At 40.9% G+C, this 144179-nt stretch overlaps 1 protein-coding gene across 6 annotated transcripts; it reads left to right on the forward strand.

Moving 5' to 3' along the window:
* Positions 1-5348: 5348 nt before the first annotated feature.
* On the forward strand, positions 5349-89343 carry qkia (QKI, KH domain containing, RNA binding a). 6 transcript variants are annotated; one of them, XM_062440456.1, is made up of 8 exons: positions 5349-5791; positions 33855-33997; positions 45418-45534; positions 55806-55949; positions 77457-77544; positions 78961-79398; positions 81398-81472; positions 82737-89343. In XM_062440456.1, the coding sequence occupies exons 1-8, from the start codon at positions 5647-5649 to the stop codon at positions 82751-82753; spliced, it is 1167 nt and encodes a 388-aa protein (XP_062296440.1). In that variant the 5' UTR covers positions 5349-5646; the 3' UTR covers positions 82754-89343. The 6 variants fall into 6 exon arrangements, with proteins under 6 accessions (XP_062296440.1, XP_062296444.1, XP_062296441.1 ...); XM_062440460.1 differs by having other exon boundaries at positions 78961-79260; XM_062440457.1 differs by lacking the exon at positions 82737-89343 and having other exon boundaries at positions 78985-79398; positions 81398-82698.
* The last annotated feature ends 54836 nt before the right edge of the window (positions 89344-144179 follow it).

Below are 144179 nucleotides of genomic sequence, written 5' to 3' on the forward strand. Positions count from 1 at the left end.
TGCACAAACAGGCGAACGAGCAAGTAAACAAATACAAGCATCTTCAGTAGGGGCAGGAATGGATCCACACTGGTAACAATTGGCTGAACTTCTTTAAGCCGTATTGACATTAGTGTGCTCTCCTCAAGGGGCAGAATGAGGAAGGAGGAGTAGGTAAAACTTGTTTTTGCTGTTTATGCTCCGCCTGTTAAAGTGCCCTTTACAGTAAAGTGTGATTTGTGTGTTGTTTCATCCTGTTGATTTTGACGATTAGCAGGTTCGAGGTGGGAGTCTGGAGGGGATGTTTTCCCAATCGGAGCCTTCTATCAAAAGTGGCTCCAGCTGTCACTCCATTTCTCCCCCCGTCTGTGTGACAACAGGCAGGCCAACAGGCATTTCCATCACCAGATTGCCAAACCACTGGAGCATCTAGACGACAACACCCAAGGTGACCTTTAACAAAATAGAGAATGGTGAATAGCAGTGGTGGCGAGAGTGGGTTATTGGAAACGCAGAAGAGCTGGAATGTCGCAGCTTCATATTGAATTGTGATAGATATTTTTCTCATGCCGACCCACATTATAACATTACACCAGCTGACACGGTGTGCATTCTTTCTCATGTGTAGTCCAACTTGGCGTGGATAAAGAAATGAAGCAAGCATTCCTCCCTTATCTTCACCCACTTAGTTCCCTCTCCAGCCCCCAAATAATTCTACAACCACGACTGGTTTAAAAGCATCTGAAAAAATACAGGTACAGCTCATGCTAGGGCCTGACTCAGCCCTCTAAACTTGAAAATGCATCCTTTTGTATCCATTTTTTTGCCTTCCTTAACCCTCTAATTCAGTCAGCGGGTAGGTGTCAAATATGATGGATAGAGGTCTCCCTTGCACCCCACAACAGACCAGCCCCACACTCACAGCTGTAATGGAACTCAGGACAACACTGATGTTTTGGGTCCCGAAGAATCACTTATCGCCACATCAAGACTGAGACTACTTCAGACCACTACAGTCGATTTCGAGTAGTTGAAGTAAAGATCTCCATCTGCTCTTAAACGCATGAACAAAAGGAAAAAAAGCTCAATTTATTTAGAGGAAAATAATACATTTGCCAGATGTCTTTTTCCATTTTGACTCTGACGATGACACTGTAGGGTCTGAGGGTTGATTTGTTTGCACTATTAAAGGTCTTGTTTTGGTTGGCAAACAACACAGTTATGCATCACAATCAATATTTGGTAAGAGGCGAGACAGACAGGCACAGCCTCTGCTGAGTGTCAGCCAGTTAAAGCTCAGTTCTGTCTCTTCCTACTCTCCAACATCATCTAAAATGTGCTTTAGCACAGCTGCACTCACAATTTAGTCGTTCTCATTAGGATATGTGTCTGTTTTGTGCTGTCAGACACGTAAAATGAGCATAAAACTGTGATTTGATCTCGACTTGCAAATGCTACTTGTTAACAACTGTGAACAGTAATTCCTGTGCTGCTGCACTGGGATGCTGATCAATCGTTTAATTTTATGATTGCAAAGTCATCTGACTGAGTAAACATAAATGGCAGCACCTGGATTGTGTGATCGGCTGTATTGACATTTACAATGCGTGCTCACAAAGTGGTTAAGAGGCCCTAAACTTTACTGATTTTTACAGAATTAATCTACAACACTAATAAACTGAAACTATGGGGGGAAAGTGGTGGATTTTTAGCCTGTCATCCCAACATGTCCCACTATCCACTTTTATTTAAACGTCCTTCCTCTTCATCCTCATTGTCTATAATTCTTTCCTTGGGTGATTGTAGGGAAAATAAATAATGTTTAGTCACTGACAATAACAAATGCACACAGACTGTTCAAAACGAGCCCCTCACAAACAAGTATGAGTGCAACAGTGCATGAACACATGCACACAAGCTTGAACAGGGTATTTTTAATGTCATGCTTATGATATGGGTTAAAATGAATAATAGGCACATTATGTATTTCTCTGTATATTCTCTGTATATGCTGTGGTTGCTAGAAGGACATTTATTTTTTGTTGCGCTGTGCTCATACCTTCCTCAAAATGTAAATGACCCAGATTCCGCCAGCACTTTTTCCCCATAGTCCCCAAACTAGTAAGTCAAAAGAAAAAGGGAAAGATGTATTTCTTGTTTGTATGTTTGCATGTTATCAGAGCCTGTGGGCCTCTGTTCACCTCCTCCGGAGCCTCAGCCGTTATCACAGACAGCCTTGCCTCGACAGAGTCACCAGCTCCCACTCATTTTCCTGCGGCTGCGGCCCCCGAGGTAGACTGCAGCTAGCTACAGGGCCCGTACCGAGGGCCCCATTGTCTCCATCAGCATACTTTCAGCTGAAAACCCAGGGCGCTCTCCAAGCTCATTGTGAGTGAGCTAACAGCCTCTCTTCAAAAGGGGCTAAACGCATGTTCATTAATTATCTGGATCCTTGTTAATTGGATTAATTGTTGAATAGAAACCGTGTTATTAAAAATGACGAAAACACAAGGGCAGGGGGAGCAAAAGGGGGGATTAATATCGTTTCTGTTTACTCCGGGGCTGTCACACACACGCACTCACTCTCTCACACACACACACACACATTTCAGTATGTTCTGCCTGTCTGTCGCTGTGTCTCTCTCTCTTTCTAACTCTGTGTTTCTATTTCGCACACATATCAAGACACACACAGAAAGCCGTATGTGACCCAACTCAGAAGAATGAGCGCTAGGCAAGGTGCAAATTACCATGCGCAACGTTAGAGATAAGAACTAAACCCATTTTCAAAGCTCAGAATAAATGCCAGATTCTTTTTGATGCAAGAAGTCTGTGACTTTTTCCATCGCTTATATATTCAAAGAATAAAAGGGGGGGGGGGGGGGACATAAAGTCAACACCATGAACAATTTAGCTATCTCGAAGTCACATGAAAAATTGAGTTTCTCATTCCGTTTGCCTATCTACTTACTCTTATCCATCAAAATCACTTATCAGTGTTTGACTTCAAGGGATGTTTTATCACCCTGGCTTGAAGATAGCGCGCTGATATTGCAGACCATTTGGACGACAGGAGTAATATTACATGTCCTGTGTAATTGGTGGTGGTGCAAATGACAACTCATTATGTAAAAACCTGTCTTTTCCTTTGGTCACTGGTTCAAATAATGACAATTCAGTAATAAATGACAGACAGATAAACTGTCCAGAGGCCAATGGATGTGCTGCCAAGCTAATTCAGGTATTAAGCTGTAAAAACCTACTATGGGAAAGTAATTTAAAAATGGCTAATATTTAATGAATTACTTCAGTATTTCAAACAAATAAATTAATCCCAACATTTGATGCTTTTGTATCACCTGAATCAGACCTGAGATTCAACTTAAGCTCTGCAGTAATTATAGCAATAACATACTATGGCTATATGTAGACACTGGCTGAAGGGCAGAAAGGCAGGAGCCAGTAAATGTGTTGCACTGGTTGTTAAGGCAACGGTATCTGTCTTCCTGCTTTGATGTGGTGGCTCCTGTCGCCTTGCTGTACTCCCAAATGCTATCTGGGCTTGAGGATTGTTTGCGGGGGACTATGTATGATTTTATGTATGTGTGAAGGTTTACAGCTTGTATGTATGTTGTAAGTTGGTATTAAACTTTTCCAAAGACATCACTGAGTTTAAATTTGTTTGGTCAATTTCCTCTGACATATTGTTGTATCCCACGATACTAACACAGTGGCGACAAACTGATGCCAAGAGGTCAGAGTGCAGCTGCTTGAGCATTCATACACCCAGCGTGGAGACTATTTTACAAAGACATGAGTGGGTGAACAGTAAGCGGACAAATTGAACGAGGGCCAAGGTCAGGGCTCAGATTTAGCCAGGCCCCTCTCAGCCAACAGCTGTTAAAGTCAAAACAGGCCAGTTGTGGTTTATTTTCACACTAAGCAGGATTTGAGAAACCGGAGGTAGCTGGATTGTGTGTGTCCCATTGATCAGGGATGTTAATCTTCGGAAGATATGTGGAAAGGTCCTCCCAAGGACAGGACAGTGAAAAGGCTCTATTGATCACTGGAGCGTTGATCAATTGGTCCCACGACAGATGACAAGATGTACAAGTCTTGAGTAACAATGGGCATCTTGTAGGATATGGACCACACACATTTTTTCATAGTTCAGCACCATAAATTGAAATCTATGCATGAGATCCACAACCATAGGCTGGTCTTGGCACATGTGTTACCACTGTCACACATAAACCCTATGCATAACATGGGACACTGAGCACAACCCACATATAACTATTTGAACCAGATCACTAGATGAGTCCCTACCAGATTAGTACATGTCATTGCTAAACCATACAATTACACCAGACCTTATGAAATCAAAGTGACAAATGGGTCAGCAGTGCTTTCAAGTAATCAGTGGGAGGTTGTTTTCTCACGGGATGAGCAACATGGAAGACAGTGCTGATGATCTTGTTGCATCTTACAGGATTTCTGTGTTCTTTCTACTTGAAAAACACAAAAAGGTTCATGCTTTGCAATCATGTTAATGTATCTTTACAATCAAGGAAAGCAGGCTCTATGGCTGCAGGGGCTACACATCTCCAACACTCTGAATCAGGTTTCATCAGGCTCTGCTTGTTAATCAGGATAGCAAATCACAGGTGTGACATAAGTGGGACTTAAACAAAATGTGTGATCAGAAGTTCCACATACGTTATTGTATAGCGAAAAAACTAAATTATAATCACATTACCAGTCTGAAAGTGAAGCAAATGCAGAAACTACACGAATACATCAAAACAGGGGGCCTTAAAGAAATTCCAAAAATCTGAGGTAATATTTTACAGATCTTTTCTTCTTTTTTTTCCGGGGGTGGGGGGTGGGGGTTGTATGGTTTCCCCTTTAACTCACACTCAAGTATATTTCTTGAATTCCCCTTTGGTGTTTACCCATGCAAATTAAAGCTGAGGAATGCAGACAAGTAACCTCAGTCGTGTAAAATGCACCAATATTGTCTGCCTTTGGTGTTTAAAGTCATGAGCGTATTCAGTGAGCTAAGGAACTAAAAAAGACAGTTTTAATCTTAAAAACAATATGTTTTGCTATTATTGAGGAAAGGGAGAAGTATTCTGTGTTGACACTTCAGGGGCATTATGTGCATTCCTGCGCACTGTACATCATTGGCTCTAATTCCTGTCGATCATTCCTCCCACTAGTAGCAGGCCGCCCTTCTGAATCGCATATGAACGCTTATTGGCTGTCCTATTAGTCCCATGGAAGCCCTGCTGGCCAATAGCGTGAGAGGAGGGACGGACCTTCTCGGGTGGAACGGTCTCTCGCGCCTACAGTGTTGGAATCGAACGTCCACGAGCGCACACGGCATAGAGGAGAGTACGGCGCGCGAGTCTCTGGAAGGGAGATAACGGTTTCTTTTTTTGCCCCCCTCTCTACTCAAACAACAAGAACAAACCAAACCTGATTTTTTTTAGGTTTTTTTTTTTTACAGAGTCTTCTGATCATAAGGAGGGAGGGAAAGCGAGGGATTGGAGCCGCAAGTTTTTTTTTCTTTTTTCCGTTTTTTTCTCTTCTCTCCCTTTTCCCCTAAAAGAGGATTCTGTGTTTCCGTGCGGTGGTTTGTTTCTCTCCCCTCTCGCCGCAAAGATGATGGTCGGAGAGGTCGAAGTGAAGGAGCGACCGAGGCCGAGTCCCGACTATTTGATGCAATTGTTAAACGAGAAGAAGCTCATGACCAGTTTGCCAAATCTCTGCGGCATCTTCACACACCTTGAGAGGCTTCTCGATGAAGGTAAGCGGCAAAGAGGGGGCTGAATGAAGGGGGAAGCGTGACCACACAGTCCGGGGTTGGCACGGTTTCGCTGGGTTTCCCTTGCTGCATAACGTTAGCGAGAGACCCAGACCGCACACTAGCAATCGGGTACCCCAATATTCAAGACCGTGGTAGGAATATTAACACTTTGAACTTATGCAGAGCTATAGTTTACATCCAGAATATAAAACAAACCATGTTAAATCGGGCAGTGAGTTTGTTTTTCCCACCACAGAAAAGAGAGATGTAATAGCTGACGGAGTTTGTTGCTGCACTCTTGACTTTGTGGCGACAAGAAGGAAAACTTTTCTCTCACACTCTCTCGCCCTCTCTCTTAAAAAAACAAAACAACACAACTAACAGTTACCTAACAGTGTCAGATTGCCAACTGCAAATCATCTCCGGTTAGTTTCAAGGCATACTTTGAGGTTTAATCAAAGACGAGTCTCTTAATTTAATTTTAGACGGGGCCTGATTCCACATGTTCCCCCAGCAGTTTAGCTTGGGTTAGCCACGTTTTAAGCTAGCAAGTCCTGGATGTCCACGAACTCTTCAGGAACCGGACAGACAGCTTTAACGTAGCTACGTTTCCTTTAAAAAAAAAAAGAAGAAGACTTAAAACAGTGAAAACAGTGTTTTTTCCGGGCAAATGTAAATAAGTGTTACACAGGCTGACTCTCGCTTTCCTTGTTTTTGCTTCGAGGGTTGTGTTAGTCGTTGCCCAGCGGCCGAGTTTAAAAGCACGGAGGAATGTGTCTGCTTGTTGTCCAAACAATGGCCAGTGAGTTGCTGCTGGGAGGGGGAGTGCACGAAGATTATTTCAACCTTCTAACTTTTTCATTAAAAGAGGCACCGTTTTGTTTGTGTCCGATCACCAGGCTACTACAGTCTATGCTTTCAATCGAGGATATGGTCTTCTCGGTTATATTTCCTTCCTTGCTGCAGTAATCGTCGTGTTTTTTTGCCAGTCAAGCTTGCCCTACCAAAAAGAACTGCGTCGCCTTTTGTCGGCGGCGCCGTCCAGACGGGATTTGTCTGCCTACGTTTATTTTCTTCGCTTTGCCACTGGATGTGGCACAACAAGCAGCGCCGATAAACGCAGCTTATTTGGCGTTTATGTTGATAGTATCAATATCATAAGCTGGTCTAAGCAAGAGGTCGGACCCGTGGTTTATGTTACTGAACTGGGGACACTAGAGAGCGCCACAGCCCCCTACCAGACTGTCCCCATGCTGTGTGAGGTGTCGGGCTGGATACCATGACATTGATGAATAAAAGTAATAGGCTGACAACTCAACGGTATAAAGAAGTGTTTCCCAACCTGGAGTTCGGGACCCCCACAAGGGGTCGCTGGATTAACAAAAGGGGTCGCGAAATTATATGACTGGACAGGATAGGACACATGGAGGAAAATCATATTTTAGACACACAAAATAATACATTTTTTGTCAAGCTTTCTTCTAATTGTTGCTTTATTTCTGGTGGATAGTTGTGTTCATGCCCCTAAAAGTTAATAAAATAAAATAAAGTCCTTCCTCCAGAGCTGCAAGGTTCAACAGATTAATCAGCCACTATTTTGATAATTGAATAACAGTTTTAGTCATTTTTTTAAAGCAAAAATGGAAATGTGTATTGCTTTTCTTCGTCAAACATGATGATAAGCTGATTATCTCTGTGTTTTGGTCTGTTAATTAGACATTTGAATGTGTAACCTTGGACTGAAGGGAACTTTTAAAGGGTATTTTTCATTTTCTAACATTTTGCAAAACGATTAACTGAAGAATCAGGACAGTAATTGGTAACTTAACTGGTAGACAGTGTAACATGTGGCAAGGGGTTGCAGGTAGACTTTGCTTTATTTTAGTGGAGGTCACAGACCAAAAAGGTTGGCAACCACTGGTATAAATGAAGGATTGCCTCATCGACAATAGAGGAAAGAGGCAGACGGAGCAACACATACTTCATAGTTTCGGTTGCATGTCTGGATGAGTAAGACACTGTAGTATGCAGTTGCTAAACCGGTCTGCAAAGATTTTCTTGCTCTCCTACACAGCTGATAAACAAGTCGCTTAGGTGTAAAGAGGGCTATTGTCTCACAACCCCAACTGGAAAACTTCTTTCTCCATTCATTTCCATTCAGTCAATTGTTTAAAACTAAATATTTGTACTCAAAGTGAGTTTATAGTTAAATGTTATTTTGGTGCAATAGATGGAAGAGTCTCTATAATCTTTCTATTACATGCCACACACACAGCATAGATTATAGAGCTTTTCACCTGGTGAAATTGCAATTTAAGCGCTGGGTTAAGGTTTATAGAAAAGTAAGAAACAAATCTGTTAAAACCATTATATTTCCTGAGCTGTGATGGTGGCAGTTTTCTCGCACATCTTTACAGTCAGATTTTGCCATTAATAGCAGTCTTATTGACTCCGCACCCCAGAGACGCTGTCAAAAGAGGCATTTTTTACCTTGATTTCAGAGAAGTTAATTGATTTATTGTAATAATTTGTGATGATGGGTGTGTTGGTGTTTTCACTGAGTTGAGAGTCAGGAAGCAGGAATGTTTTTCCTTTTCATCCCCACTCCCCCTTTTCAGTCTCCCAGCCCCCCATAGTTGTAGACCCTAACAATCCTCTGAATAGAAAAGGGGCCGAGCACAGTCTGAATACCTCTCATTTACTCTAACAGCTCAGCCAAGTCTGTTAGAAACGTCTATAAGCAAGAAACTAATTTCTAGCTTGTGGCCGACAGTGAGTTTTCTGTCTAAAACATTCCCTGAAACTGGCTTTTCTCTTTTTTGGGACAAACTAAAAGACAGTCTGTTGCAACCAAGAATGAAAGGGACACAGGCAATCATGTTTTATGGATGTTTTTCTTTTTTTCACTTAGTTCAGGTATGATTCACTGTGTTGTCAGACAAAAGAACTCATCAATTTTTATGCAGTTAAGTAGTGTAAATTTAGGACTTTTTTATTTCTGCAACACCGTAATACAGAAAAAACAAATCACTGAATATCTCTCTATCTCACTCAGCCTTTAGTTGTTTTTTCTTAGTATTTTGTCTTTGTAACTTGCTAAAATTAAGCAACTAAACCTGTGTGGTAACTGCTGGACTAAAAGAGTAGGAGAGGAAAGACATGGTTCACTGCAGAGATGTTGACTAAATATTGCGTAAAAAGTAAGCGCTAACGAGGTCTACAGACTTCCAATTATGTTAATCTTTTGGCTCATGTCAGCATATTATCACATATTTTAATACTGTCTTTGGATGTTGTAAATACTGTTTTTTCAAATCAGACCTGTGTAAGTTTATTCTTTTCAAATCTTTAGATGGTGGTACAATTATTAGATATATATAAATTTGAGAAAAAAGTAAAAGTCGTTACGCTTTAATCAGAAATAACACGGTGCAGCTGAATAGTTTGTCATACTTTGAAAAGAAGTTTTTTGCACCATGTGGTGTGATGTCTTGCAACACATGGTTTCATAACAGAAATCAATCCTGTAATGCTGCAATGGTTCAGCGCCTCTGTGCTAAAACAGGGATAACGTTTTTCTTCTTCTTGGTTCAAATAATAATAGTTGGGACATTCACAACTCCCCAGCCCCAGTTTCACTCTTCTACAGCAACACACAAGTGAAGGTTTACTGGGGTTTCCACAGCACCAGCCCAAACACTACCCTGTCGCCAAAAGTTGTGTGTGTGTGTGATGAAAGCCACCCCAGTGCAGATGAGGCCTGTCTGACTGTCTGGTTCCTGTTAGTGGCTGTTTGGTTTGCTCGCCCATTTTTGACGGGGCTGAAGCTGTTAATGTGATATTCAGGACAAACCTCCGCCCACTCCCTGTCCCGTACTGGTGTATACTGACCTCACCCAGTATAAAACCACCAGCATGATCCAATAGGTGTAATTTGTATTCGTCTAAAAAAGAGAAAAAAACATCTGTCCCTTTTGGCCCTAGTGCTCATATAATTGTTAATAGGTTTGTATAAATATTAATATGTATGTTTTAATGTGCGTAGGTTACGGTGACTTTTGCTGTCAGGTTGCTACAAATTCAAAAGCTCAAAATGGTTTGTAATAGTTTTTAATTTTAGTTGATATTTGTATAATTCAATTTGTGTTTTGTGACAGTGGTCTTTGCCAACATCACACTCAATTGTTACTTCCAGCTGATGTCCAGATTTCCAGCTGGAAATCTTAAACTTGTGGTGTGAATTAGGTTTGTGTGTGTAGTTTTCTCCTCAGTGTGCAGTAGATGTGGGAGGCTCCGCAGTTGGTTCTGTCTCATGTCTTGTCAAGGCGACATGGAGAGGAGCAGATGCTACTTAAAAAGCTAGTGATGCTGAAGCAGAGGTAAAAAACAAGGTATAATCAGTGTAGCAAAAAGTGTCAAGAAAGTACAATAGATAGAAGTACTTAAGGACCGTCCGAGCCTGTCAATGAGACATCAGCCGCCTTGACTCCTGAGGGACAGGTGTTTGTCTGTATTAAGTGCCTCTCTTCTGAGTAAGTGCAGGTTTTTAGTCTGAAATTTGAAGTGTTTGAATACCTCAAACAACAGCAAAAATCCAAGCCAGTTATAGCTGAATGCTTTAAACTCTTTCCTAAACTGTTGATTGCTCAAGAGTTTGCCCCGCCGACAGCTGCACGTACCTCCCCGCACCCCACCCAAAGTTTTGTTCATATCTACACAGCTGTTTCCATGGCGGAAGAAAGCCGACACCACCCTTGTGTGTTTGGCGACTGCTCCCACCCTGCCTCAGTGGCGCGCATGTGTGTATGTATGAACGTTCCCAATATGTATGTAGTCCCTTAAGGTCACTCTGGCCGATTGACAGCCCCCCTTTTGAAATCCCCTTGCGTTGCAGTTGTTCATCTCCCTGAGGTGACACCTGCTATGGAGTTTTTTTTATTTCTCTTTACGATCTGCCAGCCAACAAGCGGCTTTAAATTGCTATATTTTCTCTTGGCAGGAGGAGACAGCCCATATAACATCTAGAGATGTAGTCTGGTAGTGAAGTGCAGACGCTGATGTTAGTTATGCATGGGAGGAAAGGAGGGATTTCATTATTATTATTATTCGTTTTTTTCTTTTTGGGGTGGTTGTTGTGACGTGTGTCCTCTGGCAAGTTTTACTCTGGGGAAACAGAATAGTCAGATTGATTGAAAGCATTTATTCCAAGCTCCCGTTAACCTTTCCTAACAGGCTCGATTCTGAGCTTTGTTTGTGTAATAGATTAAATGGCCCGTTGTTCCATTGCACGCTGTGTGGCAAAACCACGTGGTGCATCGTACCACTTGTTCCTCGCTACATCGGCCCCCCCTCCCCACACACACTTTATGCATATACAGTTTTGTGTGTTCTTGTTTGTCTCTGTGCGCTGTGATTTAACAGGACATTCCCGGGAGAGCTGTCAACGTTTGGAGGACAGACTGTCTGCTGTCCGCCGTGGAGCCTTTGTATGAAACTGGCCCTTTGGGAACAACTGTTTAGAGAACAGATTTTGATAAACGGGGGGAACGCTACAAGTCTGCATTTTGTTTTCTACCTGCTGTCTCATATTTCTTTCATCTGTCTCTATGGTTCTCGCTCTTTTTTTTTTTTTCTTTTCCTCTTGTCTGTCTTGGCTTTGGCAGCACTGCACTCCCCCCACACACACACACTGCAGGTTGACCCTGTGGTGTTACTCGGCACAGGGTGAGACCTGCACTAACCTCCGACATGCAATCAATTTAGCAGCTAACAAGATTGAGCACCGCTCGCAAAGTAAGATACTGCTCAAGGCTTTGAGAGGGCGCAGATAGTGACCGACTGAACGAGTGAATTTTGGGGGTGTTTGGCCAAATCTGTTGTTGCAAACTGAAAACCTGTTTTGTCCCCCACCCCCCAACGCCTTTCTTCTCACCACACTCTCCCAAAACACCACTTAGAAGCTGGAATTTAATTAACTGAGAGCCACTGTGCGAGCCGGTTTACTGAGCCGTCGCCACCAGTGAGAAAGCAGAATTGGAGGCTTTGTGCTGTCTCTCTCTGTCTGCCTCCCTCTTGCCCTCATGCACGGTCCCTGTTCGTCAGTCTCTCCTCCTTCGTAATAAATTAGTTGGAGGCATAAGTCTGACAGGGTGAGGTGTTGGGGTTGTGGCTTGCCTTGTCTTCCTCCTGACATGCCTCCGCCTAGCAGCCTTCCACTCCCGTCCAGTATCCCCCACCGCAGTGTCTGGGGTGAGATTCAGTCCCTGTTCTAAACTCTAAACACAGTCCCCATCTTGCTCCTCTGGCCCCGCTCCAGCCCCAGCAATGCCACCCCCCAGTGGGTGCTGTGTGATAAAGTCATCCAACATCAGCTCCGGGCTCTTATCTCAGGCCTCAATCCCGTGAGTGCTGGGGCCTCCTTATCACTGCTGCCTCTGCTTGGCCTCCTGTCTCCGTGCCCTACTCTGACTGCCTGGCTGACTATCTGGCTTGCTGTCGCCAAAACTAAGTGGCTTCCCTTCTTTTACTGTCAGCTGTTAGACAACACATTGCTGGAGGCCGTTTATCTCTTCTTTATTTCCCCTCTCCCTTTAAATCATAATGCAGAGCAATCCCGTTAAAATGAACAGTGAATAAGGTAACCAGATGCATAGTGTGCATTTCACCCCGGAAGGAAATTTACTGTGTGATTTCTGTCAGATTGAAAGTCACGTTTATGTGTGTGTGTGTTTAGTATGTCATGCAGTGTTAAAGAGGAAGATGTATTCAGGGATGTTGTAATAATTATGTCACAACAGCTCCCTGACACAGACTTGTACATTAAATTCTTTATTCCTCCTCTTTTGAAAGCACACATCCTCCCATTGCCCTTGACTTCAAGTTTTGTCAGCTTTTACCAAGCTTTTTGTTTTGTTTCTCAGGCAAAAACATTTACGGGAAGTAACGCCCTTTTCAGACAGGAAAGGACTATGGAGAAGGCGATTCAATGGTTTGTTTTTTCCCTCAGACAGACAGACAGGGAATAGGAAGGAGGGAGAGGAGGGAGAGGAGGGGGAGGGCTGTTTTTTGCTGTGGTGACAAGAGAAGCCTGCTCCTCTTTTGCCCTCTCCCACAGAGCTGGATCCAGTCTCTCAGTTTTATTTTGACTAATTTAGATGACATCACGAATGATCTTTCATCCCCGTCCCCCCTCCACAGGTTGTGTGTAGATATGCAGCACACACATTATTATTATTATTTCTCAGCTCTGAGGAGTACGGGCCCCACCCTGTTACATTCTTTGAGTGCTTCAAATAGCTCTCCCACACCCTCGCTCATAGTAGTCCCCCCTTATTCCTTCCACTTTCTCTGTCTGTCTTTTGTTTTTGTTTTTTATGCCTCTGAATAAATCGTGCCTGACAATTAGGCTTCTCAGAAATCATACCAACAACATTTGTCAGTGTTTCCTGCCTCCTTACCCATTTGTATCATAGAGAGGAAGTAAAAAAAATAAAAAAATGAGCTATGAATGCTCACTCTGTTTCCCTCTCAACTTGCCCACCCCCTCCGCATTCATTTTCTCTCTCTCCTTTTCAGAGGGAGGAATGGCAAGCGAGCGTTGGCAGCCAGCTCAGAAATTTTTACCGGGAGCACAGTCAGAGCACTTAACCTCCAGCCTGGTGTTTGTTTTCCTCACACACACACACACAATCTCATAGTGTGTTTTTAAGCTCAGTTTAATGCGAATGCCATCCACGGTGAGGCACAGAAACATCTATAAATCGCTTTAAAATATCTAAATGTTCAGCACATAATTTGGCTGTAATTCGATTAAGTTTTTACTTGACAGCTGGCACGCAAAGCTCCCTTCTACTTTTGTGAAAATATCAAAGTCCAGTAATGATTACTTAACCCTCTAATTTGGCAACACACCTCTATTTCATCAGCTGTTTGTTTAACATTTCCCTTCCATATCCTGCTCCAAACCCTCTAATCCGAGATGTTCACATGTCCCATCCTTCTTTTTAAGGAGGAGGATCAGTCTGCTTGTGGTTTGCAGCCTTTGCTTTGGTTTCTCACTAGTCGCAGGGCTGGCCGATAAATCAAAAGATGAATAATTTACCTGTCCCTCAGCAGCCCGTGTTGTTTCTGTGAGGCTTGGCAAGAACAGGCAGTGCTGCCATAACCTTCCCTTAGGGCCACAGAGAGAGAGAGAGAGAGAGAGAGGTGGCAAGAGGTAGTTCGAGTCCTCTGTAGCCTTCTGCCGTCAAATTTGAAGTGCTGGGAACTCCACAAGCTTAACCGTGCTTCTCTGAGTCTGTAAAGCTTCGACACATTTCATGTCCAATCCCACGTTATGCAGTTCACAGCATTCATTGTAGCTCGTTTTTTTGCTCTCTTCATAGTCCAGAACTCAGTGGGGTCCGCTGCCACTCTCCAGTTTCACCATTAATCAAAAACTAATACATATTTTTTTTGTCTTAGCCTATTTATTTTTTTTGTGCTGTATTTTCTTCTGCACCATTTGCTTTAATCAGAACTGGTACTCTGTCATTTTTTCCTCCACCATGTTGGGCTGTAGCAGGTCTCTTGCATTCACCTCCCATGTGGCCGTCTACTACTACACACAGCACCTGTAACATCGTCTTTTGAAACATGTGAAAACAAGCTTTTCATTGTCTGGTTGTCACAAGTTGAAAGAGTGATACTATTTGTTTTGTGCTTAACATGTATTTATTGTTAAAGAGAAGGCTTGGAAACAGCTACTCTTAACAATAACACTGCTGCTTGCCAGTCATGTTCCGTCAGTTTGTATAGGTTTTTATTACCGAGGGCAGTCGTCGTTCACCCAGGATTTGTTTCTTGAATGCAGATGATGAGGTGTTGCTTTTGAATGAAATTGACATAGTGTGTGAAAATCTCTCCAGCATGTGTTGGACTGCCACCTTGGGATAGCTTTTCAGCGCTGAGGAGAACAGACTCGTGCCAAAAGAGGTATTGTCAGCATTGTTATGAACAACGGTAAATATTCTTTTGACGTCTGCTGTTCCAGGTTAAGGCACTTGCAGCAGTGATAAATGGCCCTATAAAAGACTTTATTATTTTAGAACAACCTCAGAAAACAATATCAGTGCTGTGAAGACAGTATTCAGATACATTTAAGCTTCATACAAGCTTTCCACTGACTGCACACAATATATTTTATATTGATAAACTGACAAACAGATGATGGTAACACAGACTTTTCCACTCCACTCTATACTGATATTTCAAAATATGAAGTTTTTTATGAGTGGCTTTGGTACATTTAATAATTGTGAAGTCTATTTTAAAGATGGTGAAACAGTTTGGATGACATGTCAGGTGTGATGGTGTAAAGCAGGAGGGACGGCAGCAGGGGGGGAAAGGAGAGCAGCAGTCGTGCCGCAAAGCTCTCTGTGTCCGCTTTGTGTTGCTGTTGAAGTTTGAGCCGTTGGCGAAAGCGCTCATTCCACACTGCAGTCATTCGAGTTCATGGCATTTCCACCATCTGCGCCAGCAGACCCCACCAACAGTCTCTCCTCAGTGTGTACAGGATTGTGATTTTATACCAATGCTCAACTTTTTTTTTTTTTGTGCTCTCTGCCTGTAGTGATGAAATGCTGAAATCTAGGAGGAAATATGCACAGATTTCTTGAAGGAATGTCATTTATTTTAAACAGATTAATAATCCAGTGTCCCCTCTACCTTGTCAGCATTGTTTCAGTTGATTGAATGGGCTCTTATCTGTCTCAGTGATGCAGTCACACACAGTGAAACAGACTAACTAGAATTACATGTGTTGTACAGTTGTATTTTACACTGGCTGTCTGCCCTGCAGTCTCGCGCTGTAATGTAAAACATGATGTGCTTAGCATAATTTATGCCCATGTGCAGAGCGTGCTACCTCAAGTAATGGCAGTGGCACATGAATGAAGGCAGTTTTTGCTTCTGTGCTGTTTGTTGAGTGTTTGTCTCTGGTTTTTTGTTTGTGGCGAGGCTTAAGTCGTGTCTGTCTGTCACTATCAGTGCAATGGTTGGGAGGAGATTACAAAGCAGAAACAATGGGTGGTTTTGTATGATTAGGCTTTTAATTGGTGAAACAAAGAGCCTCTTTAGAGCCATGTGTAACATAGGAAAGAGTGGCATAAAAAAACCCTCACAGATAACTGGCAGGAAAGAATGTGCCATCTATAGTAAAGGGTTAGTGAGCATGAGCTTCGTCCCCGCTCAGTTGATTGATTGTGTTCGCTGAAAGGAAAGAGGCGAGCCGGGCTGCCGAGAGCGAGGGGAGGATAGTGAGTGTGATAAAGAACAGTGGGGGGAGACAGAGGATTCCTATGTGCTGTGAATGAGGTCATCTGGTTGGTTATGAGTAAGGTCACTGACCCCTCCCTCAGCTCCACACGCCACCCCTCTGTCTCTGCCGTCTTCCCCCACAGCTAATGATACACAATGGCTTTTTGTGCTTTAATGGGCCAGACACACATACTGGGTCATTCCTACCAGCAGTTCACACAGAAGCATGCACACAAGTGCTGTCTGTCAAACAAGCCCCAATACATCGCAATGCATTGCATCTCTCAGTTGGTTCATTATATTGGTTGAATGTTCATCGCTGGATGTAACATGATCATAGAGCAGCTGTGTGATAACATCTATAAAGTACAGTTGCTCTTATTTAATGTGCTGAAACCATCAGTGGAGTACATTGTACAACGTTACACTATATATCAGTTCCTATAATGGAGAGTGAATTTAATGGGCTTCATTTTTTTTCATTTGTTTTCTTCTTCTTTTTTCACCTAGTGACGCAGCAAAGCTAGACAGTGGCAAGCAGCAGCATCTTTAGTGTAGCTTAAACCCCATTTGGACTGGATTAACATTAAAGGGGGAGGTGGGGAATAAAATATCTACCATGCGCCCCGGTAATTTAACTCATCTTTCTGGAGGGTGTTTTTAGAGATTGCAAAATTACATCGACGTTCAGCAGGCCAAAAGAGAATACCGAAACCCACTTACCTGTAACTGACATTACAACAGCTTATTTGATCATCTTACAAAGTCTTACTCTCCTGATGGCTTTCATTTTTTCCGCCATGTTGGTTCCCAAATAATATACTAGTAATAACATGTCAGATTTCACACTTGGCGGACAAATTGCAGTACAAAGAATTCAGAGAAGCACCTTGCTCCAGACCAGGTTTAAATTAAAGGAGGTTCACCTAGTTATTTGTGTGCAGAAATGCTCCTACTGCAATGTTTGACAGACAACACATATCATAACTTAACTACACGAATAGTATAATGTTTAAAAAAACACAGTTGCCATAATTAGGCTGTTGCTCTCTACCTTGTTATGCTCCCCTAATACTTTAGCCTTAACTTCCACCGTCTCTGTGTCATTATAGAGGAATGCTGCCCATAAAATACTTTCATGGTGTTGCTTTATTGTGGACTTGAATAAGATTACATCTGCTACAGTCTGGTGGATATATTTTCACCTAAGACGTGTCAGGGCAAGCTCACGGACATGGTGCACAAAGATCTTACTGATGAAGTGATTTTTCATTGCTCTCCATTGACTTTGTATTGAGTGAAGTTGCCTCCTTGTCACTTCAGTCTGCTAGCAAACAACAGAGAAATGCCTGAACGCTGCTGTGTGTTGAGATGCATGATCAACAGGGTAAAGAACCCAGAACTAAGTTTTTATAAGCTGCCAAACTGAAAAAAGGAACCTTTTAAGAAGACAAAAGTGGATAATGTTAGAGAGCTGTGTGCCGTGTTAGGATAGAAAGACCTGACCTGAGCTGTAGGGGACAGCCTGCGTCTCTGTTAGAAATGACTCACATACTCAGACACACTGCCAGTCACAGAGAGAATATGCAGGTTAAATGTCATCATCAAATCTGTTTAATTGAAAGGTGTGCAGCTAACCTGTATTCAGCTGAAATGCTGACTGTAAAAAAAAAAAAAAAACCTGAATGAGAAGTGATTGCATGTCTGTGCATGTAATTTCCTTGCCTATTTTTACAAACTGTAGTCACCATATCAGCTGTGAAAAGTGTCACACCAGCCTATTCAGCATATGCTATAAAGTACCTTTTCCTCTCTGGTAGTGATGCTGAAATATAATGTTTTAAGTTAGCTACAAGCATTTTACTAGCGTTTCAGTTTATGGTTGTTTTCTATGACGGCGTATTAGGGCTATATATGTAAAAGTAAAAAATAATTAGGGGGGTGAGGGTAGTAATATTTCGAGGGATAAAAATCAGAATTTCTGAGATTAAAGTCGTACATTTACAAGAAAGCTGTAAAGTGAGGCTATGGGACTGTCATGCAGAATAAAACACCTTTTTTTGTAGTTTTTTTCTCGTATATTTGTGACTTTAATCCCAAAAAAATATTACCCCCCCTCCTCCAGGTCAGTATTTTATTTTATTTTTTCCTCTATGGCCCTAATACGCCGTCATAGTTTTCCCCTCTTCTGGGCATGTTATTTTTGGAGTTTTTTTTTAGTATGATGCCTTGTGCTCTGCCTCTATTATTAGTATGTTTATAATCACCTGCACTGTGTGAGCAAATGAAAGAATTAGTTGGTAAAAGTTGGTGGTCCTGTAGGGAGGGGTAAAGGCAGCTGTGGGGATGGACGATGTGTTAGACATAACAGGCGAGACAGATGTGAGCATGAGCAAGGTGTCAAGGTGCCAGATGTTGTTGACACCTTAAGGTGAAGAATAGTTTTTCCATGAGATGGACTTGTCTCTCTCTCACAAACACACACACACACACACACACACACACACACACACACACACACACACACACACACACACACACACACACACACACACACACACACACACACACACACTTCTCTCCTCTCACCTACTTTGCTTTCCTTGAGAGTATTTGTCTGACATGAGTTTAAGCTGTTTGTGATGGGAGCTCTTCCCTCAACCTTATTTTTATTGAGCATCTGACACGTTCGATGAACCAGACCTCGGCTCTATCTCCACTCCTCCTCCCTCATCACCATGTAGTTTTGCTTCGCTTTTACTCCCTCTTATCTCCCTCTTTTTCCGTCTAAAACATGTACATGCATTCCTCTCATCTGCGTGTCAAGTTGCCTTCCATTTTGTTGTGATAGATACTGTACTGCTCCACTCGGCATGAGGAGAGCTCCATCGTTGTCATAGTGTTTTCCAAAGTATAAAATCAGTATCTGTTCTCCCAAGGGAATGACTCATTTTTCCTGGCTTTGTCCCCCCCCCCCCCGTTTATTACAACAGTGTGGCTCCACAAGTCCCGTCACCCTCTTTTCCTCTCAGTGTTTCCTTTAGGTTGGCTGCTTTGGGGTTGGGGGATGGGCTGTGGGGGGGATTATTGATTTCTAACTGAATGGATATTTGGCATTAAAAAAATAGTTTTTTGGCTTGGTCGGGGTTTGCATTAGCCTGGTGGTCTGCCAGGCCTGTACAGTTATAGAAGAAACCCTGCTGTTCACTTTCTTATCTCCTATTTCTCCTTTTTTCCTCCTTTTACTGGCTTACGTTTTTCTCTCTGCTTGCTATGGCAAATATCCGGCCTTGAGGCTTCTTTCATGTGAGGACCAGTGGTGACATTAAAGGCCCAGAACAGAGTCTGTCGCTTTGCATCAGCCCAGCTCTCGCTGTCTTGTGCTCAGGACTGTAGTATCCACTTGGCTCTCCCAGGTTCAAAAACAAAATGCCTGCACACGCCGGCTGTAATCATGTGCACATATAAATGCACATGCAGATTTGTTAAGCCTTTAAACATTGATCTGCCTCAAAGCGCTTGGGTGTGAGCGAGGGCTCAAGTGTAGTGGAAGCTTGGTTAATGACAGATGAGTCAGCAAGAACAGTCTCTCTCTCTCTCTCTCTCTCTCTCTCTCTCTCTCTCTCTCTCTCTCTCTCTCTCTCTCTCTCTCTCTCTCTCTCTCTCTCTCTCTCTCTCTCTCTCTCTCTCTCTCTCTCTCTCTCTCTCTCTCTCTCTCTCTCTCTCTCTCTCTCTTTCTCTTCCCCCCCCCCCCCTTCCCTCTATTTCCTCTGAAACCATTCCTCCCTTTGTGACATGGTGACCCAGTAGTTGCAGGCCCTCCAACATTGTTGTTTTAATGTTCTAAATGGTACATTCAACATGACTCGGCAGACAAAACAGATCAACCAGATGATCTCCAGGAGCAGACAACCAGACCAAACAAATGCACAGCCAAAGAGCAGCTCCTCTGATAATCTGTAGACGAGAAAGAGTAGGTCAGGGGAGCTTTTTTCTCTTATTCTTTCTGTCCTTCAAAACATGCAACCACAATGTTTGAAAGTGCATCACATATCACAAGGGTTTTTTAGCCTTCTTTTAACAGTGCCAGGGATGCGTGTTCTTCATAGAGAATCACTGTGCACTACTGTGACTTTCAACTAGCTTTCAGCCATCAACACTTACTCACAATCCGTCCTTGGATACTTGGCCTAGAACAATCGAGACAAGTTCTGGCACAGGACCATACATATCCATCCAGATATTTAACACATTTCTTGTGCGATTAATCTGTGTTGTACAGAAGTAGGCGTTTTTGAAGTGGTAAGATTCACATCCTAGAAAATGGTTTGTCAGGCTGTGAGGATGCTGAGGAGCCGACACAAAGACAGAACAACAGATGTGAGTTTTTTGTGTGGTCACACCCAGGGACAGCGACTGAGTGGCTGCTGGACTGGAACTTAAAAAGGTAGCTACAAGCCCCCAGCAGGCTGTGTGCCTGGGGATGAAACAATAGCTGACGCACACACACACATATGTAAACTTTGTTGTAACCTGTTTGTCTTCCTGTGCTCACAACTCAGGTCCTTCCAGGGTTTTTCTGCATAGAGAATTGAAGTGCTTTGCTCAAATTTCACATTGCATTAAATGCATCGCTGCCACTTGTAACTGCAACTGCAAAATCACTTCAGGAGTGACAAGCGGTTAGCTAACATAGCGTGATGATACACTTATTAGGTGATTAGCAGTAGCCATTAAAAGCAAACATTTCTCAGTTTCTCATTACTAAGAAAATACAGAATGTGGGACTGCTTCAGAGAAGAGTTGAATTAACTTTATAGCCATCTGAATTGTTTTGTGTCACACTTTGAGTTGTTAAACATGTTGCCAAACTAATTTATATTAATGAGGGAAGACTGCATTAGCTTTAAATTGTTGTACCAACGTGTATATTGAACACATTCTTCGTTAATGCTTTGGGGGTTTTTTGCATTAAAATGTAATCTAATACAACAAGAGCACAAACTACAGCGTTTGAAGCAATGATAGTTTTATCAGTGCCTCTCTGAAACACTTATCGGAAGCTGAATGTGATAAGATTCATAAAGGTAGGATTTATTGCAGGGCTGTTGTATTTGATTGCATCAGATCGTAATGGCTTTTTCTTTACCTGGGCAAGATAGGCAAATGGGACCTTCCACATCTGCTAGGACGTGCTTACATTTATTGTCCTTTTTTAAATAAATCACATTTTAATAGGCAATGATCGTGATGTCATAACTTCTCTTGGTATATAGGCCTGTGTTTGGGTTTAATTTTGCTCTAAAGGCAGATGAAGAGACGGTGGGTGTCTGTCACGTAAACAGGATTGAAGATTAATTGCAAACAAAACGCACTTGCAGACAATTGTCCCTCTGTTTGCTTCTGTCTCTGTTTTGTGGCATCAAAGCTTCCTTGTTTTTTATCAAGTGACCCCATTCCCTGATAATGAGAGAGAGAGGAATGTGGTTGCTCCTCATTCTGTCTCCCACCTACCAAACGCATAAAATAAAGAGATTTTTTTATGTGTGTGTTGACATTTTCAGTACTGCAATTCTGGCAGGTTCCACCAGCTCCCATCTGCTCCTCACCAAAAAAAAATCACTTAAGTCACTGTTGATGTAAGGATTTGCTAAAGGTTTTACAGTTTAAAAACATAGCTCATGTCTTTTCCGTTGCAGTGTTTAACTGTGATGGAAATGATCACCCAAATAATCTCTGCTTTAACCTGAAGTAACCGTCTCTCATTTTATAGCCCTTGTTTCTCATTTCTTTCTCAGTAGACTTTACAATCTCGATTAGGGCTGGGCAAAACTATTATTTTTTAAACGATTAATCTAGCGATTATTTTTTCGATTACCTAAACGATTATCAATTATTTTCCCATTATTTGATTACTATAACAATTTACACATTATGAATATCAAAAAACTTTGATTTCTTATAACATTTCAATATTTATTCAACATTTCTTTTAATACATCCCTTCAGAGTATTGCCCCCTAAATCTCTCCAGATAGATGAGACAAACTGATTTTGAACTGCCTGTGGAAGCATTTCCTTCATTTTACGTGCTTAGCTACAGTCATTGTGTTTTGGGCTCTGAGCACTTCCAAAATGTGGGTGACCTACTCTTAACCATGTACCTGAACGCCTCCTGTGTAGACACTCGCCGTTGATCTGCATCTAAACATGCTGCTAACGCTACGCTTTCTGTCAGACACAGGGTCAGAGTGTCCATTCTTGATTAAAAGCTCTGTTTTCGCTGTCTACTTTTATCTCTTTAGAGCACCTTTCTCTGACTTGCGCTGTTGCTGCTACACGCTGCCACCATATTTTGTTTGGGCTGACGCATATTTACGTAATCGATTACGTTGACGCATCGCCCCAGTCCTAATCTCGATTGAAAGGGAACGCTGCTGTCCTGTGGATCCAGCCTATTTTGGAAGCATGGGTAAATTGTCCCTTTGGATCAGAAGATAGTGATTAGATCACAAAGAGACATAAAGTCTGTTGTTTTTTTTCCTAAACGACAGTGGGGAGTATGACAAATTATCCTCCCTCCCTCCCATCTTCCCTATTGGTCGTGCATACTGTGGTCTCCTTAGTTACAGGGATGGGGAACAGGAAGCACAGCACATGTTATCTTCGCCATTCACATTGACAGTCAAAGCCTTTCCTTCCCCTCTTGTTTCCTCTTCTGACAGCTAGACCTTTCCTGCCATTGTTGCATGACAAAGGGAGCAGCTGTGTGCAGGGGCTAGATGCTCTTTTGATGCATTAAATAGATAAATATCGGTCAGCATTTTTAGATTATTTTAGATCTTCTGAGTAGTGATCTGCAGCTCAAGTTTTACTAACACAACTTATATTGCCAAACTTATTGTGTCACCCCTTCCCTTGGAGGCATTATCTTTCCTTAAACACAACGAGCTGGTCTGCTCACTGACAGGAACTGTCACTCATCTAAGGCCCTCCTGGTTGGTGTGTAAAGGACAAGCCATACCTCCAGAGGACATGTTTCCAGGGCGGGACAGTTAACACAAAATGGGGCCATGGATTGCTCTTCCAACCCACAAACACACCTCATCAGCATGCATCCTGACTCTTCATCCTGTTATTCTTCCCATTCCTTATCACATATTCTCACATCTTGGTGAACTCACAGCATGCGTCCTGTGCTTTATTCTACATACCATCCCCTGCATTGTTGTGGGGAGTGTGTGTGTGTGTGTGTCTGTGCAAGTAATAATACACGTTTGTAAGAGTATGCCTGGAGACGCAGTGGATAAGTTGCTTGTTTTTCTAGATGCCTTTTTGGTGTGTTTACATTGACGGAAATACTAAAAAGTAGAGTTAAATGGGTTAAAGCGAAACAAGAGTGGGACTTTTTGAGTAGCACCTCGCAAGCACGGCTTCAGTCTTCCTTTCGTTTGTCTGCCTGAGTTCCCTGGCAGGTAAAGTCTGTGAAATGAGTTCCCAGGAGATGCAGAAGAACGAGCACAATCTGTTTGGCGGCTTTGCACGCATGCTTCGCTCATGCTTTATGTGTTTGTGTTCATATTAATTAATCCACTGCTTTTGACTGCTCCTGTCATAATTTAGCATCCTTTTTAGTATGCATGGAACCGCACACCGAGGTTATATCTCGGGGAAAGTAGACGATAGGCTCCCTCCTGGTATTGTAGCTTAGTCGAGGCATGCAACCAAGGCATTTCCTTTTCCCCATCCAAGTATATCCTCTCTCAAATTTGTGGAACCATTTTCAGCTTATGAGTCCTCTCTCTTTAAAGCCAGCCTGTTAAATGACTATTGCTGTGCCTTCCAATTTAACGCTACATATCGCTCCCCCCTTTTTAGATGGCAAAAGCAGCAGTAAAATAGCCTATCTTTGCTTGGTATTTTAGAAGGAGCCTGAGTCTGCATTTGTGTGCATTAGGTTGGCTGTTTCAGCTGAGCCAGGGTATTGGGCTACTTAGAAAGGTGAACTGAGGAGAGAGGAAGTATTAGCACAAAACTCAGGCTTCTGCTGCTCTGGATTATATATTTTTTTACCCTGCAATTGCTGAATAATTAGCAATAATATGAAGCAACTTTTGAGAAGGAGCTTTTAGCATTCTGTTAACTACCACACTTTCTTTCCTCGGTACTGTCTGTGAGGGAATTGTATCTGCGTGAGTGTGCAAAGGAAAGAAAACAGTTTCTGCTGCTTACCACCTTGCTCATTCGCCCGTGTGTGTGTGTGTGTGTGTGTGTGTGTGTGTGTGTGTGTGTGTGTGTGTGTGTGTGTGTGTGTGTGTGTGTGTGTGTGTGTGTGTGTGTGTGTGTGTGTGTGTGTGTGTGTGTGTGTGTGTGTGTGTGTGTGTGTGTGTGTGTGTGTGTGTGTGTGTGTGTGTCACCCCAGGATCCTGTCGAAAGTCCCCCCACGCAGAGAGTAATGAACGTTGCCCCCTTGCGGCAGCCATTAAGAGTAAGCCATTATAGTTCAGCATTGAGCCATCCCTCCCTGCCAGTTTCACCTCACTCTATGGTAGACCCCACTGAGTGCACAAAACTGGCACTCCTATGGCTCATTGAGCTGCCAGCGTGCCCCCACCAGCACACAGCCCCATAAAGCAGTTCCACATCATCAAATGTGATGATCCCTCGTTCTAATTTTAGTCTGAGGTCTTAATAGCTCTGCAGATACTGTCTACAACATTCATTTCACTCATAAGCTTGGGCTGGGATAGCATGTTGGTGTGAGTGAGGACAGATGGATTTTTGTTACAATGTTTTTTAGTTATTATGTAAACGATTTACCTTAGTAGTTGAGCTGAATGTAAGTGACGGGCTGTCAAAACGCCTTCTTGTGATGTCTCAGTTGATTGTAGTGGATAATTGGTACCGGGTCAGCACAGAAACCTTTGGAATAACTTGGTAAAAATGCACAGTACAGGCTAATTTGGCATTATTTCTGGAGGGGAATGTGCACCCTCCACCCTCTGTTACCTATCTTTTGTCTCCTCAGTGCTTTTCTCTCAGTTTTTGCCTCTCCTCAGCTCTGCCTATCCTTCGGGCCCCCTCTCTCTCTCCTTGTCTGCACTGTCTGTTTGCTTTGTTTAATCACCACACTAACATGCTATGACACGTTCCTATAGCACACAGTCACCGTTGCTGCCAGCAGGCACCGAAAGCAACATTCAGCTTGGCACTTCCTCCCCTCATTGCATGTAGTCACAATGACAGCCCCAGAAAAAAAACTGCATTTGCCAATGGTTATGATTAATGGCTTTGCTGATTGCTGTTCTTGGCCATCACCACACCTACACATTCTGCTTTTAGCATACATATTCTCAGGGGTTCAGTCGTAAGTAGTGGATGAGGTTAACTGTGACTTCTCAATGTTTTGACGTCAGAAATCATGATCATACCAAACATGATTTTCACCCTATGTGTTTTAGATAGCTGTACAATTACACTATTCATCAAAATATCTTAAATGTGTTATCATCATTAGTTGTAATGATTGTGATGTGAGTTTAGTATATTACTCCTCAGTCACATGTCATCACGACCCAGTCCTGGATAAGCAGCAGAAGATGGATGGTTTAACCTATTCTGTTTTTAAAGGTAGAACAGGGAATACTCTCATGCATAATACAACTTGGCAGCAACATTTTCCTCAGCTGACAGTTATCATAGTTGAATAATTCAACCAGTAATTTCAACCTGCTAACAATATATCAGATATTTTTCTATGTAAACATATAAGCAGGATTTTTGTTTTGTGGACATGCTGAGCACAATATTTAACTTATCAGTGCTCTCTTCTGGACACACTGTGTGTAGAAACCCTAGAGTTAAAGGGAGAGAGTATGGTGTTGATCCATAATAAAGATTAGGCTAGCTGGGTGTTTCTGTCTGTGTTTTTCCTCTGTCTCTTTGTCACTATACTAAATATGAGGCAGTGGCTAGTAAGGTGAGCTAGAAGATAGGTGTAGCAATATTTCCTGCTTGTTTCCTGCAGTATTTGTTTAGCAGATTTTTCTCTGAGGCAGTTTTTCCCTCCTCCTTCCGTTCGGAGTGTTATTTCTGTGGGTTCACACTCTCGGGGGAGCCTTGCCTACAAACACACAAAAGCTCATTAGCTCATGTGGGTATGTGTGGGAGTTTTTTAATGTTTAGTTGGGTGTTTGTTTTTAAATATATTATGTGTAGTTAAGTTGGTGTCAGGGCACACACCTGTGCATCGCTGGATCAGTGCTGAGCATTCTGCCAGTTTTCTACATGTGTTTTCAGGTTGCTTCAGTCTCATTATTGATTATCAGAGAGCAGAATGTGCTACTTTCAGAGGGGGGGTAGTTGGCTGGTATATAAACGTGCGTGTGTACACTCACACACCCAGTATGTGTTTACTACCATGCTGCAATTTCTGCACCGTACTGTGTCCCTCAGAGATTGTGCTACTGTAAGTTTGTGTAAGCATTTTTTCGTTGTAGGGAAAGCAAAATCTGTCCATTCCCAATTTGAATGAAAGAGTGGTTCCACAGTATCTTGGTTTGCTGTTTACCCATGAGATGGGCAAATGTGTGTGTGTGTGTTTCAGTATTTTATTACTTTTTTTTTTACCTTGCTCAGAGAAGAAAGAATCCAGAAACCTTGTTACACCAGTCGTTTATTTAGTGGCCTATCTACTTAAAGACCTGACGCTGGAGCTTCTTACCCAGCCTGCCTGAGGAGAGAATCCCTGACACACAATATAAATCTCTCCCTGTGGCTGCCAGCAAACAGCACCGTCATTTCTGCAGCTATTTAGACCCCTCAGCCTGTGGGGCAACACTGATATCTACATCATGTTCGGGGTTCAGGAACTGTGTGTGGATCAGTCGCTGTGAAACAAAGCCATGACAACAATTTTTGAATTGTTCAGTTGAGAGATGTTTGCAATAACAGTCACAAGAAAGAGCTGGTGGCACAAATTAAACATTTAACATTTATTTTTCAAATGTGTCTTAAAATAATACCCATTTGCTCATATGTACACTGACAGAGAAAACGGTTACAATTATTCCTCCCATCTATACTGGCTGTGAAGTGATCTCTTATTTGTGCAACAACTTAATGAGATGATGGGGAAGAAAATCCTCAGCCCACGTTCTTTGCCAAACGTTCAACTAAAGTTAATATGATGCTTTAGCAGTCTGGATTAGTCAAATCAAGTGTGCATCTTCCAAATTTGGGGTCCTTTTTAGTACAAAATGATCTCTTTGTGTTACTGTTCCTCAAAAGGAGGACTGAAGGATACCAAATAAGTATTTTAATAGGAAACTAAAGTCAATGTGTCTGTTTTGCTTCAGCTTGATTATAAAACTATTTGGGTGTTGATGATCGTTAACGTAGGAGGGCTCCAGCACTTTTTATTTTCTGCCACTGAGTATAGTGTCATATCCATGGCAATAAACACCTCTGTGCTATTCATTATTGCCTTTACTCTCTCTGAATGTGTGGAATTAGGCTGCTTTGGATGCCATGGGGAGAACGACTTGCACCCCAGTGTATTTTTCGACTACTGGAAGTAATAGAGACGCTGGGGTAATGCTGTCGCAAATGAGTTGGAATATTTGATGTAGCCATTTTCAGAGAAATAACATTGCTTTAATTGGGTTGAACAATGTTAATCCACGGTTCTTGTTTGATCCACTCCTGCTTGTCCAGTGTTGCAGTTATTTACTGGGACACATAATCCTCCATGTCTCATCATTTTTTGGTTCATAGGGTGAAACCAAGTACACCAAACACATCTTGTACTGAACATTTTGTAATCATGTGCACTGTCACATTCTTACTATCTTTTATAGTAAGCATTGAATCTGGTTAATTTGAAACCATGATAAGGGAAGTACTGACCCTCTGGAGTCACTACTTCAGTAATACAAATGTTCCCTCAATGCAAACTCATGTGACAGAATATTTCATGGCTAAATGTGGTATTTTTCTTGTAAGAACTGAAATACATGTGCGTTTCTTAACTATGCTGATAGTACAAGCATACTCATTAACAGCACAGGAATAGTTTGTGCATGAGCATCAAAGGAATGTGCAGTGTAGGCCTACTGTTAAATCAAAGATTAGGAAGTAAAAAATAAGAAAGAAGCGTAAGGAAACTTTTTTTTTTTTCCTCCCTTCATAAAGAGGGAGGGGGAGTGAGAGGCAGCTGTGAGTTGACGATAAGACCCAGAAATGCATACGTTTTCATGGCTCAGTCCACCCCCACCAATGCACACTATACTTCTGCTCTCTGCTTTAAAAGGAACCTTCGTCTTTCATATGCTTGGCCTGCCAAACCCCTAAACTGTTGAAGTGGAGTGTCGTCTTGGATAAAGTCGTCTGTGCCATGAATATAGGGCAGGAATGCATTAAACACCCAAATCCTTTCGCTTGCAACGGGTACCCAGACTTTGAGATTCCTAAAGTGCACAGCTTTAAAGTGAAAAGGCTTGTTTCTCGCCCGAGCCTTGTTTCACTCAGCACCGGCACATTTAGGCATATCTGTGATTGCTTGTAGTTTTTTTTGGACACAACTGCCAGATTTTTTTATGTCTATATTTACCCCCCCCCCCCCCCCCCCCCCACACACACACACACACACTTCCTAAATGTCCTCCTCCTCACCTGTTTAAATCATTAATTGAGCGGACACCCGTGTGCAGGAGGAAAAGAAGGAATGATTTTGAACACTACAGGTTTTTTGATCTTGAATCACACTAAACAGGGAGGACTCGTTCAGTCTCTCAGCTGAGTTGAACATTTGATCATTTTGGCTTTAAGATTAATTGGTGTTAGACTCAATCTGTTTCAGGTGCCAGATATTATCAACCTAATACCAGGCATCACAAGGCATCTAAAGCTGCTTTCCCCAGGCAAAGCTGATAACACTGATTACTCACCCATTGCATTTATTTAGCTCTCTTTCTGTCTTTTTCTGTCTTGCGCACACCAACCTATAACACTTATATGAACAGATGTGCCTTGCATGGTCAAAGGACGCTTAACTGTGAGCTGCAGGGTGAGGACAAAGCAGTTATAGGGAGGACGTCTATTTTTGGGCTCTTAATGGTTCAGTCAGGTTACAGTCTTAAACTAGCTGATTACAGTGTCATCTTCTGGACTCCTCCAGTGTTTAGGATTGTACTCCCTTTGCCCTCCCTGTCTCTGTCTCTGTCTCTGTCTCTGTCTCTGTCTCTGTCTCTGTCTCTGTCTCTGTCTCTGTCTCTGTCTCTGTCTCTCTCTTAGTTTGTCCTCACACTGTGTTTACATTCATTAGATCATGTTAGATCAGAGGGGGCTAATGCATTAAAAAATATTCCTTCCTCATTTGACTATTCTTTCGTCTCATGCCTTTTCCATCCTCATTTCAACCTCACCTGAACTTTTTTCCCCCTGATGCAGCCAGCCTTGCTTCTGTATGATCATGTTTTTGGTATCTGACTTTTGGTAAATAAACGAAAAGCCCTCCATATCCCACGGTGCTGAGTTCACAATGGCTGACTCTTGTCAAATATCACTTGTTCAGATGAGGAGATAAATGTGATGCACTTGTTTTACCCTTTTTTCCTTTTTCCCTTTTTTATTTTTACCTTTTTATCCTGTCCTCTTTTGCACATGCTCACATTTTTTTGTACTATTTTTGCAGCCTGACTCTCCAGGCTAACTTTGGGATTTTTAAGCCCGACCAAGGTGTCACTGTGTCTCTGTGTGGGTGAAAATGTGATCCTGCACCACTGTTTCTAATGCTGACATTTGGTATGGTTGGGATAGTAAGCCTGCTAAAGAATCAATCATGGCACATATTTTATATTTATTATCAGGGGATGCAATAAAAACAAACCAACACCAAGAAAATGCTATGCCAGTGACATTAATGATGACGTAGTCCTATCATTTTACATTTAGTATTCACTTGGACATATTTACCCATATTCAGGCTTCCTCTGATGACCCCCCCCCAAAAATAAATAAATAAATAAATAAATAAATAAAATCAAACAAAAAACAACACTTCTATTTATGAGATCATAACGAATCAAGCAATCTCCATCTGCTGTGGAAGATGTTATGATTGCAAACTGGAAATAGTGCCCTTTCCAAAAGAAAATCATTACTACTATAATCACTATGAATGAACCACACTCACCATCCTTCCACCATACCACACTTTGATTCTTGGCTCTCAACTCAAAACACCATCATTCAGTCCACTGCCTCTTGAACCCCCTGTGCACCTGCCTTTCTCCTCTCCCTACATCCTTTTTCTTCGAGTGCTCGTCTCTCACTATTGCCAAGATCGCCGAGATGATGAGGAGAAATCTTTTTTTTTTACTTGAGCTTAAAAAGGGAAAGATGAATCTGCAGCACACAGTATGACATTTTATTTTATTTTTCACTGCACATTTTTAAAAGAAAGGGCAGACATTGAGAGAAACAAAAAGGAAAGCGAATGATCAAATGAAATGTCTTTCAACTTGTATTGAGATAGAAAAGACCATTGTGAGAGTTGAAATGAATACATCTGCACTCTGCCCTCTAACTACTCTCAAGGTCAATTTTTGTTTCTTAAAATAGAACTCAACAGAGATATTATAATCTCTTCCGTTGCATCATTTGTTTGTATGAATGTGTGTGTGCTTATATGTGTAGCAACCCCTCTCCCCCCACAGGTAAATAGACAACTCTGACAGGAAAGTGCTCTTTGTGTGTGTGTGTGTGTGTGGGGGGGGGTCAGGTTGTTGATGACACACCAGCGCTGAGATAGCTGAAAGGGAGTAATAGGGGATATGTCACCGCCCGGACATTTCTGTTAGAGCTGTTGAACACACAAATACTCCAAATCTTTGCTATCTAATGCTAAAGTTCAACAAAAGTTCTCATTTGATGGCCTACCCTTTTCTTTCTCTAAATGATTGTCCTCTTTTTTTTTTCTCTCTCTCTGTCTTTTGTCTGTTCTTTCCAAGATAGTGATTCTCAACCCTCCCTCCCTTTTTTTCTGTCTCTTTCTTACAAAATGAGCCTTTTCTGCCGGGGTGGACAGCTAAACAAATGATTTTGTGGGTCGCGCGAGGCAGGTGGTAATTTTTAGGTGAGCGCAGCGCTTCAGAAAAAGAGTTGCCGCACTGAAATTAGAGGTTGTCAAATGCAGAACGTCTCCACTGATGGCCCAGCACGGCCCCCTTATGTTAATGTGGCATTTCAGCAAGAGGAATTAGGAGGAGGAGGAAGAGGAGGGGTGCTGCTGGTGGTTGTTGGGTAGCATTGTCGCATGTGCACTCTTCTTTTTTTTTAAATTGAATATGTTCTCTTGTTTTCTGAATGACTTTGTTCTTGGATGCATTGGACTTTGTGTTTAGTATACATTATGTTTATTATGCATTATGCAGACAGCTGATTTTTTTAACCTACAGAACATGGACTCCTCTTGCCTGTCACTGATGCTCGTACACACTTGAATTCAACATACATTAAATAGCTTTTGTGTGATTATTAATATCAGCTTGAAGAGACAGACGAAGTTAGGAATGTGTGAAGGTTCATAGCAATAAGTACATTACTTTAAAAACATTTTTTTTTTTACAGTATGAACTTACTACTTCTTTCAATAGAGATTAGCAATGAGTGATCAAGCTGTGGATGGATTTTGATATCAGCAGTTAGAGAGATTAAACTTATGACCTTGTGGTTACGATGCTGACTCTTAAACCAGTAAACCATCCTTTTTTCAGGTTTTATGGCCTTTACGGTTCAATTTGGACACGCAGCACATTTGTTTGTTATTAACTGTGCTATTTTTCAGTATTCCCATCCTCCCTGCTTTATGCTGGCCTCATCTCCTCCCTGTGTGAAGTGTCACTGCCAAGCCCCTCTCTATTCATACACAAAGCCTGGCCTGTGTCCTGAAGCTGCTGTTGTTAGTTAGGACTGATGTAATCTGTGTTCTGGGCTAGATACCATGAGGATGAATTCATCTTTAGGGAGGACTGGGAGTATCTTGAGAGTGGTGAGCTCATGCGGCTTGGTGAGAAATCTCTCCGGGCCTAGTCTTGTGCTGCGTTCGGACCGATTCTAGCATGTCCTGCAGGTGTTGTCCACACAGCTGCAGGCCAGATGTTTTTGTCTGTGAGCCCATCAATCACATATCTGTCAGTCTGCTATCAGTGGTATACAGAAAAAAAACACCTTTTCAGCTCAACAGGAGATCCCTGGAGACTGGTTCAAAGGATAAATTAATGAGTTCTCCTACAGTGAGTCTTTTGTAATTTGTAAAAGTGTATAAATCTTTTATAAAAAAAAGACTTAACGCCTGATTATGAGTCCAAATTTGTGTAAGGGCACAGCTTGGAGGTCAGGCATGCTTTACTAAGGGCACCTATAGTTGAGTGTCAGGTTCCTGTGCTGAGTTTAATAATAGAGCTCCCAACTGCTCGAAAGCCTCAAGAGAGATTGAAATAGTGCCGAACTCCCACCCCCACTCCACACACACACACACACACACACACACACACACACACACACACACACACACACACACACATATACACACACACACACACACACACACACACACACACACACACACACACACACACATACACATACACGTACACACACACACACACACACAATTCCTTTAGGCCTCTGCAACCTTAACGATTTTCTTTGTCGCACGATTCAAATTATAATTCAGTCTAACTCAGTAGATACCTCTTGTTGGATCATGATTTTTTTCCCCCCTACCCTTTACTACCGATAAACTTTTTTGGTTCAGAGATGGCAGAGAAGACTGTTTTATATGGGGATGGCAAACGTGGGAGGTTAGAGTGTGAACAAAGTGTGTCTCCTCTGTTAATGGGTGTTACAACTGCAGTCATCCAATTGTGGCACACTCACACGTATACATCCAGACACACTGGATGGATGGGCAGGATAAGTGAATACTCTTTTTTTCCCTCTTTTTTTTCAAACCCCATACCACTACAATCCCCCTGGTGTGTGAATTTGTGTGAGCCGCAGAGGCAGTCAAAGCGAGATGCGTGTGATTTAGAGGTGAGCACATGTGTGCGAGAGAGTTGGAGCGGAAGCCTCTGTTGGCCACGTGTTAGTCTGTGAGTGAGAGAGAGAGAGAGGTCCATTAGTTTTATCTGACAGAGGGATCAGATCTGAAGGCATATACCTGAGTCTGAGCCATTCTCCACGTCTCGTCTCCCCACCTGCCCAGCCGCTCGTACAGGCTGCTCTATTAGAGAGTTTCCACAGGGGAAAACCAGGCAGAAAAGAAAAGATGGTGGCCTGGCCTTAAACCCCTCACTGATGCAGCACTTAACTTCTGTCTCTGTCTTATAGAAAAACTAACACACATAGTTTGTAGTGAGAGCAGTTAATTCTGAAAAAATGCTAGCTGTCACGTTTTTGTCGTTGTTTTTTTACATTGAACAGCTATTTTTTTTGTTTTTTGATATAGTATGAATGATGAAGTAATCACCAAAGTTATCCTACTGTCTTTCTAGGAAAACAAACAATACTCAAGGCAATTGTCAAATGTCTGTTGTTTTTATTTTATTTTTATACAGCAAAGATTTATATGCTACATTAAGCCTTTGCCCAGAAGTCCAAAATCAATACTACAGTGATATATCAAATACAAAGTAAACCAATGTAACATTGTACACTTGTTTTTCAGTCATTCACCACAGTGTGTATATTTTGTGTGTTTCAGAGATCAACAGAGTGCGTAAAGACATGTACAGCGACACAGTGAATGGCCTTGTGGAGAGACACCCACTGGAGCTGCCTGACGCTATGGGACCCATCGTCCACCTGCAGGAAAAACTGTTTGTGCCTGTCAAAGAGTACCCCGATGTAAGTAGCTGCTTTATACATCTCATCTATTCTCTATTTACACAAAAATCACAAGAAAAATGTTTTATTTTCAATTTTATATCTAGAGGAATGTTGTTTGGTTGTTGCATAGAAACAAGATATTGTTTAGATCAACAGCTTTTATCAACAGCTGTAATTGATTTGAACATTCTTTATAGCTGCGGACACACAGTCAGTCCTTTTAGCCTTAGGGCATGTGTCTTTGTAATGTATCATCACTGGAATGACATCTGCCGATAGTCTGTCAGCACTGAGGACATACTCATTGTTTCTCTATCCTTCTTCCACTTCTAAATCTCTACCACCTGTTTATTGGTTTCCTCGTGCAGTCCATTAAAGAGTTGGTTTCTTTTCTTAATTTTTTTGCTCCTTTTTTCCCCTCTGGTTGCTTTTACGGTCAGTAAAAGCAGAGCTTTTAACTTTATGGTAACTATGTTGACTGTTTTTGCGAGTTTGATTAGTTATAGCTGCTGGATTTATATCACATGCACCCGGTTGTTCACGTGCTACTGTTAAATCTATATCAGATTATCAGATGGCAGTCTAAATTGGTCCTAGTCTCAGGAAAACACGGCATGCTGGGATGTTTATAGGTCAACTCAGCAGTAGGTCTGTGCTGGGAGGGAGAGAAGGAGGGCAATGCCAGGAGGAGCAAAAGGAAAAGCAACTTACCTTCTAAATTCCATAAATATTCTGTTGAAGGCAATGGAAATATTTTGGATTTACTATTTGCTCTGGTTAGAGCGGTCATGAAGACAGCACCTCTTGGATGCACACTCATATCTGAGAGAGATGCACGGTGGAGCTGGTTATGGTGGTCTTAGAGATGATGAGGGAGGTGAACTTTGAGGAGGAGAGTGAGTGTGTGTGTGGGAGAGAGAGAGGGTTTGACTACAGTTGATCTGTCACCACTCTGTCCTCATGGTAATCCTTGGCACACACATGAAGCACACACATGAATTGTTGCATCACGTCTTGAGGGGCAACGTTACTCTGGGTAATCCAAGCAGTTTGCACTGAGGAAATGAATGGAGGGAGGTGACGAAGGATAAGACACACCGAAGAGCAGGGCACTGCCCAGCCAGGCGTGGATTGCATTTTCCCCCTGACAGACTTGATAAAGAGCACCGGGGACAGGCTGGGATCAGCTTAGCTCCAGCTGACCCTCAGACCCTTCAGTCCCAGCCGCAGAGTGCAGACTAAATCAACCAACCCTGTCCTAGTATTTCACCTTTCATCTCTACTGCTTGGACCTCAGGTCCTTGGACTGTCCCTCAATTAGCCGTGAGAGCCATATATTTGAACTTCATGCTGTTATTGTGTGTTTATCTAATAGCTTTATTTTGCTTCACTAATTGGCTTTTAGCATAATTGATTTCGTTTTTTGATTGGCGTGGTATTTATGTAATTTATGTAAAACAAATACCAGTTTGACCTTTATAACCACACCTTTGTCACACCCAGATTTAAAAACTCAGTTATACATAGAGAGATTTACCTGGTGGTGATCGGCTTAATCAGTATTGTGTGAACTCATTTGGCTATGGCTCCAATGTAACTTTTTAAAAGCCCTGCACTCCAGCTTTAACATATGTATTGTATATATTAGGAATAATATCCATTAACACCCCATTTTAAGAAAGTGGTCGAGGGATCAGTTTCTTGATATGAAGTTGTCTATCTGGATTTTGTTGGTCAGCAAATAGTTTTAAATTATAATCTGTGATACTTCTGATACTATGGTGTTCTTACTAGATCCCTCTATTTTCTGTAGAACATCAATATTTAAAGATATATGGCCACAACCTCTTAACTGTTATGTTATAGGATCCCCTGTAGTCATGCTTTTCATCACTGACATCACTGTGCAGTGTGTCTGTGAGTGAGTGTTCGTGGGTGGGTTTTGTGTGAATGCTGTAAATGGCTATGTACGTTTTATGGAAGAGTGAGGGAGGTCTGTGAAAATGTGGAGCAGAGCGGTGCCACCTGTGGCTTTAAGGAAGCCGGCTGAATGACTCTCACACAGAGACACACACAAACTATTAAAAGTGTGGCATCCTCGGCTGACCCTCATGTTCAGTCCTTTGCTGGTCTTGCTATGCAGCTCTGCACAGAGCAGGGTTGTAACTCAGTATTGTGTTTACGAGCTGCCGGGAAAGCTTCTAAATTAATTAGGCTTCCCCCTGGTGGCCAAGATGATTCACTGATGACCTTAGCAAACACATCCAAACACACTAACACAAAGATGTGTGAGCACAGAAAAATACAGAAACAGCGATGCAGTAGTGACACATGTTTCACTTGGACATTTTTCACTCTATTTTGGTACACACATGCACAGTCCTTCAACCAAGTGTGGCCAATAAGTCTGCAGGAAAAGAGAAAAATGTCAAATAGCTTTGTTATATATAGATGTGATGATTGGAACCAGGGGAAATCAGCAGCAGGTCTGAATAGGATTATTTTCACCATTCTTACCTCCTCTATTCTTAGAAAATATACCTGCTGGAACAGCGGCTGAACTGGTCACACTAAAAATCTTAAACTCATAGATTAATGTCCACGTGTTTAAGACAGAGCACAGTACTGAACATTACATCTGTAATTATGCACACATAGAGAACTATTGATTTTTTTGGCTTAAATCATATTTTTCTTTTCAAAAATCAAAAGGAGGTTAATACGAATCTTGGGGTTTTATCATGTGATTTTTAAACTAACGTAAAGTGTGACTTTGTGTTAGAATAATAAATTCCACCTAGGGCTGGGCAATATGGCTAAGAATGTGTTATTATTTATATATAATGAAGATAATGCTCAGTTTACAGTTTCAAGAGTAATCTCCTTATGACAGAACGCTAAATAGAAAAGCAGGTTAATTATGGTTTATAATATACAATTATTAATTATCAGAACAAATAGGTGACAACCATTTAAACACTGAATATATAAATAAAATTAAAAGATATGTTAAGACCTGCTGTGATTCCCATCACATCAAATGCTTTGATTCAAACGCATGTTAAACATTTTAGAGGTGGTAAACTGAACAGTTATTAAAATACAATAAAAACTTACCTGTTGAAGATGATTATGCTGTAAACACTTCTTGGCTTCTTCATGACAAGTCATCTGTCTCAGTCTTGTGTGAGTCTTGATGATGTTGTATCAGGGGGCAAATAGGGAGAGGAAAGAGAGAGGAAAGAAGGGAAGAAAAAAAGTAAATTCCTATCCCCACTGCAAAATGAGAGCAAACTGCAAGGATGATTTTTAGACTGGGAAATATTCCCCGCAGACCCCTCACATTTCCATCTGATTTCCCAGATTCCCCCCATTGAAAAAGTGTGTGTGTGGCTAGATGATGCAATTCTTGATTTTCCCAAGAAACCTGGGAATGATGGTCCAATTCTGTGTTTAGTGTACTTGGCATCATGGAAGATTTGTCTCATACAAATTCATACTGTTTGTCCATATTCAGCCGCAATTATACTTACCTTCCTCTCAGTTTTAACTTTCATTAAAAGCAAGACTCCCACTCACCCACCGTATCCTTCCACTGAGGTCACACTCGCTCTATGGGCCTTTCTCTGTCTCACCTACATGTCCCCTGCTCTGGTTTCACCAGTAGAAAATTAGATTGTCTTGGTGCCTGGATGCAGTGCAGCATGTCAATTCTACCAAAATAACTTGCCTTGCCAGCACGCCTCTACTCTAATTCCCTTAAGTGTGTCCCTCTTCTGGCCTGTGTGTACTTGCCTGTGTGCTCCACATCTGTCTGTAAACGTGTTTGTGTCTGTGTCTCTATCATCCCGTCTGCCTGTGCGTCTGTCTGCTCACTCCCTCCCCGTTCTTCAAAGTCAGCCATTTCCCGATGTCGTCAGTGGTGCAGAGCGCTGTGAAGCATCACCGTGGTGACTGCATCTTGACTGACAGCTGAGTCGCAGGCTATCTGATAACTTCAACCTTCAATTAAATGCTATCTGTGGCTCCGCTTCTCCTCCCAGCGCACACTCACGCACACATTGATAGGCAGATGACTGACAGCTCAGCATGTCATTTCCGTTGACCTTCAGGCATCTGATAGGATGTGTGACATGTCTTTTAAGTTTGTCTCTGTCTCCACTTTATTCCCTCTGTAGTTTTATTTGCCAACAGTTAAATGCCCATGCGGATTGCAGGCAGGTCACTGGATGTTGGAATGCTCAGGAGTGAGCACACGAATGTGCACACGGACACCGCCTTTGCTGTCCTGACTCTCTGAAATGGGAGCCTCGGTTAGACGCAAGCTGTTGAGCAATCGGTAAACAGGACTGTCTGAAGTCCTTTCACCAGCTTGGAGAGCTCCGAGAGAAGAGAATTATCACATATATAAATAGTTCTGTAGAAACTGCAGTGCAATACAGATCTGTCGTTGTTTCTGGGACGTCCGCGTTTGTCTCTTTAGGTTGTTTACCTCAATAATGGAGTCCTGTTAAATCCCCCTACTATCCATTTCACCCCCTTCCACTCCAAACATTGTGTCCAAACTACCAAACTAAACAACCTCAGAGGAACAGGTGTTTGATCCTCCATTTTGTAGAAATGTTTTGGTTATTAGTCTGTTTTTTAAAGCCAGATTATTCCAGTGGAACATTATGACTGGATAGATTGATCAATATTGGTTCTGTACAAGTAGTTATAAAAGACAGGACATCATTGTATTAAAGCTAGAAAAAAAGGTCCTCACAAACTTAAATTTTAACCTTTTTAAATGATTTTTACAGAATAAAGAAATAGAAAAGTAAAACAGGAAATGATGAGCACAAATACACACATAAGATTTTTTTTTTTTTTTTTTTTTAAACTTGTGTCCTTACTTTGTCAGGTTTTAGAGAGGTTGGAAAAATCGCCTCATTGCCCCATGATGCTTCACTTCCCCTGCCAGGCACACAGATTTGAGGGTACAAAAAAAAGCCTCTGTGGTGGTTTGAGCAGACAGGATGTCCTGGACCTTTTTTGTTTCACTGCAGTAAAATTGCTCGGCCAAATCAGCCAGTTCCCTGCACAGGGAAAGTCATTAAGCTTGTTCCCATGAGGGTGTCATCGCTTATCATGCCAGCTCCTGATATCCTTCTGACCCCCTTAAGTCATTACCAGTCCTGGAAAACGTACCGCCCAACACCTCACCTTACTCTTCTCACTGTGAGAGCAGCAGAGTGGGGGATTTTGATATCTCTAGCAATCCAACCATGCGTGATGATGATAATTTGATGAACGGATGGTTTTATAGTTAGCTATTTGATGAGAAGGGTAATTACAATGATAATTTAAGCAGAGAGGACTCTATTTGCTGTAGTCAGTTAACACGATGAAGGGCAACAGTGTAAGCTGTTAGATGTGTATTTATAACTGCACTAATGCTAATGATTGCCCCAATAATACCATCTTGTGCTTGTACACTGTAAGTGAATGATGCCTCGTGCTTCCTTGGCCCGTCCGTCTCTGCAGTGGTTACGCTGAGAGGCAGAGGGGCAAACCTGAAAGACAAAAGAAGCAGGTTATCCACACAGGGATCAAAGGCTGCACCATGGACCTTGTGTATGCTTATATAATATATATCCCACTAATGTAGGTTTTCTATTTTTTTGTTTTTAGACGAATATTTACATTGATCTCTGAGAGTTAAAAAATAAATAAATGGGAATTAAATGATCATATCATAAATTCAAAAAGATAATATGTAATATAACCATAAAATCACTTTTCAGTCTATCGCAATTTTTTTGTTTTTATTTTCCTTTCTATGTGTCCTTTAATCAAGACAAACATGGCAGTCATGTCAAAAAGATGACAAAGCATAAGGGAAAAAGCTGAGCTGATGCAAGTGCGACCTCAGTGCCCTGCTTGAACTAACGCTATGCTCTATTAAAAGCATTGGGTGTTGGCCAGATGTGACCAATCTAAATTAGATACTGTTTCCCCCTCTGTCCATGATAGGGTTGCGGATAAACAGCACAGCATGGGCAGCATTGTGCCACAGCTTTGTCAAAGGGCAGTCTTCTATTGACTTATGCTGATTAACTAACGCTCAAATGAACACTGCGGGAGAGACCGGATGTTATTTAGCATCTTCCTGCTCATGATGTTTTTTTTTCTCCTTCTGCTGCTCGCTTATCTAAAAGTTCACCAACACTGCTGCTCTGCGCTTCCTTCACTCAGGTTTCAGCTAACATCAATCTTTACGCTTTCCATCTCTCTCTCTCTCTCTCGTCTTCCCTTCTCTTTATTTCCACCCTGCCTGCAACCCCAAAATAAACCCAAACAGAATTATCTAAGGAGCCATGGATTAGGCACTAAATGCTTGATGTGCTGAGAAGAGAACTTTGAAGTCTATAGGGCTTTTAGGCGAAAATGTCACCATCGAAATCTATGTTAAATTTTCAGTCTTCCCTCGCCTTTACCTCTTCTGTCCTTACTGTAGATCAAGCATGTAAACTGTTGTAAGTGAGGAACCTGTCTGCTCTTAATCTCCACATTCCTTTTGTCCGACATGGAGCTGCTGTGTGTTTGTATACGTGTCGGTTGTAAGTATCGGGCCACACAGCCAAAGTAAGTAAGATAGATTAATTGAGCGATTGGACGTTTCCGCCCCAAAGATAAATGAGCGATGAGAGGTGAGAAGCCAGCTGGTCGCTTGTGAGTTTGTGTGTAGTCTGAGAGAAACATCGGTTTGTGCTGTGGATGGCCCTTGTACTACAGCTGGATGACAGATATGCAAGAAGAGGATAGCCAAGATCCTGTGTACTAAGACAAAGCGGGAAAGGAAGCCTGCTCAGTTTCCACAAGCTATGAATGAATATAGAAATGAGGGGAGCAGTAAAGAGGAGTGGAAGGAAGAAGTGAGGTGATTTTTGGTAATCAAGAGCAGTGGTCAACTCTGCACCCTATGTGAAAATGCTGCAACGTGAAGTGAATTAAAACAGAAGATCTTTTCTGTGATAAATGGTTAGCTATTACTTCGGTGTGAGCAGTTTCACAAGGACACTCTGTAACATTAGGGGGAAGGTTCAACTGAGTGAGAGGAGGAGTGAAGATAGAAAGCAGAAGAGAGATGGCAGTTCCACCTTGCTTTTGATACATTACACAGAATGAACCGTTCCTCATTTTCATAAGCTCAGCAAAGGCCGCCTAATAAGTGATTGGTATTCTCCTCCCGGCCTGGCCCCGGCTCCTCGATAAGCCCTGCGTGCACACAGCCGGAGCCCTCAGCATGATCTCATTTCCTGTCTCCCCACCACCACAAACAAACGCCGTCAAAGGAACAATTGTTCTGCTTCTTTGAGCATTGTTGGTGCGACCGCTGTTGTTTCATAGTAGCTCAAACAAAAACAAACCACAATGCACGAACACTCAAACCCATGCGACGATCAGCTTTGGGTACCTTGGGTGTCTGCAAGAGTTCATACCATACATTGTGGTTTCACGCAGACAAATTCATAAACACACAGCAGCAGAGACGTAGATATGCACACATCACAACTCGCCTGTGGAGTAGCGATAACTGGGGCTAAACAAAGGCCCTTTAATGTCAGTGTAAGCCCTTGTCCTGAAGGGGGCTTTGTGTGCATGTGTAAGTTTGTGTGTGTCTGTCTGTCTGTCATTTTGTGTTTGTATACGTACTGTATGTGTTTCTCTGTATTTGTGTGTTTTGAACTTGGAGAAAAACAGAGATAAAATGAGACGGAAACAGGAGAGCGTTGTCCACCAACGGTCCCAGTGCCTCTAATCTCCTAATGCTGTAAATGAGCAGAGGAAATGGGAGAGCGCAACAAAGATACAAAGAAAAAAAGACACTGCTGGGAGTTTCCAAGTCAGCAAAATGCATAGTTTCTGCATATATTGTGTTCAGCAGATGGATGTTGACCGGGGTGCTTGGATTAAACAGAGCTGGAAGATATACTACTTTTTCTTGCATTTGATTTGTTCAACTCAGAATAGAGTATAGCTCTGTGTGTATCATAGAAAAAACAGGCAGCAACAGAGAAAATGTCATCAATGTATCAATTTTGCTTGGACACCTTTTTTGTTATTATGTTCAAATTTCCAGCCTTTTGACAATAGTGCATTCCCCCGTCACTAGCGACTGCTTCAAGGGCCCGTGAAGGGTGTAAAGCTTTGGCGAACAGCCAAAAAAGCTATGGCAGCTCCCAGACGTTACATTTTTTTAAAGACCTCAGTCTCTAAATTAGATTCTTTTAAATTTTATTTTAGTAGATGCAGAGGAGGCTAGATACTTTAGCAAGAGGTGAAGAGCAGATGGTGTGTTTGGCAGGGAGGGCGCTGTATCCATCCTACTCCTCTGGCTGTACTGAGTGGAGTTCCTGGCAGGCTCAATGGCCCTGTACCCTTCTGATAACTTACCCGCTTGGCTCTCTATTGTCTCTACATTCCAGTGGCTTAAAATGGAGGTCGCCTTTTCTAACAGCATATCAGCATCCACGAGAAGAATGTCAAACCCTCAAAGCAGAGCAGGAAGCCAGGGAACACAGAGAGAGAGAGGCATCCACTACAGTTAAAAAACATTTAGCTTAATTCCATCAGAGACAATTTTGGCTTTCATTCACTGTGGAGTTACATTGTGACTTTCAAGGTTTTAATAGAACAAGGCAGTTTGACTTTGTTACAGCTCCAGACTGTGGTCACATGCTTATAAACAAGTGATCTTATCCCATGAGTGATGCGTCTGTATGAGTGAAACTTGTGGTGAGTGCTTGGACAGCCACAACGCCTGTTATGTGCTGGGCCCTGCCCTCTCTGTGTATGTGTGTGTGTGTTTGAGCACATGCCTGTCATCGTTAGAAGCAGACTTGACACCCACACATCAGCCTCCACCCACAAGTTCTTACTCCATATCGGAGAGGGGGGTCACCATAAAATCTCAGCCACACACACACACACACGCACACACGCTCTCACATATAACCTTTTATCCCTGTGCGCCCTTCCCAGATCTGGAGTGGGAAAGCTGTGAAAAAGTGGCGGCAGGGTTCTTGCTCATAATGGCCCCCGTGACTTCTGGAAAAAACATGACATTCGTGACTTTTCCTCCCTCTGCTCTTGTGTCATCATTTCTTTAACCTTTTCTTTCTTTTATTTCTCTCAGCTTTCCTCCATCAGGCCCCTGCTCTCTGTCAAGTGCAATTGTCATCAACATATTCATGTCCACAGAGAACACCTTCGACTGTCAGAGATTGAGAGAGCGGTATTAGCGACAAAGTGAGAGAAGGGCAGAGAATGAAATATTAAAACGCTTTTTCTGTATCATTTGGGGAATTTTCCACAAAGCGACCATCTCACATTTTGAATCAGATATACTTTTTCCCGTGCTTTAATCTTGACATCTAGGACTTGTTCTGCAATTCATATGTGTATTTAATATATATATATATATATATATATATATATCATGGTGTGTAAAGCTAATGGGAATAGGACTGATGGAGGATAGTATAGAGATAGTATAGTGTCTTAAAACTAAATATGAATTCAGAAACCCTTGTTTAACCTTGTGGGTGTTTACATTTTGTGTTTTAGCATTTTTTATGGTACTGCAATTGCTGGCAGGGTCGGCCATAAAACTCCTCCCTGAATATTGTCTCTGTAGCTTCAGCATAAAGGGTTGTTTGTGTGTTTGTGTGAGAGAGACTACCTCCAAACCACCATAATGCCCAAAGCTCGGGGTTCATTCTTGTCTGCAGCGGGTAGCATGATGCAGATAGACAGCTCTCTCCTGTGTTCCTTGAGGCTTTGTGTGTGTGTGTGTGTGTGTGTGTGTGTGTGTGTGTGTGTGTGTGTGTGTGTGTGTGTGTGTGTGTGTGTGTGTGTGTGTGTGTGTGTGTGTGTGTGTGTGTGTGTGTGTGTGTGTGTGTGTGTGTGTGTGTGTGTGTGTGTGTGTGTGTGTGTGTGTGTGTGTGTGTGTGTCATGCCAGTGTGCATGGTTGGTGGCTGACCTCCGAGGACAGGTGCCCCCACATCCTTCAGTGGGCGCGCACACTCTCACAAATAGCCCCTGCACCAGTTCCCTGGATTTAGAGTGAACCAAACAGACAGTTGCCTTGTGACAAAAGAAACACGCTGGTAAAGGCCGTGTAGCTGCATGCTATGATCGTCCACAGGGACTCCAGCATCTCTGCAGCCACGGGGTGTGTCTTTCCTGCCAGAGACAGGCTACGGACGCAGGCGAGCCCAGTGACGGGGACGAGGAAAACAACAGCCGGGAGTTATTGACTCTCCTCACCAGTGTTTGTTCACGTAGTTTAGGGGAAAAAACACCAACATCGCGTTAAATTTGTAATTCCTCTGTAATTAAATGTGACTTCTTTGATGGCCTTTTGGATTTTGCAGAGGCACTGGTGCAGTGGAGTGCGTAAGCAGATGTGACTGCGTTTAAGAATTTAATGCGACGTTGTCACGGCTCATTGTCATAGCTCAAGAGACGAACAGTTGTGCCTGTGATTGTCAAGGAAAGTTTCACACTATGCCAGAGAGTATTTGAATATTTCAGGATTGGGAATTTTGCGCGACTAAAAATATCACGTTTTAATAGTGTCAGAGATCGTGTACCCATCATGCTCTCCAACCAGCCGCTGTGTGTGCCGTTTAAACACGGGTGGTTTGTTTCCCCTCTTTATGCGTCACTGTGCTCCCCCCTCTCCCCAGCTCTCCTCCTTCCCTTCTGTTTTTATTTTGGTTGAAAATTGTTTTGGATTATTTCAACACATTTTCCCTTTATCCTGTTGGAAGCCAGTTTCAAGTGGAGAGGATTACCTTGGTAAATACGTTTCCTTTTGGTACAAAGCTGCAAAGCCACTCACAAGTGAAAGGGGGCCTCGATAAGAAAATTGTGTCAAGCACACAACCTCACCTCTCAACACCCTTCATACTCCATTTTCCCCTTGATACACTCTTCTTCCTTGACGTTTTGTTCTAGCACATTATGTTGTCCTGCAGTTTTTCCACCATGGTGAGGAGAAAAAAAAAGCTCTATGTAGCTAATTAGCAATGTTGCAGGTTACATGTCTTAAAGTGGCACAGAGGAAAGACCGTGGCTGGTAGGGGGTCACTGTCTTTTTGTCCTGCAAAGATAGAAAGTGACGTGCAGATGTGTGTAGTTGTGGAGGTAGAGATGTTCATGTTTTCTGGAACCTCCTTGGAAAATAGTCTGTATAGTGTGTCTGTATTGAGTGAATTCAAGATGGAGTATAACAATCAATAAATTCAACATTTTTTATTGCTCATGAATAATTTACAGTGTTGTCTTATGATGTGAAATATTCTTATCTGTTAAGGAGATTTAAATGTCTTACATCGTGTCTTCACCTTTTGAACTCATCAGTTTGCTTCTGTCTCTGTGTCTGCAGTATAACTTTGTGGGGAGAATCCTTGGCCCTCGGGGACTCACAGCCAAACAGTTGGAAGCAGAGACGGGATGCAAAATCATGGTGCGAGGCAAGAGCTCCATGAGAGACAAAAAGAAGGTAAGCTCATCAGTGTGTTTTATGCATTTTGTTTTTTTTTATCACAATACCACTCAATAGAGTCTATTTACTCAAATAAAAAATAAAATCCCTCAAGTTCACCTCTTGCCACTTTTTTCTCCGAAAGATTTTAGCTCCTGTCTTTGAGATATTGCACAATAACATGAACTGCTGTCGCATAGAAACATCCCACTAGCTCTGTAGAAACATGAGGTGGACACACGCGCATTTTGACATCTGATCTGTATGCAAAACGCTATGCAGTGGAAAGTACAGCAGGCCAGGGGCAACCTCTATTTCTGGACCCACTGAGCTGAGGTTGAAAATATAAAAGGCTAATGTGTGTGTACATACACGGTGATCCTAGAGGTGAACTTTTTGCATCATTTTATCGAAAATTCTGTATTTTTGCAAAATACTGCACAGTGTGTTTTGACCTTTCAAGCCACGTCAGAGCATTTTCAAAATCCAGACTGACTTTACCACAAAATAATAATAATGACAGTCTGTCAAACCAAGTTTTCCTGGCATGTATTGCACTGCTCTCCCGTCAACTGTGCAGTAGGAAGTGTTTTAACTCTACAAGCAGATTTTAGCTGTCTGCGTTTGAATTGAATTTTCATACACCAAACTACTAACATCCATCCAAAGCAGACAAAACAATAAGACTTGAACGGTATATGCTACAGCAACAGCAACTTGCAGGCACCCTCCGAAGGTTTCAAAGTGACCTGATAGATCAGGTTCGGTCGTGCTGTTTAAACTGTTGTGAGGATATATTGACAGTTTTGAAATAAGTGACATTGCAAGCATCTGTGCACCTCAAACACTCCTGCAATGGCTGCCTGCAGCTATTTTTTTCTGTTTTTTTTCTTCTTCTTCATTAGGTGACTCCTTTTTAATCTCTTATCTTCATTGTCATTGTTTTTCTTTTGCATCTACCTTCCAGTTGCTCTGCTTTGCCAGGCAGTGGTGCTGTATTACAATGCATTTTACCTAAACCAAAGAAGTGGATTTCATCCCTCTTGGTATGGGAATCACCTCCTCTACACACACTCAAAGTCACACAGTCCTCATGAACGTGCACTGTAACACAAACATACACACAGATGTAAATAAACTTTCAGATGAGTCATAATCTTAAAAGCCAGTTTGCTGCAGGGCCAACATTTTCCTCCCTTGTTCTTTTTTATGGCTCCCCAATTTGTGTTTTAATTTTGATCCCTTCTTATTTCCCTCGGAGTGTGTTCATTATCACTGAACAAGACGAACACACTCTGCTATGGCTCTTTCTTTGGAATTAGATCCAGCAGTAGTTGAATGGGAGTGAACACACTCAAGCATGTGCAAACACACACACGCACACAATTTTATACGTTTAATCTAATTACATACATTTTTTTATTACCTTCATAATCTTTTACTATCTTAGAATTTAATGATGTGTGCCGTTTTGTTTTTCTGTGGCCCTCTGACAGGAACTGTCAAAGGCCTTGTGCCGTTACAGCACTAAAAAAGATCCAATACAGGTAAACATTTATACCAAAATACAGACAAACCATTTCTTTGCCCAGTGTTTTGACATGGAATTAAGGGAACAAACCCTAATGTTTTAAATATTTGGCTGATACTGCAGTGGTTGTTTATAGCAGGTATAAAGTTCAAGTACTGGAAAGAGGTAAAGGCAACAGACTCTTTAAACATTTTTAAATTTTTTTTATTTTTTATTTTTTTGCATATATCTATATATATGTATATATATATATATATATATATATATATATATATATATATATATATATATATATATATATAACATAAACAATGCCGGATGAGGATACACAATGCATTTTGGTGTCTAATACCCAGTGTAAACATAACTTTTGTGTGTTTACCAGAAAACTCAACGGGCATCTTAAGCAGGAGAAAAGATAATGAAACAAGACTTACACTTTGTCTACACAGAAAGCATTTCAGCTGCACTTTTCAGTTGTCCATCTCATGTGAGTCTGACAAAATAGATATGCTCTTTTAAAAAAAAAAATCAATCCAACTGTTTACTCAGGCCGCACGTTGGCTCACATTTCATTGACAATTTACATGTGTAAACATGACCCAAAGCGTATTTTCCCCCCTCAAGTCTATTTTCTTCTTTTTCATGTGCATAACGACAGTGATTGTGTTATGGGCTCTGAGCACTGCCAAACGTGGGTGACCCACATTCAGTGCTGTGCCTGAACGCCTCCTTTTGAAGACAGACTGAGGACTGTAGCTGCTGCTGCTCTGCATGCTGCTTTTGTTACACAGACTGTGTAGACACTGTAAGAATCTATAGCCACACTAGCAGCTCTGTGAGCTTGTATTTATGTGCTACAGTGCTTTGAGTTAAATGTTCACATCAGCATGCTTAACATGTCCATAATAATAATGTTAGCATGTTGATGTTTACCAGGTGTAATGTTTACTACGTTCACAATCTGATCAGGTCAGATGATTATCATCATAATTTATCCTCTGATGACCATGAATGTCTGAACCAAGTTTCACATGAATCCACCCAGTTGCTGTGAAAACGCAAGTGGAAAAGTCATAGGGTCACCTTAGTCATTAGAATATTTTCTGTGAACAATCAATATCTGTACAATAATTTGTACTAGAGTCAGTCAAATTATCAGCCGATGTTGGCCTATCACAGATATATTGGTATCGGTATATAGGTTGTCCCATATGTGCCGAGCAGCACATGTATATGTATATTTCAACCTTTTTCTTCATTCAAGTTGAATATACGCTTACATGTTGTTTTTAATTGTTTTTTTAATAGTTATTTATTTTATTGTCATTACACATCTTCATGCAATTCAAGTCATTACAATTCATCCTGCAGAGACCTTTAATATCTGTAGAAAATTCCATGGCAGTCCATCCAATAGTTGAGAACAAAAAAACAAAAAACAGTCAATATAGTCTGCTAGTTTTTGCATTCCTCGCTGTCTCCACTGTCAGTAAATCACAAGAATCAGTCACAGGTTAGTTGACTGTATCCCAAAAGCTTTTTGGTGACCCAGGTGTGACATAATTGTGGCTCAGCCCCAGACAAAGCCACAGCCTTAGCCTCCAGTCGCTGCATCCTCAACCTCAGTATTTTCAGCTTGATGCTCTGTGGAGGCAGAGGAAGCCGCGGCAGCAGCTTAGCTAGTGTGTTTATTCAGGATCCATTAGCGGCAGCGTTTTTATGCTCTCAATAATTCAGCTGGTTGCTCCCTCCTGGGCCGCACTGCCTGACGGGGAGTCAGCTCACTGGAGCTACGCAGTGGGAGAGAGTGGAGCAGAGACTGATAGAGGGAGAGAGAGGCAGATTGAAATAAAGAACAATGGCAAGAGAAGAAAAGCAGCTCAATAGAAAATAAGCAGAAAGGAAACAGGTGAAGGGAGAAATGTGGTAATGTTCATGGTCAGGGATGTCCACCCTTCAGTTAAGGGTTTCTTTCACTGTGGGGTTTACTGTTCATATTCAAAGAAAAGTATAAAGTTGTTGTTGAATGATAACAAATTTATCTCAGTGACGTAGGCACAGAATACAGTCATTCCTCATAATTTAGCAGCCATAAATATGATAACATTTTATTCATACTAGATGGCTGTTTATCTTATAATATGGAGAGAGAGGGGGGGGGGACTGTATGTTTATGTATGTATTTATTTTGCAGTCATAAACACAGTATGAAAGGCCACCTGTTTGTGGGCGGGACTTGACGTTTACTTTAAATAGGAGGAAACCGGGGAGACTAAAGTAGGATAATAACCTGTCCCCAGACTGTACTTGACACTCTGAAGCGCGAGAATATTTCTGTAACCCTAACCCTAACCCTTAGACACATTTGTTCCGACAGGATGGATCACACACTAATTCCTTCGAGAGCACTTCTTTTAAGGTGTCTATGACTTCACTACACTCACCCCTCCTCCCAGTCTCTTGTACTTGGGGACTTATTCTTAGTTTGTTGTTAAATCTTGTCAAGTCTTTAGATGCTGCCCAAAGGTATAAAGCATGCATGCTACGTTGTTTTGTTTTTTTGATGATTATTGTATAACCACTGGGAAGGAAAAAGGACTTTTCCTGGAGCCTTATTCCTGTTTAACATTCATCTAATGTGGCAGCTTGAGTCTCTCTGGTTTTCACTCTTGCAGTCATTCTTAATGCAAAACAACAGCAGGAACAGTAGCAATTAAATTACAGGTTCGTCCTATCGACTGCTGAACAAGTAGAATAGGGATTTCCGTCCCTTTCGCGAAAACAATTCCCTAATTCTATTTTGGCTACCACACAGTGTCATATTGCAGTCAGCATCACAGACAGCCGGTTTAGTTTGAGCCCCACTGAGTATCCTCTCAGACTTGCTCTTTGATAATTGCTCTATATCAAATGTATGTGCTCTGATTTGTATTTGTTATTTTTTTTGTTTTTTTGCTGATTGTGCTGACACATAATAGCTAAAATTGTGGTATCAGCATGGGCACTTGCAGAACAGATTAGGCCCCAGGCTTGCACTTTTAACTTTTGCCAGCCAGTAAACAATGCCACAGCACAGCTCCCCCGCTTCATTGCTTAAGAACTAATGTGTGACATTGACAATCAATATCTTAAACTTGATTGGACTGTTGGCACTGCAGCAGGCCCGCTTGTTTTGTTTAAAGGTTAGGTTGGAGCTTTTCTCATCTCTTGGTTTTTGATTACAGTGCAGCTGCAAGCTCGTCCCTGCTTTATTAAGAGTTACAGTGAGCTATTATGTTGATGAGGAAAAAGCAGAGCACTGTCCAGGTATTACTTAGTGTTCCTCGGGGGGCCTATTGGCTGGAAATATGTTTTACTGGCGCTATCATTTATATCATACTTAGTAGAAGCTTGTAAGCTGAAGCGTGATATCGTTTTCCACACAGAGGAATCATGAGATTGACCTGTTCAGGACTGCCATCTGTTATCCTCAACCCTTTTTAATTTAGAGCTTACATTTGAAATTGTGGTTTATTTTTAGAAACAGTAATCTAATCCAAAGCAATCTCTGGAGTTGATCAAAATCTCTAAGCATTAATAAGTCATACTTTACTTGAACTCTTGGCTATTTTTGGTGAATCTGTTCAGTCTTACTCCAATTATTAAGTTACCCTAAAGAAGTTATGATGATTCCTTAGATTTTTGAATAATGTGATATCATGATATGGCATATGTGTTGTCTTTTCCTGGTTTTAACAGCTGCAGTTATGTCATGTAATTTTCTGAATTTACCAGACTTTTCTAGCTGTTTAATTACTTTCCTTTACCCACTTAGTCTTTATATCCACATTATTGATGGTTATTTATAAAAAAATCTCATTATGTAAATATTTTGTGAAAGCACCAGTAGTCATCCCCACAATATTGATGCAATATTGATATTGAGGTATTGGGTCAAAAATATTGTGATATGGGCGCGCAGGTGTTCGAGTGGTTAGAGTGCATGCCACATAAGCAGCCGACCCTGGTTCGAATCCCGGCCGGAGGTCCTTTGCTGCATGTCACAACCCCCGCTCTCCTGTTTCCTATCTGTCTTTATATAAATATATATATATATATGTATATGTATATGTATATGTATATATATATATATATATATATATATATATATATATATATATGTGTGTATATGTATATATGTATATGTGTGTATATGTATATATGTATATATGTGTATATATATATATATATATATATATATATACATATATATATATGATGATGTACATACATACATACATGTTATGTACACTGGAGCCGCTGACGCACCTCCAGTGTACATAACCGAGAGCAACAGGAAGGAAGCTGCGTGTTAAATAAAAAAAACAAAAAACAAAACCAAAACTACATATATGTATGTGTATATATATGTATATATATGTGTATATATATGTGTATATGTATATATATATATATATATATATATATATATGTATATATATATATATATATATATATTTATATATATATATATATATATGTGTATGTGTGTATATATATATATATATATATATATATATATATATATATGTATGTGTATATGTATATATATATATATGTATATATATATGTGTGTGTGTATATATATATTGTGATATTAGATTTTATTAATATTGCCCAGCCCTATTTAAGTTCATTATATTTCTCTATCAGTGCTAGTCCTTCCTCCTCTTCAGCCTCGTCTGCCCTCTCCTGTCCTTCCATGCCCCTGCAGTTCCTTGCTGCACCTGTTTGCGTTGCTGGCATTTAGCCTCAGTTGCATTGACCCCGGTCGAGAACGTCCTTTTGGATCAAAGGAGAGGGGAATGCTCATAGTGAGAAAGGCAGAGTTGAACCAGTGCAACAAGTTTCATTCACACGTCTTAAAGTGCAACATTGCCAGGACAAAATAGTATCACCACATAGTCCAGAATCCTAGTGAGGCAGCAGGGTGGTATATTAAGAAACTGACCTTCAGCCACAACAGCAAGGATCGAAGGCTTTGTGTCTGCAAATATGCACCCCGTTATGTGTCCTTGAGCAACACACTAAAGCCCTACCAACTTTATCTTAACCTGTAGTCTAAGTAAATGGTTATGCAGAAACATGAAGGTGTGTAACAGTACACAAAATGCACGGTTCGGTATGTACTTCGTTTTTGGGTTCACGGTTCGGGACAATTGTATCACATCAGGAAAAAAAGGAAGGTAGAAAATAATATTTTGGTCTTTCTAAACAATGGCTCATTGGTTGTAGCTGTTACTGAAACAGTTTAGTTGCGCTGTGGTGGAATAGGAAGACAACCTTACTGTTAATATGAGTCCCAACACCTGCTGACCTGTTGACTGCTGATTTATGGTCTAACCACATATAAAATAGTTCAAAGTAGCTCCACCCCCTGTAGCTACAACAGTAACATGCTGTTTACATACTGAAGATTGAGTATTAATAATTTAATGATGTTATGTCATATAATAATATATGAAAACATTTAAAGCCGTGTTAAAGTCCATGTAACTCTGGATTCAGTCTCTTCCTCGTGTGTTTGATGTTTGTATTAAATAGTATTTTATTTTTTACTGTCTTGGCAAGGTCTCCATCAGAAAAGAGATTTCAATTTCAAGGAACTTCCTAGTTAAATTTAAAATAAAAAATAATATATTTATATATATGTATATAAATAAATATATAAAACCAGTACTTTTACTTTCATATTTTTTAACTACATTTTTTTTATCTCTCAGAACTGGTTCTTATGTGTTTTCTGACCTTGCCAGAAATCAAATGGTTTTATTGTTGTTCTGAACGGCTTCAAAAGCAACCAGCACAGTGAAGGGAAGGGGAAAACCATCACAGAGAGGGGAGGGGAAGACTGTCACAGAGGGGGGAGGGGGATGAGGAGACGCAGTATTGTTTCATTACAGAGATAACAGAGCATATTTAATAGTGGTGTTGCTCTCGGTCAGTGTTATGGGTCTCTCGTTTGTCATTCTGACAGCATCGACACAACAGGGTAACCGGGCTACCTTGGCTAAGCCAGCTAGCATACACCCATGAGCATGCTACAACTAAGTGGTGCCCTGCCAAAAGGTTCCAGGTGGAACTTGTGCTAGAATGATTGTTCCACAAGTCGGACTGAGTGGATTATTAAACTATGTTGACAGTAATGGTTTAGGTCACGGAGCTACACATACCGTTACACCCCCATGAAGATGGTATCAACAAGATCAATAAAATGCTAGCTTTAGCTGCCAGCTTGAACTTGAACTCTTGTTTTTTTAGTACAACCTATCTTCTATTTCTATAACACTTTTCCATGTGGTGTTGTCTTTGTTGAGATTTGAGGCCTTAAAGTTTAATGGGCTCAACCTAATGGATGTGAAAGCCAGCAGGCAGACAGGTGTTGTACAGACGATGTAAGGCAGCCAACATAACTGACTAGCAGTCTGTCTCTTTGATCCTATTTTTAGATGCTGTTTCTAGATGCACCGTCCATGTTATTTATTCATGCTACAAATTTTACCAAACCCGATTAAACTCTGGTATGTGGCTATTGCCGTGCCATTTGATGTCAGGCAGCCAGGACATTCTCTTCAAAGGCCTTCCCAGCCTTCCCTTCAGTGCTTGCCTCTCCTCCCCCCCTCCTACTTTTCTCACCCACCCACCCACCCACCCTGCCTCCCCCTCTTCCCTTCCTCCCCCTCTTCCCTTCCTCCTGTTTGTCATGCTGTCACTTTCTCTCAGAGGGCACACACTGACCTTGTTCATAAGCAGTCGTGCTGGTGTGAGGTTTGTGGGTGTGCGTGCATGTATGCGCGTGTGCGTGTGTGTGTGTGTGTACATGCACACAGTTCTCTTATCCGAGCTTGCTTTGACCACAATTTGAACCAAATCTGAGTCTGCCAGACTGTTGGTATGCACACTTTGTACACACTCATGGACGCATTTTATATGATTGACTAATCTTGTCTGTTTTGGAAAGGGTAAAACAGGTCCGACTTGAGCAACAAACTGTCAATATATGACTGTGTCTTTTTATTTATTTATTTTTCTTTACAAAGTCCTGCATACAGTGGCAGCCTACGTGGCCTATCTGTCTCTGTCCCTTCTAGAAAATGCTAAGTCACCTTCCAGTCCCCATGTCCCCTAATAGGCCATAAGCAAACAGCCATGGTGAAATAATGGCCTGACTGCTGAAACTAGGCCCTCTCCCTGTGTGGAAAAGGGGAAAACGAGAGTGGAATATTGAACTTTTGTGCGTGCATGCGTGTGTGTGTGTTGTAAAGAGCAGTGCCATGGCAACAGCTCTCTGTGGAGTAGAAAGCAGGTGGGTGGCACTCCACTCAAGCTCTAAGCTCCGTGTGTGTGTGTGTGTGCACGTGTGTGCTCCTTTCACTTTGTGGTGCTCGTTGAGTGTATTGTAATCATGTCAGGTGAACCTCCTGCAGAGCACAGCAATGCATTGTTTGTAGTTAGACACCCTCACAGTGCTACAAATGAGCAGTGATCTAAAGTTGGGGTGTTTTGTATGACACAGCGTTCATCAAAAGTCTGTACAAACCTGCACCAACAGCAGGAGGTGAGAAAAGCAGGGTGCAGTTGACTATTTGAGACTCTAACCATTTGCGGAAAATGAAATTGCAGTTCTGATTTTGAAACACTCTTGAGCTCCACTGGTTTTGACACAAATAAGATATTTTATTTCATGAAATATTAACATTGTAACATTATTATCCTGTTACATCGTTTTGTGACATCTGAGGTTGTCTTTTTCAGACAACCTAGACCTCAACTCCTCACCTCAGGGGGAAGTAGTCAGCTTTCAAACCGCTGGCTTTCATGGTTGTACAGTGACATGCGATACAACCTCAAAAGCTTTTTAGAGCACTTTCAGTGTCTGCTCACTGCATTTACTGTCAGCAGGGCAGGAAAAAAAAAGAAAACCCCCAAATGTGGGGCTGCTTCATATTTGTCTCTACATATCCCATTTTCACAAAAGAGTCAGGTGTGACTGGGCTTTTCACTGAGGCACCTGAAAAAACACCATTTCCCAACCTCAGCCTCCCCAATTCAAATCTTGAAATACCTTTCCATTTAACTTTTGAAAGGCGATCGAGCAGTGATGGTTGTTTTTGAATACAGCCCATTCTGCCTTTCAGGTACGCCTAGTGCTACAATTTGGCACCTTCCAAGTTCTTTGGCGATCGCTGCCTTTTCAGAAGGGAAAGCGACTCTCTCAGAGAGCTGTTGTTACCCAGACAGTATTGTCCACACCAACACAAGTCAGAGACAGCGGCACACGCTTGTACACCTTCACACACAAATCCCTACAGCACTTTGAACTAGATCCGTGTATCATAATTGCATTTCTACCAGTTAAGTTGGCGTGCTTAAAAAAAAAAAGAAGAAAAAAAAAATCCTAATCCATCTCTCTCTGATCCCTTCATCCATCCATCTTTCACTGATATTAATTGCTGCAGGACTAGCTGTCGTCTTTGTCTCTATGAAGCGAGGGATCTATTAAAGAAGGGTGTCCTTTCAAAGTTAAAGCTAAATAGCTGACTAAATGGCTGCTCCTGTCACCCTGCCTCTCTTCAGAGGGCCCCATCGTCCTCTGTGTATGCCTGCCTCTCGCCTCCGCTTCCTCTGATATGCTGTGTTACTGCACTGGTGCTCCAACACACCCACACTGTCACATTCACTCACCGTCTCACATGCTCTCTGTATCTTTGTCTAGGAGGAGCAGAACAGAGGGAAGCCAAACTGGGAACACCTAAACGAAGACCTTCATGTCCTGATCACAGTGGAAGACACACAGGCCAGAGCTGAAATCAAGATGAGGAGAGCAGTAGAGGAGGTCAAGAAGCTCCTCGTACCTGCTGTGAGTACACACCACACACATCACACATGCAGTGGTAGCTGCCTTTAGTCTAATAACATAGTTAATGTTCTCCACAGTTGAGAACAATTTGTGTTTCCAAGGAAATAAACAGAGGACATGGTTTAGCTTTGATTTAATGCTGAGAGAAGCCATTCCATGCTAGACTATCTTCGTCCACACAACAGGATAATGGGGCTACATATGGCACACCACTTCTATCCTACTGTTAGCATCCTGTTTACTACCATATATAGACCAAGGGAACAGGTTGGCTCTACCCCCAGTAGAGTGGAAAAAACAGCTAGCTGCACACACCTCCTGTGACTGCCACATTTCATCTCCGCTTCCCCTCTGCCCCAACTTCCTAATATCACTGTGCCACTGGTGAAGGCGGCTGGTAGTTTTTTGGCATGCAGTGTGTATTTTCCCTGATAACTGTGGTGACCAGGTGGACAGGGCAGCTGAAGGCCCAGATTTGCCATCAGGTGGCAGTGCAAAGGGCTTGGTGGTCTGCGGAACTGGGGCCAGCCAGTGCCAGGCACGCAAGGTTAAACAAGTGATGCGCTAGCACTTAAAACTGAGATCATGATGTTGTTAATCTGCTGCCTGCACACACTTAAATGCAGATCTCTGCTTCATGTTTACAGTCTTGCACTTAGAGAGAAACACACGCAGTAAGGTTGCCTAACATAGAGTCCTACATGTAGAATTTATCAGCTTGATGATTTTTCAGTGAATTATACAACAGAATTACAGTTCTGTCTTCAAACGTTTGGCAAGTGACACGCCAAGGAAGACAACCTCCTTCAATTATAAACAAACACACACAGTAGGTTTGGAAGGCTTCAAAGGGGGAAAGTGTGGAACGATGGCACATCTACAGTAGGCACTCACTATCTACGAGCGTAATCTGGAAACATGCTTGAAAAGAATATACTGTGTCTGATCACAGCAAATGTAGTCACACCTTATTATAGCTCTATCTCAGCGAGGCCTGAGCCCAGCCTGACAGTGCAGAAGCTCCTTAGTTCATGTCCTCTTGTTTAAGGATTGCTTGTCTCCATCCACCCTGCCTGTCACTTCGTCAGGCACTTGTTTTGTTTCAGATCTCCACAGCCTGTACAGAGTCTCAGAGGATGTTGACACACTTGTACATACATGCACGCTTGCATACAAGCAAGCAAATATGTGCTTCAAACTTAAGGATGAAGCCATCCTCGGAAGCGACCGTGCTCTGAAGAGTGATGCCGAATGAGTCACGTGTGTAGACACATGCACAACAAAACCCCTTTGGCATCCTTTTTAGTCAATGACGGCACCCGCCAGCTAACACTCATCTGTATGGAGTGCCGCAGAAAATTGCTTCTTCACTTTTCTAGAAATCTCCCCACAATTCACTACTTGACAAGTGCATTAAAGACGGTCCAGTAATTCAGCACCTGAACCATTTGGTGGGTTAAGGAGAAGCTCTCTTCTTGTGTTCCTCAAACAGAAGAGAGAAGCTTCTAGCTCTTTTGAGACACTAATGAAATCTCTCTCATAAAAAGTTTCACTCTACCCCTAATTCAAATAAGAGTTTTATAGAGATAATTAATGACCCATTGCAGTCCACCAGAGGCCATTTTTTTTCTTCATGCAAAGCATCTTTGTTCATTTAATCGTAATGAAAAGATCCTTCCATTAGATAGACTGTGTGTGGTGTGTGACTTTCTGAGCCTATCAAATTTACCCATAAATGCTGTTATTGTTGAGGCATAAAATGTCCTCATCTTTTTTTCTTTTTTTTTATAAGAACATCAAAGGCACTCCTGCTCTCCTTTGTTTCCTGTTTATATATTCCAAATGCAAAAACCTGCCACTACGTAGTACACTTAGAATTCATGTTTGCTTTTGAACATATTTTGGCTTATTCATCAATACCTGATTAATTAGTAATGAACAGAAAAATAAGTCAAGTTTTGATTTCTGTTCTGACCTTCAGTTAAGCTTACGTTACGTGGACTCTTTATGCACATTAATTACCACAAGGGTCGAGCACTTGCCCAGGGTGTGACAAATTTAAATGTCAATAGAAGTGATGTTGTTTCACTATGTCAGAGTAAGATGTCCTCTCCCACTATCTTCCTTTTGTGCATTATCTCCATGAATGCCTCAGGGCTCTACGTCGCATGTGCATGTGCACATGTCATGAGTGGGTGGGCAGTAGGGCTGGCTGGCAGTAATGCCCTTTATCATGCTAAACTAAATTGGATTAAAGTATGGACACAATGGGTACGCACTGTTCTAATGAAGGGCATCTTCTCCACGTTTGGCAGCGTAAAATCGCCTTTATTAAATGGTTGAGGAAACAAAATGAGGTCATGCTTTTATTCCCTTTCAAGGAATAGGCTTTACTTGTCATTGAAGAGGACCAGGCTGCAGTTAGGCTAAGTGAAACAAAGGGAGGGGATGGAGTGATAAGTAAATATAAGTGAATAAAAGTTGAAGGCTCTATAATCATATTTTGGCTTTTAAAGACCCCCTCCAGTGCAAATCGTGTTTTTAACCTTGTTAATCTGTCCATGTAGTGTTTTTTTAATGTAAGAAGCCATATCAGGAGTGAAATAAGCAGTGAATGCCATCACTGAGCACTTCTGCTTTGAAACTGCAGTGTACCAAGGACAGTCTGAAAAATACGGATTCAGTCATGCAGGATTTCACGTCACAAATCTAAGGAACCAATCATTTATAATTATAGATACTTGCAGAGTCTACTACCTCGGGTTATCCCTGATTGGTTATTCCAATGTACATGAAGGGTGGCAAGCTGTCAAGTTGAAAAGCCGTGATAAAATTATACATCATGTCAGCATTGTTTAGTTTAGTGTAAAAAAAAATTCAGCCGTTCTTTTTTTTACGGCAATGTTGTGGGATCTCTGTATAAAAGGGGATACTGGCTTAAAATAGCTGTGGTATATTTTGCAGGATCGTGACTCACTTTGTCAATGCAAACTAGATTATATATGTTGTAAACATGTTTTGTTCTTGTTTGTATCCAACATTAACATTTCAGTGATTGACATGTTTGCCCAGCTAATATTGACAGTTGTGTAACACCCTGTCAGTCACTTCTCCTTATTCAGAGATAGATTGACAACTGGAAGAAGCCACTGATGGGAAGGGTTAAAGGTACAGACTTGTTCCACTTTGCCCTCTGTAATGCTCTTTTGCTCTTTAGTCTTGTGAACTCTTCAACTCTCCATGAACTTGGAGCAGGGGGAACATCGGCGAGATGAGAGAGACAGAGGGCGAGAGAGAGAGAGAGATGGGTGGGAGAGCTTGATTGAGCTACTCTTTCAAGTGTGGATTTACTCCACTGATCCTGCCCTAGCACACACACACCTTAGTGCACACATACACACACACATGGCTACGCATGCCGAGAAAAATGCTCCCACGTGCATGCACATACACACATAATACACACCGACTGAAATGCTCCGCTCATCACTTGAGTCCTTGGTTAAGGCCCTCAAACAGAGCCGGCAGCAGAGCCCCACTGCACTTTAGGTAACCTCCACTTAGATACTTGCAGAGCTGTGTGTATAAACCCTGACTGGGCCATTCCACTTCACCACGCTGCCCCCACAAAAGCTGGAAAGAAATAATGACTGACATGAAGGCAGGTATTGTCTTGAGATTGACAGCAGACCCTGACCAATTCTGATAGAGGCAGAACATATTGCCATAATTACATAGAATGACGTTGCCATTACAGCTATGAATCAGCTCTCAGCTGACTTGTGTAAACAGGCGCATGCTTAAATCTGAATCCGTCTGTATTATGCTCACATTATTAATGATCTTCTGCTCAGTTGTACTCTCCATGTCAAACAACGCTTGGATGGCGAACAAAGAAATAATTTTGTGTGTAATAAAATTTGGCCTGGAAACTGTACATAGTGTGCCACATATCCACACTACTGTGTGTCAAGCTGGCTTTTGGCTTTAGGGGGTTTTCTGCATAATCCCCCTTAAAGGCCAAACATGGAATACTGCAGCAGAATGGATGCCACATACCTTGAATATAGTAAATCAACACAGAATCACTTGCAGCAGACAACTGCATGTTGCACCTTAAGCCACAAACCTATTAAATGATGTCAAAGAAGATATTTTTACCTTTGACAACTGAGAGCAAAACAGCCTCATTGTTGATTAGGTTTCAAAAGTGCAACATGCTTAAATGTTAAAGAGAGCAGCAGCAGTTTTCTCTCTCATTTAACATTTCCTTTTTAAATTGCCAACAATTATGTTAGTCAAGAGAAATGCATTTAATGATATCAGATTTCATAAAAATGAACAGAATGTTACACAGAGAGGGCAATCACTGGAGAAAATGTCTTCATTTTTGATAGCTTATTTGTCTGATCAGAACATGTCAAGTTGGCTTCCTATCGTCATTAACCGACATTACCACAGTTAAACTAACTGGGCCATGCTTCCCCACCATGTCTCCTTTTTTACACAGCGGTTAAAGGTGTTCTCGCTCTTTTGGTGTCAACGGTGTAGGTGATGCACAGCGATGTGATCAGTCAGTATGACGGCTTATTAAGATCTATGAACGATCTGCTGGAAGGCTTTGGCAGATGTGACAGCACAGTTAATAGGTGACACTGTGTGCTTGTGTGTATGTGTGTGTCTGTACACACATCTGGCTCGGCTGTGTGTGTGTGTGTGTGTGTGTGTGTGTGTGTGTGTGTGTGTGTGTGTGTGTGTGTGTGTGTGTGTGTGTGTGTGTGTGTGTGTGTGTGTGTGTGTGTGTGTGTGTGTGTGTGTGTGTGTGTGTGTGTGTGTGTGTGTGTGTGTGTGTGTGTGTGTGTGTGTGTGTGTGGTGTATGCGCTGAACATTGTTGTGGATATAATACATTCTCAGTGGTCGCCTCAAGTCACAGCACTATGTGAACGGTACAGGAAACCTGTGCTTTCTCATAAAATGTCCTTTTCCTATTAGATATTAAGAATACTAGAAATGTCTAACATTTAACTTTTAGGCACTTGTGCTGAATATGCATATATTTTGATGGGTTATTTATTTACTGTGGACAGCGCTGTAATCTTGTGTCATAGACTTAAGGCTGCATTCACATCAAGTTAGGCCTAGTCTGGCTGAATGAGTTTGAAAAACGATATAATTGTGATCATTTTTACTAGATTTAATTAATAGCCCTATTGCGCCCTCTCTGATTTGAAAATTGCAGTTTCATTGCAATTTCAATAAAATTTCAATAAATTGTTCAGCCTGACCACATGGGGTGCTGCAAAAAAAAAAAAGAGAAAGAAATTGAATTAGAATGAACTTTTGCAGAAATGCAATGAGACACAAAAGGCAGCCATCAGACTGATCAGAGCCATAGAGGGTAGGACATTTCTCTTCGTTTGATAACGTTAAAAGTAAAGTTAGACTGAGAGAAAGAGAGAGAGAGAGAAGCAGTGTTCGAGTGAGCCAGAGAGTGAATGAAAACGGCAAGCGGTGGGTGCCAGAACAAAACCGGTGAATGAGAGAAATAAAATGTTAAATCTTGTCAGGCCACAATAGTTTTGAGCCCTGCATGATTTTCAGTCACAGTGTTGCTGTTTGAGTAAATGAAGCATATCCTTCTTAAGCATTTCACTGCAATTTGCTTTGAATAGAACAATAGGTAAATCCTGAAATGTAAATGTAAACACGTTACCCTGGAAACCAACTGACAGTACAGCGTCTTATGCCTGGTGAGAGATGAAATTGTTGTGCTCTGTGGTGACAAGTTGGCTATGTACAGAATTGTGTACTATTCTGGTCTTTTTTTCACTCTTTACTTAATTATTTTTAATTTATTTGATCCGCATGGATTGATTGATAATGATGTTAAAGCAAATCAATGATGATTTCATAAGATGAGAGGTTCCTGTGTTCAACTTGTTACAGATTTACCAATAACTGATGGTGTTATTTAAATTATGTGAGAATGGATAGTAAAGGAAGCTCCATTTGATTCATTGCAATGATGGCAGGCACTAGCTGCAAAGTACCAACACAGAGAGAGGAAGCTGGCTAGTGTTGAATTTCTTAACACACACACACACGCACATATAGAGAGTCCGAGAAGCAGGTTTTAGGGGAAATCAGCACACAGAAAAAGAAAGAAAGATGGAGCTAGTTGGTTCTGGGGCGTTTTGGCCTCAAAGAGCTAAGTGCATGTCTCCCTGAATGAAACTGTCATTGCCGAGAACAAAGTGAGCATAGTAGCAGCCTGAGCAGAGCAGCGGCCTCGAGCACTACTCTCCATTTGCAACACAACAGGAACCCAGTCTTGCTCTGACTTACTGCTCCCTCTTGTGCTCCATCTCGCTCTCTTTCCCCTTCATCCTTCTATTGCCCCCTTTTTAAAACTGGTATTTTTGGTATTTTTCCACATATGTATGTCTAGTCCACATAATGGAAATTGGATGATGGTTTCATTGTTCCACTTTTTTTTAAATAAATACATTGGTAATGGGTAGGAAAGTTACTGCTACTTTTCACAAAGCTGTCCATCAGATGCCATGTTTGGCTCACCAATCCTAGACTAAGTTTCTCTTTTGAGAAAAACTATACGCCTCTTTGTTTTTGTTCCTGTCATTTGTTCCCCTGAGCCTTCTGTCTCTCCTCATCTCTCTCTCTCTCTCTCTTCTTTCCCTTTCTCTTCTATACACCACCTTTGCGGAAGAACATACAGTATATGGTTTTTGTGAAAAGGCAGACAGATGGACCTTAATGGACGCCAAGTTTGGCGATCTGCGGGGTGTTGTGTCTGTACTCGCCAGTATGTATCCGGCTTGGCTGAGTGCTACAATGGCAGCACCATCAGAACCATTCGCACAGGAACCACACAGAGAGAAGATGATGCAGAGCTAGATGTCAACAGTGGAAGTCTGTTCTATGCAGCAGTGAACTGACTTTGTTATCAATAAACACCTCTTTTTATTTTTATTTCTCTTTTTAGCTCTCAAACTCTCCTCTCTTTCTCTCTCTCTCTCTGTCAACAGTGTATGACAAATGAGTACAAAACACCATCTGGCTGCATTCATCCATGTGTGCCTCTCCAATTAATGATGTTTATTCTCTGTTTGGTCTACCTATCACTACCATTTTCCTTTATTTACCCCTCCGCACACACGTTCTCTGTCATGCATGATATTCCACCATATCCATAAAAACAGAAGCTCACATTTATTGCTGAGTCAGACTGATTGGCTTGTGTGGTGCATGTCCTTTTTGCACATTAATTTAAAGGCTATACAACAGGTGTCTACCAGAGTGCAATTACCTTAAAACTGCAACTTTATGGTCCTTTAATTATGCTACTTTAGTTTTTGAAAGAAAAAAATGAGGCTGCAGCTTTTAATGAAACTAGCTTTTGTTTTTTTGTCATCTCCTGACAGCCTCAACAGAGACCATTTAGGTCACTATCTGTTCCTTAGCTTCAATGCAGTTACAGAGTAAAGAGGGTGGCTGACACCATTTGATGAAAGCTTTAACATCTGTACTGTATGTTTGTTCATGTATGATGAATGACAAAAATAGTTATCATCTCACTATGCCAGCTAGCTACAGTAGTCTTAGAGGCCTTGCAGGCGGTCAGTAGGTAGATGGTTTTAGTCTACCTGACAGCCTCCCTTTCCCTGTAGGCTGTTATTACCTTCGTCAGGCTAATGACGGAGTTGGATTGGATCATATTAACCTCCTGATCTCCACCTCCAAGGACACCGCAGTAACAACAGGCTGGACTGCACTATTCACTGCTCCCATTATATATATATATATATATATATATATATATATATATATATATATATATATATATATATGTGTGTGACAGAGAGAGAGAGAGACAGAATAGTGAGACCACCCCCAACTGCATGTAGACACTGCATGTCCCATATGAATGTTAATCATCTTTTTAATTGGCTTCCTTGACTTGTTGACCTCAACTTGATTCAGCGAGCCTGCATCACTGTGCTCCTCCTTCAACACTGTTATGCTGTTTTCTCCTTCTGACTTGCTTGTACAGTGTGTACGTCTCTGAATGGAAACAAAAAAAAGGACTTTACACAATCTCTGATAGTGGAGATTGGAGCTGGTCTGCAGGCAATGTGACCGTTGACTCCTAGTCTTCCTCTTGTCCTCTGCTTTCATCATTATCCATCTTCACATCATGACACTCTTTAGAGTCATTTATCCCGCCTTTTGGCCCATCCATGCCCTGTTAATACATGTGAGACAGGTACTTCAGAAAAATATTGAAAGGCTGTAACCAGGAGAGCAGAAGAGAGCAAACACTAAAACTGTCATTTATAAATCACCTCTGATTAATGATGTAGGGGTGATAAGTGGGTAATTGGAATTGACCATTTAAACCTTTTTACCAGAGGGAACGTGGCTTTTCAGACACTTGTGCCAATAATGATCACTCCATGTTGTTTGATTGGTCAGTGTGTGTGACCATGATTGGCCATGTCAGGTGAAAGAGTTTTTACTCAAGCATGCATGCCAACTTTTATGCATTTCCTGCTTAAGGCCGCATTCACACCAAATCTGGCAATGCGGCTCCTTCCCGCAGGGTTGTGCCGAAGTGTGGGCGTGTTTGTTTGTGCGTTAGAAAGTAACTGCTGTGAAACAATCAGAAAATGTTTTATTTCTCTGATTCACTGCATTGTTCTTGCGACCACCGCTCTCTCTATAGCTCGCTCGACCACGGCTGCGCTCACTCTCTCTCTCTCGCTCATGCTCTCAGCTCGCTCACGCTCACTTGCTCTGTTTCTCTCATATTTTTTTAAATGAGCTGGAAAACCAACAACAAAGTCCACAAGTAAACAATGTTTTTCTTCCCGTAGGCGACTTCAGCGTGATAGCTCGCCTATATATGATTGGCCACTGCAGCGTGACGTCGGGTGTTTCAGTAAAAGTTGATTCTGGTTCAACTACTTTTAAGATGGCTACTTTGTTTTTTTTGCTGAAAGTCATGTGGTCCCCACTCCTGCAGCCTAAGCACACTACCACAATGGAAATAAATGGGAGGACTGCCATTTTTCCGCATTGCTTTATTTGGTGTGAGTGCGGCCTGATGGTATTCATGAACTTCTTTGTTGCATTTAAAAAAACAAAAAAACAACTGGCAAGCTCAGTTTCCAGCAGCCCCTCGTCAACTGCACTCCAGACAACAGGGTTTCATCCTCAGGCCTAAATGTTGGCATCAGCTTCAAACACCTGAAAGCATCCCTGTTCTTCCCTGTTCACCAGTACAGGCTGGGTTGAAAATAAATGGCCGCAAATAGAACCAGTCACATCACACCCGGGCCTTACCTCCCCATTGTTTATTAGGAAATGGGCAGATAGGGAAACCACCATACTACTCTCTTTGGTAAATTATGTTAGAAGACCATGATGTTTATTATGTATTCCATATATTTTATGTATGCTTTGTATTCCCTATTTTCTAACATCAAAAGTTTTGTCTCCTTCCATTAAATCACTCTTTTCATTTTTTGTGTTTATAGTTGTAGCTAGGATGAGATTAGAACATCTCTGCATAAATTGTAGTGAAAAAACTTATCTGTGTTGTTTTTGTTTACCTTATCTCATAATAATGGCACCTACAGTATCTGACTATCTGTACACTTTTTCTCTTGTGCTACTTTCTTCTTCATTTTCCTGCTGCTTTATTTCTACTCATCTCTTTTCCAGTGTTTCTATTTTCCCCTCAGTGTGTCATCTTTCTCTTTTCTTTTGTTTTAAATTTATTCTCTCCCCCGCTGTCATTGCTCATTTTTTCTGTCTGGATCATTTGAAGGAACAAGCAGTTCACCCCTCCTTACTGTTACTGTATTGGCAGTAGCCTGAAGGCCACTAGCAGTTAGTGACACATGGTTATAAACCACAGAGCAGGCTGGGAATGTCTGTCTCAACATTGCCACTAACACAAAAAGCATGGCATAGTCATTGTTGCATTATAAAACTATATAAAGCTGTTTTCCGTAGACTGTGATTGAGTGGATATTTCATAAAAAGGCTTTGTTGTTACTTGGTTGAAACAACATTTTAATGATTCCCAAATAGCACACATTCCTCTGCTGTAAGCTTTTTATTCCTGTACTACACAGGGTAACTATTGAGATTCTGTCCATGTGTGCTAAGTCCCTCTTGTCAGCCCGCGCCTGACAGGAGGGACTCGCTCTGGTTTTGGCCCGAGGGTTCCTTCCCTGCCACCCCTCCCCTCTACATCTCCATCTGCACATCCCTGCTCATCTCCAACTCTATGGCTCTCCTGAGGGGTGGACAGGTGGTTCTGACCCTAAAGAAACAGTACCCTGTAGAGAACAACCTGCCTAAGCCTGGCCACGCAAGCATGATCAGATAGAGTTGCACGCCAGCAAAGGAACAGCAGAGGCTTTGTGGTCATGGAAGTAATTGTGTTTTAATGTAGGTAAATAGAATGTCATATTTATGTACATCTCCCCAGTGGCATACCTATAGTATACTCATTAGTTATTGTGTTTCAGATATCTGTAGTTGTGTGCATGTGATTTCATAAGAACAAAGAAATAGGGAGTGTGACTTTGAATTCTGCTCTCCCTGCTGTTCCCCACATCATCAGGAGTCAGCTCACAGAGACAGCCACAGGAAATAGTGTAAAAGTGTAAACTTCAAGGCAGGGAAAAGATTCAGATTGCAATAACATTTGAGCTGAATAACATCTTTCATCATGGCCCTCCATCACTTGTTTTAATCCCACTATCATTCACCGGCTCACTGGAATAGACAACTGGGGAAGAAAGACATAAGCACAGTAGTATGCAGACATTACTGCTGTCATAAACAATCTAGGGTTGCCAAATTGTAAATTAAATAAGTAAATTACATGTAAAACATAATGGTACGCTTCACCTTTTACAGCCCTATCTCAAGTGTTTGGAAATTAAGCTAAAACAACATCTGCACTAGAGATGTCCTCTGCTGATTGGGATCAGGGCCTATTTTTCAAACAGGACCTTCAGAAATTAGATGGAATAGCTTTTTAAAAATGTATTTCATACAGCAGCAATTTCATTGTATTAGATATATTTAATCTCCGTTTTAAGTAAATAAAACTATCCGATCAGACTTAGTAAAAGCAGATACAAAATATTAAAGAAATTCGATGAAGATCTGTGCAAAAAACATGTGGAATTGATCTCCTAGAGATCTTCATCTTCATCAATCACCTTTGTAAAAATGAGTAATTGATCAACAAGTAATCACTAACATTTCTAGTTTAAGCACAATGTAAAGTGTAGTTGAACAAACCTATGCGTCAGTGTAGAGTGTCTGTGATGTCCCCTGTGTGTCCTCAGTTTTGGAAACTTGTCATCCATCGTTATGAACCGAGCCTCATCATGCCGCAATTAGCACTTTCTCTCTTACACTCTCTTGAGTTCTTCCTTTCCTTATTTCTCCTTGAAACATCATCCTGTTGCTAATCCATCTCTTTCATTTCATCCCTCTTAGGGGACTTAGTTCTGTTTCTTCTCCTGTTTCATTCATTTAGATTTTAAAGTCGGCCACAATCCCAAGTGAAGGTGCATTCTATGTACACAGGCCCCCTGCACCACTTACAAAATTGTCTTGCCCACTTGTACTGTCCTTTTAATTCAGTTCACACAGATACACATTCACTTAGGTCCCTAACCACGCAGGTCCCTTCCATCATTGTAAAATAACCTCCTTCCTAATCCACCTGGTTGTGTGTGGCTCCTCCGGGGGGTTTCTCAAGTGTTCTAATACAGAGCACAGGAAGAGGAGGCGGGTAACAAGGCAAACTGAGAGGCCCAGGCACTTTTAATCTGCCCTGGTCCTCCAGTGGCGAGGAGAGGGACCCTGCAGGCCCCTGGCCAATCTCTCTGCCTCACTTTGAAGGTCCCCTTAATCCCCTTACAGTGAGGCAAGGAAATGCAGAAGTGTGCCTATATATATATATATGTGTGTGTGTGTGCATGTTTTCATGTGTGCATACGCCTGTGGGTCAATTGTAGGGGAGTCACAGTTAGGACCTTGCATCTCCAAAGGCTCACTGTTGATCTGGACTTGTGCACATTGTCTTTCACACAAATGCCACTTTATGCATTGTCCACCCAACAGTAGTTTCTGGACTACCCCAGGGGCCTTACCAGGGCCAGGCTTCCACATCTGAAAAAAATGGGAATACACACTCACACATAGGGCTTTCATCTCTGCCTCTCCAGCGACTATGTCCCAGTGTTTAGGCAGGAAAATAGGATTGTGTAGAGCTCAGCGTTTAGAGAGCCCAAAGGCTGCCCGTCAAATTCAACTCCTACAGTCTGTGATGCCTTGCTCTGCCAGCCATCAGTCAAGTCATTTCAAACTTCATTCTCCAAGTCCCAACAGCCAGCTCCAGACTGATGGCTTTCTTTACCTCCACTACAACAAGCCTTGCTTCTATTTGTTATCTTGTTCGGGTTGATGTGCTTTGTCTTTTTCAGTCAATGTTGTTTCTCTCTGTGTATTTGTTTGTTAGCGGGGATGTTTGCAATACTTCACTTGCCATCTTATTGCATTGACTGGTTTCCCCATGGTGGAACTCGGGTTATGTTAAGTGGGGCACAGCACAACTAAAACCAAAACATTTCTTTTTTACTTCAAAGAATTCAGTTGAAATCCCAATATTTTTATTCTGCAAGAGAAAGTACAACATCTGTAACACTAGCGTAATAAGAAAAAAGAATATTCTTTTCAGCAACACATTGTAGGGGCTTAACACAGTACTGCGAGGGTGCCTCATAGCTCTGCAAACTCGGTGATCCAAATCACCAACAGGATTACTGGAAATATGTTCTTTTTGGTAGTATGGTGACATATTTTTTTCAGAGAAGAGAAGGGGCACCCTTAGACTTGCATATTCATATTGTTGATATGAGGGAGTTGGTTGGTTTGTTGAATCGAGGCTTATATGCCTATGCAGAGATTGACAATTTGAGTTTTGCTGGCTTGGATGAAGCCGGTTAGCCCTAGGGCACCCAGGAAGGTCTCAAAAATAGGTAGCTAGAAAATGGTGTTACTGGGCTGACTGCAAGTGACCAGGTGGATCCATCAAAAGGGCTCCAGATTTATCTTGCAGGAGGTACTTAGATTCCTGTTTTAGGAAAAGGCTCCAGTGATCAGCTCTGAGTCAGGATCTCTGAATCTGATGCAAATCCCCTAGCAGTATTTAAAGCTCCCAAATCATCCCTGGCCAAATCCCTTCAAGATATTCCCCGCTCGATTGGATGGCATTAAAGGATCGCAGCGACAGAACAATACACCGTCTGGCAGCCTGGTGGAATGAGGGATAAAGGGAGGGGAGGAGAGAGAAAGCGGAAGGGGAAATGGAATAGAGGTGGACGAATAAGGTTGAGATTGAGGATGCAAATTGGGAATATGTGCTTGGAGAGGGTGTATTTTATTGGTAGGAACGGATCGTGATGACGATGAAAGGGAGGGAACAGGAGACAGATGTTTGTTTGGGTCATACAACATGGTTGGACTACTTGATCCTTCCTGCTCTTAGCCTGTAACATCATCTGTTTGTCAAAGCCGGTACAGACCAACAAGCTTTACTAATACATCTAAATTGTGTTGTTAAATCTGTGTATATTTTTCCAGGTTATTTATGTGAAGTTTAATCCGCTCTTAATACTGTTATGTTACATGGAATACTAGCCCAGTTTCTGAGGGTAAATAAGATCACTCAGAATTTCCACATAGCTTTTCCCCTTGTACTATTGGAAGTGCTTTTGATGGAAGAGAAAAAACTTTTTTTCCCCCTTTCATTTCCAAAGAGGTGCATTGAGCTGGTATAAAAACACATTTTCTTTTCTTTTCTCTCTTTTTCCTCAGTACTTCCTCCCGTCAATGTGTATGTCAGTAGATATTAATGGGGGCTGCACAGAGCACCAAGGCTGCCCACTTCACTTCTCTCCAGTACAATAAAAGGTTGTTCGAAGCGCCATAGATCCAGGACCCAGTACCAGTGCCAGGGCCCAGACGGCCTCTGCCACCCATACTTTCATTTCATATAAGTCTGTGGGAGTAAACTAGGCTGTACAATTGTATTAATACCCACCAGTGCAGTATTATATAAAACAGCTGCATATGTTTAACTCTGTGGCCTCGGCCCTTTATGATCTATGTTATGATGCAGAAAGTCAAGTATTAACAGAAGAGTTAGCTCCTGACTTTGGATTGTGCCACTTTCAACTGTACGTCCATAAACCGTGTGATTGACAGTAATGGGGAGGAGCAGCCGTGATGTGTTTGTAATAATCTGACTGGAGTCAGGTTCACTTCTATGCTAATGAGCTAGTGTGTTGGTGGTTTAGCATGACTAATAGCGCACATCGCTAACAGAGCTGTCTGGGAGTGAGGACGAGAGCAAAAGGAGTTAAAGGAGAAATAAAGAGGCTTTACGGGACTGTTGTGAAGGTATAAGACAGTCGGGAGAGGAGAGTTGCAGGAGATTGCGTTGTTAGTCTTTGGGGAGAAGGAAAATACAGTTGATTCCCTTGGCAGATATGTTCACAAAAGCAGAGGAGCAAGGCAGAGGAAAGAAAATTGCCTTTTGAAAGTGCAGCAGTGAATAAGAGAGAAAAGAGAAAAAAGGGTTATATGTGTATTGTTATATGTATGTTTTTCCTGCAGTTGATTGATAAACGCTCCTGTTATTGAGGAGTGAAAAGCGTTCAATGTGTTTTTGTGTGCTGTATATGTATTTCTTCATGTCCAGGCATATATATATTTTTATTTTTGCAGTAGTTGTTTGATTTATGGTCTTGTCGATGAGAACATGGGAATCTGGTTTGCTGCACATATGTTTTCATCTCTTACTCCAGTCCAGCTTCCAAGTTTGTTTAGTCAACTTGAATTGATTAAACTCTCTTGTCACTTATTTATTTAGTGTTGAGATGTTTTGAAGCTGGCTACAAGTACTCGTTCCTTTCCCTTCTCTCACCCTCCGCTTCTGCAGAGTGTGGAATTGTTGATAAGTCGTCTTGGCAGCGCGGCGAGAGTAATCATTTTCCTCCAGATGTTAGAGTTTGGGAAGAAACCAAAAGGGAGTAGAGAGAGGGAGGGGAACAGGAGAAAAACCAACTGCCGCCACTACTAGTTCCACCCCTCTACATGGAGTCATCTACTCCTCCCTCCCCGAGGCTCCCTATACCACCTCCTCCACTCCACTCTGTTGATTTTTTCCCCCTCCTCTCTCATTCTCAGTTCTACACATTCTGCCTTTCTGTATCCCAGGAGGCATCCAGGGCAGGCTGTGTTTACTGCTGAGGTAATTGGAGTAGTTTGGAGAGAGCCTGACCCTGCTAAGGCCTACTAAGGTGTGTGTGTGTGTGTGTGTGTGTGTGTGTGTGTGTGTGTGTGTGTGTGTGTGTGTGTGTGTGTGTGTGTGTGTGTGTGTGTGTGTGTGTGTGTGTGTGTGTGTGTGTGTGTGTGTGTGTGTGTGATGACTGGCAGTGAGGCCAAGGAAAGAAAGCCGGCCTTAGCCAGTGTCAGCCCACTGGGGAACAGACAAATTGGTTTTCACTACACTGTCTGTCTTTTCTTGTCTCATATTCTGCAGCTATCCTTTCTTCTTCCTGCATATCTCTCCACCAACTCTAAAGACAATCATTCACGCTTTCTCTTGCGCTCGCTCTACAGCTGCTTTTTCTCCTCCTGGTACTCTTTTGTTCCACCTCTCTTTCTCGGCTCATCATTTCATCTCTCCCGAGCTGAGCTGCATAGACGGTGACTCTTGCCAGATATGAGCAAAACTTCCCCCACAGTTGCAGCCATAGACATGAGTAAATTCATCCAACCTAATCCAGGCGCCTGTTGTGTTTATCTGTGGGTGAGATGGATAGGAATGGGCCTGGAGTCGGGGTGTCATGTGGAGAGTGGGGATGCTGCTCTATAAACTCTCTCAGACAGCCGCTCATCTGTTGCTTATTGTTATGCACACACGCATACATCATATAGTGTTGAACAAAAGCTATATTTTCTGTAACAATTGGCATTAGCTACAGTTTGTATTCATCAACATATGGACACAAGCTTTGATCAGAGAGAGTCACAAAAAGGGTAAAGCATGACAGTGATTTAGCATGCATCTAGTGACCTCATCGCAGGGTTGTCAGGTAGGCAGTGGGACACGGCTCACCTACTTTGGCTCATCACACTCCGGTCTCCTTCCTCCTCCTCCTCCCCCACCTCCTTTTCCCCTCCCTCCCTCCCTCCCTCATGCCTCTGTCTTGCTCCTCCCTGATAGCTTTTACCGCTCTGCTGATTTCACAAATAGGCCTCATTGATTGAATCTGATTCTTGTGGATAGAGCAGCTTTATTGAGTGGCTTTTTCGCTGATGGAAAGGAGAGTGTGTGTGTGTGTGTGTGTGTGTGTGTGTGTGTGTGTGTGTGTGTGTGTGTGTGTGTGTGTGTGTGTGTGTGTGTGTGTGTGTGTGTGTGTGTGTGTGTGTGTGTGTGTGTGTGTGTGTGTGTGTGTGTGTGTGTGTGTGTGTGTGTGTGTGTGTGTGTGTTCGTACATACACGCATGCATGAATGCATGTTAGGGATGATAAAGGAAAACTTCCTTTCCTCATCCCTCTGATTCTTTAATTCAGCAGCCATTCCTCTCCCAGGAATTCCAGCAGCCAAATAATTTATACACACACCCAGTCCTGGTGCTCTGTCTGAGTGAATATTTAATAAAGGGTGGTGCATCCTGACTCAGGAGTTAATTGTGGCAACACCTTAAGCAAGGCAACATTAAAGTGTTAAGTGCTCTCCCTGGTGCCGTTCATCAAACAATTATTTAAGCTGTGCGTCTGCAGTAGGAAGTTTGCCCAGCACACACTCAGGGCTCCGTGATTTAAGTCAATCCGACTCTACTTTACGGATGACACCAGCATTATCTTTAGGTTCTCCTGATCTCACAGCACTAGTCTTCAGACATTTTGAAGCTGCCATCTTACTTGTTGTGCAGCTCAAACCAGGGCACTAAACATTGCCAGACTTACTTCCCAAAACAAAGTAGGGAAATGTTGCAAGAGGGGAATTTGTATTTTGATGGGGAAAAATGAGCTAGTTTCAGATGTAAACCAGAAATGATCTGTCTGTGTTTCGGGGCTTTAGCTAACAAACTGTGTTAGAAAGAAGATGGAGCTATATCAGCAGCGCTCCTCTGGGGGATACACACATTTCACACACAACAGCGTACACCTCATCCTAGCAGCAGCATCTGTGCTCTTCCCCCACTCGCTGCCCTCTATTTTGTGTATCTCTCCTCTCAACAGGCAGTGTGCCACCCATGCAGAGTTGGATGGATGGTGGCACCCTCTTCCCCCCTGTGCCCATTTAACCCCCACAACCCTGCAGATTCATCATCATACAAACACACACAAGCAGCCCTTACACTCATATCCTAGCATTTTTTGTTCCCTAGCCACAGCCTGCTTCAAAGCGACTACCCCCCCTCAGTACAGCCAGTTTCATCTTTTAAGAGACCAAACCACATCTAAAACCCTACAAATGTGCTCATTGTTTTGTCTAAATTTTAAAAGGTTAGCCTTAACATGTACATCAAAAAATATTTAAGTGTAACCACAAATAGTGTCTGTGGTTTTCCAGTTTCCACTCATACTGGCGGGACAGACTTTTTCTCATGAGGATTACCTGCACTTGATGTGAGAGGGAAGGAGAAGGAGCCATTTAAATGATGACAGCAGGCCTCTGTTAGGGAAAACCTGAGACCAGTATGGGTTTAGCAGACTGTGTTTATTCAGCTTTCCACACAGTGACAATAAGAGGCAGAGAAGAATGTTAGATTTATTTGTGTCACAATAAATGTGGTAAGCTTTGAAAGCGTTACGCATTCAGCCCCCCTTTTATGATTTGGATCTGGTGAAGTTATGTTCTCATTTTGTCTCATCTTTTTCTCTTTCCTTCCCTCATTTTTCAGTTTTGTCTAGGAAGTCAGCTTGGCCCACTTTCCAAACCACTGACACAGATTTTTAGGAAGACACACACGCACACTAAATAACACAGAGATAAACATCTGTTTTGATTTGTGGGAGTCATTAGTAAAATGTTGCAGGCTTGTTTTGCACTTTTGTTTTATTTTACAAGGTTGTAGAGGGTCAAAGTCAGACTTACTTTGTGATGTAAATAATTTAAAAGCAATACAGAGAAAATAGATTAATGAGGACATGGATTAAATAATCTTTACATTGCATTCATTTAGATGTGATAGGCAGCTATTTCAGGGCTTGTTCATTCATGTGTACAAGTGTTTGCATAAGGGTTGTTGCATCTAATTAGTGATTTTGGCTCTCTATTGAATAGGTCTTGCTTGCCATGTTAGCCATTGACCCGGGCCATGTTCAATTAGCCTAGTATAGTTAGCACTGTTAAGAATATATGTCAAGTAGCTCCTTCCTCTCCATTAAGGCTCATGGTGATGACTAGGCAACTGTTAAGAAGCGTTGTGGATTTGTATCTGTGGTTGAGTGTTTCTTCCAGAAAATGTATGTAAATATATGTAAATGTGATAGTTAGGATAATGTATCTGTAGCAAAGGATTTGGTTGGATATAAAACACTAGGTTCCCAGTTGTACATTTTCATGTATTTTGAGCAACCAAATGAGTAATGAATGAATAATTGGATTGTATATGTGTGTAATTCATTCAGCATCAACTCTAGGGATGGGTATTGTTAGGATTTTATTTATACTGATATTAATACTAATACTGCTTATCAATACAGATACTTATTGATACTCTTATTAAAAGTACTCTCCATAGATTAGTGCAACAAAAAAAAAAAGACACGGACAGATTCATTTTATCATTTTGTAGAAATAGGTCTTAAATTAAATTGTTTCCTGTATTTATTCCACTCCTGTCAGCAGCTTCATAACCACATATATATTATTTATAACTTATATTTTCAGTTGTGCAATACTGATTTAACAGTACAATAATTTTGTGCAATAATTCAACTGTACAATACTCTGATATTTATACTGTATATTTAAATTATTTTATTTTTTTATTTACACTATTGTTGCTCTTAAACACATTAACAGATCTCATTTCATATAGTAGGATGCACATATTTTTACACGTCTTATTTTTATTACTTTTTCTAGATATATTGTTATATATTAGAATATAATGCACACACACAATAACTTGACAGAGTGTAAGTACTTCTGCTATGCACTGATGAAGCTGTGGCTGCTGCCTGACTGTGTTGTCTATGGGATTATTTAGGAACATGAATTAGATTTGCTTCAAACCAATGCTGATTGTTCCCTGAGTTATTAACTACAGACTCATTTTTATTAGAATAACTAGTGTTTCATTGAATTGACGAGGTCGAGCAATTACAGCAGCCACTTTGCTAACACAGTCAAAGACACAGTGCTTCAGATTTAAAGAATGTTATACTTGCAAGTGTTTCATGAGGTTTCTGGTGTTACCCCCTTTACACTAAACTATCTTCCTTTTTTTAACATGTATTGCATTTAGCTTCATTTTCATTAAATATATTAAAGTGAGACCACACTTTGAACTTTTTGCTGTGTCAGCCATGACTGGAGAGCATCAATGTAAACACGCAGTTAAGCAACATCAAACTTAATTGCCTGACACCGGCAGCTTCGTCCTCATTAGGGGACAATTAGGAATTTGAAAATGCCAGCATTGTAAGAATTAATTAACGTCACGTTAATACTGATGGCAGCACTGTTTGTCCAGGAGCTTATCAATATATCTTTACTGACCAGTCTTGAACCGGTTCCAATGTAGTATCGGTTTTTGAAATCCATAATCAACTCTCTTTGGTGCCAGGCCACATTTATATTGTGAACATTGTTCGACTCTGTAATGCACATCATTGAATTTGAATCATCTATGTAGTATCGCTAGTATTTACTTTACTAGTCTTTTGTCTGTCTCTGCATATAGCTCAAAAATACAACATATCACTTTGGTGCTTCAGGACTCTCCCATAAGAAGAAAAGAGAGACAGAGCACAGTAGAGGTAGCGAAGGAGAGAAAGTAGTAGAGAGAATTTCCTTGCTTCGTTAATTGACAGCTCTGTGGTACACTAAACATTATACATGCACACATACAGAAACACACAAACTCTGCTGAATAGTGTGACTGCTCTGAAGCCATATTTAGTCAAGGGAGACCATCCTCTGTCACTTTTTCTCTTGCTTAACCTCGCTCTTTCTCTTCCTCTCTCGGTGGCTGTGTTGAAGAGGGGTCTCAGGGGAGGGCTTAACTCTGAGCCCTTGCTCTTTTTTTTCCCTTCCGTTCTCTCTCCCTTTCCACGTCTTTCTTTCCTTATTGTGCTCTGAATGGAGCGGCAGACTGTTGTTGAACTGTGAATTAGTCCAGGAGACAGACTCCGCGCACAGATTGAATAGAGAAAACGGAGGTTCAATATCTGCCTTTCCTGCTTTTATTACTGCCACCACTAACAGGCCGGTCTGCCTCACTCTGAATGAACATGATGCACACATGCAGATGCAGAGTGCATATGCATAAGCCACCTGTTTTTGTGTTTGTTAGTTGAAGTGATGAGTGATTTTTTTTTTCTTCCCTTTAAGCAGTAAAAAGTATGGAGTCAAAAGTTCACTAAGGTGGATCTGAGGTCAGCAAGGCTTCCCCTGCCTGTCTTTGTACTTGTGTTTGGAGAGTAATTCACATAAGGCCCTACTTAAATTATGATGTACATCCTGGAAAATCACAGGGGCTTTATCGTTGCCATGGTTATTGAGTGTTCGGTAGCTTCAGGGGAAATGGAGTTTGGGGGCGGCGGTGGAGGTTGGAGAAAAGAATCGAGGGGAGGGGGATGGGGGGGATTGGATGGGTGTGAGTGGGAGGATGGGGTGCTATCTTAATTGCTTTCCGTGAATAATTTCAGTCCCCTAATTTGGTGATAATGACAGTGACTGCTGCTTTTGTATTTATTTATCCAAACATTAATTGACAGGACTGACATTAGCCAGGGTGGTTATTGTGCATTTGATTGCGCACAAGGAAGCAAAGAAAATTACAGTAATTATCATCCTGATATGGATTATGAATATGTATTCCCGCACTCATGACACATGTCTCTGTCAGCATGTTAGGAACAAGGCACTCGGCCATAACAACAGCACTTGCATATCTCCATCTCTGTTTCCCTCACTCATTCCAGCCAGTGTTTGTGGAGAACAGATGACACGTCATTTCCAAATGATTTAGCTGCCCCACCGTAGCTTTTTAACAACACCCAGACATGTAGTTGGTTGAAATAGTCGTCATGTGGATTGTTGCAGTTGGCTTGTAAAGGCGCCTCAGCTTGTGAGGAATTAATGTGTGTTGATTGTTACTGTGGATGGACATTAAAATGTCTATTTTTGTTTTTTGTTTTCACAGGCGGAGGGAGAAGACAATTTGAAGAAAATGCAGCTTATGGAGTTGGCGATTCTCAATGGGACATACAGAGACAACAACATCAAAACACGTAAGCTGCCATAAACACACACACACACACACACACACACAAATCCATCTATTTTGCACCATACAAAACAAATCTTTTAAACTGCATAGACCACATTTAATGATATCACATTCCTCTATTTCTCATTAACTAATTCTGTTTACCTCCATTAAATTAATGTGTAGTCAGATCTTCTGTGTACATACCATCATATTGTCTTTGACCACTAGCAGACTTCTCTCTCTCAAGCTGACCAAACAATTCATGTTTACCTACCCGACCATGAGTAGGAGAACCTCCATTTCGTTCTTTTCCATATTTCTTTCCTCTTCATCCATCCCTGAGTCCATTCTTTCTCCTGCAATCGACATGCGATCGCTCTATATCACTTGCTCTTGGCGGACTCTTAAACTTTCAGCGCACTACTGAAGCCCACCTGCTCAACTCTGCATGTTAATCACTAGTTCACACACCTACGATGTTTGCTCCTTTATCACAGCCTGAAGTGTGATTTCTACATGCCTATTTGCATATGTGATTTAGATATATATAAAAAAAAAACATTTTTGCATTTAGCCCAAATTTATCCAGAAATTGCTTGAACCCTTGGATCATTCAGAATTCAACATAAATTCTTGTATGTACTCAAAATTAATAAAATGAAATTCAAGGTGATTCATTTGGCTGTTAGATTTGCATATTCATCACCTGCTCAGATGTTTGCCATGGTGGGCCTAACACCTATCAATAGTAACAATCACACCTGATTTGATTGACTTGCCTTTGGGTGAGTCTTTGTGACACAGATCATAGCACATGCTATTAGAGAACCACTTGAAAAATGATTTTGTTAATTTGTACGTTATACAACCTAAATGGACTGCTGACTGTGTAGAGGATCACCATTTTTAAATGCCTCAGTGTAAATATGTTACCATTGTAGTCCATGATCTTTATATCATTCCTCAAGTCCTAATCAGCCTTTTGTGAAACAACCGTGTGTTGTGGCTCTCCTCTACTCCCAGTCAACAGCTCCATTTCTGTTGCTGTGTGCATTGTTTACCTCGCTCATGCCATTTCCAGTAGATGAATGTATGTTGCTGCTGTGGTGATTTGTATGCTTTGAATGCATTGGGATGACAGCAGCATTGTGTGCTTCTTGTGTTTTGGTGTAAGGGGTTGTTTCTGTTTTGTTTGGCTATGTTGACTTTTTATTTGCAACAGATTGTGGCTTTTTGTGGTGCACCACCATGATCATTGCATGAACTAATTTTTCCTTTTGCCCCTCTCCTCTCCCCTCTCTCCCTGCCACCTTTTTTTTCCTCCTTTTGTGTTCTCACCCTTTACTGTTCATCTGTGATTATTATCAACCACACTATACTTTGTCTCTTGTCCTCTTTCTCTCTCTCCTGTCCTTCGCTCTCTTGCTTATGGCAGCCACCCTTGCGTTTTCTCTTGCAGCAGCGGCAGCCGCCGCTCAAGGCCCTCGTCTCATATCAGCCCAAACAGGTCAGGTGTTGCCTCCCCAGGCACTCCGACCCCCAACACCAGCTGGGACTCCCATCATGAACCTCATCCGGCCCACTCAGATGGCTGCCATGCTGCCCAATGGCACCCCCACCCTGGTGCCTCCCACACCGGATGGCGGGCTTATCTACACCACCCCTTACGACTACCCTTACGCCCTGGCACCCACCTCCCTGCTGGAGTACCCCATCGAGCACAGTGGGGTTCTAGGTAAGAGAGCCTGGGGAAGCATGGGAGCAGGTACAGCGGCCAACTTTAGCCAGCATGGACATGAGGCCAGCTTGTTTTACCCCGGAGCTGGGGTGCTGGACGCGGCTTCCCTGAGCCACAGTCAGGACTTGTTGAAAGGTAAATATGTCGTGTCCACCTGAGGATCAAAACAGACAAACTCACAGGGTGGATGTGCTGGTGAAGCTCTTGATAATGGGATGACCAACTGTGTGGCTGATATGGACATTATAATAAAATGGCAAAGGGGGGGAGGGCTGAAAATACCTTGTGAGGGCTAGGCTTTTGCAAAGTTCTCTTTATAATTTAGACTAAAGTTACTTCACTGTTTTACTTAACACTCTTTCCAAACAGTTTCACTTCCAGGTTTACACTGCCTCTTTTCTGCAAGGTTTATATAGGAGGAGTTGCCTCAGTCTAAAATGAGGCACACTGACAGAAACACGCTCATATACTCGCAGCCTGCTCTCTAACCTTTTCATGCACTGGCCTGGAGGCATATTCAGTCTGGCGGCAGATCCCCTTAGATTTCTACAGCTTTTGAAATCATTTCTCTGCACTGTTCTCTGCAGGCAGGCCTTGATGCCTGTAGATAGTCCCTCTCTCACTCCCACTGGGGATGTTCATTAAATTCCTCCAGTCTTCCCTTTTTTCTTCTCCTTCCCCTTTCTCCATTGTCTTAGCTTCACCCCTCATGAACTTGGGCTGTGTGCTAATACCTGACGTTCCTCTTAGTTTCTGTGTCAGGAGTACAGTTCAATGTGTGGGTGTATATATTATATTCTTTCTCAATGGTGCTTTAAGCTCACCACATCTGCTACCAAAGAGACAAGTGAACATCTATTGAAGAAATAGAGTCTGATACGAACACCATATGTTGTATTGCGGCTGTAGCTAACAAAAGCAAAGCTGTTTCACATATTAAGACAGAAGATGCCTTTGTCAGTAGCTGTCCGGCTTTAATTTGACACAGAGCTCTTCGAAATGTTGTCTTTGTCTGGCAGCAACAGACACAAGTGTGATTTTAGCTGACCTGTGTATTTGAGGTGCCTCTGGGAGTCATGTGTATAACAGACAGGGGCAGCTGACTGGCTTTTCTCTCTTTAACTTGCAGGGTTACACCAGCTTAGTGCATTTTATTTACTCACACTATCGATTGGTGCCTTCAGCAAAACAGGGCCCTGTGGAACACACTCGCTCCTTATACTCACACACACTCTCATGCACTTGGCTTCGCTGTCTGCGCTACTATATCTAGCCGCCATCAGCTTCACTGAGAGTAAGGGAACGTTAGGCCATCTGCTGCTTCAGAGTAGTGTAGGTGGCTGCGTAGTCATCAGCCAGAACTTGCTCTTAACTTGACAATGCCACAATGAAATCTTTGTTGAAACTTTAGACTTACTTTAAATGTCCTCTGTACCTTTGGGAAGCCTTTATTTGTCATTTCTCAATTCCTGCTCGTCACATTTTTGTAATACTTGAACATGCAGTGACACGCCAGCAGTTTGTTTGTGTCATGTATGCTTATGCGAGGCAGCGTCAGCCACTGCTTGTGGAAGAAATCAGTTGTGACAAATATAGGAGGAGAAATGACAGCGTCTGCCGCCAGTGAGCAAATTGACCTGGAGAGGAATGGTGAAAGAGGGAAAGAGAAAATGAAAGAGAGAAGGGAGAGGCAGGTGGTGTCTGGCACTATTCAATTACCATCAGAGCTGTATTGGATTTCCCCACCTTTCAAAATATAGAGACAAATTTCCCTCAATCCCCCTTTGGATCCCACAGGAAGAATCAAATAATATTTTCCAGACAGCCTCCATATAACTCTGAGCACTGTGGAATTTTATTACTTAAGTTATGCATTTTTTAATACCAAGTAAAACTCAAAAAAAGGTGTTATTATAATTTTTTCTACTGCATTTTTCTACACATTAAAAAAAAATATGTGTGGTGTGTATATGTACTATAATCTGTATTATGTTGCTATTCTGTGTATTGTTGTATAATCCAAGCATTATAATGACAATGGTTAAAATGTGAATGTTGTTACTGTAAAAGATGACTGTTTTTTCCCCTGTTCAAAGTGAATGGTTTCTAACCTTGTGGACCTGTTACAATCTAGGTGCAATGGCTACTAAAGTGAGACGGCATGACACGCGGGTCCATCCTTACCAAAGGATTGTGACCGCTGACAGAGGTCAGTTTAGTCTCCTAGCTACTCTCTGCTATTGACTGATGCATTTCAATGATTATTATGCCTATAATGCCTCAATGCCTTAGTTGGGAATTTATATATTGTCTTTATTGTATTTTTTTTGTTTTCCTCTCCCCCAACCACCTTTCCTACCCCATACATCCACACACCAGCTAAATGGTTGATTGTGGTATGCACATTTTGTTTACATTTAGTACTTAACATATACAGTATACGTAGGCTGTGTATATTTCGAAGCTCAGGCAAAAAAAACAAAAAAACAACAATAAATAAAACAGCTTTTGGTTTATGCAGCTGTGAACCCAGGACAGGTAGTACTTGCAGGCAGTGTTGATGGTGTTAAATGACATTCCTCTGACTTGAGATTAGAGCCTAAAATGGGGCAGGCTTGTTCCCATACATGATTTATCTCCTCAGCTCATAAGGAGCAAAGAAAAAGGAGAAGCATTTCTATACTGTATCCGAGAGACCTAGCAGGCGGAAGACAAGTAGCCATGCTGCTACCAGGCACCATTTCACCTTGAAATTTAAATTTATTTTGGATTTTATTTTTCTATGGAAGATAGACACGCACAGACATAAGCTGAGGTAGCTTGCATTCTCTCCAGTGTATTGCAAATATTGAAATAAAGCTAAAATACATTTTTAATATTTCAGTTGTACATGAGGTACTGTCATTTTATATTTGAGCATTTTATATCAAATGTATTTATGGTTCTTGTGTATATTTATATTATATAAAACTATACTGCTAAATAAAGAGAAAGAATCGGAAAAAATCGATTCATCTATTCATTGCACATTTAACACTAGTCACAAGTTATCTCTCACATAACATTAGCTATCGTAAGTCTCCTTACCACTAATCACACTGTTTGTAACTTGCACTCCAACTTGACAGACACTAAAACACTAGATCTTTGTTATTTTGTTTGTCTGTCCGACTTTGCTTCTGTTTTTTTTTTTTTTGGTTTTGGGGGCAATGTGCGCTTTAAATTAAACCACCAAGCTACCTGATCCAGGGTGGGGGCTTAGTAGTTGGGATCATGATGTGACCGCGTCATGATTATAATGAGACTAGCTGGGTTCATCTCGTATTGGCAGGGGAATTAGAAGCAGGGGGCGACATAAGAGATTGCATTCATTTTATTGTTAAAATGATGTCATTCCAGTCTCTTCTTGCTGACACTAATATCCTTTCTATCTTTTTTTTCTGTTTGTTTTGTTTTTGTTTCTAACCACCTAGCCGCCACCGGCAACTAACACATGACCTTCTGACCTCTGAACTCTTCACCCAATGACGAGCCGCCCCAAGCCTGCCTGCTGATCAGTTAACTGGTAATTGCCTTTTGCTAGCCTCTCGGACGCAAGTGAGAGAGAGAGAGAGGCGCCTGCCCGTACAGTTACCCTAACACGTTCTGACAAAAAATAGAAACCAACGCAGAATCTTCACAGAAACACAACAAAACCCAACAAAGTTGTGTAATATTCATTTTTTCCCTCTGTTCATTGAGTTTAATTCCCGTTCTTTCTCTTTCTTTTTCTTCATGAATCATATACTAGGTGGATGTTTGTGGTATTACTCATAAATCTGCACTGAATTATATAGCAATAAAGACCCCACCCTCCCCACCCACCCTCCTTTTAACCGCTCTGATTTGGTGACCTCACATGTATCAATCAAACTAAGGTCAATGTCTATTTGACGCAAACCATTTGGTTTCAGAGTAATTACATAATCCCGTTCAAATGTGCTCCACCCTCCTCCCCATCCAAAAGAAATGCTTAAAGCCCCCAAACTGCTCCCACCCTGTTCCAACACCCACCTATTGGGAGAGAAAAAGAAATAGAAGGAAAGAGAACATACACTCACATTAACTTGTTTAATTTCTCTAATTTTTCACATGTAGTGCAGTTGTTGAGCTCTAAGATGTAATTATGAGCTGACACATTCTGGGTGTGCCCCTCAAACAGCTTTCTGTCTGTTTTAAAAAAAAAAGCATGGCTGAAATCATTGCAAAAGAAGCTTTTTATGATTTAAGTGTTGTTTTTTCTTCTGTCTTGTTTTTTGTTGGGTTTTTTTGCTTTACTTTTGAGTCATTTTCTCCACTTGATTTTGTAGCTTCTCTGTTCATATTTAACTAATTAGCTTTGCTTAAATTGACTAGCCAAAATGAGGCAGGTGTTTATCTCTGGATAAAACGAAACGCAATCTTATTTTTGACGCAGGCTGCTGAAACTAAGACATGATGAAGGGCAAGATGGGAAGGTCACAATTTGGGATGATGGGTTTGTGTGTGTGTGTGTTGTTGTTTTTGTTTTTTTGTTTTGTTTTTTTTAATTAATACTACAATGAAAGTAGGGTGTGCTGAGGCTTTGGGGACATTGGAGCAGTGCTTATAAGCTACTGACCATTGCTACGCCCCCATCCACACTACATCCATTATTCAGTGCCTGATGTATTTAGAAAAAATATCTCAATAAGTTAGCTGAGCTGTGATCGAAAAGACAAAAAAAAAGTATCAAGTGTGCATATTTAGCCAAAGGGTTTTCCAATGAAATATATATCTGCAATTATGCATCTGTCTCACAGAGGGCTCTCTTTGTGATTTTTAGAGTTTGGAAGGGTGTGAATTTGTGGTGCCTGCCTTCAGCTGGAACAGACAGCTCAGTCAGATTAGATGATTTTTGACTCATTAATGCTAGTTTTTTTGTTGTTGGTTTTTTTGTTTTTGTTTTTTGTTTTCCTTTGAGGAGATGAACGCAGGCAATTAACACTAAAACAACCGACTCAATTACAGTACATTGCTAGGGGGAAGGGCACTTTTGAAGTTCTGTACATAAATGCGTTTAGATACATACCTGGAATCTATATTTAGTTGTTTCATCAGCCACATTGCCAAAAGAGTGTTTATTTTGTTTCATTCTTCATTTTTTCTGCATCTCAACATTTGGCCAATATCTGTTTCATGTGTTTTTTTTTCATTTTCAACCCTCGTTTAAAATGTTACATCATTTGGGGATGTCAGGTGGGCATAATCTGAGCCTTCTTACAAATTAGTCTAATTATTTTTGAATTTTAATTATTTTAGCGATGCAACATTCATTTTTTAAAACACTTGACAAACCACCCAAAAGCGCATCCACAATGTGTCACACCTCCCTGTGATGGTAGTCTAGCTCCTGAGCCCACACTCTTTTGTTTAACTCTCAAGAAAAAAATAGGATGTGAAAGCCATGCCTGCCTGTTCAAATTGCTTTATACATACGTCTTATATATATATATATAAATATATATAAATATAAATATATAAAAATGTAGATATCTGTCATTGCATATACAAATACAGAAGAGAACAAAAAATAGATAATTTTACAGGGTGCTGGAGAAGAGAAAAAAATGAAAAATCTATTTTTGGCAATTTTAGCTTTTGATACTTTACTTGCAGATACAAAATCTGAAGAAAAACAATTAAAAAAAAAAAAAAAAAGTTTAAAACCGTATAGGGGAAAACAGAAAAACCGAGTGGGTGAGGAAAAGTGCTGTTACCCTGGATATGATTAGAACGGAAGACGAAGACCAAAACAGTCATAAACCCTTTTGAACGTTAGCGAGGACAAGAGCGAGACAGACGCCCAGAGAGTATAAAAGGATCAAATCAAGTGCCTTATCAACAGTGGTTTCTGTTTTCTGAGTATTCCAGTTGTGTTCAGTAATATCCAGCACCCACCAAGATGGCGCAGAGAGGAATGGCTAGTGTTACACGCTCTGAATAGTTGAGCAGGGTAGCTGCCACAACATAGTGGCGTTACCGAAGTTACTCTATGCAAAAAGAATAGCAGTCGTTTTTGACCAGCTAAATATGTGCCATGGTTTTGTCTTCCTGAAATGATTTTATTTTTTTCTTTTACTTGATGGCCCTTTACTCTGCTGTATGAGCAGGTTTCGTTCTCTTTTTATTTAGATTTTAATGATCATATGGAAATATTGTCTTTTGAATTATTTTGGTAACTGTGACTAACTTCCTAGAACAAATTGAACTGCCAATAGCAATGCAGTAGTCTGCCTAGACATGTTTTGATCATGAGCTGAGAAAAATACATAATATTCAAGGGGATAGATATGAAGGTGGGGTCAGTCCCACTGGCATTACGCCTGCTTGTTTCAACAGCTGCAAACTGAAAGCATCCAGTCCATGTCAATATCTCTCAATGTCAATTTGACAATGAAGCAAACTATCGATACAATCAGGAGATTTACAGTGGACGTGTGAAGCGCTGGATAATGAAACGAGCAATTTTATTTCACAGCCAAATCGTTTTCAGTTATTGAAACAACAGACAGTTTATCGCTCGTTATATTGAACTGAGGAATTAATAGATCCTGATATTACCCTTGGCAGTTTGTTTTTTCTATTTATAGCTCTTTCATCATGCTGTTACACCGAAAGGTCAAATGAATTATTCTTTTTCAGTGTTATTATTTTAAATTGAAATGCAATATTAAAAGTGGAGCAAGTGATGGGTATTCAGCATTTGACAGTATTAAGAAAATTCCCTCTGCAATGTTACAACTTGCTGTGTCATTGTGAAAGGCTGGATAAAGTCCATCAGGTGAAAGGTTAACTCTATACCTACCGTATTCTCTCTGGCCTGCCTACTACATGTATGATAATGTAATTAACAGCCATTGTTACAGGTTTATAATGTATTTTTCTAATCTCATTTTATATGTATATTAATCATGTTTCTGAGTGCTTTTTTTTTTTTTTTTTAATGAAACCCACTGCAACTTTTTTTCTCCCCTTTAAACAGCCCTCTCTTCCTCCCCTCCTTCTCTTTTACATCTTGAAAACTGTCTCTTGTGGGGAGTGTTGCCTTTTCCCTGTTATATTTTGTTTTGTTTTCTTGCCAATTCCCAGCTTGTTTAACTCATTAGCTACTTTATTAGTTTTCTTGTCATAAGTATTTTTACATGCTTGCATTTAGTTTTCATGGTGTATGCTGTTATTTTTCTTATTAACCTCTTGGCATTTATTTTAATAAAACATTCTTAGTAAGAATTTTACTAACTTGCTGATATTTTGTCTTGTGTTTTTAACCAGTTTCATGAATGTATTACCTTGGTCTGGTTCACGGACTAACACAATTAAAACTGGTGTCTGGCCACCACCTACACTGACTGATTGACACATACACACACACACAAATTACATAAACACACAGACACTGCTCTACATACAGTCACTCAACACACACACAACCTAACTGGAAACTGCACGAGTTGATAAGCGTCCCTCACTCCCGCTCACGCATTCTCACCTTTTGTGCTGGAGAAATCTGCTGACACTCTTCATACTTGCCCTCCCCGCTCAGTTCCAACACCGCTGCTGTGTCTCGTCGTCTCTGCTTAGAGACAACTCTCTTGTTAGTCGTCCTGTCCTTCTATGTCACCGACCCTGCGACACGGCAGGGAGCGTCAGAGTGTTAAAGCTGCATGTTACCTGAGGTCACTGATTAACTTCTGGGTCAGTCGTTCTCTCTTTGAACAAAAGCACACTCCTGATTTAAACTCTGATTTTTACTGCACACAAAGGTTACAACTCTCATAGAGCCTAAAAAAAGCCTAATCCCTGAAGATGAGACATTTCCTACAGATATCCTATTTCTCTAACCGTTTTGGGATCTTTGCAAAAAAAAAAAATGCTGCGTATTAGTCATCTCAAAAGGATTAATTTTAACTGTGAATTACATAGAGCAGAACATCTCATCATCGCCACACATTGTAGACTTAGTGAGTTATTTACAATAATGGGGCACATTTATAGAAAACTGTTGAGACGGTCTAAAGCTGTCCCCACTCTTTTATTTGTTCCTTTTTTTTCTTTTTTCTTTTTTTTTTGCCATTGCTTCCATGGCTTGTTATGCCTGGATAGCAGCATTACAGTTATCACCAGCTGTTGTCTGTTTGGTGAACACCATTCAGCTTATTGATATAACAGCTAATACTGGGCCATTTGGGAGCATCCATAATGCTTAGACACACACCAGTACACCATGCCAATATGAAGTACTTTGGGATCAACCTTACTATTCCTTCCAGTGTAAAATGCTGATATGGCTTTCAGCTAGCTAGTATTTATTGTTATTTGGGGGGGAAGGGGTGGGGGAGGGTGGGGTTTGTCTAAAACACTGCCAGTGTGTGTTGTTCATTCTACTGCTGCGTCAGTGCTCTCGTCCCTGGGTTCACTCAGCTCTCTTCTCTCTATTCAGCTTTCTTCCTCCTTCACTAATTCAAGGTATTGACACTGACACACAAGCAAAAGATTAACTTCATTAATCCTGATTGTTACTTTAACCCACTGAGTGATGCCTACAGATTTATTTATTTTTTTTAAATCTGCGCAACAAAAACGTCTTGGCCTTAACTGTTCCAATTCTCTTAATGTCTCAGCAAGCAAAGAACAAGGATTAAAAGTGTCTAACATGAAATTTAACACTTGTCTCTTCTCTGAAATTAACTGAAATATTAATAACACTACCTTGTACACCAGCAAGTAGAGACAGAGATTGGATTACCAGCAGCCACCCCAAATTGTTTGTCCTCCTTTTTAAGTAACTACGCTTTTTACATTAAGCGATGTCGGCCGTAAGCTTTTTTTATTTATTAATGTAGGATTGGCTCCTCTGTACCCTAATGAACAACTTGAGCTGAAATCCGTCCATTAGCAGCAGATCTGTGTTATGCTGTCACAAATTTTGCCTTTTTATGTCTCAGAGGTTTTCAGTGGCTCGCCTCAAAACACCGAGCCGATTAAAAAAGACGATAAGTGGCAAGTTATCTTCCAGAGCACAATATATTACAAACACTGCCTAAAGTATTGCATTTGTGAGTTTAAAAAGTGCCTTTTTTTCCCTGAGATTGGAAAATATTATATTTTTGTACTTTATCATTCAAGTGCCAATTTGTCATTCTGTCTCCCTTTATCTCGCCAAAAGCTTTTTTGTTGAGCACAAAAAAAAAAACACGACTAAATGCCCACGCCTTTTTTTTCTTTTTTCTTTTTGAATCACTTTGAAACATAAAATGGGAACGTTTGACCAAAAATGAGGAATTTGGTCACAGGTATTTCCCTCCATTAAACTTTGGCTTAATGGGTCCTGTTTTCGATTTGATCCACTGAGAACTTTTTTTCTTTCTCTCTCTCTCTGATTGGACCACAGTATGCTGTAAACAGCTGTTTGCATACTGCTGCCATCTCTGGCTAAGTTCTCAGTGCCTTTCCAAATCTGTTGCAGGGCATTCAGTGTATTTATCTACTAACTGCCTTTTCACCTGTCAATCTTTTATTTTTCTTCTGTTCTGTTTAACAAACATTCCTCCAATGAGTTAAACGGCAGCTTAACCAATCAGTATTGGTCTCAGTGATGTAGCACTCAGGTGGTTAAAGGGCAAATGCTACAAAAATAACAGAATTAAATATTTTTAGCCCCACTGGATTTTTTTTGTGTTTTTTTGTCTTCTTTATTTTTGACTGTGATAAACGTGCATTAAAAAAAGTATAATACATTTTTTACTAAAATTATACTATTATGATATATACTGTAAGTTCCTCATCCATAGTGGTGCACTAAAATCTGTGAGATTTTTTTCTTTTTTTGTGGAGTTGTAAGTTTTTATGTGAAGTGGCCTTTATTTTTTTGTTTTGTGTTACCTTGTTTTTATAGAGGGTTAGACTAAGAATTTTGAATAGGGTATCAAACATGTAATGCCAGTTTTTGTTGCTCACACCAAAAAAAAAAAAGGAAAAGAGATGTCATGTGTGCAATAAAGAACCATATTTACAAGCTTCCCTATGACTGCTCTACCTGGACTGGTCCTTTGCTTCTGGGCTCTGCTTCTTTATCGGTGACATCATGTCTTTGGATTTGCTGTGACTTTGGGCATTTAAAGGTAGGTGCCCCGCATTTTTTGAAAATAAAAATGTGAAAGTTCAACACAAGCAAAATAACTGTGTAAGCTCTCAAAGTGAGATCAAGCCCTCTTCTGGATTTAAGTGTGATGTTGGTGAAATGTTGACCTTCTGTGAGGGTCACAGCTAAAGCTTTCTCTCTGGAGATGGTATTTAGCGGTGAAATCCATTTCTGGCTGAAGTCATTCTGGTGTTTTTAAACTGATTTTTTTTTTTAAAGTCTGGCCCGAGGAACAACTGGCACATAAATTCAAAGTATTTCACTCCAGGTTCTCATTTTGCATCTCCAGCAGCCATGCATGGCAGATGACATGCAGTAGTGTGGCATCAGGTTAAAAGTCAACACTTCTAACTGCAAACTGAGCACTGATGGATGTATTTTAATAAAGGCCAATTTACACATTCATTCGTCAGTATGTGAGCGCTGCACACATTGAACTCATCACAGAGGTCAGAGCCTCTCTAAAAGTTTCATGTTGCACTGAATGAGCCACATACTGTAGTGTTTAATAAGTGTATAAATAGCAGTATTTGAATGTCATTGAATGTCGTGCATACATTATATTCATTTTGCAGATGCTTTTACAATACGGTGCATTAAAAAATCAACTTAATAAAACCATAAATATGTTAAGAGCGCTTTGGTTCATGTGTTTGTGTTGTTTTTTTAAAGAAATGAGACAAGTATATTTTATCATATATACATAAAAGTCAAAACATTTTTATATCATTAAAGAGATCCACCACTGGGATTCTCATTATAGACACTGGAGAATTCATCATTTCATGTCTCCACCTGCACATTTGAATTAATGAGTCAGTCTCATGTTTTACATGCAAGAAAAACATATCTTACACCCATGGTTGTGTCAAATTGGTGGGTTAGTGTCCAAATAAAATCCTGTCAATTTACACAACAGCTTCTAATAATTAGGAAATGCATCAACAGACGTGTAGACCTGCAAATCTCAGCTGTTGCTGCTGTCATTTTTACACCATCTTTGTCAAATGTCTGAAAACAGAAGCGTAATCCCATTAACATAATGACTAGAGGTATGTATACTTATTGGGGCTCTGTTCTGCATTTTCAATGTGCACACATGCCAACTGGATGCAAAGTGGTGTCTCTGTACACAATCAGCTCGTGACAGATGCAGGTGGAAAATTAAATTAATCAATGTGGAAAATAAACACCAGAGTCCCTCCATTTTTCCCATCTCATTTTGAGCTGCCAGTATGTGAAGTTTGCTGTAGGCTACAGCACATCCTCTCAGACTTCACCCTCATTATCACACACATCATGTCAACTCTGGGTTTCTGTGGGGAGTCACGTGCATGTAAATGTGCCCAAAGAAGCAACAGAATTCCTAAACTTGCATGAAGTTTTCGAAGACATTACTGGGACCTGCATCTTTACAGAGTGATTATCACATCATTGTCAAACTGATCAGACAGTGCTGCAGTTTCTTCCCATTTGTGCAAGTGTGGCATATACAACTCCTGGTGTATGGGCCTCCTTATAACTTTAGACCTGTGAGGAGGTGACACCAGTCAGCTATGAGACTGGAGCAGTTACATCTTTTTCACAATCACCTGCAGTAGTCCTTTGTCTGAAGCAATCGTACAAAAAAATAAAAAGACGTCTCAGTATGGTTCAAGCTGGCAACTCTGCAGGAAAATTCCCAACGCCAGGGACAAATCTTTTTCTCTCTGCTTCTCTCTATTCTCTCATCCTCTTGCTGGAGGACAGAGCCGCAGAATAGGACAGTGGGGAGTAATGGTTCACAAGGGGGGTGGGGGCGGGGGCTGCTGGAAGTGACTTTAATGTCATGCAGGAAGCAGTGAGCGAGAAAGAGTGGAGAAGTGGAAGGGAGGGGAGGGTTCTGATGGTGGCTTTGACCCCCGGGAAGATGCATCAAAGGAACATTTGTCGCAGAGACCAGCTGGGAGTCTAATCAGGAAAAGAGAACTGGAGTGTGTGTGTGTGTGTGTGTGTGTGTGTGTGTGTGTGTGTGTGTGTGTGTGTGTGTGTGTGTGTGTGTGTGTGTGTGTGTGTGTGTGTGTGTGTTTGAAGGGTTAGAGTGGAAGGGTTGCATCAGTAGTGACAGATGAACCAGCTTCCTGTGGAATGAATATAGGGCATTCATCAGAGTGCAGCTGTTTCTTTCTCTCTCTTGCTGCCTGTGTGTGTGTGTGTGTGTGTGTGTGTGTGTGTGTGTGTGTGTGTGTGTGTGTGTGTGTGTGTGTGTATGTGTGTGTGTGTGTGTGTGTGTGTGTGTGTGTGTGTGTGTGTGTGTGTGTGTGTGTGTGTGTGTGTGTGTGTGTGTGGTGTGTGTTGGAGAGATAGTTGTTTCAGAGTGCAGTTGTTGCAGGTTTCAAGCTTGGATTGATGAATGAAACTATAGTTCTTTGAGCACCTGTGCCCAGTGACACAGTCTAGCAGCTGGATTTTGTGTTGGCGGCTGATTGTGTGTGTGTGTGTGTGTGTGTGTGTGTGTGTGTGTGTGTGTGTGTGTGTGTGTGTGTGTGTGTGTGTGTGTGTGTGTGTGTGTGTGTGTGTGTGTGTGTGTGTGTGTGCTTTAGATACAATAAAAGATTGAGAGAGCAAGACAGACAGTGCAGCGACGAGCAACAGTTTTATTTATTTTGTGGCAAGCGAGTATTTCTCCTTCAGGAATATGTAACAGAGCGATGTCTCACTCTTTCTGTAATTCATCACTCAGTATTGTAAAGTACAGGTGATTATGTCCTCTAAGTATCTATCTTTCCGAGAAAAGCTCTTGAGAACATTCCCTCATTCTCTTTGATAGCTGCAAATAATATTCTCGGGTAGGTGGCGGATATTTCAGATGATCTCATTATGAAGTCCTAGCACTAGTCCAAAGTCCTAACACTATTTTGATCATTTTTCATATCCATATCTAACAGGTCAGATAACATTTCCCTGCTCTGTCCATAGCAATGCTGTCACATAGATGTCACTGTAAGAAGTAAAATTGTCAACCCATCAGTCACATCACTCCAGCTTTGACAAAATGATGAATCTTCCTCTTCAGTGTGGCGGGCCATCTCACTGTTTTTGGGCTGTTTCTGTTTTGAGTGATGTAGACAGATGTGAGTACTGCAGGCCTGCTGTGTCACCTAATGCTGACAGAGAATGTCAGCACAGGTGTGTGTGTGTGTCTGTCAAGTCTGTCTCTTTCTGTCCTCGCCTGCGGGGTCATGTCTAAATGGTTCTCCTAGATTTGCAAAACTCTTGCAAGATTTGCATGCATTGTTCTTTCATTGTGCACATTATATAACATTATTGTGTTTTATGATATGACAGTGCTGTGGTTAAGGTTTGGTTAGGTTTAGACACAAAAAACACTTGGTTAGGGTTAGAGGAAGATCCTGGTTTGGGTTAAAGTGATCACTTGTAAAATCTTTCGCAGTTCTGGGGTTACCATGTAGACACAACCTCATGCTCCGCCCTAACGACAGTTGCACAATGTCTGAATAAAAAAACAAAACTACAACACACTTGATGTTGCAATCGTGTCAAATTGGATTCATGGGAAATATGACGTGTGGTGTTGTATCAGGAAATAACAGGCTGTGACAGCAACACTGTGGTAAACACAAGTATCATCAGGTGAAATGTTTGCTAGTCCAACCTGTTCCCCTTTCATCTCACAAAATTTAAGCTACATTTGGAGATGTTTTGGGAAAGCTCACAGACATAAATTGAAGCCCATTCATATTTTCCTTTGCATACCTTTAAAATGCACATGGACCAGTTTATCTTACTTAAATTAGACTTCTTTAAAATATGCAGACTGGGCAGGAGCAGAACCATAGATATTAGATGTTAGGCGTTAGGCTAATTAGCTAATTTGTTCATCATTTCCACCATAAAGATGGATGTCACCAGATGTCTGAAAACACTCCCTACCTCCACTACCTTGGACCAACCTACTGACCCCTACCTTATTGGAGTGCTTATTGGGTTTCAATTGCTAAATTCAAGCACATTGGAACATCAATTGGTGCACATTTGTGCTGATGTTATTTATTGTTAGATGAAATTATGCTAACAGGACAGATATTATGATCAAGTAAAATTGAATTTACCAAAATATAGTGTGACCGCAGCCTGTGAGGGTCCTGTTAGTGTGACTCCCTAACCACAAACACAGTAGAACTGCATGTTTGGAGGACAATACGTTTAAACAGAAGCTCAGACTACAAGACAGGAGATTGTCAATCACAACTGTCAATCAACACCCATGCTGCACATATCAATGCCTACTATAACTCTGCAAATCTTGTTAATGATGCAATCATTTCCAAAATGACCACCAGCACATTTAGAAGGCCTAAATTTAGCGTTTAAGACCATGACTTGTTTAAGAAAATGATTGACTTAACATTTCTTGAGAAGAAATAGAAGTATACCGGCATCTAGCCGCCATCAGTTGCATTGCACTTTAAGGTACTTTAAGTGGATACCTCTTGCATTTAAAACTCCGCCATACTGCAAACCTGCTGGCTTGTTAATAGCAGTAGAAATGTATGTCTGCTCAGAAACACACAAGCCAGCTCTATACTGCTTTTCACCCTTTCAGCTAAAATTCCAATGCATCTTCTATGCCGTTTATAAGCTTCCCAGCTTCACTGTGTGCTCTTGTTTCTTTAACAGAAGAGCTTTCAAGATTTTTAAATAGACTTCAGTCATGTAAAGGTGAACACCAGGAAAGGTGGTCACCCCAAAGCATGCATACACAAACACACAAAGTTCAAACCTTGCTCGCTCTCAAGGAAGTGCAGGCCTCTTTGAAGGGAGTTGACCTTCCTCTGGCCTGCCTCCCCTGTGATTTAAACCCTGGACATGGCAGCCATGTAAACATTATTTCCACATGCTTATACATAAACACAAACACTGTCACAAAAGGAGCCAAAAAAAACTTCCCTCCTACCTCTTGTGTCTGAGAATCTTTGTCTAGATGCAAGAATAACTTCTAATCAGTGGTGTGCAGTCAGGGGCAGCACGGCTAGCACTGCTAGCCCTGACAAAAAATATATTTTTTCCATAATTAAAAGGTCATTCTGAAATGTATCTGGAGTCAATTACTTGTTCAGTATGCAACTTTATCCAGAAAACGAATGGTTATATTTTGTGGAGCTCAAATCTCCTATGTCCTATAAACGCATCACAGCTCCTTGGGTGTGTAACGTTGAGTGACCGTATCATCAGCCAATCAAACTTTGATGTGTTATTGACAGAACGCCCTAAGTCAAGCAGAGTTTCTAGTGCCGGCCTGGGCGTCGTCATTCAAATGAGCTTGGCTGATTGGCCCATGGGCAGGTGCGTGATGACGCACTGTCTGTTATTCTGGAAAGGTGATGGCGGTTGATTTAACAGCAAGATCGGTAGATAAAGATATGATTGCGGTCCTGCTTCGGGTGCCTTTTTCATTATGAAGGATCGCAGGATGGATTTCATCTACAAGTAATCGGTGAGTGCTAGTTTTTTAATAAACTTTCTCTGGACCAGATTGGCTCTGCTGTTGGGCTAATATCTCTCTCTCTCTCTCTTTGTGAAGTAAATTTAGAACCGTTTTTGGAGCATGTTTGTGTCTGTTATAGAAATTGATTTTATTTTTGAAGTGATTTAGAAGTTTCCTCTAAGGGAGAGGCAGAGCAGTCGGGCAGTATGTGCTGTTTTTGATGTTGTGTCACATGGTATGTGCATTGTAAAGTGGGCAGTGACCTAAGGGAAGATGATCTGATGGCGATGCTGCACATTGGTGTCTTGATGCGTTGCGGATGTTGATCAGCTGTCATGTTGGTGTCGATTAAGTACTGTTGCATAATAGTGGCCTTACATTGAATTCGCAATGTGTATGTATTGTAGGACATAGGCCTATATGTGTGCGGCTGCTCTGTTGGCTGTATCGGCATACAATACTTTCTTTTGGGGCGGGGAGTTTGATTTTGGTGCTGGCCCTGACTGAAACACCACCGCACGCTACTGCTTCTAATCCTTCTTATCGGGGAAATGTTAATGTGTGTGTGTGCATGCACGCATACTGTACATTCTTGTGTGTATTGTTATGCATAGCATGTGCAGGTGTGTTCGCACCAGGGTTCACTTTGAAACAGCACAATTCAGTTAGCGTGTGTCTCTGTGTGTGAGTGTGCTCACCCTGGGAAATGAAAACGCTGACCCAATTTAATACACCTGTGTCTCACTGCACTCTGGCCCAGCACTCAATCAGACACACACACACACACACACACACACACACACACACACACACACACACACACACACACACACACACACACACACACACACACACACACACACACACACACACACCTCAACCTGACTTCCAGTTGAGAACAGCTCTCCAACAACACACAGTCCTAGAGCACCGCCTTGACTATACAGCCTATTCAAATATATATATGTAGGAGGTGTTACATTTTTTCTCCTGTTATTGTTTTTTTTTCCTACATCAGACTAACAAAATAATAAAACTGCAACATGAAGATGGAGTTGTAACTTCTCAGGATTTTTATTAGTTTCACATTACATCATGTGCATGATTAATGCAGCATGCTGATGCTCGGCATGTTTCTGAAGTAGATTAACGGTTTTAGTAATTATAAAACAAAGCTGTTTGAATTTAATCATTTCAAGTCATCTAAACAAAACTATTCATCCACGATTCCACGGGTATACCAGGGCACTACAAAGATTGTTAGCAATACAGGGAGTATTAATAATGTATACAAATATACAGTGGAAACAGCAGGTGTAAATTATTCTGAGATTATTTGTTTTCAGATTGATGCTTCATGTGTTTGTTATATATCTGCTGTTGAGGATGTGCCCCCATACTGGGTGTGTTTCCCCTCAGGCTGAGCTCCAAGCATGCTGTTCAGGTCCCTGTGAGCTCTTCTGTGCCGGGTGGCCTCACACTGAGCTGTAAGGCAGTAATGAACTTCCTGCCATACAACTGCCACACATACACATACAGACATAATCTCATCCACATCCCTGAGGCAAGAATAGATGTCACATTAGCATGGTGCTATCTTTTCTTGAGTGTATGTGAGTGCGCGTGTCAGCATGTGTGCATGTGTGTGTGTGTGTGTTCAGGGAGACAAATGACTACATTGTCCCTGGATGTGTGCTTTCTGTGTGTGTCTGTAATTAATCTGGGCACGCGACGGGTGTAAACATTAGGAAGGACAGTTTTTTTTCCCTTCTTTTTTTTCTCCTCAGATTAATCTGTCTTGTCAGATCTGCATCTGCACTAAATCTCAACACCCTGGCCTAGCAGGGGACTCATGAATGCAGTCAACACACACACACACACACACACACACACACACACACACACACACACACACACACACACACACACACACACACACACACACACACACACACACACACACACACACACACACACACACACACACACAGACTTACTTCATTGCACTGCACAGTGCCAGTATAAAAATATTGTTTCTGAAATTTCTGGAAACATAAAATGTGACGGACCAAAGCATGTCAACGTTGAACTACCTATATGCTGGCACAATCCAAAAGATGTGAACAAGACCTCATAATTCACATGTAACTCCAGTGGAGTACACCATTGCATTTATATGGTTTCCTCACATTTGTGATGTTTTATCAGCCACTGCGGCGATAGAGAGGGAGGTGACAAATGCACCAAGACTGAGATTACTGAGTTTACGTACAAATTTTGGAGGACTTTTGGTGGACTGAAGTTCTGTAATTGTGACTGATGACATGACATTAATCTATTTGTGTACAGTAGATGAAATATAAGCAGGTACCAAAATGTTAAGGGGTATTCAACAAATCTATTTCCATCAGCTGGTATCACATTTGGTCTTTCTAAAAGGGACGTTGTCATGCACATTTCCAAGACTATATTTTTATTCTGAATGATTTACAGTTCAACGCCTTATTTATACTATACTGACCCATTACCCAGCCCCCCCAGTCCAACCTCTACTGTTCTGTCTCTTTAAAGCCCCCCCCCCTTCTTTGGAGCCGAATCCGTTCTGTTTGGCGAGTTTCCAGAAGCTTGCCTCTGCAGGCTTCTAGCAGCTCGGGAGGCTACATAAACAAACAACAACAGTAGGATTTCCCATTCCTCAAAATGGAAACTTCTCAAATACATCTGCATATATTCGATTGGAAAAAATATGCAAGGGTACAACAAGAACAACCCATGCAACGACCTTAGCAACAATGACTATTGGATGGACAGTCATTTCTGGGCATGTGTGAACAATCTGATTTTAGCACAAAAAGGAAGTAGAGGTAACACTGCAAACGCAGCAGAATGACAGCAGAATGACCTTACATTTTGGACCTTTGGTTATGTTTACATACATAGTTGACATTACAAAAGTATAACAATAACAGAAAGTCATAAAAAGTATGATGTGTCCATTTTAATATGCTCATTTCTTTTATCTCAGATGAGTGTAAAACATTTTGCAATGTTTTAGTTTGCTGCTCCAAATGTATGGCATTTCAAGGCTGTTTTTAATTCCCTAATAGAATATGCATACAAGCACTTCTCCCAAAACCCTCCAGTCTCACTTATCACCTGCTTTTCCTCTTTCACTCCCAACCTCCTCACACCAGTGCTCACCATCTCGCCTTTCGCCCTCCCTCTGCTGCTGCTCTTCAGCCCGAGCCACATCACTTCCTTTGTATGACCCTGATGCACCTGGGCTGATCCCACCCCCCCTGATCCAAGACATTACATCTCTAATTGAAGCTGACAGCCACATCAATTTCGCAGCCTGGTGTAATGTGGCACCAGGCTGTCACCGTAACACACACAGCTCTACACAGGTGAAACCGCAACCTAGTGAGCACCCTGAAAACTGTAGGTTGGCACATCTGGTGTCTTCATCAATATGGCTGTAATTGGCACAGGAGGGGAAATAATTGTGCTTTAATTAGTGAAATGAGGGAATATGTGGCTTCTTACCTCTCACAGTTTCGATATTAGAAGGTGTCTTGTGATTTTTGTTGTGACGTGTTAGTAACTAATGATGCCTCAGCGCAAGCAACTGTGTTACATACCACTGACATCTGAAGGAGACCCTTTGAGTTCAGCTGAGGGAGAGAAAAGCGAACAAACATGAGACATACACAAACCGTCATGTATGTTTGGAAACATGAGACATGGAGACATGATGTTATGATTCCATAACATTCGTTAAATACACATTTTTTTGATAGACAAATTTAATCCATGCTTTTTTCGCAAATGCCTCTTTTTTGTTGTTTTTCCCTCAGGTTTTCTTTTTCCTTTTGCTTCTCTTCCCACAAGTGTAGCATATTGTGGCTGACTCAGATCTGAATTTAAAACATTTTTTTTTAAAAGTGTGAACAAACCACATCGTGCTGTCAGTACGGTCTGATTGGACCAGATTGGATTGTAGTTGTCGTTTTTTTAATGTCTCACTTATCTGTGCATGCACATACAGTATTACCTTTCATTATCATTTAATGTCAGCACCTCACAGCCCAGTAAAAATAAACATGTCACCTTCTCATTCTCATTCTCATTCTCATTCTCATTCTCATTCTCATTCTCATTCTCATTCTCATTCTCATTCTCATTCTCATTCTCATCATTTGTATTTTCTGCCGAACTCCATGCTAGCACAGACATTTTTATAATTTGACTGTATTCTTGCAAGCATGCAGCTCACATTTCAGTTAAATCTGCACATGTTGAGAAGTTCAGGACCTCAACTGTGTTCACACCAGAGGCGGATACAAAAGATCAGATCTGACTAAAAAATTGGAATTGAGCTTGGAGGCCTGTTTCGTAATGTAGCCTTAAATCCTCTGAATGAAGGTTTCACACTGTGACACCAGGTGACGATTTTATCGATCATCACCTTTGTTCCTGAATCTACCATACTTATAGTATATAATGACTATTGTAGGTAAGTCTGGGTTATAAACACGTGGAAGACTGAGACCACAGAGGACCTTGTACGTCTGCTCTTATCACAGCAAGCATCTCTTCCCCTCTGTCTGTGTCTGTCTCACATTTTGCCAATATCTGCCCATCCAGCTCTTTACCTGCAGCTCTCCTTCCTCTATCTGCTGCTTCTTTCATGTTCTCCACCTCTTCACTGCATCACTTTGTTTAATAAAAGACTAAGAAAAAGGAGAACTTCTTTAAACAAGACTGTGGTTATTCATTAAAGTACCAAGTGGGAGATATTTCAATTTATGCTTTGATTAATTGACAATGCTCTGCTTAAAAGACTGCATGTAAACTGGTCCTTGGAGACCAAGCTTGACAGATTTTATATAATGGAGACAAGAGTGAGCTTGAGCATTGAAAGGATCAACCTTCGTTCTATATAAAAGCTTTACAACAGTTGCTGTGCGCCTCTTCTCAATGCATTGACCTCCTATATTCCTATTATATTTGAATGAATAAATTCAAGGATTCCCTCTGCAGCTTAATCTGACGTTGCAATAAGGCCTCATTGTAATAATAAAAACCTCCATACAGATGTGGAGAGCTTTATAAGATGGTGGCATCACAAACAACTGAACAATACATGTTATAAAAAGGCAAGTTTGAGAAATATTATGGAGCTGAAATAGATCAAAAGTGTTCTCAAGGTCAGAAAAAAACTCTATGAGGAGCAGCACTGCCAGATAAACCACCAAACATAAAAGAGTTTAATTAAATGTGTTATGCTACACTCCTGCTTTAAGTGTCTTTGAACAAAACTGGAAACAGAAATGTAAATTAAAGATTGAATAAATACATAGATAAGCAGACTTTAACAAAAGTCACTGTCTGTCTGGCTGAGTCACAGCGACCCATATGGCAAAGAGTATACAGTATGATGTCAATGCATGAGAAAAAAAGAAAAGAAAAGAAAAACAGAAGACAATAACATCCGTTCTTACAATAGCTGAGCGTTTTCCGTGAGCTAAGTTAAGCACAGCTCATCGGCAAATCTGCTTTATCTATCACACGCACACACCTCTTCACCCAATCATGTAGGCCTGGGGCAACTTTTCATTAACGTTGTGGTATTACTTCAAACCCATTAAAATAGGCCCCTCCTAATCTAAATCCAATAATTTGTGCACTTCTCTGTTCCGTCGCTGGCATCATTCTTCCCTCTATCTAACCCAATACTAAAAGAGAAGATTCATTATCTCTTGTTTGGACAGGGATTATGCTGATCGGGGCGGCTTAAAGCAGAAGATATAAAGACTCTTAATAAAATTCTTCAGCCGTTGCAGCAGTGTGCCATCTAATTTGAAGCAGACAGACCCCCTTAACACACTAACAGACAGACACACACACACACACACACACACACACACACACACACACACACACACACACACACACACACACACACACACACACACAAGCACACACACACACCTTCACCCCATCACCCTTTCCCTTCTTTCCTAAAACTCGACATACTTTCTTCTCATCTCCATTTCCACCCCCCTCAGATCATCCTTTTTCCCCCCCTCTTCTTTTGTTACTAAAACCTTTGGGGCCACAGTCATTATCATACTGACTTTCTACATGTAGGATCATCTGCTTCCATGTCACTGTGACTTTCTTTTTGCATCTCTAAAACCAACATAAAGGTTTATTCTACGTTTGTTTCTTCTACACACACAACAAAAAATAAAATCTTGTCTGATGTGAAAATAAGCATGTACGTTTTTTTCTTTCCCTCATTTAAGTCTGATTTAGCACACAATACAATTCTGTTGGATGTTGAAAAGCAAAGGAAGATCATGAAGAAAAGTACCAGTCTAATGTGATCCTTCCTTCCCTCCTTCCTTCCTCCCTCCCTCCCTTCTTTCCTTTCCTACCTTCCTTCCGTCCTTCCTTCATTCCTCCTTTCCTTCCTTCCCTCCTTCCTTCCTCCCTTCCATCCTCCCTCCCTCCCTTCTTTCCTTTCCTCCTTTCCTACCTTCCTTCTTCCTCCCTTCCTTCCTTGACTCGAGGACAACAGGGGGGTTAAGTATTCAGCACTTGAAAATATAAGGCATTCTGTATATGAAAGCTTTTCCCCCTTTGTCAGCAAGGGATGTGAGCTTAAAAATTGCCATAATTTTATTTCACACAATCATTCATTTCTTAAGGTTAGCTGTCACTGACCTTAGATTTAGATGTAGCATATTAAGACATGAGAGTCAGTGTAGATTAACCTATAAAGCCACCAAACTGGATGGATGAATGAAAAAGTGTGTCCAAACTTTTGACTGGTACTGTACATGCAGAAATGAGGCAAAATGCAGAGTACTTGCATGAGGCTGTGATGGTTCAGATCAGGTCTGCAGGCTCCAGGGGACCCAGTCCCTCTGTCTGTCCATCCATCTTTCTTCCTCCTCCTCAGTGGATTGATATGCATAGATCTCACAGCATCACAGTCCTTTGCAATTCAAACCCCAATTCATTTCCTGCTGCTGTTTATGTGGCAGTGAAGACAGTTTTTATGAAGGTATCCGTCTTCTTGATGCCAGCGCCATTTGACAATTCATTGTCAGCTGAATTGGTTGGAAGAATAACTGTTAGCCATGGACGCTTCACGGAAATAATATCAGAGGATATTTTTTTCTTTGGCTCACTCCACCACTTGCCTTTGTTTATTTGTTAGTGACTTGTATGCTATTATGGTAAATAATAGGCTTCATAGTATCTGAGAACAATCGAGCTGATTAATCTATTTGGTTTCCTGCGTATTTAAATTTCAACAGGAGGAAAATGCAGATGTAAGGAAACAAAAGTAATTATTTGTGGAGACATCTGAGAGCAACAAGAGTGGTTGGTGCTGGGGGAAATAAGTATGCACACACCTGCACACTCAGACACACAGGGCAGGGTCAAGTGGAAACCTGGGAAACAGCACACAGTCAATTGTAGACAACAGTTCACACACACACACACACACACACACACACACACACACACACACACACACACACACACACACACACACACACACACACACACACACATAGAGTGATCCAATTAGAGTAAGATTCATTAACGGACCGGGTTTTTGAGGTGACCAGGCTGCTTCAGTCAGGCAAAAGTCCTCTTCTCCCAAACCTGAAGAGCACTGGAGCACAATATCAAAATCTTTAAAACAAATACATAAAATATGACCTGTTCGAAAAGAGAATCAATATTGCATGTTTGTCTGGAGGAAAGCTGCTGATGCATTTGCTGTGCTGACTTTTCCAATTTCTACATCTGAGATTACCATCGCTTTCGAGTATGCTGCTCATTTTGAAAAACAGAATTTCATTCAGTCGCTGCTGTAGCTGTATGCCCCGAGGCACTGTGAGAGAGGGAAAGTGTATTAATGAAATGAGAGACAGACAGTGTTATTTAAATCACCTCAACAGCATAACCTCAGGCCTAACACGGGCTCTCTGCTGCTTTCCAGACCTGTTTTCATACCTCAGCCAACCAAACCAAGCTTACAGTTTTTCACGAATGCTAGCCTGTAAGTACAGTTTTAAAACAGGCCTCATTTGTTAAAACACTACACACAGTTCAAACAACCACACACACAAGTAGCAGAACCTCAGGTCTTACAAAATGTAAAACTATACAATAATTTCTGAAAGCCCAAAATATGCTCTGATTTTGTTTAATAACAGCAACACATTACTGTGCTCACTCTAAATCACTTAAAACATTTCGGTTTTTCTACTGATATCTAATGATGTCTGGATTTGATTTGATTTTTTTCAGATATATTGTTAGAAAAAAGTAAATTAATATAAACGCAACATACATACAAGACCAGTACTGCACACTGATTTACAATATTTATTTCTCTCCACATTGTAGAATCAGTCAATACATCCATGCATTTCCAAAGTTTGGATTTTGCACTGAAAATCTGAACAGAACATCTTCTACATAGAATATAGTCCATAAACAAAGCAAAAACATTTGTGAAGACAAAAAAGGAAGCATGAATAAAAAAAACAAAGCAACAACCCTCAGCTCTGACCATAGCATTTCATCCACATTACAGGCTGCGTCCTTTCTCACAAACAGCAATGGAAGAATCTTCTTAAATAGTGAATCCCTCCTTGCACAGACCCTGCATCAATTTGATGCTGATGAAACCAGTTTTGGATCAGAGCAGATTAGTGGAAAGATACATTGTCCCAGATGACAGTCTCATCTGCTCTGTGTCCGTTTGGCCTTTTTCAGTGATGATGCTGTATAGTCTGTCTAAAAATGTGAGTGTGTCTCCATATTATAAGAATCTTGGTTGGCATGGTGGTGGAGAACCCCACTTGGAGTAATTGCACATTGTGATGTTACCACGTTGGCCTGGGACAAAATAGCTCTGTGGCCAGTGATGTGTCTTCCTCCTCTCCTTACTTTTATCAGGTTAAACCCAGCCTCATCTATAAAGATGAATCATGCAAGATTGCATCAGCATCCATTTGCAAAAAAAAAAGACAATGTGTAGTTCAGTACAGGTCTACTATAATTTACATGTAAAAGGGTTCTGTGTGCAGTGCACCATACTGAAGTGTGCATTATTTACCTCCACATATTCATGCCGCAGGTCTTTTACTGTCACAATTTCTTTTAAATGGCACTCAGTAGAGTTGTTTCATCTGTATGTGATGTTTTTTAAGGATTCGCTCCAGTGTTGACAGAGGGAACTGATGAAAACTGTGCGGCCATTGAAGATGTTTGTTTGAATTTCTATGAGGTGTATTGCATTATTGGCCAAATCCGTGTTTACGATAGCTCTCTCTTGTTCCTCTGAGAACATGAGGCCCCTTCTTCCTTGACATTCTTAACCCTTGATGTAGTCCCATGTAGACCAAGTGAATGAGTGTCAAAAAGTACTGATGTAGTGCATATGGTAGGACACATTGTATTGATTTTACCATAGACAGTAGAGAAAAAGTTGTTTTCCACTTCTGCTCTTGTCAAAATATCTGAATTAGCTACTGTTGCAACAGTAAATCTGCTGGGGATGGGCTGAACTCTCTGCCCCATGGTTTGAGGAAGACAGGGTACACAGGTACACTAACCTGTTCCCTTTTTATAGTGCTTATGCCTGATTGGTGAGTTCACAATCAAGCATCTGTTCACTGATGGCTGTGTTTCTTCAGCTGGCTTATAGATTTGGTATTTTGAAAGGTAGGGCTTGAATTTGGTTGACGGTTGAATTTGTTTACAGTTGTGCAGATCTGGGCTGACGTCAGGTTTCCCTGACTGTGCCTTATTATTAATTTTAATGTGTAAGCAATTGTAAAAAATAAAATAAAAAAAAACTAACTGTAGATCAAATCAATATTAACTCAAAATAAAACAAAACGTTGCCACATTGAATCAAATCAGATTGAACTGAACTGTCAAATTAAATCAAGTTAATTCAGATCAAATCAACTTTAATAATATACATAACTTAACTACAACCAAATTAGCAGAAAAAACATATTGACCCAATTACTCACAAATCCTATGGTTTTAATTCAAGTTTGGACATAGAAACCCCATCATACTCCCAGTTATTACCAGTGCAGTTTCTCAGTCTTGCATTTCTAAAACCTTATGTACATGCTGGAGTCCTTGTTGTCATTGTGAGGTTTCCATGCAACACTTCAGGAAATTACTGCACTGTGCCAAGAAATTGTCCTCCACATAAACCTCCAATAAAACTGTAACTTGTTGTTTTTCACACGTTTTTACAGTTTCCCATTATAAATGAGGAAAAGCAACGAGAAGGAAACATTTCAAAATCTATATTTCTTTATTGATTTGGTAATGATTACAAAATGTAACATTGTCTAGTTTCCCAGGAATTATGTTCATATTGGATGTATCTGCCCCTCCAGATTTACATCCAATACAACGTTCATTGCCAGTCCAGGAAGTAATGGCAGATGACGGTAAAAAGTAAGGTTGGGGCCAGGTGGCTCGGGATGTCTTATCAAGAGTTCATGACCCATCTCAGACCTGAACCCCTTTATTGATAGTGACCATAATCTTTCCCTAACCTTAACCTTAACTAAGATTTGTAGCTACAATACCAGACACTGACCTAAACTTACATATATAACACTAACCATAACCATACAAACATGATCCTTCGCATAACCATACCATGCTGCCATGCAGAGCAAGAAAGCAAGAACATATTTCAAAGAAACATTGCCAATGAATGCAATCTGAGCTTTTTGCAAAATCCTCCCAATATCACACATGAACAATAGAGTTGAACGTTGTTACCTGTTTATTTGAACTTGGTACACTGAACTTGATATATTTTAAATTTACAAGCATTCCATTCAATACATGGAGTTCTATATATATCTCTTCTCAACAACTACTAAATAGTATTCATATTCAAAAGGAAAAGAAAAACCCTGTTAGCTTGTGCTACAACTTAATGAACATTCTTGGTAAACATTTTACATAGCAGCTCAACTGTGGACCGGGAATCTCAAAGAACTCTCTCTCTCTCTCTCTCTCTCTCTCTACTCTCTCTCTCTCCTCTCTCTCTCATCTCTCTCTCCTCGTCTCTCTCTCTCTCTCTCTCTCTCTCTCTCTCTCTCTCTCTCTCTCTCTCTCTCTCTCTCCCTCTCCCTCTCCCTCTCCCTCTCCCTCTCCCCTCTCCCTCTCTGTGTGTGTGTGTGTGCCTTCTGCATGCCAAGGCTTTGGACACTACCTGTTCTCCCAGAACAATTAAGCCAAGCCTCTTTACAGTATCTCCACTCCAATTATTTTACTATTTAAACAGCCATGCAGAAACTTCTGAACACACACTAACGCAAGATTAGAGTAACTCAATTAAATATTGATGGCCATAAATAAACATTCTAATTGGAGAGCTGCCATGGTGCACAGTAAATCAAGAGGGGAAAAAATGGTTTCAGCTGAAATGCTATGCTTATTAGCTGAGCAAATGTTGAACTGGGGGGTCAGAAGAGGAGGTGAAAGAAAGGACAGAGGATTAATGTGGAAGGATGTGGAAGGGAGCAATGGCCAGAAAAACAGGAGAAAATAATGCAGGTGTTTATGTCCTCACTGAAAATCAGCTTAGCTGAGTTTGTGGGTGTATGATTATTTAATTTCTGCAAAATACCAGTCAGGATTAAATTAATTTATAGCTACACTCCTTTACTTTCACTACATGTTTTCACCACATGACTAAACTACAGCAAAGATACAAATGAATGCATTTACATCTGTAAAAATATTTAATCTTTAAAGTAGCAAATCAATGCCATTTTCAAAAAACATTTGCAGATTGCTCTCGGCTCAACAACCTTTCAATACATTGGAGCTTTCTTGATAAACAGATCTTAAATTAAAGAATTAGTGAACATCATGTAGGAATATCTATGTCTTTCGAGGTTGAAGTAAAGAAAATCTGACTTGAAGGTTCAGGGAATTTAAAAGCAGAACTCAGGAAATATTCAAGCCTCATTGACCTGCAGTACACCACTGTGCTGAAGGTTTATCACGGAAAAGTCTTCTGTGACATTATAATATCCCCCTTCATCCTTCTAGCCCCCCAGAATTTTGTTTTATCTAAAAAGGCTGGAAGATGTTACAGAACTTCCAGACAGAAAACAAGTCCTTGAGAGGCTGCCCACGTGCTCAGCTCAGTCTGACAGTGAATCATTCATGGAGCGCAGGAAACATGATGAGAGCTTGATTAAGGACAGGGAGAGACGGGCTCCAATGTTAAATCAGTCCAGACTGAAGGCTGATTAGATGAGAACTTTTACATAAAAAACTGGCGGAGCTGAGAAATCTTCCCTGACCACTATGACACAGGTTGGTATTTCTAACTTATCTTCAAAGAACTGGCAACTATAGTGAAGGTCACATATTCATTATCTACTTGATTAAATTTGTACAAACGTGTGTACATTATAACTCTTCATTTCCTATATTAATTCTTTGCAGTGTTAAATTTATGTAACATGTCATCAAAGTTGTGCGACCTGCATGCAAATGTAGGATCAAAGCCAAACATATGTACACACAGACAGAGACAGTCACACATTTACAGAGATTTCTCGACTTCAAACTCATGAATTCATAAGACAGTGTGTATGTCGAGCAGAGCAGACTAACATGACAGCCCCCTGACAGCTTCCGTACACAGGCAGCCCGCTCTGTGTTTTAGATATACAGTATATTTTGAAAGTTATTCAAGAGCGGAAGGGTGTGTGGGGGGGTGGGGGCTGAAACACCACATGAATAAATAGAAATCAAACACTCAGCAGCGGTGGTTTTGGCACTTTGAGCAGAGATATTGGGGAAAGTGTCAAGGGGTATGGCAACAGGGTTTGACAAGGGGGCCACGACGGGCAGCAGCCGCTGTCAGAGCGTCAGGTGGTGATGCGTGAATTGCGGGGGGAGAGGAGGATGCGGTGGATACCTCAGCTGGTCGCTGGAGAGCACCCAAGGCTGTGGGAGGGGCCCCTGAACACACCGTCCACCTGTCAGAGCTCTGACATGCAAGTGCCTCTTTCTGTGTATCACACAAAGTTATTTCACATGATATTTAGAAGAGCCATATTCAGACTTATTAACACAGGTGACAGGAATTAAAAGGTTAACTATCTGGAGAAGGTGATCTTCACTCACCCAGAGGATTTTGTTCGTTTATTCATCCCTATAAACTTTTTTTTTTTTTTTAATAGTTCCTTAATGATTTTTCATCTAACATGCATCCCAGTTGAAATCATTGTTTTCTTCTGTGGTGCCTTAAAGGGCTAAACATAAGAAAATATATGCAAATAGGCAAAACACAAGAAAGAGAAGAAAACATCTTCACAGCTTTGACAACAAATCAACAGTAGTGAAATATAATGCAGCAAAGAAATAAGTCCAACAAAACACAGCAGCAGATACTAAAAGATACTAAAAATGTGGTCAACATTATATGAAAGATGAACTAATAATGTTCATTTAAATTATGTGATTATGATATTATTGGAGATATTGGCTCCCCATCAAGTCTTAGCCTATCAATGGTGACTTTGTGTTGTTCAGAATAGCAGCACTTCACTATTTGCTGTTGTTTTCTGTATTTGCTGCATTTTTCTTTATGTCAAATATTTCTCATTAGAGTTGATGACATGTTTTCTTTATTTGCTTGTGTGTTCTAAAGTTGCAGTATGTTGACTTTTCATTTGGCCACAAACTAGACCAATAAAGCTATCCACATAATAAGTTTGTCAACATATGGAACTAACTACTCTTGTGTTTCTTGATAGCTGTGTTTAGTGGTGGCCATCACCCTCTAAATACAACTATTAACTGTAACAGGCATCATTCATACTTCAAAAATGAAAAATCTGTGGCTTTTTTCTGTGGCTTCTGTCATATATTATTCATCAGTCTGTGAGTCTGAAATATATATCAAGGGTTGGCTTATGTCCAGAAAAGTACAAATCCACTAATTTTCCTTTTCTGTCAATATTTATTCCACAAATGTTCTTGTCAGTCATGTAATAGCCCTCAAATCTGAATATAAGCTTTTGTGCAGTGATGTGGGGTTGCTCCCATCTCTCCCTCTCTTTCTCCATCTGTCTTTTTCCATTTCCTGAGGGAAAAGCCGGACAGCGGGCAGAGTGTTTTTTGGAGCCGGCATGGGAAGTGAAGGCAAAAGGCAGAGGAGAAAAAAAGCTTCCATTCAGAGCCCCATAATACTCTATTCATGAAGCCCCATGTGCCTTTATTATTTAAAGCATTCTCCCAGCAGAGAGAGCTCCATCCTGTCTCATTGTGAAGCCATCATCTGAGGAGCTATTTCCACAGAAGCAAAAATAGTCCTATTTGTGAAATACTGATTATCTAAAATGGGACCCCAGGGCCTCGATGGAAGGGAATACCAGATTCTACATCCCACATCCTACTAGTGGATTATGTTTTTTTCTAGGGCTCCTTTCCCTCATCTGCTTGATATCATTACACAAGCCTTGGATTCCAACTGTCTGAAAATGCAGACTGTAATGCATCACTTGTCAGCGTGAAAATGTATAATTATGCTCATCTAACAAGTTTTCAAGGCCAAATGGAGGTAATATCTCTTGTGTGAAACAATAATCTTGCAATGCATCAGTGTAATTGAAAAAAATGCTACATTTGTGTATTTGTCACCTTGCAGGAAATGTGCTGTGTTGACAGCTAAAGAAAGAAAAAAATCTCAGAAAGTATGCCAGTAATTAGCTTTGTGTGGGTGGCGGGTAGGTGATGCACATTGGGTGTGTGTGGTTTTTTGTGTGTCTGTGTTTGTCTCGCTCATTTGGATTACAACATACTGTATTATCTTACCTGCCTGCATTGTTTGCTTCTTGAATGGTCCTATCATCTCATGTACCTTGACACCTGGGCCTATTGTTGCCACAGTCAAATCACATGAAATCCAGACTAATTGAACATACTGATGGAAGTGCAATGCTTTGACTCTCGCCTTTGGCAACCATAGAGCTGACAGCTTCACATTGCACTGAAGGAAGATGAAAAACTGTAAATACACATTAGGTGACACATTGAGAGACACATCTGGAGCCGAAGACGGAAAGGGACCTCGGACGAAAGAGAGATGAACATGAAGTTAGAACTCAGAGACAAAGACAGACATGGAGAAGAGAGTACTGTATGAGATGGAGCTGAAAGGATTAACAGCTACCTGTCACATGTGCTGTATGTGTGCAATCAGAACGACGGTGCTAAATACTAGCAATCAGGGCAGATTCATCAGAGCCTTCTTTTCCTGCCAAGGAAGGCAGCACACTGTGATTATGTAGGCATCAGCCTCTGCGACAGCCACCCGCGCCAGTTGTAATTTCGCCCAATTTATGTTAGAAGGCTTCAAAGGGCCTATAATTTGAATCCCCTCAGCCTCATGGTAATGTGTTAGCATTGACTGTGGCACCTTTTGTGCTCACATAAAATGAGAGTATGTGTTGAAAGATATGCTGGGGAGTTGGAGGGGTCGGGGGGGGGGGGGGGGGGGGGGGGAGTATGACATGGAGGAGGAAGTATAGTTGTAATGACAGAGATTGAGCATGTTGTCACACCTGCAGATTGGTTCATTTGGTGCTGACCAGTTGTTTGTGTTCACACCAGATTTTTCCAAGGAAACCAAATCTGTAAACATGACGTCAAATACACTGACAGATTTTTGAGATTGTTATCCTGCAAAGTCGCAAAATCAGATTTCAGTGACTGACAGTAAGTCATGCAGTACATTACTGCTCCATGTGTGATTATTTATTCTCTCCACTGTTCACAAAAAGCTCACATAGACATAACTGTGAGCAATAGCATTAGATGAGGCTGTAAATGGACCTTGTATCCAGGATACAGACATCTGATTTTACTCCTTTTCAGTTTCTGATTGACTGGGGAAAATCCCTACACTTATGTGCTGATACGAGTACGTGTTGTTTGGTTAGAAAATGATCTTCTACATTACTTTTTGTGATGTGATGTGTACTCTCACACCGTCTTATGGTTGGTCCGTTTCACTTTCATACTGCAACCAAACAGAATTATTTTCAAGTGAACTCTGTCTGGTTGTGTATTCCACACCAGAGCTCTAATGACAGTTTTCACACAAGCCTAAACTGCCCATTTCGTATCAGAATTAATTTTAACTGAACCAAACATGTTAGGTGTGAAAGCTGAAAGATGGATATAGTTTGTGGACACACTCATACACACACTAATGATGACATAACACAAATGCAACCTCTGTTCCTCTGCCCTGTGTACTTGCTTTTCTGTCTCGCTTGAGAACAACGCCTCTGAGCTAATTTTTCAAACTGTGCAGAGACTTCAGTTGCTATCTCCAGACATTCCTAATCTAATTTTGAGCGACTTCAATCACTGTACTCTGGAGAAAACCCTCAGGAGCTTTCGTCAGTATGTGTCTCGTCCCACCAGGGAAGACAAGATACTTGACTGGTGTTATGGTTCTCATGAAAATACCTATAAATCGATTCCAAGCCCCCCGCTAGGCTTGGCAGATCACAAATGTGTGTATCTGGTTCCATCATGCTGTACGTGCCTTCCAAGGGGGAAAGTGGCCACTAGAAACATTAAACATTAAAATGGTCAGAGGAAGTCACATTGACACTGCAAGGCTCTCTGGACAGCACAGCATGGGGGGAGTTCACTGAATCATCTGGTGACATTGATGAACTCACGAACATGGTCAGTTCCTTGATATCATACTGTGAGGACATTGTTATTCCTGTAAAAACAGTTATGATCTAACCCAATAATAAACCATGGGTGAGCAAACACCTTAAAGGGCTTTTTTTCTAAACAGGGACATTTTCCTGAGCTTATGTCTATACAAAAGGAGATCAAAGAGGAAATTAGGAGGGCTAAACTATGACTAACTAAACTAACTAATGATGTTAGCTCAGCCTGGGACAGTATCAGGACCATGGATGTGCTAACTGACAGTGTTAAGAGAGGAGTGACACTAGAAGGGTTCACTTCAGATCAAGCTCTGGCACCAAACAGGTTTTACTCCAGATTTGACATGCATGATTTTATCAATGAAGCAGCTATTTAAAAAAAACAACAACCCAAAACTTATTGAAATCCAGTCACTCCTTTTAATGTTTACACTGTTGCAAATACTATTAAACATTGTAAAACAAAAACAAGTGCTGGCCTTGACAATATTGGTAGTTGAATGCTCACCCACTGTGTAGAACAATTCGACCCTATATTGAATTATATTTTTTATCTGTCACTTTCTTCTTCTCAACAAGGGTCCTCAAACACTGGAAACATTCCACCATAGTTCCTGTAAACAAGCACCTCAAGACTTTTGCCGTTTGCCTTGGACAGCAGTATTATTAGCTGGATTCTAGACTCCCTCATCAGAGACGCAAAGAGTGAGAGTAAATGGTTAATTTTCCAAGCTGTCTGTATCATCCACTGGCTCTAACCAGGGATGTGTCCCCTCTCCTCTGTTTTACACTAATAATGCAGCATTCTACAAAAACCATCACATGTAGAATGTTGCTGGTGATACAGTCACAATGAGCCTGCTAAACAGCAGGGACATTTCCCATGGCCCTTTTTTGAGTATTTTTCAAATTAGTATCATGAATATTTTTTAGTATTGAAAGCGTCAAAGATGAATGTGTATTGATTTTAGACATTCTCACCCCTGTCCTGTCAGTACAGTGATTGATGGCCAGAATATAGAAATAGTGGAGTCCTACAAGTATTTGGGAACTAGACAATAAATCGACATGATGTGGTGTACAAGAAAAGCTTTTGTCTTAGGAAGCTCTAAGTTCCAGGTTGACATGACCCTAATGACAATCTTTTATCGATCTTTAATTGAGTCTGTGCTCAGTTTCTTCTTTATCTTCTGCTATCAGTCTCTCTATAAAACACAAAAAATGTACTCATTAAAGTGGTTAATGTCTGCAGCAAAATAACTGGCACTGCACAGGAAAATCTGCAGGATCTATACAACAAACAGTTATATAAGAAAGCAGAATCCATCCTGTCTGATTGTTCCCATCCTTTACATCAACAGTTTCAGTTTCTGCCATCTGGTACCCTCCTCAGGCTTCCAACAGCCAAAACCAACAGAAACAAACACTCCTCTGCTATCTCCGTCCAAAAATCTTGGAATAAAAAGTATAGTTATTTGCATTATGTTTTAACTTGTTTTTAAAAAATCCTTTTAGTTGACTGAGTATATTTATTCTGTGTCTTTTGGTTTTAGTGTTGTATTTATGTGCCCTGTGTTTTATGTGTTAATGCATTCTGCACTGCTGCATAACCAATTGCCCTACTGGGGACATATAAAGTTATTGATTGATTGATATGGCCAATTACAGAGTGTTAAAGGTACTTACAGCTTTAGAAGACTATTGACTGAGGTGTTGAGAGGTCACAGGTCAATATAGCTCTTCTTTCAAAATCAACACAAAATAGATGAAAAATGGAAAGGAAACAGCCAGTTGGTGAAAGGGAAGAAAACAAGCTGTCGAGGTCGAAGATTGCTCTGCTTCACATCGTGTCTGACATGGATTAATAACAAGGCTACTACGCCTTCTCTCATCCTCTCTACTTTTTTCCCCGTCCTTCCTCTCGCCTCCCCTACTCTCTCCTGCTCTGTCTCTTCCCCCTCTCTAAGGGCTTCTTAATGACTAACCTGTCAGGATTAGCATCTCTCCCTATTTCACACTGTGGTATCCAGCTTCCTCCTCATCCTCTAATGAACAGCCCCTGCTCCAAGGACAGAGCAGACAGGGGTGAAGACAGATGAAAAACTCAAAAGTGCGCATCACCGCCGAGTTTCACATTTCAGGACTCAACGCCACCCGTGTCGAGCCAAGCCGGCTCTTTTCCTCTCTTCTCACCCCCTTTTAACATCCTCTGTCTCTCCAGGCTTCAGATGGTCAGGACAACTTAATTAATCACTGTATGGCTCTAATGAATTGACCAGCCTGGGTGTATTGATCCCCGGGGTATCAACAACCTGCCTTTGTGAGGTCTAATACGCTCTTCTGAGCTCAGAGATCAAACATCTTGAGAAATTTGGGAAGGAATATCACACTGAAATACACTTTTTTTCAGAAGAGTGGTGGGGGGGTCAGCTCAAAAGACACTGGCTGAAGCCACTTCAGCAAATATGTGCATTAGACAGAAAGCAAATCCTCGTATTCATCCTTCACATTCACTCCTTCTCTCCCACTCTTGCCTCGGCTTGTGTTACATGTGTCACATTTATAGAAATAACATCCCTTTCATCAGGGGAATTAGTGTTATATTTCAGGTTGTCTTAAATCAGAAGAGAAGCTTACAGCTTATTAAAGTGTCGTCACGGCACCGCCACTAAGGATGCTGGGGGATTTGGCAGCCTTCTTCGAGACTGGATCGCTCAGATCTTTTTCTGAGCCGAGGTTAGATTAGGCATTGATCTGAAAGGCTAATTTGATGCCACATTACAGCTGTGAAATTACAGTACTGTATGCCTCCCATTTAGGAATATGAGCCGGACAACTCCCTCTCCACTTCTCAGAAATCAGTTATGTAAATGCACACTGAGTAGCAATAAGAGCTCAGCCATCTACAATTAAAGTGCCAAAATGGAGGTGCATCAGAATTCAATTACTAGTTGTCAAATGATAATCCAAAACATGTTTCAGACCTTTATCCATGTTTCAGGTCTATTTTACTTATTTATTTTTTTACTTCACTAGGTCCTTAAAAGTCATGCAGCTATGTCATTTATAACACACAGTTTTATAACTTCATGCACTGAGACCCAGTGTCTTAATCAATGTGTTCAATAGGTTTGGTAAAGCTATAATTACCTGCTGCTACTAATGCTTCTTCACCAGGTCCCTCCCCACTGTGAAAATTAAGCCAAACAAGGAACCTTTTTGTTTTTCAGCAACAAACCATTCACTTTTATGTTGAGGACAATACTGACAAAATACAATCAGTTACAGCATAAGTAAAAAGAAAATAAGTGGGTCAAGTTAATTATCATCAGAAAAACAAACACAAACAAGAACAGAAATTCATTTTCTTAAAATACCTCATCAGTTTCATACATATATGGTAGAATTTATTCCACAATTAGACAGATTTAGATGGGTTTACCCTCCACAAAATTAAATTTAACCGCAGGGTAGTTTTCTATAATATACAGTATGCATCCTGGCATTAATACTTTGTACCACTTAAGTATGGAAGACATAATAAAGTGTTGATAAATGGTTTGATTAATGGTTGATACATTATTTATGAATGCTTAAGATGAACAATAAGTGATTAATAAGGACTAATAAGTGACTTAAGGACTGCCAGGTTGCCAGGTTGTAACCTCCTCCAGCATAACGCTTATATTTTAAACTCACTGACTACAACTGGTTTATTACTCATCTATAAAGTTTTAAGAAATTATTTATTGATGATTAAAAAGCCAATCACTTATAGACCTTGCAGTGTGCATACTTTTCTATCGAGACATTTATCATCCTTCAGATGTTCAATGTGTGACATCAGATCACATGACAGGTGTGCTTGAAAAGTTCCTCAAGTTTCCTCATTTGTACTTTGGTGGTTTCTGTGCACCTCATGACTTGACTGGAATAAACTGCTTGGAGACTCATTCCTTTGAGTGACTTTAAGTCTTACTTGCTGATATTTTTTATAATGTGATTGTGATTGCTTGTGCGTGTGATTAAAATGAGGAAATGAAGGAACGACAAGGGGGATAACATATGACAAAGGTGTCTGGCTGGATTTGGACCACAGCTGCTGTTATTATATGGTCGGAGTTTTACACACCTTGTGTTGTGTAGGAGTGTACGTATATACACACTGTGCATCCTCTCTGCGTGACTTGTGTTTTGTGTCTTGTCCAGGCTTTTGAAGCATTATTTTACCGCATGGCTGTGTTACACTGCTGTGACTGAGTAAGTGACTGCCTGACTGGAGATGCCAGCAGATTTAAGCGGAGAGGACACTCTCTCCGTCTCTGATCCACAAACCACAGAGCACCCGCACAATGGAGTTAGTCAGTGAAGTCTATCTGCCATAAACTAAATCCCTCTCACTCTCTGCAACTCCCTCCATCCCTTCTCAACTGCCCTGTCCTCCTTCTCTTTCTTTCTCTCACGCACACACCACAGATGTGCACGCACAAACACACACACACACACACACACACACACACACACACACACACACACACACACACACAATGAAATGCTCTTTAACTTTGCTGAATGCCCAAGAGTAACAACCACCCTACCCTCACCCCCTCTCCCCCTTCCCATCCCTCTCTCATGCTCTCATGCTGATGCATTGGGTGGGATTATGCGCAAAGGCTGCGCGCCATGTCGTCCCCCTGCCGCGCCAGGCCGTGTGCCGCCGGGCCGTGTCTGCATGGCTGACTGTATTAAACATAAGCAGCTTTACTTGATAGGGCTCTATCCAGCTTTAATTACCACAAACTCACAAAGTCTGTGGACAGCACTCTTCGCTACCGCCACTCTGCAGAACAAACAGGGCAGAAGCCACTCGTCTGTAATTCTGGGAACAGAGGAATATGTACATAGAGAGAGAGATTTGATGATGGTAGAACATATGCAGTTCAGATTCTCCATCATTGCAATCATTAGCTGTGTTACTGACTATGATGATGATGATGGTAGGACAGAACTCATTATATCGCAGTCATTGTTACAATGGTGCTGCCTAAAGGAAAGGGTGACCTGGATTGGTTCTGTTGTTAATGTAAATAGTGATTTTTCAGTCATATTCTGTGCACAGCATTATAAACAGCAGAACAATACAAATCCTCACAGCCAAATTGTGTTTGTTTTAGCATATGTAGTTCCTGAACAGTTGGGATTTTCACCACATAGGACAAAACAATTAGTGCAGGGATAATTTAACAACATTTCATACCGACTTTAGTCCATTTTTCTCCAACTGAAAAGCCAAGCACGGTTCTGGGTTGCTGAGCCAGCAGCCCTGCATTTTAGCCTGTGCAGATAGAAAATTAAAATTTGACACGTAGGTCTTACTTAAAAATATTTAGAAGCTCATTGCCTTGAAAATGGTATGTGAATGTACTTGAGATATAATTACATTAATTTGATTTTGTGACGTTCATACAGCAAAAAGATGGCAAGTAAACGTATCTTGTTTAACTGTGTTGGTAATTGTAATTCAAAATCTTATTTTAAAGACCTTGCAAACCCAAACAGGTGTTCAGTTATTCTGGGTGATTAGACCTCTGCTCAGTTTGAGTGAAGTCATGAAACTTGACTTAATCAAGTCAGTCAAACACAGATTGTACATGACCTCTCAGTCTCAGGTGAACATGGGTGTATGGGGGCTTTACAAAAAAACAATAGCTGTGACATTGCTTAATGTTTAATATGTGACATAGGCTACTGAGAGTCTGAAGTATGTAACTGGCTTATCCAAGGTCAGCGTTTTGCTCCAGGCTACTAGTCAGTCAAAAGAAAACTAGATAAAAGGAAACTGAATAAGTGAAGTGATGCAAGAGGCATGAGCAACTGGCAACTAAAGCAAAGTAAGAAGAGTTACGGTATTCAAAATATGTTATTAGTTTCAAGTGAACTTGAACTAAGGTGCTGCAGTGAAGATTCCTAGAGAAAGAAAGGTAGAAGCTGCAGCAAAGCAGGTCAGTAAAGCCGTATTTTGAAGATTTGTTTGTCTAGTTTGCCAAACCAGATCAAAACCATCTAATTCTTGATGGTTTTTAAGATGAAACACTTCATTGATATGTAGTTGAGCACGAATAAGCCATCGATGGTGCCATATTTGATTGGGTTTTCACCTCAATTTATCATTTGTGGATTTTTTTAAAATTCACCACAAAATATGATACATTGGGTCGTTGTAATGAAGTTATACTTTCTATGCTTTTGTCAGTCTCATCAGGGTTAATAATGCATCATATTTATGGGTATATGATGGAAGGTTTATGTTTTGGGAAAAAGCAAGCATCATATGTTCAGATGTGGGGTTTTTTTTCTGCCACTGAAGTGTCCATAGCTGTGTTTTGATATGGTGGATGGTCCCTTGACCTTAAACACCCAGGGACCTGTGGAAGTCTTAATCCAGCCATGCTCGCAGCCTGTCTGGCACTATCTGAATGTCCCTGTAAAGCCACTGTTCTAAGAGAATTAAAGGCATTTAAGTTCCGTCTATGACAAGAAGACCAAGTTGACCACACACTGTAATTGTTCAACGAGGACTTTAGGATGTCACAGTGCTGTGCCATAAATTAATTACCCTAAAGCGCTTAGTGAAAGTCACTATAATGGCTTACACTGAAGGAGAGAGTGAATGGAGATGAGCGGAGAAGGGAAAAGGTTGAATGACCATACATTCATATAGTTATAATAATAATAATAATAATAATAATAATAATAATAATAATAATAACTTTATATATATAGCACCTTTTAAAAACAGAGTTTACAAATTGCTTTGACAGACAAGGCAAGCGAAAGCATTACAATAAAAGACGTTATATAGATAGTCTCATCATTGCACCTTGTCTGACTGATGGCATGCTCTGAAAATAGTGTTTGTGACCTGCACCATCTCCCGAAATGCCTTAAGAAAGAGGACAGAGTACAAGGGACTTATTGCCTCATTGTGAAGGGAAAAATACTCCCATTTTAAGGCAGAAGGCAAACAAAACATGGAAGAAAGGCTGGGTCTGCTGGTAGGTAGCTGGTGTGTGTTTTGTGTGTGTGTGCAATTGTCATAGTAGCCCTACAGCCCCCTGGGAAAGCCCTGGCTGCCTGCTGTCAATGGAAATCAACCATCTTTCTTCTTATATTCTCCTACTCCCTGTATATTATTATCTTTCTCTCTTTCCACACAGTATATCTTACTAATACTAATACACAACGCTCTGCATTACTGATCACTTTAGCCCACAAATGTACAGAAAACCTGTAGGGAATATGTGAAATTCATTATCAAGTACAGTACGTGTTACACATTTGACATTCAGTCCAACAGATTGATAGTCAGTATTTTGCTTGCTCACACTTGAACTTGCAGGATCAGCCCTGTCAGTTACATGGTAGTTGGTTGCTGTGATCACTTCACCATCCTCCAGTTGTTCAGTTGTTTGCCCACCCTCCTCCTGCAGCTCTAAGACGCCTCTGCTTTTCAAGGCTGTTGACTTAATTTGGCTTCATGCAGAGGACTGTGGGTCCATGAGAGCATTTGTGCTGTTTGATGTAACAAGCTGACCTAATTACCCACTAACAAGTTACATTGAGGCACAGCTGAGTACTAACATCCACTCCAACATTATCGGTCCTGCTCACTCAACTCAGAGGCCACTTTCAGATAGGCTGTTGCTAGGCTGCCTTAAATTGCAATTACATTGATTTCAGTTCTGTTCAAAATGGTATTGCCTCATTAGATACATTGGGTTTGTAGAATCAGCTTACTGTCTAAATGATTTTCAAAATGGAAAAAAGATGTACGTGATGACCACAACAAATACCAAATATTTTATTTAATTTGTCAAGTTTACTCTTGTTTTGATGTGTTGTTTGTATGATTTCTCCATCAGCAGAACCAGAAGGATGAGATTACTATGTCTACTTTTACAATGCCGGGCAAGTATAGAGGCCTAGAGAAAGCATTAATATAATACACTGAAATAATTGTTACAGCATCTTCACTTGCAGCCTTTTTGGGCATATCTCCAAATATTTTTTTGTTGATGGTATTATGATATTTAAATGTTGATGACACCATTTCAAGCACTCAATATCTTTTTTCTGTTCTTCTTTATGGGTGAAGCATGGCACAAGTCCAGCATCCATTAGCACTCAGTTTAAAACATGTTTCTTTTCTCTCCAAACAATAATTGATTTTACACCACTAAAGACCATTAATTGTATTAAAAAAGTTTAATAATGTATTATTATTATTTAAAGTAACCTTATCAAATTCAGTTTTCCCAGCATTTACAACCATATAGTGTAAATGGGGCCATCTGTCTGTCCTACCTCCATCCCACTGTTTTAAACATAGATATCAATAATGAGACATGTGGGTAAGAGTTCCTGGTTTGACCACATGTGAAGTTTTTGCCAAAATAACTTGTAAGATAATTGGGAGAGGAGCCGGGCCCAGGGAAAGATTTCCCATCATGTCTAAGTTATTGATGAGCCTCAGAATGAAGCTGATGCTAGCAGGCAGAGGATTCAGATGCTCCCTTGCTTTACTTCGCACATTCATTATCAATGTTCTTCCCATCCTTCCTCCCATATGTCATTTGCACCTGACAGTTTTATCTTTATGTTGTCTATCGGCATACTCTCCCAGATCTTATAAACTCACTAACTAAAAGAGGTTGTGACTGTTTTCTCTCCTGCAATCAAACAGATGCAATCATTTATTTCACGTCATCATTCGATCGTTCTGACCGCTGAAAAGATTCAAAAAAGCCCTTCAACAAGCATGACTCAAATACTGTAATGTTTTTAAAAGGAAAGGATGCATGCACGTGCGCACACACACACACACACACACACACACACACACACACACACACACACACACACACACACACACACACACACACACACAGGTCTCTGGGGTATGACGCACTGTGCAGTGGAGATCATCCCAGTTTTTCCTCCATGTGCTCTCTCATCCCTCATCTCCTTTGGGATTTCCTGACCCCTTCACTCCTTCAACTCTTCTCTCCACCTCCCAGGCAGGATGCTCCATTTCACAATGTTCACCCCATATTCTCCTCTGTCTACCTTGGCTTTCCTATTCTAACCCTAGAAAGAAATGCTTCAATCCTATTCCATACTATTTCTCCACCTTTCCCCAGTGGACCCTGCTGCCACTTCTACTTTCCCTGGTGGGGCTTTGTTCTTGATGAACTGCTGCCTCACAACTGTTTGCATCCTGCCCTCCAATGCCTCATCCCCATCACCTTCAGAGAATGGAGAAATTCAATATGAATTGCTGTCATTATTGCAAGGACAGGGTGAGAGAAAGAGAAAGCGAAAGAGACGGAAAGAGATAAATAGACCAGCAAAAAGCAAAAAAAGGGAGGTGGGAGGTGGAAGGGATAAAATCTATATTCACTCCCTCTAACGTGCCAGAGATAACCACAGAGGCCAAGCTCCTCTTTTCAAAGCCGTCTAAACGAGGGCGCGACTAAAATCCCTGAGAGCCTTTCAGCTGGGCCTCGCCACAGCTAGCCTGTCAATAGAGCATGGCCACAGGCTCCGAGAGAATAAAAAAGGTAACAAAAAATGGGGGGGGGGGGAACAAACCCAGAGGCTGAGTGTAAGTCTGACATACAGTTTCTGTAAAAACATTGTCTTTTCTCTGTAACAGCATGTTCTTATCCAGTCTGCATCCATCATTGATTAATAAATTACTTGAGTTTGAGACAGAAGAAATAAAGGAGCGTTTAGGCCAATTTATTGCTGAAATTACACTCAGAAGGGAAATGAGTTTACGGGGAGAATGAAATGATGTGGGGACAGGGACATAGAGAGACACACAGTCATTAGTGCAGACTGTGAGAGAAAAGAAAAAGAATAGGTGTAGCTTGTAACACACAGAGATCTTTAGATGAAGAAATCATTCCCTTCTTAAGCTTTGCAGTACTAAATTAACAACCAGTCCACAGATGATATTTGAATAATATTATCAAAAATGTATTTTAATACTTATTTTAGGTAATAAATAATGAAAGGGGGTAAGGGCTGAGCAGTATGTACATGACAAGTTTTAGCAGTAAAATTACAACTTTGGTTTTATTTGTTTGGTGGTGCATGAGCTCACAGGACAAATTGAGATGAATTAATTGACTGATCAATTTTAATTTTGATCTTTAAGTTAAAACAAACCTTTATTTAAAAAAAAACTGAATACACAAATGTACCCAAGTGCTTACACATGTAGCCACAAAATAAGGAATCAATCTTCAGCTAAATGACAGATCTGATGTGGTAGCTGTGGAGGTCAAAAGTTGTTTGATATAATGCTTGATTTTGATACATGAACAATATATTGTGTAAAATGCATTGCTTCAAGTGTGCCAGCTTGGTTTTGAATAATCAGGACGAGCTTGACACTTCTGACAAGCATCTCTAACTACAATACTGTGCCTCTTTGTGTATTTTACAATACTGAAGAAACACAGATGGATACATCAATGATTTACTGATTCAAAGTCATCACATATACCAGCTTTAATGTGAGCTTTTTTCTTCTTTAATAAAAAGGGGGTACCATAAGGACACCAATACAAGCCAAAAAATGGTTGTGTACTATATTATCTAAAAAGATGGATGACAGTTTTGAAGTGGCTTTCACTAAAAGCTTTGATTAAATTGTCAGGCCGAGAGCATTGTCACTCCTTTTTGTTTATTTAATAATCCACCAAAATTAATTCAGCATTTTTGTAGCAGCACTGAGGATACACATGGACATAATTTATTCAGCATCTTGGTGAACTTGGTTTTGCAATATGCAAATGTGTTGAGAAGTTCATATGATTTCTAATGATCTTAATATTGACTTAGCTGGAATACAGTCATACATGATGACTCTGTGCTGAAGGCACTATCATCCATCCCACACACATAAACATGATCCAACACACTGCTGTGACCACTGGGGAACTGAGCTGATCAATACTGAGTAAATGATGAACCCCAGACCTGCTCTTAGCTTGAAGATTACTGTATATTTACTGTTGGCATTACAATGTGAATATCTTGTTCAAGCGCCACTGGCAATAAGGTGCAGATGGCTGCTGCGGTGTACCTTTAAAAACAATATTGTGACAGGGCAGCTGTAGTACGGGTCAGTGGTTCTGCGATGCTGCTTCGATCTACAACAGATGGGCCCTGCAGCAGTGATGGAAATCCCCTGGTATCCCCACAAAAAACAACACTGAACTCTCTGCCTCCATTTTACATCCAGGAACTGTGTTTATTTGAATAACTCCTCCAAACCCATTATCTAATGACATGACTCAATGAGTCACTATCCCCCAGACACTGCTGAGAGAGAAACATTGGGTTTTTGGCGGAGAGCGGCTCGAATGCAGTGAAAAAAGGGAGGGTTTCAAATGAATATCAGAGGAAAAGAATATTGGAATGATTACAGCACATCAGATCTGCATATCTACAGGGAGTGGATGCGACTCTAAGAGAATTATTTTGACACACTTACTAACTGCCAAGACTTCTCTTAACAGTGCTCACTTTTCTGATGGATGTTTTGGAGAAGTTAACGGATTTTCACTAAAAACTTCAGAGACCTAATCTATCACTCGACGACTCAAATGCTTCATGCTCAGGGATCCATGACCACATCAGGTTGGAATTTACCTCGAACTCCACAGAGAGAGTGCAAATGTTCAAAATGACCCTCTGGGGACCCATGAACACACAGATGTGTCTGAGCAAGGACTTTAATGAGAAAAAAAGATTGAAACAACATACAAACTATGACATGGATTTGTGTTCCACTCGTGTTTGTGGGTGAAAAACTATTATGGTGCTGACATAAAAAAGATTGCAAAAGATGCTTGTAATAAAGCATGACCTTGAAAATGGTTAGCAAGGAAGTGTGGAAGGGAAGAAATTAAAGTACACTGATTTTTACATCTTCAAAAATATTTAATGGACAAAATGGATGTCCCTGAATTGTGTTGTCTTACTTTTCTGGGACTAAACTACATAGTTAAGGACACAAAACGCTCTTTCTATTGTTAAAATCGTCATCCACCCTGACCTCATTCTACCATTTTGCTGCTGTAAAATGTCCCACTATTTCCTGCCATTACTCACCAATTCTCTTGTTTTTCTGGAGAGGACAATCATTATTTGCATGACTGAAAGAGGGGGCTTTTCAGGAAAACATGGGCCATTTAAAGCCTTTTGAACAAATAATCAATACTGTTGTTTTTATGGCGAGGACAGTCTCACCATACTATCAACGAGGAATCACAATTTGAAGCAAAGACAACTAGCTTCACAACAGGCACATAAATGACAGATTTGGCACTATTTGCCCAAATGGACTACTGATTTGCTAGCCCATTTGAGTAGAAAGGTAAATATGGGATTGGGTTGTCTGTGATAACTTGATAACAACTTTTTTTATACTATTTGTGCAGTCCCCTGACTAAAGGCAAAATTCCAATGAATTACTGTTTTATTTCCTCCAGTTAATACAGGTTACAGGTTAATAGGGACACCACAACCTTGAGATGAAGAAGAGACAAACCACTAGGATGAGTTGATCAACAAAAGCAAATATTATTTCAGTTCTGTACAACGAGGCTGAAGGTTGTTTGATATTCAGTTCTCAAGTAATAGCTCTAGGATAAAAGCCTTATTCAAGTTCTTATCTGTTCATATGACTTTTTCTGTTTACTGTAACATTATCAAAAAGACTTGGTGGAAATCATTTTGCCACAATCATGATTTTGGATTTGTCTAAACTTATAGACAAATATCGAATGAAACAGAGGACTGGGGGCACAACTTATGAACACTTTATTTTTTTCCTGCACTCATATTCAGCTACAGAACTTATCAGAAAAGCTCCAACAGGCTAAATTTGTTTTTGAGCACCGCAGGACATACACAGTAATGACCATTACTGATAACAGTAATGTACTGAAGTCGGCATAGTTCTGGCAAAGCTGTGAATGTCTTATTTTATTGCCCATTTCAGAATCTTACAACCACAATTATTATTTCATACATATGTTTTAGATGAAGAAAAAATCTCTCGAATTCATTTTTTTCTTTTTAAATCAGTCAACTTTTATTACAGTTTTAGGCTCTGGTTGGGCTATTTTGTGTCAAATCTGGCAAAAACTTAACTTAAAAACCTAAAGATAGAAAAAAGTTTAATGAGGATCCAATTAGTCTCATCTTTGCCACAATGGAATGGGTTTATGTTTGTAGAAAGCCAAATGATGCCTCAACCCACAGTGTCTTTTGCCATCTGCTAGACATGGAGGATCTGAATGGGCACAGGCTGCTGTGTTCTTGCAGCCATCAGATCCCATGATTGCTCTGCGGGGTCATATAACAGCAAGGCAGTGTGAGGCCATTTTATGGGCCCAGATGCATCCTACACTGTCCTGATGTTCCATGATGTTCCCCATATTCTGAGATGATAATAACTCCATACTCACTGCTCAACAAGTGTGGTTTCATAAAACACAAGGATGACTTCAAACACCTCATGTTGCCAAAAATCAATCAGTAAACCTTAATGGGAGGAGTGGAACAGAAAGTAGATATCAATATTCTTATTCCCTCCAAGAAATAGTGTTTTTCTTCTTTTATAATGATTGAATAATAATTCATCAAAGGGCTCACATGAAACATAGTTCAAATCATGACATATTACGTGTTTAAGGTGAGCTTTTTGAAGCTTTTTCATTTTTTTTGAAGAGCTTCTTGTATTTGTCTACAATGTACAAAAAGTATCTGTGACATTTAAAACTAAAACCAATCATGTATAAAAACAAGGGTTACAATATTGTATATTGTAAATATAAAAGAAAACTCTCATGCATTGGTTGTGCAACAGCTGAACTGTTGAAGGTGCAGGCAGCCAGGAAATAGCCAAACAGGCTATCCCCTGGAAGGCAAAACATAGGAACTTTATGGTTCCCATTATGACTATGTCTATGCAAATTGCAGTGGGCAAAATGTTGTGTGTGATTGGAGTAAAGTATTACCCATAGAGTCTAATGGAGGACGGAGTCTGTGTGAAATAGAAGTCTGTTTTTCTTGTTGGCTATTATGTGAAAAGAGCAGCAAACAGGTGATATCTGAGGTGGGGGATTTTTTTTTCTTCTTTTTTCTTTGCTTTCTTTTCAGTTCAGCTGGGGGTAAAAACGGAAAATCCATGTAGGGATAATACAGAGAATGCATCTCGAGTCTAACATGTTTTGTGGACATGGCACCTTGACCTCCCAAGAACAAAACCGCTACCACAAGTCCTGAGATTAGTCATTTTCAGTGGAAGAAGGGGGCACTACATGTTTCAATCGATGAAAATGTCATCAGGGACAAACCTATTTTCCTCAGCTCTGTTGTAGATAAATATTGTCCAATCCTGCACTGTCAATCCCCCTCTGAAGACCCCACCAACCCCCTCTCTGCTCCACACACAGACACACAGACACACAGACACAGACACAGACACACACACACACACACACACACACACACACACACACACACACACACACACACACACACACACACACACACACACACACATCACATCATAGATTTCATCTGGAGTGAAACACAAAAATCCAAGGAAAGTGTAGCTGCTGGTGATGGCGTTTGTGTCAGATATGGATTTGTCAAGTGAAACGATAACCCCTATCAATCTTTTCAGCTCTGCTTTTAGCAAACACAACGGACCTGACACACACTGACACACACAATATTGATGACACAAAACTCACACACATCAGAGAGATGGTGACAGAAATTAAAAGGAAGAGAGAACAAGATATGGTTTATTATTCCTACCTACCACCATACAGCTACCTATTTTATAATAACCATGATCAGATATAGTGTCTCCACACATCCCCCCCCCCCACACACACACACACTCCAAAAGAGCAGGCAGCATATTAGCAGATGATTTCAGGGCTCTGAAAAATACAAACAACTTGACATTTTGTGCTGAATGAAAATTGAGAATCAGTACATAGCACAGCAGCTATTCATTTGGGTAATGCATGATTAGCCTTCATCACTGAATATAAAGAGAGTGCTGCAGCTAATGTGAGCTGTAAAATGGAGGCACTTCTTTGGTTGACATGGTGGCTGGTTTGTCGACTTCCAAGCTGTGTTTAGGTGTCTATGGTCCTGCAGACCTGATTAGAAGAATCTTCTCATGAAAGATGGCTGTTTTTCTTTGGTGCCAGATTCAAATGAAGAAGCTTCTCCTTCAAGTGTTGCTAAGGAAACAGATGAAGTTGAGCCTTTCAATCAAGTGTCAATTGAGTGAGTTTTCATACTGTCTGTTTTACTGGAAATTAAATAAGTCAGCATGTGTCTGCATAGGCATTTCACTGTGAATGTGTATGTGTGTGTGTTTAAGAGATCTTGATTCAGACTGCTGCACTGTAGTGGTGTACATCAGTCCTTCTACAATGACATATATGCAAGGCCTCAGCTGCAGCAAGCTTCACGATGGTCCCATGTATCACTCACACTGGTGTCATGGCCGGACCAGGGCCTGTGTCTGTGTGTGCGTGTGCGGGCACATGTATATTTGCATGCATATGAGAACGCAGTCACCCGGTAGCAGCTGCTTCCCACTACTTCTCATTGATAAAGGATGAATGACAGTAATTAGGCAAGCGGAGGTAGCTAATAGCTAGTGTGGGCAGAGAACATACTGCACATGAATCGGATTCTCCATCCGAAAGTGATTGAAGAGATAAGAGAGGATTGAAGTGTCAGCTACATAAATATACTAATTAGACGGTGTCTGTGTCAGCCTTAGTTTCTTCCCTGTATTGGTGATGCAGTAAAGTATTAATGATGCATTCCTGGTCACTCACTATGACACACCACTGTGCCTGAAGTCAACATAAAAACATAAACTAATATGCCCATAATAAGGAAGACATAAGGACTGCAGACAACCTATTTTTATTATTAATCAATCTGTTCGTTAAAAAATAAAAAAAGATAAATTACAGTTTTTCATAGGTGATATTTTCAAATTCCAGCTTTGTCCAACCAACAGTCTAAGACCCAAAGATATTTAAGAACAAATCCTAACTACTACTACTACTAGCAGGACTTGAGCAGGCAAGTTTATCTCAATTGCCATTCAAGAGTGAGTATAAATACAGCCTGAAGTGTTTCCATAACACCCTCCTGGTCTTCTGATGCCAGACTGGGCAAGGGAATACAACATTATTTTTTTCCCCAAAAGTAATATTTTATTTTTTGCCAACTTCTGTCAAAAAATGTGTGTACTAACCTCGGCCGCTCCACAGCATGACTCTGTCTGCTGTCCAGGGCTGGGGAGAGGATGTGTGGGCTCCTTGAGCTCAGTAAAGCTCCACAGAGTGTCAAGTGGATGATCAAACAGTCGGGTTCGCTTTAAAACCCTTAAGAAAGTCTACTGTAAAATGCTTTGAACATGAAAACACATTATACACCCCATCAAGTGGTCCTCTGGGACTGCATGGATCGCCTGTGTGTGTGTGTGTGTGTGTGTGTGTATTTGTGTGTGTATTTGTGTGTCTGTGTGTGCTAATTGCCTGCTATACAGCTATGAATCACATTATTTCCATAACTGTTGAAATCAAACATGAAAGAATCGTTAAACTCATAGCATAGAATGACAAGGGCCATTAGCACATGTGATACTGTCAGACCAATCAATGCCAAACTGACTTCAAGCCTGTCTAATTCTTTCTACTAAAAGGTCAGGATTCCAAGAGATCAAACTGACATAATGGCAAATTTTCTTTTACAGTGCCTCTGTTCTTTTGAAGAAATACACAGTTGAATGAGAGTAAAAAGAGACGAGAGAGATTAGATGTGAAGGAGATGAAATAGATGGAAGAAGGGAAATGGAAACGATGGGACAGAGAGATTTAGACAGAATGAAAGATGTGCATGTGTGGCTGTGTGTGTGACAGATATGTGTGAAAAGCATCTGAATAGAGGAGGAGGTGGGCAAACAGGTGAGAGATTTTCTCACTGTTTCACACACCATATACACACGTCCATTTGTTCTTGTGAGGAATCACTGACACACTAATGCTTATCTTAGCCACCTAATCTAAAGGTGGGGGTATGCTTGAAAAAAGGGCTAGTTTGTCCGATATGTTATCTGACCATGTTGGGAGGCAAAAGTGTTTATAGCTGTTTCAAACAGCCACACTCAAAGGCAGGGGTAAAGCATGTCCTTAAAAAGAATGCACACTTTCTGCTGGTCATTCCTGGACAACCTTGTCGGCTAAAACTTACATTCATTCATTACATTTATGACAAAATTGCAACAGCAAATACATTCTGCTAAAAATGTCATGCTGACTGAATTACATTTTTTCTCAAAATATTGAGGAGATGCTCAATTAACATATTTGACAAGTGGCAAAAATGCGCCATATACACCCACAATACACCCAAATCTTTCCCCGTCGACATTAGTGTGATATACGATATAAACACATAATTGATTTGAAAGTGATTACGTTTGTTAAAAATTGCTAAAACAATTTAGTAATATAGAAATGTAATTCCTAAGAGACATGATTGTCCTGGTTGGCATTCATAGTTTTGCAGTCGTTTGAAGATGTTTAAGCTGTTTTTTAACGCAATGAAAGGTCATCATGTGTAATATTATAAAAACATCTCGGCCACAGCTGCCCTTTACATTGTTTTAATGCAGGGAGAAAAATGGATAAGCAGAAAACAGTGACCTGTCTTAACGCCCACTTGATCCTTGAACCAAGTCCTAACCCTTAAACAGCCCTTTGAAGAAGTGAGGAATTGTCCTTAAAATGTTGTTACTCTCAATGTATAAAATGTAATTAAGCACTTGTAATGCTTATTCTTAATTTCCGTAAGAGAGGAAATGTGAAAAAGTAGTAAAATCTGAGCCTCCTCCAGTAATGATTATTTGGACCTTGCCTTCATGCATTCCAAGTATACTTATTTGAGCTTTTACATCCATTTGAAGTTAATTGCAGTACTAATGGTTATGAACTGGAAAATGCTCCCCTATCCCTTTTAAATCACCATGCATATTGTAGCTGAGTCCACAAAGTTGAACTTGGTACGCTGCAAATGGCGTGTTTGAAAGATGGATAATAATAGTCAAGTCATTAGTTGTCTTGTTTGTGGCTTTGCAAACGTAGACTTTCCACTATCCGATGGAAAACAACAAATATATACACGCACGCCACGCACGCATATAAGAACACAGTAACTTTTAGGGATATTACATAGACTTACATTCATTTCCTGGAGACTTACCCAAACCTAAACTATCACCACTCCTTGCCTAACCCCAATTCTAACCTTAACCTTTGACCAAAAAGTCAGCTCATTTTTAATTGGGGATGGAGCTTTTGTCCCCAATTGGACAAGCTGTCCAAGTCTGAAATTTGCCCCCAAAAATAGCCTATGACAGACCACACACACTTACACTACCCCCACAAACACACATATGCACACAAACACTCTCATCCCTATATTTCTTATTCCTTTCCTTTTATCTTGTACACACTGAAATCCTTATTCCTCCTACTCCTCACTTCCCCTCCCTCCATCCCTCTGCTATCGCTCTAGGAGGTTATGAATATGGATAGAGGCTGCTGCAGAGGGGAGAGGAATAGGCCATGGTCTGTAACCTCACTCGCACACACACGCAGGCAGGCAGGCTCACACACACACACACACACTCACACACACACACACACACACACACACACACACACACACACACACACACACACACACACACACACACACACACACACACACACATACACACACACACACACACACACAGTTTTACTTAAGTCACTTTTGGGGTATTTAAATGGACTTGCATTCATTTCCTGCAGACTCATGTCATCCTAACCATTACCCTAACCTTAATCGCTGACCCAAAATTTTTCCAATTGGGGACACAGCTTTTGTCCCCAATTGCACAAGCGGTCCCCAAATAACTAGTCATAAGTCTGGTGTGTCACACCCACACAAGCTACACACTTGTTTTTTGTGAATGTGCCTGTGTCTCTTCATGTCAATTTCCCTCTGCTCAGGTTCATGTGTATGCATGAATTTGCTCTGGCACGACTATTCAATATTATGTGTGTATTTGTGTTTGTGGCACATTGATTCACTACTGTACACATTTTAACCCACTTTCCGCCCCTATTTTGGTATCCCTTTGCGTTTACCGCAGAGATTCAAAATCATGTTTCTTATGTCATTAATTCTGCAAAAAACAATCAATAATTTTGTGTAAAAGTGAAGCTATTTTGTGACAATAGATGGGAAAGGTATATCAGTGGGGAGATCAAAGGCTTGTGTTTCATTTGGCCGACAGTCTGGTGCCTGCTGTTATTCTGCCTCCACATAATGTAGGTTATGTACTGCTCAAACCCAGGTAACTCTTACCAGAAAATTACCCTGAAATGTAGACTGCCATTGCCAGCAGCAGCTGCCTTTTTTACTATAGCAGTAAAATACAGGATATAATTGTCTTTTAGAATATTCTATTTAAAGGCATCTATGCAATATTATAAGTACCTGCATCCCTGTCTAATCTCAACTCCTTAATATTTACAATAGATAAATGATACTAGACAGTGATGATATACAGTAAATTAAAGCAGAAATAGAAATATATAAAGCTGAAGAAGATAAAGATGGTTATGTTTTCTGCAGGGAGTGTAGTATGTGTATGTTTTGATGACTGTGACTTGATGAGGACGAGGTCTTCACTGATGGACATATACTGGCTTAAGTGTCAGTCTCCTAAAAAAACTTCTAAGAAGGCGTACATGGGGTATATGCTTCAAGCAGGAGTACAAGCAGGAAGAGAGTTTTGCCCTTTTAGTGGATCACTTTATCAACTTTTGCTCTAAACCACTCCTTGTCTATCTCAGTCACATTGCAACCATGTTTTGGACAAAGGAGGCTCAAACTGCTTGCGTAAGTGATGTAACTCGCCTTCATCAAACTCCTCCAAGAGCTTTTTTTCTGTTGGGAAATTCACAGGATCAAACATGTCTGCAGAGAGGAGCACATGATAAGGGGAGAAAGTGGAAAATCTTTTGCCAATGCATGCAATGATGTGGTCCACAGTGGCTTTCCTACAGCGATAGAAGGCATCTGCAGTTATAGTGAAGTTTACGCCATTGAAATCCCTCAGTGGAATGAAGGACTGGGCAGAGATAAGGACCTGGCTTCTGAGTTTTCTTATGCAGTGCAGCGACATGACAGGTTACGTTGTAATGAAGCCAGCCACCAGTGCTAGCCTACCTGACATAAAAACATAACATTGATTTGACAGCTAACTAGCAAGCATCAGCTAATGTTTCGTCTGTTACCATAAATGTTACAAACATTAGGTTATAATACTTGTTAGACACATAACACTTCTTAGTCATTAATGGTCCGGTTTTCCAGCAGTTCATACCAGGCTTGAAATCAAACTATTGGTTATGGGTGCAGAGTTTCACTTAATGTCCCAATAAGAATTCAGAATCTTAACAAAAGACACTGGTGTCTAAAAAACATTTTGACAGGAAAGAAGCAGAGGGGAAAACAGTGAAATCAGCTGGGGTCATGTGGGTGGGGCATCGAGGCCACTGTGGCTGCAAGGCACATACATTTTTAGGGGCATAAGGCCAAACTGAGGGGGCACAGCCGCCACAGATATCATGGCCCCAATGGTATTCTTTCCCTGGGACCAAGCAACAAATATGTTTTTGTTGCTGATCCAGGCATTTTTTTAAAATAATTTTCTAACGCTTAAGCTGTTTTCTCCTGAAATACCACATTTGACTGTACATAAAGAAACAATATCTGGCACCCATATTCCATGATTGCCTCTCTTTATGTCTATTTGAAGCAGATCCAGAACTAGATGCACATTAAAACATTTCTTAAAATATGTTTATTTATATATTTAGATGATTGTGCAGTCTTGGCAAAATGTGACTTTTAAGTGCTTTTGAGCTTGGAAATGTGGCAGGTGATGAGGCAGTAGACAGCTCTGGTCCATCAAATCAGTCTGAGAGTAAGTGAAATCATTGTAAGTCCCATTTTGCAAATCACAGCTGCAAATTATGCCAGCCCAATAACCCACCCTGTAAATATTTTACAATAACTGGAACAGCAAGAGTGAGCGAGAGAGAGCAGGAGACACAACAAGAGAGAGAGAGGGGGGGGGCAGAGAGAGAGAAAAAAAACTGAAAAATAGAAACCTGTTTTTAACACAGAGCCTGTAAATTACTGATTCTGTAGACAGCTTGTTAGTTTCACCGCCTCCCCGTCTTTCTTTTTGGAGCAATTAAACCAGACAATTGCTCCCCTGGAATTGCCTGTCTGAAAGAGGCTTGATGCCAGCTACTCAGGAGCCCATATCCCCCTCTTTCTTTTACTGCCGTGGGCTAGCCGGGCTTCTCAAATGTGATAACATGAGTGGCCAAATAGTGGAGCCAAGTTTCTGCCAATCACAGTCACAGTCAATCAAACACAATTGGCTTTCTACTAAGATGGCTGCAATAAGCACAGAGCAGTTATACATTTTTAGGAGAACATGATTTTGACATCTGTTATTGTTGGGTGGAGACAGTTGCTTTCAGTGTTGAGCACAAAAGCAGCAACATGAGAGAAACTGAGCTATTGTTGAAAACTATTACTCACAACTCTCAGTGTGCTGTATAATTTTTTCCTTGACACTTCTGCATCTATATCAGATGAAGGAGAAAACAATTGAAACGATGTCATGAAGTTTAACCTTTCCTAGCTCCTGAATTCTGCTGACTCTCTTGGGCAGAAGCATTTTCAATACTATTGCTTTTCCACAGTACCTTCTGTTTATTCACGTCTTGTTAGTGTGACTGAGACTGGGAAATAAAAAAAGAAGAAGAAACAACACTTTTTGACAGGAACCCACAACAGCTGTCAGAGGAATTCAGCAGTAAAAACAAAATGCAGCATCGTTTCGAATAGGGAGGGAGAAAAAAAACATCTTTTGTCTTTTGGTACCTGACTTGGGTATGGATAAGATGCGAAGGAGAAGCCGTGACAGAACTGGGGTGATTGAAGGCTTGGGAAAATAACATTTCTCAGTAAGTCCTCAAAGATTCCAGAAGCAATATGTTTGAATTGAACATTAAAGATGTATGGGAAAGTATGGAAAAGATTTAAACAAAGCCTGTCTTTTTGAATGTAAATTAAAAACACTTAACACATTGCAAAGCATTCACACATTGAACATAACACAACATCATCAAGTCAATGGCATCAATCCAGGCATTCCTCTTGAACCTTATAAACCTATTTTCTTTATAAGCTCCTTACAATAAATACAGTAATGTCTTACAGGAACTCATTATTACCTACCAGACTTGAAAAACAGGAACATTAAAGAAGTTTTTTCCACCTGTATTGTTGTTTAGAGGAGAGGTTTTGTTAAATAATTATGATTATATTTTGATGCATTAATTGGAGCGTAACACTAGTCCAAAAGTCCAAAGATCATTGTTAAACTTGTTTATTTTGCTTATCCAATCAGACTTGATCCAACAACAACGACACAATCCTCATGGAGCAGAATGATGGAGTTTTTGAGTGTTTAATTCAATCATTTTTAAGTAAGAGGCTTTTTTGGAACTAGATTTTTGCTGTTTTAGTCACAAGTATGTAGTATTATTATCTTCATAATGATCAAACCATATAGCCAGATATATAATTGACACTGAATGATGCAATATATTGTATTACATTAAATTCCATTGACAATTGTCTAACATACCATATGACAATCTGCAAATGTTTAAAGTAAGGCTGAGCAACTATTAAACTTAATTAAGGTGAGGACAAGATCATGGTTTTGGCAAAATCAAACATAAACTGTCAGATTATGATGAGACATGAATTGCATGAAAGTCAGATGCTGGATGTGACTGTCCATCACCCTGAACTCCTCACAATTTCTGCATTGGACCTGAATGTTGGCACTGGATGCAAACTGTGCGTTGCAGAATCATCTAACGAGAACCACATATCTAGGGATACTGCCTTTGATCAGTGATATGCATATAAAGTAAAGCATAAAGCACAGTGTAGAGTCAAAGTGTAGTGTGTGTTTATGTCACCAATGTGCGCCAAGTCTATTTACAAAGCTGGTAGCCCCATGTGACTTCTGACATTCCAAGATCAAAGCGGCGTGATTTTAAGCCAGTGTTGTATCATTTCAGGTTGCTCTGACACACAGAGAATGAGCTTTTGTCCATCACGGGTTGCTTTGATGTAACATCATGGGCAGCTGTCATATAATTGAACCTGGAAAGGTTATGGGCAAATAAAGTTAAAACTGATTGAACTTTAAGCACTGTGGTGAGGTGTAAAATCTACACAGTATGCAACACCAAAGGCAACGCTGCTTTCTAATAACAATGGTTCATGCAAGCACAAAGAGTTTCTGTTGCTGATCATGTGTAGAGGTCTTTGCATGTTTAAAACCAGAGCTTTGAAATCTATCATCCTCTATAAAAGCAAATACAGAAAAAATATTTCAAACTCCCACCCCCCACTCGTCCATCACTCTGCACGTAAAGAGGCCTTTGCACAGTCAAACATATTTCACAAGTACGTAGGAGAATCTAAGTCTTGTATAGAAAAAATACCATTTTGAAAGAATTTGAAAAACCATTTGAAGGTTTGTACAAATTTATTTTAGTTTTTGCAAGACCTCCATCATAGAAGAGATGCAGCACAACTAAAACTGAATGATATCATCTCTGAGAGCAAGGGGAGATGGAGAGATTTACCAGGACTCCCAGTGGGTCGAGCTGGTGAATGACAGATGGAGCTGGGCTGGCTGGCCTGCTGACCAGCTGGTTCCCCACTGCAGGGAGGCCACTCTCTCCCTCTTCTGGGCCACTAATCCTCTTCTACCACTTCCAGTTACAGCCCTGACCTCGTGATTCCACACTGGTACCATCGACACCTGCTCATGACGACACTGTGCTTCCTTGCAGAGAAATGTCTTAGCTGCTTCGTGAGGAAGTAACAAACTAAGGCTGGTGTCACAGAAGGTTGGTGGATCAATCTCAGCTGGGAGTTGGCAATGTGATTTTTTGACAGCGTGATATTCCCTGGCCTCCTGCTGTGTCGACACTAAGCTCCTGCAGCTTCAGTGCAACATCTTGATCTTTTGTGCTCCACCTTTGCTCCATGTCCTCCTTTCTGCTCATTTCTTAATGCATGACTTCTTTCTTCATCCCTTTCGCTCTGTTATTTTTGTATCTGAACACATAAGAAATTCGCTTTCCTCCACTCCCCTCTTTTTACTTCTTAAAATCACCCAGCAGTTTGCCATCTGTAATATATGCTTGTCAGAACACAACTCTGTAGCCAAGTTGGATATACTTTTTACTAATAGGTTTAGGTTGTGAATCTAGTGTCTAGTATGTTGTTTTATGGCTGCACTATATCAGCACTGGTTTGTTCTCTCCTCTAAAACCACAGTTTCAAATTGCAATCTATTCCCCAGGGATCGAGACTCATCTAATAGAAGCAGCAGTTGAGGAAGAGAGAAAACATGAAGTAAAAAACTGTGAGGAGGAAGAGAAATGAAACTGGAGAGTGATGAAGAGTCACTACATGATCTATATATTAGCAAAGACTTTTGGCTCTTGACTCTAAAGCAAATTATGCATCCACAAAATATAAAGCGCTTTGGAAAATGGCAGCAGCAGCACTCTGAGCTTTGGGGGAGAATGTTAATCTTTCGACAAAATATATACCTGGGTCATGACAGGCTAATATCTCTCGTGACAAATCGATGCAACTTAGGGGGAATGTTACCTGAAAAACGTGACATGCTTGCAAAACAAATGTAGCCAAAACAAAATTACATTTTATGGCAAATGCATTGGGCCTCTAAAATTGTCTGGCCGTCAAAGATGCTGACACCAGTAAACAACACTTCCCAAGGATACAACTCACCGCAACCAGCATCCTCCGCTTTAAATCTTCAAGAGTAAAATTTAGATGCTGTTCTTTTCCTCTAAACTGCTTCACTGAAATTATAAAACAGGATGAGGGAGAAATATTACTTCAGTCTGTTTTTCCATCCCAAATGGCCTCGCTGATTTTTGCTGGAAAATCACAAAGTCATCTCCTTTTTTTCTCTCTTGAAGCAGCTGACAAAATTTCACAGAAATCCTAACTTTGCTCCAGTGCATTTTCTGGCCATTTTGCTCACTAGAAACTGCACTGGGTTTCATCTTTTTATAGACAGATTCAACTTATGGTCTGTGTCATGCCATCAACACGACACACTGTAGAAAGGGGTTCATTGACTGCACATGCACACCTGTGTTCTCGATATGAGTCCTCATTTTTATTCAGGCTATGATATGGGACAAAGGAAACCTCGTTATTCATGTATGAATCTAATCATCCAGATTACTGATCATCTGTACAGTAATGTCTTTGTTTCTTCCACATCTCTGACAGTACTGAGGTGTCCGTATTATCAGACTTTCAGTTATCCTTACCAAATTCATGATTTATTTTACTGTAATTATATTTTTTAATAATTTATATACACATTTTACATCTTACACATAGCCTACAATAGGCATGCAATAAAGTAAAGCAATAAAGAAAATATGACCCGCAACACAGTTTTCCTTTGATGAATGCTAATATGGATCTTTTGAAGCAGAAAAGTCTAGACAGACTCTTAAGACTCTCTTCAACCTTAGTGGTAACAAAACACAGACGTTTTCAACTAGTTGCAGCAATTCAGAGCTGTACTTCATATACAAGAGGTTTGCTGAAATACATGCAATTAATAATATTTGTACTCTCCCAAGAGGCTTTGTTAGCATGTCTCCCTTACGATGTTTGCTTCTATATCAGCATTACCCAAGGTCAAGAGTTGAATATCATTTGCGTTTTACATTATCATGTGAGCTGGCAGGCTGCATTTTTTTCTTTTTTTGGCCACTGTGTTTAAGGTAATCAGCTCTCTCATGCTCTGTATTGGATCTACCACTGATATTTGCTAAACTCATTCTTTTCGACAAAACATCTATTCATGTAAAAGTTAAACATACTGTTTGAAAATACTCACAATAAAGTATGAATCTATTTGTGTTCTCCAAGTAACACATTATTTATTTTTATTGTAAACATCTGATTGGCAGTGTATACATCTTTAATGCTGTACAATAATAACCAGTAGTGGTTCCTGATATGAGCAAATTGGGCAAGCGCCCAGGGCGGAATTTTGTCATGACTCATGGGGGGAGGCAAGAGGTCTTAAAAAAAAAAAAAAAAAAATCCTGGTGTGCAGGTGGTCGAGTGGTTTAGAGCGCATGCCATATACGCAGTGGACCCCGGTTCGAGTCCCGACCAGCGGGCCTTTCTGCATGTCACCCCCCCCCTCTCTCTCCCGTCATTTCCTGTCTCTCTATTGTCAAATAAAGGCATCTATGCCAGAATTTTTTTTTTTTAATCCTTTACACCGCAAAGCGGTTTTTCTATTATTTGCATGTCAAGTCAATCTATCACTCTGTTGTGCGCGCGCCCCTGCTTGCTGAGATGGTGCCGCGTGCACAGCAGCTGTGAGAGAAGGGGAACGGGGGACAGTTCACCTCTGGGTCTCCCTACTGGAACGGGCAGGGGGGAACGGGGGATCCACTTAATAGAGCAATACTAAAGTCAGTTTTTCCATTGTTCTGATGAAGGATTTGTGCAATTGAGAAATATTATTCTCATTCTTATTTCATTTCTATTATATTATTCTTTTTTTTCCACAGATCTTATAAATTTCTTTATATTTAACATATACTTTTAGATATATATATATATATATATATATATGAAATAAAATTCCTGGGCGGGGGGCGCTCGAGGGGCGTCTCGCCCAGGGCGTCATTCAAGCTAGAACCACCACTGATAATACCAGAGCAAATCAGCTCAACTGCGCAACACAAGAACATGCTACTTCTTTTTTCATGTCTACTATATCAACTGCTGACTTTTGCATGGGACAAGTAGTTTCAACCTTAAGGGGCTTTCACACCAAACGCGATGTCGCCCAATCGCGCGTCGCGATTACATATAAAGTCAATGCAAAGATACGATTAGACACGAATTCGCGCCGGGCGACGCGTCACACGCGATGCTGCGAAAATCGCGTCCATCGCGTCAACGTGCGAGTTGAACATTATCTACTTTTGCGGCGAATTCACGTGACGCTGTGCCACGACAGCCTAATAGTGTTGAGATTTTCCCGACTTCACTGACGTATAGCCCCAGTTAGCATAGAAGAAAAAATAAAAATAAAAAAAATAGCTGGCTTTCCCGGCATAAGTTACTGGTTTACTAGATTCAACAGTTAATTTAAGTGTGTTTTTGTCAGTTGATGTGTGTCGGAGGAAATGGAAGAGCCTCAGGGACATATGAGAGAAATGGTAAGTGATCTCAGCCATGGTTGATGATTGAAGAAGCAATGTTGTTGTTATCTAGTGAAAACGGGCGGGCTCGCTACTCGCGCAATGACGCAAATTTTACATTATGGTCACGCGTCCAAACTCGACCGATAGTGCGACAGATTCTCGTTTGTCCCGCGACAAATTTGCGTTCATCGCGTTTGGTGTGAACGCCCCTTTAGTCTTTTTACCTTCATTACACAATGGTGAATCAGCATGATATCATGTATACAGCCATTAAATGCATTGCATTCCATGCTTGCGTTAAGCCCTTTTGGCAGGGCCCTTTGGCATGTTATTCAGCTAAAGTTAGCCGTTGTAAAAAATGCATTATTTCAAACCGTATTGCAAATTTTGAGTGGTAAATCTGTCACCATTGTTATTGTAAACTGCATACGTGCAATGCTACATTGGACCAGGGGTCAATTACCATGTCAGCGATTCTCTCATATAACAAACAAATAAAACATGACTGAATCATGTCAGTGTCATGGCATTGGCCATCAACAGCAGAGGGTGGCAACTTGTTAGCCATTGGTTGACGTGGCTGAAAGCAAGGTTGAATGCAACTAGAAGGCACACACTGACTGACCAGTCTTGTTTAACCAACCATGAACGACAAGCCATCAGCACAGGCCTGAAGACTGGCAGATGCATGTACTAATTTAGCACACACGCACTACGCATCCACATATGCAAAGACAGTAAGCCGAGAACAGTCATCAGCTCTGTCAGTCTGATGCCAGGCACTTGCTAGCTTTTACGTTATTGTCTGTGTCTCCCCTCATGCCAAATGTCCCAAGGATCGCTTCTGAGGGGGTTAACAAGCTGTGTGTCATCTGGGGATAATTTTGGGGCAGTATGAACAAAACATCTTTTAGTTTTGATGTGAAAGATTGTCTTGTCTCTCAGGGAAAGCTGGGTCCTTCCAAAAAATGTTACAGGCACAAAAAGCTTCATTGTTTATTCAGGGATGGGTTGTAGGCGGTTCTCGGCTTGTCTTTTCATGTTTTGGAGAAATGAGAGGATGGGTTGCATGGTCCACAGATCTTTGGGCTGTCCTCATTAGGGCCTGTAATGTCTCTGAATCTGAAGCCCTGAACCACAAGCGAGGCTACTGAGAGAATCTTAAAGATTTCTGATTTGTCAGCTGTCATGAGTCATACTTGAAACATGAAATGTATGAGGGATGATTGCGTTATTTTGTTTATAGCATTACCAGGGCAGCGGCATCAAACTGTCAGGTTTTAATTTGGATTTTTGTATAATGAATCATATAAATGGTCATGACATTGTCTCTCCTAATGGAGATAATACTCATCACAGAGAGTCTAATGTCTCCTGAGAAAATATAACCCTCTGACTGAACTGACTAATCCACACTGACTGCATCTATAATTCACCAGGAGCCAACAGCTTCTCAAGGGCAAGTCTGGAGCCTTACCTTCAACAACACCAAAAGGAGAACTCTTACAACTCAATTTATGGAGTTCTCATAGGCATTGCACTATTCACCTTCAAGGTACAGAGAGTTTGAATGAAGGGGTGCTCAACCATGGCTGCATGCACCCCAGCCCATAAAAAACTCCATTTTAATTCATAACACAGGCGACCATAAATGCACTTCTATTAAATTGGAAATGGCATCGGGGAAAAAACAAAATCACACTTTGCCACAAGCTAAGAGAGAGATTAAGGAAAGTAAGTGAAGAACTCAGTAGGACAATTTAATTGAAATCTCTTAAGGGATTGTGAAGCTGTATAAGAGGGGGAAAACACGTAATAAGTTTGCAACAAAAAAAAAATCCATCAAAATGTTCTTGCTGGAATGTCATTTTTCACTCAGTTCAAAGGAAAAGGTCATCTGGCGTCCTGCAGTATTAATGTACCACCATTGATGATTGGTTTTCAATCATTCATTAAAACTTACCATGCTCCAAGGCGCAAAGCTATGATTAAGAAACATTTCTTCCCCCCTCAGTCTGGCCACCAGTTCTTTTTTCCTGATTTAGGCCCACTCGCCCATTCTGTTTCATTATTTAGTTATTAATTAAAGCACCTGCAGTTATGCCCAGACTCTCTCAATGTATACTGTATTTTATATCTCTGTATGGTTCCAGACAACAACATAATTAAGCAATCTGTCTGCTAACAGTGGATGTCTCTACCCTAAATGCTGTTTAAATTCTGTCTACCTGACTGTCTGGAAGTCTCGCTCTTCCAACATGTGTTCTTCTTGATAAAAGTCTCAGGTGGAGGTGGTGTAGTGCCCAGAATACAGCTGCCTAAACCTTTCAGTGCATTTGCCCTTTTCATCAGCAAGAAAACAATGTTTTGTTGCCATAAATAAACCTGGTCATGTCAGCCACTGGTGCTGAGAATCAACCGGCTGACACAGATGCTCTCACACAGAAATGGATGCATCACCAGGGAACGTGCTGTTAGAAAAGCCAAATGAAGCTGACAAAAACAGACCTAAATTCTCCAGACCCGTCTGCACAGACTGTGAGAAGGTGTGACATATTGCTAATGTTTTGCTGAATGCACGCAGATTCTACCTGGTTGAAACATTAATTTTTGTCTCATGATGGATATGTGTGGCACAGCATACTTCTCCCAGTTGTCCTAAAGTCTACAGGTTCTCCCCTGGGATCCTTAAATTCTGAAATCATGAGTATAGCTCAGTGGACAGATCATAATTGTGTTGATATTTCAAAATGTAGCTGTTGTACTGTCACTGGGGCCACTCATGATGCACAGTACAACTCAAATTAAATGTATGCTTGTTGTCAGCATTGTGTCAGTCATTGCACCTTCAGATGAGCAAGTGGCAGATGTATAGCTGGCCACCATCGCAAACTTGCCATTAGACATAATGCTCTAAAGCCTGTATTTACTTTTCAAAATTTATTTTAATTAGTTATTTTGCCAACTTTCCATTTCCAGCTTTTAACATTGAGTTTTCGTTTCTGTTTATAAATTGGTTTCTCTCAAGTCTACATCCACAGTTTGAGCTCTGGTTACAGTTTATTTGTTTGTACACATGGCCTATTAGCACAGTAATGAAAAGAGCCACAGACCAATGGATCAATTAAACCTATTCAGGAGGGTGGCACATGTTTGGATTGTGCCTAGCATTTAAATCCCTCCAGCTGCATATGCTGACAATCTATCAATTGATCCAGCTATTTCTGCAGGGCATGAGTTTACCACTGGCCATGCGCCAGCTCTCCAGAGAGAAGAACTGATTGGTGCAACCATTAGACCACCAGACTGTTGCTTTGTATGACTACTCAGTGTTCTTAAAGAGACCCAGAAATATGACGTATGCACATTCATACCTGGTCTTTGATGTAGAGTTCTAAATGTAACAGAAAGCCAATTAAACAAGGACGGATCATGTTTGAACGTATTGTAAAAATACAACGAATCCCTTAAACCCAGGATACAAAGCACCTACTGTTAATGCAAATGCAATCACTGGTTGGATAATTTATTTGCTGATAACTCCTTAAAGTTAATAACAAACACAGAAAGCTACTTTGCATTGGATTTGTTTTTTTAAGCACTGCCATCTTGGAAAAAGCCATTTAATGTGCTGTCACATCACCTCACTAATTGACTTAAAGAATACCACAGGGACTTGACCAAACTTGGTAGTCTGCAGGAAATGATGCTGGGTGTGATTGCTGATAGGTGAAAAGGTCAGACACTGTCCAAGACTCTTGCTAATGATGTCGCTAACTGCCTAAATAAAGCCGGCTGGAGAAAGTGCTGACGTGGACTGAAAGAAAAAGAAAAACAACAAAACCTCACACCTTCCTCTACCCTCCAACTCATTCCAATTTCTTGTTCTCTGAGATTAACTTTGCCCCACTTACTCCCACCCCGAATTCTCAACGAAACACTTCCAATTAAAGCTTAATTATAAGGAACTTCATCTATCTGTGAAATACACATGACATTACATATTCACACTGTCACACGGGGTACAGTAGTTTGTGGGTAATGATGATGTACGATCTAATAACAGATTTCTGCTTCTGCCAAATCAGACACTTATTAGCATTCATGTGCTTGTCCAATTAATTACTCTGATTAATGTGCCAATCAATTGAACTTAATGATTAGTGTTATGAAACAATGTTGCATAACATTGTTAAACCTCATTCAAACAGCAGGAGATTCTGATTAGTCAGACAAATGCACAACAAACTATCAGTGAAAGGGGAGGCACATTTAATGAGGAGAAATGGTCAAAGGAAGCAAGAAGTGAGGTGAGAGGGGGTGAATTAAATTACACACACCAGGAGAGAAAAGCATTGACAGAGAGAAAAAGAAGTGAGAGGATTAAAAGAGGCGATTTAATGGTCTGTTCATGCATAAAGTTGAAGTTAGAAATTTCACATTACTGCCAGATAAAATGTGTTTCTGCTCCCTTTGTTCCTCCCACAAATATGCTAAAGAACATACAGAACAGATAAAGTTCAGATTGCAGTAATGACAATTTGGCAACACTCATGGTTACTGGTGGTATCAGCAAGTGTGGCTTAATAGGTCCCAGAATTCTTGAGGCTGCAAACACTCCTTGAGCAGTCACTTTGTTAGAAATACAACTGAGATTGGTGTGTCTGTTTACAGTGCAGTTGTTTTAATCAGTCAATATATGTATCTATCATGCCACAAGCAATCTGATTTCATGCTGCACACAGAGAGTTCTGCACAATAGTAGGGCACAGCTCACACTTCTCCTTCGTGTTCCATTGCTCCTTGCAATATTTTAAACTGATCGGCTGGCAAAAGATGCTGAGATGAAGGTTGCA

This window comes from Scomber scombrus, chromosome 19 (assembly GCF_963691925.1).
Source record: "Scomber scombrus chromosome 19, fScoSco1.1, whole genome shotgun sequence".
In the NCBI taxonomy this organism is placed as follows: Eukaryota; Metazoa; Chordata; class Actinopteri; order Scombriformes; family Scombridae; genus Scomber; species Scomber scombrus.

Bases quoted from the DNA above. Each gene is read 5' to 3' on its own strand.
- qkia (XM_062440455.1), top strand. From the start codon at position 5,647: ATGATGGTCGGAGAGGTCGAAGTGAAGGAGCGACCGAGGCCGAGTCCC. The intron at 55,950-77,456 runs GTGAGTACACAC...TTGTTTTCACAG, and splicing joins AGAAGCTCCTCGTACCTGCT to GCGGAGGGAGAAGACAATTT. The intron at 79,399-81,397 runs GTAAATATGTCG...GTTACAATCTAG, and splicing joins CAGTCAGGACTTGTTGAAAG to GTGCAATGGCTACTAAAGTG.